Source organism: Artemia sp. Qi Xiang Cuo, chromosome 6 (genome assembly GCF_049724085.1).
Source record: "Artemia sp. Qi Xiang Cuo chromosome 6, ASM4972408v1, whole genome shotgun sequence".
Classification (NCBI taxonomy): domain Eukaryota; kingdom Metazoa; phylum Arthropoda; class Branchiopoda; order Anostraca; family Artemiidae; genus Artemia; species Artemia sp. Qi Xiang Cuo.
In genome coordinates, this window is record NC_142799.1 from 2,420,355 (window position 1) to 2,550,802 (window position 130,448).

The 130,448-nt window shown below is 36.1% G+C and overlaps 1 protein-coding gene across 1 annotated transcript; it reads right to left on the reverse strand.

Annotated features, from left to right (window-relative positions):
* Positions 1 to 3,671: 3,671 nt before the first annotated feature.
* On the reverse strand, positions 3,672 to 116,231 carry LOC148950790 (putative protein disulfide-isomerase A4). Its single transcript, XM_089090460.1, has 8 exons — positions 116,145 to 116,231; positions 69,057 to 69,398; positions 65,019 to 65,176; positions 58,910 to 59,038; positions 34,655 to 34,874; positions 25,424 to 25,714; positions 11,302 to 11,544; positions 3,672 to 4,161 (listed from the first exon to the last, which is right to left on the reverse strand). The coding sequence occupies exons 2-8, from the start codon at positions 69,331 to 69,333 to the stop codon at positions 3,713 to 3,715; spliced, it is 1,767 nt and encodes a 588-aa protein (XP_088946586.1). The 5' UTR covers positions 69,334 to 69,398; positions 116,145 to 116,231; the 3' UTR covers positions 3,672 to 3,712.
* Positions 116,232 to 130,448: the final 14,217 nt, after the last annotated feature.

Here is a 130,448-nt window from a genome sequence, read left to right on the forward strand (position 1 = left end):
CCCACAACTCTCAGGGCAAGGGTTTTAAGTTATGCCCTGGGCGCATATAAGGTTGTTATAGAAGGCGTTGTCACAGAAACTTCAAAAAAGGCTAATTCGATTGAAAATTCAAAGGCTAGTGCCCTTTTTAATAGTCGAAAGTGATTAGTAGGCCTAATATTTTTTTGTTGTTGTAGTTGTTTAGAGCAGGGTACTTCGTATCGAAGGAGTTGTCGTGGGAACTTCGAAAGGGGCTCATTCGATTGAAAATAAAAAGGGTTGACGCCCTTTTTAATAGTCGAAAGTGATTGGAGGGCAACTAATTCCCCTTCCGCTCCCACCCTCCCATTGGCCCATTATGTTTAAAAACTAAATGTTGCCTTAAGATTAAGTCAAAATGCACTGTGATAATGATAATTCCCAATAAGGCATCTCAGCAGTATCCCAAGAACGACTGAGGGTATTATGTTCAAACTTTTGAGGCTACTTCTGCTCTTAAAATTTAACCAAATCAAAATAGTGTAAGTGTATCCAAGCTATCAAAGAAAGTAAACAGATTTTTTTGCGAATGGTATCAAGTTTTCCATTTCAGGTCAACTAGAGGAGGTATGAAACTAAGTTAAACAGTACTATTTGTTTCCAGATCTTTAAGATGGTTTATGTTGTTAAAAATTGCTGAAAATTTTTCTCCAGCATACAAATAGCAGGTCAAACTATAAAGTCTTAAAAAACGAAAAGATTTAAAGTATTATTTTCTTGTTCTCTGAAAAGACTATGTCAATATAAAATGAACAGAAATTAATTAAAAAAACTTTTTCCACAAAATAAGTTTTTCAAGGAAAAGTAAAGAACTCCATCAAACAAAAAATGAGCAAAAATAAAATCAAATATACTACTAAGCTCGAAACTACCACAAATCAGCATCGATAAATAAACGAAACCCAAAACGAACAGAAATTACAATAAATAACCGAGTCAAACTCAAAACGAGCAGAAATTAACATAAGTTGGGCGCAAAACCACGATGCCTTCCCAAGGCCAGAACAAAATTTGCACTTTACTGAAAAAATACAAATGAATGTGCATTGTCAGTTTAATATACATATACTGATATTTACTAATGAAAATGTTAAAATTATTTGATTTATTAAAGTTTTAAAAGTATAAACATTTATATTTTTTCAGTAAAGTGCAAATTTTTTTCTGGCCTTGGGAAGGCATAGGGGTTTTGCGCCCAACTTATGTTAATTTCTGCTCGTTTTGAGTAGAAATTAAGTTTTTCACAAAATAAGTTTTTCAAAGAAAAGTAAAGAAATTCATTAAACAAAAAATTAGCAAAAATAAAATCAAATAATCTACCAAGCGTGAAACTGCCACAAATCAGCATCGATAAATAAATGAAAAACCAAAACGAACAGAAATTAAAATAATTAACCGAGTCAAACTCAAAACGAGCAGAAATTAACATAAGTTGGGCGCAAAACCCCTATGCCTTCCCAAGGCCAGAACAAAATTTGCACTTTACTGAAAAAATACAAATGAATGTGCATTGTCAGTTTAACATATATAAACTGATATTTAGTAATCAAAATGTTTATATTATTTGATTTATTAAAGTTATAAAAGTAAAAACATTTATATTTTTTCAGTAAAGTGCAAATTATGTTCTGTCCTTGAGAAGGCATAGGGGTTTTGCGCCTAACTTATGTTAATTTCTGCTCGTTTTGAGTTTGACTCGGTTAATTATTTTAATTTCTGTTTGCCCTTTGTTCACGTAGAGTATTTATTATTGGGAAGTATACAGACATTTTCCGAGGAATGGGGAGAATTTTCTACGGGGATAATTTTCCATGGGCAGAAAATCCCCGGGGGATAAACTTTCCAAGAGAAATTTTCCACAAGGGGCATTGGCCAAGATTCCTATACAACATTCTTTTTGTTTGTCTTACTATCTCTTTGACGACTCAATTTTACATATGGAGATAATAAGGGGAATTGTCCGGGGAAAAAATTACCGGGTTGGAATTGTTTGGAGTATCATTCCACAGTTGGGGGAGGGGATTTTCCACCGGAGAAATTCTCTATGGGGGAGTTTTCCACAGGATAAGTTCTCTACGGGGAGTTTTCAGCGGGAGCTCCTGTCTACTAGGGGCGGGGTTATTTGTGAGACGAATTTCCCACGGGGGGGGGGGATTTCCGGCATGATTTTAAAAACAATCAGGAATTAAATTATTTTTTCAAATAATAATAGGCTAAGAAAAAATTTTCAGCTGGAATCCTCGGCAAGAAATTTTCCAGGAGTAATTATCAGCTAGACTGGAATTGTCTGGAGAAATTTGCCTGGTGGGGGGGGGGGTATTTTATGTGGGAAGAACTTCACAAGGAGGGATTTCCCATGAGGGGAAGGAATTTTGCATGGAGGGGGAGCCAGGTTTCCTGGCATTGTATGGGGAGAGAGCCCCCTCATACATATAATAAATAATTTTGTTTTACTCGGTAAGATTTTCACATTAAGAGGGTAGTTTCTGGAGATGAACTTTCCAGAGGAATTTTTACACGGGGGGGGGGGGAAACTTTGCCAAAATTAATCTGAAAATTACGTTTTAATTGTTCACGTATGAACCTGTAAGCCAAATTCGAACCTGCATTAGTTAACTAATATTAAGAAATTAAATTTTAAAAAATCAAGCTTTTTTAACTCAGAGTAAGGGACGACATTAAAACTAAAACGAACAAAAATTATTCCGTATATGAAAGGGGCTGCCCCCCCCCTCGACATCCCACTCTTTACACTAAAGTTTTTTATTACTTTAAATAGTAGAGTGTTGACAAAGAGTTAAACTCAAGCGTAAAGAGCGGGGTGCTAAAGAGGGGACAGTCCCTTTCATACACTGAGTACTTTCTGTCCGTTTTAAGTCTTAATGTCGCTCCTTAATTTCAGTTACAAAAACTTGTTTTTTATTTAATCATTTAAGTTTTTCAACTAATGCAGGTTCGAATTTGGTTTACCTTACATGCAATTTTAAAACGAAATTCGCATGTTAATTTTAGCAAAGTTTACCCCCGTGTAAAACTTCCTCTATAAAGTTCACTGAGTCATGGAGGTGATGGAAGCCACTTTGAGTAGTTTAGGTCGAATGCACCGCTGTATCTATTCTGGGATAAATTGGTCCTAGATACTTCATAAATGTACATAAGATTAGTATATTATCACAAATAAAGTTTGGCTAAGAAATGACTATGATTGCATTACGGATTTTAGTCGAAAAAGCTTTACTGGTATTTAAGATATATTCATAGATCTTAGACTAAGTTATGAATTAATTATATGCCAATAATTTTAGTTTTGTTCCCCAGCCTTTTAAAGAAGTTTATGTCTCCAAAACTATATACAAATATCAGCAATTCTGAATTCATTTTTGATTGAAACAGAAAGACAACTGACAATTGGCAAAGGTATCTAGATGCGGGTGTGTACATTGAATCTGAAAAATATAGTTCAACGTTTTTTACTATCCATATTTTTGCATACTTCCAAAATACTTTCAATTTTTTGTGTTTCACTAGAACCTTCAAAAAATGTAGCTTAAACCCTATGGCACTAGAGAGAATTAAATAAGACTTTTAAAATCAAAGCTGAATTAGAAGATTCCTAAGATTATCGTATAAGATTATTTATATACTAATAATCAGCAATATAACTCTTTAATTTCCTTTAAAAATACAATAATATTCACAATTCGTCCTTTGTATTATCTCCAATGGCATTTTCACCAACCCTTTCTTCATCGGTAAGAAATACTGAAGAATTCTCATTGATAAATTCTTTTAAATCTGTATAGTTTTTTGAACCATTATAAATTACAAATTCTTCTTTCTTAAAAGCAGGAAAAAAAACTATTGTCGGGTACCCCTTAATTTGACCAAACAAGGGTGGAATATCATTAGCACTACCATCATATTTCGCAATGACAAGATTTTCGTTGGACATTTTCTTGGCAATTTTTTTGTACACAGGCTCTAAAGCTTTGCAATGGCCACACCACGGTGCGTAAATCTCTAATAAAACATCTTTTTTAGATTCAAGAACTTCACTTTGGAAACTGTTGGCAACTATTACTTTAACTGGTCCCTCTTGCAATTTTGGTACGGGCTGAGAACGGTAGTACGGCTTGTGCTTGCCTGAAAAATAAGTAAGACATTAAATTGGGAAACTCCTCAAAAATAGCGTAATATTCTGGGAAGAGAGGACTTGCTTACTTGACTTAGGTCTCCTGCCAGGCTCTTCTCGGTATGGAGAGTGATGTCTGCCTCCTCCGTCGGCTTTGATCCATGGGAATTGTTTGCGCTTGGCCTGGTCTGATGTTTGCCATCGCCAGGAACTCAGACAGGCTGTCAGATCATTGTTTCTTTAGTAAGCTGCGAGGTTGCTACCAACCGGCTTTGATAGGGTCAAAGTCGAAGATCGTCTTTGCGGGTAAATGCAGGGCATTCTAAGTAGGTATCTAAACTATCTTAAGATACGCTCGGGTGCTTAGGTCAAAAACTGAGACTGCTTGGTGATCTGCAGCAGCTTCTCGTTACTCACGATGTCAAACCACCGCAGACCTTCAATGCTTCTCAGGCTCTTTGACTTTAATACATCACTGGCCTTTAGGGTTGTGGCTGATGCATGCCATGTCTCAGCTCTGTAGACCATCACACAACCGACGAGGCCGTAGAAAATTTGCAATTTAACTGAACGACTGATATTTGGTTTTTGCCGAAAGTGATGATTCAACCTGCCCATGGAAAGACTATGGAGGCCGTAGTCTTCAAAGGAGACCATGTATATGAAATTTGTAGTTTAAAAGGTCCAAAATTGTTCTTTAGAAAAATAAAACAAATTAATTCTAATATGCAATGATTGAATAAAAAAGAGGCTCTTGATACTGAAAATATGACTTATTGCTTATTTTTCTAGCTTGCTTAGTGCAAGTTTTAATTTCTAAATATCTATGACCTGAATGTTACAATTACGTAATTAACCATAATTTAAGCATCGATGACAAATATTACCATATATTACTCTTTTATAATAGTAGTAAATAACCTACTTTCATCTTTCAGCTCCAATAATTCAAAACGTCGAATAGCGTCAATTAACGTCGAATAAATCAAAACGTCATCTACAATGTAAGTTGGTGGTCGACTTTCCCGAACTAAAATGGTTTTTGTAAATCAGTGTCTCCTTAGCCCGGGAATATATGATTACAGCTTCATGCCATTTAGAATATGAGTTTCTGGTCCTTTTTCGGCCCCATTTTTCGGGGGGTTAAGTTTTTCCAATTTCCTCCTACATTGGGGTTCCTTTAGCCTAAAGACTCAATATTCAAGTTTAAGGTCGATCCGAAAAAACTTAATGGCCCTTCTTCTACCCTTATTTAAGGCATGTCAGTGCCCCCCAAACAATTCTTCCTGCACATTTGATTCCACTTGACTCGAGAACTTACGTCTGGAAGTTTCGTACTAATCTGACAAAAAGTATACGTTCCTTTTTCCAACCTCCTGGCACTCTGATCCCCTCAAACAAAATATAGGATCATTTTGGTTCAGATAAATATCTCTAAAGGCTTCAAGGCCATCAGACATAGAGAATAACCACACCCCCTTTTTCCACAGTAAGACCAACCAAAGGCAAAAATAGAACGTTTTCCATAGTAAAAAGCGATAAGGCTTCAATTTATAAGGCATATTTTTCCCCAGAAGCCACTACAAATGGAAGGAGTGGTTGTAGAAACTGTGGAGGGGATTTATTATAATCAAAAATTGAAAGATGGGGTGTCTTTTTTAATTGTAAAAATTGATCGGTTGGTAATCGTTCCCCCTCCCACGCCCTTCTTGGCTGCTCTCTCCCAAAAGATATCTGATCAAAATTTAGAGATGACCATTTCGGTCAAAATAGTCGACTGCTCCGCGGATGACACGACCCCCAGAGCCCCTGGGACACGGGATGCAGATTACGGAAGATACCTCTGTGCATATATTGGGTTTGTTGTTGGGAAGCGAATGCACGTATAATCCGTCCCAGGGTCTCCAAAAAGGCTTAGGGTATCAAGGTGAAACTTTTAGAAAATGTTCAGAAGGGTGTTGAGCAAAACCAAACCCTATTTGCATGCTGGTTGTCAAAATGGTGCATCACAAATATCTAAAGATTTTCTGAGGATCTTTCGATCAAATTTTCAGGGTAAGCTGAAGAAGATATCGAAAAGTTATCAAGGGGCAACATTCCTCTTGCCAGTTTTAGAATCCCTCCCCCCTCAAAACTGAACAAAATTTTTAAAAACCCATTTTGTCCAAAATAGTCAAAAGGTATAAATGTTATGCCTCCGGGAACTACTCATCATTGCGGCTGCAAAGACATGTGACTGTGACAGCTCCCGACTACAACAACTTCTGAATGCGACTATTTGGAGTTGTGATTATTTATGGCTTTGACTACAACTAAATGCGACTGCGACTACTTGCGACTGTGACTATAACTATTTGTAACTGTGACCACGACTTCTTCTACTTACGATTAATTTCAGAATTATGCAATTTGCCCGTTGTTTGCATCTAGGATTTGTCTTTGAGGAAGGGGTAATATTTAATCATGCGTGTGTGTGTCTGAAAAGCCAAGGGCTATTAAGGTAAAACTTCAGGGAGCAATGAGAGGATGTCGGACAAAATCAAAAGACACTTTTCGTATTCAGATTATCGAAAGGGTGTATCTGCAATATCTTCTGGACAGCAAGGATATTAACTTGAAATTCTTATAGCCACTACTATTGCTGCCACTGCAGCTTTGAACACTTACGACTAAGACTACTTGCAACTGTGGCAATTTGCAGCCACTTCTGTTTTCAACTAGTGGCGATTGCAACTACTTCCAACCGCAATTGCTGCTATATATAATAGAAAAAAAAGAAGCAAACATATGAGATTATAAAATGGGTATATACATAAGGGCAAAACGGGGAGTGGCAAGATTAAAAACAACGACAAAGTTGTCGAAGATAAAAATACCTTTAATTGAGATTATCCCTGAACTCTGTAGCTTGGCTTTTTTCGAAATATGTAAAGTGGTACAATGGAAAAAGGCAAAAAGGGAAAATGGTGAATTCTCGTCAAGGCCTCATCCAGGGCGGGGGGGGGACTGAGGAGGAGTAGGCGGTTCCAACCCCCCCTGAAATGTTTGTCCGACTCGTTAAAACGTAACAAAATAAATATAAACAAATTTCTAATGCTTTTTTAAAGTTTTTTTGCCCCCCCCTCCCGAAAAAAAGTTTGAATCCGTTCTTGATTCTCGTGCTTTTAATTGTAGTGGGTGGATTACGCTACATCGCTTTCTTTTGCTTCTTTCTACTTTCAGTTTATTTACATGACAACTAGACACTACAGCCTCCTCTCCTTTACCAGTCTACTAATTATTATATTTAGATGATTTGGAATAGACCACGCCTCTCTCTACTTCCAAAAAACTAGCATCATGAGGATCATGAGCTAAACAAACAGTTCGTGGTAACGAACTGTACGTAAGGAGCGACCCGGCTCAATGGTAACCGAAACTCTAAAAAACGGGACTTTTATACTAATAGATACATAAAAAGAATAAGATTTTAATTCTGATTTCAAATATATAAGTTTCATTAAGTTTAATCTTACCCATCAAAAGTTACGTGCCTGAGAAAATTTGGCTGATTTTCGAAAAAAAGGGGGAAAGACCCCCTAACAGTTATAGAACCTTAATGAAAATCACACCATCATATTCAGTGTATCAGAGAACCCTACTGTAGAGGTTTAAAGCTCCTATCTACAAAAAAGTGGAATTTTGCATTTTTTGCCAGAAGAAAGATCACGGATGCGTGTTTATTTGTTTGTTTGTTTGTTTTTTGTTTTTTTTTTTTTTTCCCCGGGGTGATCGTATTGACCCAGTGGTCCTATAAAATCATGGGAGGACTCATTCAAACGGAAATTAAAAGTTCTAGTGCCCTTTTTAAGTGACCAAAAAAAATGGAGGTCAACTAGGCCCCCTCCGACACTCATTTTTTTACCTAAGTCACCTGATCAAAATTTTGAGATAGCCATTTTGTTCAGCATGGTCGAAAATATGATAAAAATGTCTTTTAGGATGACTTGATCCCCCAAAGTCCCCAGGGGGAGGGCTGAAAGTTATGAACTTTACTCAATGTTAACATATAGTATAGACCCGGCTCAATGGTAACCGAAACTCTAGAAAACGGGTTTTTGATACCAATAGATACATCAATAGAATCAGATTTCAATGCTGATTATAAATATATAACTTTCATCAAGTTTAGTGCTACCCATCAAAGGTTACGCGCCTGAGAAAATTTGGCTGTTTTTCAAAAAAAGGGGGAAAGACCCCCTAAAAGTTATAGAGCCTTAATGAAAATCACACCATCAGATTCAGTGTATCAGAGAACCCTACTGTATAAGTTTCAAGCTCCTATATACAAAAATGTGGATTTTGCATTTTTTGCCAGAAGAAAGATCACGGATGCGTGTTTATTTGTTTTTGTTTTTTTCCCAGGGGTGATCATATTGACCAAGTGGTTCTAGAATATTGTGAGAGGGCTCTTTCGAATGAATATTAAAAGTTATGGTGTCCTTTTTAAGTGACCAAAAAAAATGGAGGGCAACTAGGCCCCCTCCCACGCTTATTTTTTTCCCAAAGTCACCTGATCAAAATTTTGAGATAGCCATTTTGTTCAACATGGTCAAAAATATGATAAATATGTCTTTTAGGATGACTTAATCCCCCGAAGTGTCCTGGGGGAGGGCTAAAAGTAATTAACTTTACCAAATTTTAACATATAGTTTTGGTTATTGGGAAGTATACAGAAGTTTTCAGGAGGGTTTTTTTCTGGTTGTGGGAGGGGGATGGGTCGGGGGTTATGTTGGAGCATCTGTCCATGAAGTCATGGGGGAAGGGAAATTGCCATGAAGGGGGCGCCGGACTTGCCAGCATTATTTATTGGTTATTGGGAAGTATACAGACATTTTCAGGAAGGATTTTTTTCTGGAGGGGGGATAAAGGAGGGGGTTACTCTGGAGAATCTTTCCGTGGAGGATGCTTCTTTGGGGTAAGGGACATTTCTATGAAGGGGACGCCGGATTTCCAAGCATTATTTAAAAAACGATCAGAAATTAAAGATAAAAAAACAAGTTTTTTCAACTGAAAGTAAGAAGCAACATTAGAACTTATAACGAACAGAAATTATAACGTATGTGAGGGGGTTTTCCGCCAAGTCAATACCTCGCTCTTTACGCTACAGTTTTTTTTAGTGCTTTCAAAAGAGCTATCTATTCTAATTAAATGGCCTTTGTGATTCAGGGGTTTTTTAATAAAATTTTTTTTTAACTTTTAACTTAAAGAGCGTGGCATTGACTAAGGTGAGAACCCCCTCATATACGTAATAACACATACTTAATAAAAAAAAAACAATAAAAAAAAAGCGATATGGCTCAATAGTAATCGAAACTTTTAAAAACGGAATTCTGATGTCAATAAATGTATCAAAAGAATGTGTTTATAATGCTGATTCTAAATATATAAATTTTATTAAGTTTAGTATTACTCATCAAAGGCTACGAGCCTGAGAAAACTTACCCGATTTTTTAAAGAGGGGGAAACATCCTCTACAAGTAGAAGAATTTTAATGAAAATCACACCGTCAGATTCAGCATATCAGAAAACCCTATTACATAGGTTTCAAGCTCATATCTGCAAAAATCTGCAACTTTGTATTTTTTGCCAGAAGAAAAATATACGAATATAGAAGTTAGTTACATAAGTTAATTTGTAAATTACGTCATAACCAAATTTAGAGACATCCATTTACCACAAGAAAAGTAAAATTTTTATGAAAATTTTGTTTACTTATTCAATGATGGTGAGCCAAAATAAAAGCTGCATTAACTAAAAAACGATCAGAAATTAAATAAAAAAAAACAAGTTTTTAAACTGAAAGTAAGGAGCGACATTAAAACTTAAAACGAACACAAATTATTCCGTATATGAAAGGGGCTGTCCCCTCCTCAACGCCTCGCTCTTTACACTAAAGTTTGACTCTGTCACAGAGTTTTATTTTCAAAACAATAAAAAACTTTAGCGTAAAGAGTGAGGCGTTGAGGAGGGAACAGCCCCTTTCACATACGGAATAATTTCTGTTCGTTTTAAGTTTTAAGGTCGCTCCTTACTTTCAGTTTAAAAAACTTGTTTTTTTTTATTTAATTTCCTTCTAAAACGTGTGTAAAAACACTCTCCATGCTTGAGTAAATAGGCCAACATCAATAAAACTTCTTGTTTTTTTGTGTGTTTTTTTCTGTTCGGCAGCGGCAAAAGAGCTTCTCAAAAATAGAATCAGTGTGAGTGAAAAGTGAGTTCTAATTTTTTCTTTAACAATAGTGAATACTATTTGCATGGATAGGTACTTAAATCCACATTCATTAACCGAGAGAAACATTGTCATATTTTTCAGTTTTAATAAAAAAATTAGCCCAGAGCTGTGTTTTGACGTAAAATCGGATAAAGGACGGAAAAACTGTTCTAACTTTTTTTTAACCGTTTCAAATTGACATTCGATAACCTTAGCTACTTAACGTGCCTCTGCAAAACAAGGCTAATCAGTCGTAATTATTTATAATTAACGAGTTAAAAAAATAATATTCCAATTCTTATTGTGTGAACAATTTATAAGTCTGAGTAATTCGGGGAACATTTCAGGTTTGGGATTAAAGCACTATTTTAATGCACAAGACCTTAGGCACAATTACCTTACTTAGGCAAACTATTCTTGTGCTCCAAGGGAAATCAATTGTGTGGCTGGTAAGGTACACTTTTAACGGAGGCGGGTCACAACAACTTTCTTAGTCTCCCTCAGTTCATAGATATATCCTTTGTTATTGTCATTTTTGAAAAATGTATATCCCTTTTCTCTAAGAAAAATACCTTGTTATTTTATACCTGTGAACAAAAACATTAAAGCGATTTAAACATTATTACTTTACTTTTTACTTTACTTCCCTTTATTAATAAACACAATTATAACACTTCACAATTTACAATTGCTGCACTAATGAAAAAACCCAAGTTTTTGCTGGCGTGCAGTAAAACGGCTAACCATTTAAAAAACACACGAACAAACAACAACTAAATAAACTAAAAAATGGGGGAAAAAAGTAAACAAAAAACCTTCACATCATCAATTCCAAATTAACTTCTACCTCCTGACCTCCCTACCCCAGGACCTTATACACCTTATAAAATAAGTATACCTTCAATCAACTCGTTCAAAAACTCTAAAAGATCCTCGGCTTCAAAGTCATCAACTGGATTCATTCTAAACTTGTTTTGCCGGTCGTAGACAACAACTTTAACGTCTTCAGTCGCATCTTCCAGTCCCACATATTTTAGTTCTTCGGCAAATTCCTCTTCGTTGCTGATTGCGAACTTGAATGGGTGCTCTGCAGTGAATTCCCTGGCTACTTTTACAATTTTTTTCCGAACAAACTCTGTGTCTGAAAAGGACGTATTAAAAGGTCTGTATGTAAGACTTAAGTTACGCTTTGACATAAAGTGGTAATAATATAAAGTTAAATGACAAAACGATAGTGACACGCAGATCCTGACCAGATTGTCTGATTAAAAGAAAAATCCGTGAGGTCTTCCTTTGAAAAACCATCCATTAAAGCTTTAACAAACTGTGAAGTTCAGCTGCTAACTTGAACAGAAAGTTCTTATTCATTCTATAAGGGACGTTACCAGTAAGAATAACACATTTCTAAACTCATATGAATCAAAAGAGAATTAAAAATTAATAACTGATCAAACAATTCGTGGTAACAAACTGTAAGTAAGGAACACTGTATAAAGATAACATAACAGTAAGTTCACCGCAGATGATTTCTGGCTCTTCATTCTCGGTGCGGACTAACAGCTCCTCCCACTTACTCTTTCATTAGCGGGTTAGTAATGTTAGTATGTGTTTATCAGTCACTGAAAAATGGTTCGGAACTTTATTATTCGTAATTGCGACATTTCGTAGTGGAGAGGGATCCACGAAGTGGCGGGAGTATTTGAAATTTGCCACAAAATTGTTTACCACAAAGGGGCAATCTAACAGTTTTAGCATAGATTATCTATTAGGTTTCATAATAGTCTGTGGTTTTAAATAGTAATATTGTGCCATGGAGCATCAAAGCTTTTTCTAATTATTATTTTTTTTCTATTGGTAAGGAAAAAGTTTCCTTTAATTTCCGTTTATTTTATTTTCCTTTTAATTTCCTTTAATTTTCGTTTAATTTTTCCTCGTTTATGCTATTTTTGGGCCATAGAAATGCCGTTCGAAATTTGGTAGAGGATCTTTGTTTTTCTTCTAATAACTGGCGGAATAGATGTGATGGTTTATCACTTTATTTTTTCACGTCGTAATATTTATTTTCTCAGATTGTAGTTCGTGTGTGACTTGAAAAAGGCTAATTACCTGTTTTGACGGAGAGCCGAGATAAGAGCTAGTTTCGGTGTATACGAAAGTTTTTGTATGAAATTCTTAGACCTTTCCTGAACTTTAAAGAATAAAAACCTCTGTTTGAAAATCTTTGCACTTTGTGAATTTAGATAGCGATAAGGGTTCCTGATTGAGACCAATTTTAGAACTTGGGTTCTAATAATTGGTGGCTCTAGTAAAAGTTGCCACAATAGCCTTAGCCAAGAAAATACCAAACGTCTGTTAAGAAGTGTTTTTCGTAAAATTCTTAGTGAGTTTTCAGAAAATTGAAGGACATCACACATTTTAGTGGCAGATCCAAATTTTACGGGGCCTAGAAAATTACACGTTTACATATTACACGTTCAGTTGGTATTCAGTTCCACGTTTACACGTTCAGTTGGTATTCAGACTTCGTTGTGTTAACATCATAGTTTTTTTGGATATAACCTTACTCAAGCTGTGAAATTTCCCTGTGGACTTTCATTTTGGATTTATTTTTATAAGCGGATTACCGTTTTGCAAGCTATTTCAAATTCCCCTGGACAGTAAATTGTAGTTGAATATCTATGCAATAACTGAATGATGGGTGCTAATAACTAGTTTAGACATGAACTTATTTATTACTTAAATGGATGAATGTGGTATATATTGAATATATTTATGATTATGATAGAGCGTGTCCATTCAGCGCTGCTAAATTTTGTGCAGTCAACTTTTCATGAAGGAGTGGACAATGAAATTATTGCCAAACATGCGGCTGACTTTTTTGGTGAAAAGTCTATTATGATAGCTAAAACTGACCTATGGCCTCGAGTTTTCGTGGGCGAACGTGTGCCTCAACGGCAAGGTGATCTAGCTAATTACCGTCACATAAAGGATATAATTGAGACCTTTCAGAAATGCGAGTCTGATGATTTTATTTTGCATACTTACGTGATTATTTTGCCTACCAAGGTTCCTGTCATTCCAGCCGTTGCATATTCAAGCCTCGCATCAAGGCTTCTAAAACATTGACTCCGAACTCAAGCAAATCCGTGAGAAAATTATGTCTTATGATCTAAATTTTCCTCCTCTTAGTGACCCCATGCCCCAGCCAATCGCTGATAATCATGCCATTATTGTCATTTCAAAAGTTCCATCTCACCTTAACAATCCTGTAAAACGCCGTGAAGTGATTGACCTTATACCTGGTCATGAATGTATTCATAGCATAAAGCCCTCCGGCGATAAATTGGTGGTACGGATTGATCAGATTGCTGCTAAGGACTTTTGCGATTCTGTTCCCTCTGTAATGAGCAACTGTGACGTCAAATTAAATAAAACAAAATATATCGGTATTGTGAAAGGTTTATCAAATGCCCTTGACGTGGGCATGTTAATTGGCTGTGGCAATATTAAGGATGCAAAACGATTTGGCAATTCCTTTACTGCTAAAGTGGTTTTTGAAAATGCAATTGCTCTTGCTAATGCACTGAAGCTTGGCGTGAAAGTTGGTTATGAGATTTTCCGTGTTCATGAGTTCTAGCGTCCACCGAGGTGCTGCTATAATTACCTGAAGGGCTCTTGTAATAACCCTAAACGTTACTCCCGTTGTGCAGAAGAACATGAATCGTCGCGCGATTCTCCGTGCCAGGCTACCCCTAAATGTGCTAATTGTCATGGCAATCATGTTTCATTTTCTCTAAAGTGCCGAATCCTTCGTAATGCTGCAGCTAAACGTTCTAGTCAGCTAAGAAAATGACTATTAAAATCGAATTTTCTATATGCTCATTCAACATTAACGGAACGAAGGATAACGATGAATCTTTGAACCAGAAACTATCTAATTTCGACATTTTGTTTCCACAAGAACATCTTTTGCCTTTGGTGAGTTTGAACTCCCTTTGCAGGAGTAAAGAACATTTGGTTTTCGCTAGAAGTGCCCGAAAAACTTCTGGGAGACCTTCAGGCGGGCTGGCCTGCATATTAAAACATAAACTACTCCCGCTATCCCCTGTGTGTTATCGTGAATGTGATTATTTCATTGCAATCCGTCTTGCTAACCTAGTTCTTATTAATATATACCTCCTTTGCGACCAAAGATCATTTTCCTCTCTAACAAAGTATACTAAAGCATGTGCATCGCTAAAGACCCTTCTTATTAGTGTTGAGAGTAATGGATTGGATTGGATTCTTTTAGGCGATATGAACTGTGATATAAACTCTACCTCAACACGAACCGATCGTTTTGGATAAAGATGCATCCCATTCATACATACATAATAGCGGTTCATTGTCTGATATTGATCACTGTGTTGTTTCTTCTGGTGTTTCCATTAGCGATATTCACATTGACCAGGATAAACGTGATTATGACCATCTGCCCCTTTTAGCCACTGTCACCATCAATACGACTCGGGCTGAACAGACCTTATGTACTAATTACAAAAAGTGGATAACCAAAAGAGACTGGAATAAAGCGGACTGGCCTCTATATCTATCAACCCTTGCTCTTCTTTTGCCTACGATTAAAGTTAAACAAAAAATCGCGAAGAAAGGAAACGAGGACAATTAACAGCCAGTGAAAAAATTGAAAAATTATGCAAATATTTCGGTCAAGACCTCCGCTTGACCGTCCTCAGTGCAGAATAAAACTGATAAAAATTTAAAAACCAAACCTTAAAATAAAAACACCAAACTAAAATTGGACGACCCTTTCCTAGTAACGGTGAAAGGGTAACTGAATAAAAAATACAAGTCTAAATGGCATTTCAGAATTTCATTTTGCGTAAAGCACTTATAAAGGCTGATCACTTTCCAGTTTGATTGTTATCGGAGACTCTCTTCGATTGCACAATATAACTTTGTGGATGTATGTAAAAACGATCAGAATTAATAATTTTGTCATAAATGGGACTTAGAAAAATTTCTCCAGTGTCTCTATTGAGAGCTACCTTTTGGTGAATGTGCTTTTTTATTTCAACTGCCTCCCTGAAAACTTGCGTGAGACCTTTAACGGGGGCAACGATAGAGGCCTCGTCAAACAAAATGAAATTGTGTGGATTCTCGTACACATGTTGCGCCAAGGCGGAATCAAAAACCTCAGGCCTTTGGCGTAACCTAATTGCCTTGTCGATTGAGGACTTGTGCTCAGATAACCTATCCCCCAATTGCTGTTGGGTTCTACCAACATAAAAACAGCCACAAGAACAAGGAATTCTATAAACACCACTACCCAGAATGGGGCTGGTTTTATCTTTACCGTTGTTAAAAAAGTTCTGTGTAATATTTGAATTTTTAAAGGCGACGCTAAGTTTATGTTTTTTAAGGATTCTTTTCAATTTGTCACTCAATTTTGGAATGTAGGGTAGAACAGTGAAAAGTTTCTTATCATCCACCAATGGGACGGTATCTGTTGGGGCTTGTGGACCTGATGCACTCCCCTCTGCCTTTTTTCGTCTTCTGTCTATAATGGTCTCTGTGTGGTCTCAGAATGGCCAGTGTGGTCTCAGAAATTATTTACGATTAAAGTTCCGTTTAATTTACTCTGTACCAGTGTTATATCCCCACATGCTCGAGTTCAGCTGAATATATATTACAGCCAGGTTGTTTCCTGCCTGAAAAAAACTGAAGAAGTGGCTGTCCCGCTTTGTCGTTTTAAGCTTAAGACTAGAGGCTCAATATGGAAATCTGACCCTGATTTAAAAATTGTAAAAAATCGTGCAAAATTGTGGCTTAGAATTTGGGTAGCGTAAGGCCGCCCTTTAAGGGGTCACCTTTTTGACAATAAACAGAAAACGAACTTGGAGTTTAAACGTTATCTTCGTAAAGTAAGGTACAATGGTGTAGAATTTCCGAAGACCTCTAGTCAGTGGAAACAAGTGATTAATGTTGCGAAATTTGATTCACCTCCTAATGCCGATCGGATCCCTAATGCCTCTTGGACTAATCATTACAATAAGATTTTTAATATTATAAATTATGCGGTTCGCTCTCAGTTTGCTAGCCTTTGTTCTTGTGCATTACCTGCGAGAATTTACCCAGGCCATGTGCCTCCGTTTCTGCTGACCGTGTTATTCGTTGTGTTAAGAATTTAAAATCTAAATCGTGTGATATTGTTTTTCACCTTCATATTGATTCGAAAGAATTCATTTATCATTTGCAGTTATTATTTCAAATTTGTCTATGTACGTCTTTGGTGCCTGATTCTTTTTTTTTTGCGGGAGTGTCACTTCGATTCTTAAACGTGGGAAAGATCCGACTAATTGCACATCATATAGAGCTATTACGGTAGCCTGTTCGCTGAGCAAAGTTTTTGAATATGTCCTGCTTCCTGATATTCTTTAAAAAGTTGATTATGTGTCCAATCAATTTGGGTTTAAACCAAATATAGGATGCCAACATGCGCATCGAATTCTTACTTCTTTTGTAATTCAAGCACAAAAAGATGGTTCTGAAGTTCATTTATGGCCGTTAGATATTTCAAAAGCTTTTGACTCGGTTTGTCACAGCCAACTATGGTATTCTCTTACCCAGCTTGGAGTGAATTCATCTGTTATGTGTCCTTCAGCTTATTGTCATTCACTCCAGTGAATTCATCTGTTATGTGTCCTTCGTTTTTAGTATGCAAATTCATATTTTCGACTTCGGTCAGGAGAGATTTTTTTGGCAATATTCCTATTCGGTCAGGACTTAGGCAGGGAGGGGTTCTGTCACCATACCTTTTTAATGCTTGTTTATACCCTGTGCTTTCTCGTATTTTTCCGTCATGTTTTACGGGTCTGTTAAATTTATCTTATATTGCTTATGCAGATGATTTATTACTCATTAGCCGCTCAAAATTCACCCTAGCTAAGTCTACTCAGTTTGTTTCTAAGCTTTTCGAAAAAAATGGCCTCGTGCTTAATTCTGAAAAACGTGAGTATTTAGTTTTCAATGCTAAAAACCCAAGTAGTGATTTGAGTTGTAGTTCTTTTTCAGTTAAGCTGGCTCCTGCGTTGCGTTGGCTCGGGATTAGTATCTGCTCTTCTATTTCAGCTACCCTTGCTAGTGCACTTGCAGATATTAAGAATAAGCTTAAAGCAGGTTATGCTAAAATTGTCCAAAATCGTGGCAGACGTTCTCGTAAGGCATTGGCTAAACTCTATTCAACGTATTTCGACCATTCCATTCTTTTTCTATCAGATTTGCGCCCATTTTTTAATACCAGTGATTTGCAGGATATTAGAGTTTTGTATTTCCGCTATTGTAAATATCTTTTGTATTTGCCTCGTTGGTATAGAAACCGTAAGATTATTCAAATATTTAATGCAACTGATATATTGACGTCATATAATAAGTTGGACTCTTAAGTTAAAAGATGAGGCCTGTAAGCGGTTGGGTCCTTTTCATTCTCTTCTGCGATTGTTCTGATTTGCATTTGTAGTTCTTTATATTGATATTGTTTTGCATGCGTTTTTGTTTTGTATGTCTTTTCTTTTTATTAATAAAAAAAACTTTTTCCACAAAATAAGTTTTTCAAAGAAAAGTAAAGAACTCCATTAAACAAAAATGAGCAAAATAATCAAATAACCTACCAAGGGTGAAACTACCACAAATCAGCATCGATAAATAAATGAAACCCAAAACGAACATGCCTTCCCAAGACCAGAACAAAATTTGCACTTTACTGAAAAAAATTTGATGTTTTTACTTGTATAACTTAAATAAATCAAATAATATTAACATTTAGATGTTAATGGGCAAATATATATCTATATTAAACTGACAATGCACATTCATTTGTATTTTTTCAGTAAAGTGCAAATTTTGTTGTGGCCTTGGGAAGGCATAGGGGTTTTGCACCCAACTCATGTTAATTTTTGCTTGTTTTAAGTTTAACTTGGTTAATTATTGCAATTTCTGTTCGTTTTTGGTTTCATTTATCTACCGATTCTGATTTGTGGTAGTTTCACGCTTTGGAGATTATTTTATTCTATTTTTTCCCATTTTTTGTCTAATGGAGTTCTTTACTTTACTTTGAAAAACTTATTTTGTGTAAAAATTTTTTTAATTAATTTCTGTTCGTTTTATATTGATATAGTCTTTTCAGGGAAAAAAAATAACATTTTAAATCTTTTCGTTTTTTAACACTTTATAGTTTGGCCTGCTATTTGTACGCTGGAGAAGAAAAAATTTCAGCAATTTTTAACAACAGCCACCCTTTAAAAAATCTGGACACAAATAGTACTGTTTAATTTAATTTCATACCTCCTCTAGTTGACCTGAAATGGAAAACTTGATACCATTCGCAAAAAAATATGTTTACTTTCTTTGATAACTTGGATACACTTACGCTATTTTGGTTGGGTTAAATTTTAAGAGTAGAAGTAGCCCCGAAAGTTTGAACATAATACACTCAGTCGTTCTTGGGATACTGCTGAGATGCCTTATTGGGAATTAAAATTAACACAGTGAATTTCTATTTAATCTTACGGAGACTTTTCGTTTTTAAACATAATGGGCAAATGGGAGGGTGGGTGTGGAAGGGGAATTAGTTGCCCTCCAATCACTTTCGACTATTAAAAAGGGCATCAACCCTTTCTAAATAGTTTCTGAGACCACACTGGCTAATCATGATAAAACAAAAAATCGCGAAGAAAGGAAGAAAACGAGGACAATTAAAAGCCAGTGAAAAAATTGAAAAATTATGCATATACTCCAGTCAAGACCTCCGTATGACCGTCCTCAGTGCAGAATAAAACTGATAAAAATATAAAAACCAAACCTTAAAATAAAAACACCAAACTAAAATTGGACGACCCTTTACTAGTAACGGTGAAAGGGTAACTGAATAAAAAACACAAGTCTAAATGGCATTTCAGAATTTAATTTTGTGTAAAGCACTTTTAAAGGCTGATCGCTTTCCAGTTTGATTGTTATCGGAGGCTCTATTCGATTGCACAATATAACTTTGTGGATGTATGTAAAAACGGTCAGAATTAATAATTTTGTCATAAATGGGACTTAGAAAAATTTCTCCAGTGTCCCTATTGAAAGCTACCTTTTGGTGAATGTGCTTTTTTATTTCAAATGCCTCCCTCAAAACCTGCATGAGACCTTTAACTGGGGCAACGATGGAGGCCTCGTCAAACAAAATCAAATGGTGTGGACTCTCGTACACATGTTGCGCCAAGGCGGAATAAAAAACCTCAGGCCTTTGGCGTAACCTCATTGCCTTGTCGATTGAGGACTTATGCTCAGATAACCTCTCCCCCAATTGCTGTTGGGTTCTATCAACATAAAAACAGCCACAAGAACAAGGAATTCTATAAACACCACTACCCAGAATGGGGCTGGTTTTATCTTTGCCGTTGTTAAAAAAGTTCTGTGTAATATTTGAATTTTTAAAGGCAACGCTAAGTTTTTGTTTTTTAAGGATTCTTTTCAATTTGTCACTCAATTTCGGAATGTAGGGTAGAACAGTGAAAAGTTTCTTATCATCCACCAATGGGATGGTATCTGTTGGGGCTTGTGGACCTGATGCACTCCCCTCTGCCTTTTTTCGTCTTCTGTCTATAATGGTCTCAAGTAATTTTATAGGGTAGCCATTGGAAAAAAGACCCAACACATCATTATCACCAAGGCTGATAAAGGAAATAAAATTGTTATCCTTGATAAAACTTCATATAATACAAAAGTTACAGATATTGTATCCGACACCCATACTTACAAGCCCATAGATTCAGACCCCACCGATAAGTTCACACGTTTAGTACGAAAGGAGCTAGGAATTTTGCAAACTGAAAGACTTATTACTCCCCAAATGTATAAATTATTTTACCCTAAAGGTTGTTCAGCTCCTAAATTTTACGGGCTCCCAAAAATCCACAAAGATGGAGTCCCTCTACGCCCAATTGTGGCTTCTTATAGCTCTCCGACTACCAGATTGGGGAACTGGTTGTCAACACTTTTTCGCCCCCTTATGCAAACGCAAACTTCATACATAAGAAATTCAGTTCACCTTGTTGAAAAATTAAAAGACATTTAAATAAAAAAAGATACAATTTTGTCCAGTTTCGATTCCATTTCTATGTATACGTCTTGCGACATTAAAAAATGTGAACTAGCTCTTCAAAGGAAATTAGAAGATAATATTGATCAAATAGACTACAAAACACTGGATATAGAAACTATCACGCGTCTCGTCGGTCTTTGCAATAGTTCCTCCTCATATTTCCGATATAATAATCAATTTTTCACCCAAGTTAGGGGTTTACCCATGGGTACAAGTCTTTCACCATTTTTGGCAACTTTTTATATGGAATTCATTGAAATCCCTGCTCTGGAAAATTTTCCGATGAAACACCGGTTCTGGGGTCGGTTTGTGGATGATGTTATTTCTGTGTGGGAGCATGAAGGTGAGTCACTTAACTCCTTTTTAACTCATCTAAACACTTTGAACTCTAACCTCCAGTTCACTTTAGAACTAGAACATAACCACAAACTTCCTTCTTAGATGTTTTAATTTTCAATAAGTATCCTGGCCTTGAATTTTCTATTTCTAGAAAGCCTACGCATAACGATAGGTATTTTCATTTTTCCTCCAACCACTCTCCCTGCATAAAAAGAGGAGTTGTTATTTCTTTAGTTGACCGTGTAATAAGAATATACTCAGAGCCTCACATAGACTCAGAATTGAACTATATTAAGGACATTTTATTTTGCAATGGATACCCTATAAAATTACTTGAGACCATTATAGATAGAAGACGAAAAAAGGCAGAGGGGAGTGCATCAGGTCCACAAGCCCCAACAGATACCGTCCCATTGGTGAATGATAAGAAACTTTTCACTGTTCTACCCTACATTCCAAAATTGAGCGACAAATTGAAAAGAATCCTTAAAAAACATAAACTTAGCGTCGCCTTTAAAAATTCAAATATAATACAGAACTTTTTTAACAACGGCAAAGATAAAACCATCCCCATTCTGGGTAGTGAAGTGTCCGCAGGAAATTTTTCGAGGGGTATTTTTAGTGACGATGGATTTGTCTGAGGGGAATCTTCTAGAGGGGGAGGGGCATTTAAACGGGGTGGACTTCACATGGATAAAAATCACTATAAGGCATTATCCTGAAGAGTGATGGATTGAGGAGGATAGCTCCTGCATATACGGAATAATTTCTGTTCGTTCATGTGTTAGTATTGCTCCTTACTTTCAGTTGAGAAACTTTTTATTAGTTTAATTCACAGTTTATATAATTATCCAGTAAGCTTATCGCAGATCATTTCTGGTCTTCATTCTCGGTGCGAACAAAAAGCTCCTTCCACTTCTTCGTGCAGTTATGGATCAGTGTTTTTGCTCAATCAATGAAAAATGGTTAGAAAGTGCATTATTCGTAATAGCGGGTTTCCACTTGTTTCCGATTGTTTCGCGTCTGACTTGTCTACCCGTGAAAAGATCTGATGCCGCTTATGTTTCTACGTTCTCTGGAGCACTCGCACCCCGGTCCGGGTTTTTATAATGGGTGAGATAGGGAATGATCACACTGGATAATTATATAAACTGTGGTTTAATTATAATGAGAGCTATCAGGCAGGGATTGTTGCCCCAGCAATCATACATGGCATTTGCGTGGTAGGGAAAAGAAGCTTTTAGTGCATTGTATTTAAGAAAAATCTAATATAATTGGTAATACATATTGATTTTTTTTTCTTAGCAACAAAACAATATATGTGTGTTTCATTGATGTGATTCTTTTTCGGTAACAATAATTCAATAATGATGGCCAATATTTGAAACCTAACTCGAATAATACTGAATGTCCTATGTTTGAACTAAGTACCCCAGTCCCCACCTTCTGTGAAAATTTTCATGAGGTCAATAGATAAGATGTCTATTCTGGAGGTAAGGTTTCCTGAAAGAAACCATTTTTTGGAATTTTCCTTATTTCGATGCATAATCATACACCTATATGTCTGTAAGAAATTTAAATGATTTGAAGCCTCGGGTAGATAAACAAAACAGAATGTTTCAAACTTTGGTGAGGGGGGTGTTGGAGGCATTTTCCTCTAGATTTTTCCCTCCCGCCCAGATTTCGACTAAGGATTTTTTTGTGCTTTCATTGAATACTACACTTTTTTGGTATTTTCATTGAGAAAAATCGAAAAATCTCCTCCCCTTTCTTGAAAAAAAGATAAATTCCTGATGCATTTTATAGTGACTCATAGCAATACTAAACAGGTACAGATAGTCTTAAGACTTTATTATGAAATTCTAGATAAAATTAATAGTTTTTTATTGAATGCTACTTTGGATTTCATTAAGCTTCCTAAAGATCAGTTGTACTTTAACAACTTTTGCATAGGCTACTGGAGGTCATAATTTAGCGAGAACCCTGTATAATCTGTTTTTTATGTTTAGACCAATGAAAACATGATACTAAAGAAAAGAGAATCTATTGTACTTTAATTTGGGCAAAATAAAAGTTACAAAATGAAAGCCCCACTGAAAGTGCAGCATTGCTCAGCAGAGCTGAAAAAAAGTAAAAAAAAAAGCTGAAATTACGTCAACGATTGCTCCCTGAGTGGTTTTCAATGGGAGGGTCAGTAGGCCAATATAGGTTGAATTATGTTAATCCACTTAACAAGGTCGTATCCAGGAGGGGTTAGAGGATTTGAACTCCTCCCCCCCCCCCGAAAAAATGTTAGTCCGACTCGTAAGAACATAACAAAAATGTTAAAAATTCGATGTGTTTTTAATTTTTTTTTATACCCCCCCCCCCCCCCGAAACAAAACTAGATTACGGTCCTGCCTCTTAATATACATTGTCCTTCTGATCCTTTCTTTGGGTAAAGCTTAAAATATAGTTTTGGGAATTATCTCAGAAGTGTAGCAATGGCAGGTAAAACCTTTAAGTCTAACTAGCAGTAATTTTTACCTCATTGTACAGCGCAGATTTTGAATTTCTCGGATTTTTAGGGAATATCCTTGTGTTTGGGAGAAATAAAAACTATTAATGAAATAAAAACTGTTCACATTTTGCCTGCCAGGAAAGCCATTGAACCTTGAAGGGGTAAGCGGGGAAAATCAATTTCAGCGAAGAAAAATAAACAAAAGGTTGAATAAGACTAAAAAAAATAAAAATATATACAATATCTGCTGCTCCCTCTTGGCATAAGGAAAACTTTTAACTTAGTCCCAATGTAGACAAATAAAATAAAAGAAAACAATTAGCTTTATGAAGTTGCTGGGTAACACCAGATGCTACTGTTGTGAAGAAGTGAAAAGAAAGGAGTCTTCAGACTTTTTTTGGGTGCCAACTTTAGTACAACTATCCCTCAAAAAAGACCCAGCAACTGAAACATCAGTTCCATGCCCTATGCACCAGCAATGGCTCTAGAAGATCTCTATCCTTTTTAATTATTCTCAGATTAATTTCCTCTCTCCTCTCCTTGAATTTCTGGATTTTTACTCTTTTTCCTTATAACTTTCCAACTATTTGTGTTGAAATCATCCTAAATATTTTAACATGTACCAAACTTCTTACGACTGGGATTTCAACTGGTTAACTTCATAAATTTCGTTGATTATTAAATGCATCCATAAGTAAATCTTTACAATCTTCAATTAATATTACTTTTCATCTTTTTGCCCATTTTCTATTTTCATCAAAAATTCATATCGTTATAGCCTCTTATTTTCATACTTTTACTTTGTTTATATTTTCTTTGGATTTGGATTCCTTTGTTTATATTTACTTTGGATTTTCACAAAGAGATTTGCAAAGAAGATCTCAAACTTATGAAATTTCTATAAAAATTTTCTGCCATCTATTAGGCTCAAATTGGTTTTTACTTTATAATTACATCAATTAATAGATTATTGGCTGTTTTTCTATTATATTTAGAGGGGCTAAGTCAAGTCAAGGAATTCGTTAGATGAGGACATTAAAAGTAGGTGTGATGTAAGTGAGTTTAAAAACTACAAAAAATGGATTATTCTTTAATTACAATTTTAATGATTTCATAGCATATATAATTGATAGAATAAAATGGTATGAAATCATTAAAATTTGTTGTTTTTTATTTTGATTAATGTTTGCTAAGGAAAGAGTTGAGTGTTAAATAACTGGTAGCAGGGTACATGATGTTGCAGTTATGTTCTATTTCGTTTTTTAAACTCCTTCTTAGGTTAATGTAATTTTTTTGTAGATTTGCTGAATTTTTCCTCCTTCATATTATCCTGTGGCATTTGGACGGGATGTGTCTATACTAAGTTTTCTGTTAATTTGTTAATCAACAAAAAAAATTACAAAAAATAAGCTATTTTATTGCAAAAATTACACTAGACAAAGAGCAAAAAAAGGAAAATATATCATATACTCGTGTATGACGACCAGTACTCTCTTCTGAGGATCAAAAATATACCAGTATGGTAATAAACTTAGTATGCTTCAAGCATACTAAGTAAGTTCAAAGTAGGTAAGTAGCTTCAAGTATACTAATTCAAGCAAACTAAGTGCAACGTACCTATTGGTGTCTCTATGAAGACACTACATATCATGACCCTACAAGACTCGTGCATATCATGTCATGGCTTATAGATTAGTGATTGACTAAGAGTTATGGACATTTACACCTAAAGTAAGAAGAACTTATCTTTCACGTACTGGCCGACACTACAAGAACTTACCTTTAACGTACTGGAAGACACTACAAGACACGTACATATGATGTCATGGCTTTTAGATTAGTGATTGACTAAGAGTTATGGACATTAACACCTAAAGTGAGAAGAACTTACCTTTCACATACTGGCTGACACTACAAGAACTTACCTTTCACGTACTGGAAGACACTACAAGACACGTACATCGTGCCATGGCTTTTAGATTAGTAATTGACTGAGAGTTATGGACATTTACACCTAAAGTGAGAAGAACTTACCTTTCACGTACTGGTAGTCATAATTAACATCATAATAAACCACAACCAAGGGCCTCCCCGTATATTTGAACCCAATATTGTGTTTACTTCGAAGGCCAACTAGAGGTGTTCCCTTTTCTTCAACAAAATTCAAGATATCCTTGTAGGTACCTACTGGCTTATGAAGCCTATAAATTTTGTTTTCATACTGTGTATGGGATATTTCTGGTTGGAACACTGCAACGGTATCAGGATTCATTTCGTAGTAAGACAATGTATTTTCATCAAAAGTATGTAAAACACGATATGTGCCTGAAATGTAAAATACAAATTCTTAGATATCAGCCTTTAAATAAGATTTCTGCTATCTATATTCAGTGGATCCATGCATCCACTTATACAATAGCAAATAAAAAGTACTTGAAAAAAAAAATGTGGAGATATAGCTTTTACTGGTATGCCTTTTACAGTACTATGTATTTGGCTTGATACCTACCAGCCGAATACCAATTTTTAAACCTTTTTTTTTTTGGGGGGGGGGCGCGGGGATGTTGATGGTGGGTGGCTTACCATTGACATACAATTTTTGGGAGCTTAAAACTAGATGGTGATATTGCTTATACAGGAATTGTGAATTCTGGATTCAAGTGCACGTGAGTTACTTTTGGATTCAAGTGCACGTTATGTCTTCTATCGTTATTTTAAGTCAAAACAATGTTTTTAGTTGGTGGTATTTGGTATATTACCCTAGCAGAGAAAGTTTGAGAACTGGAATTCCTGTCAAAAAAGTACTTCATATCAACTGGAAACGATTTACGACTGTTATTATCATTATAGGTAAATATAAGTTGATTATAAGCAATTCAGTCTTCATTTCTAACAATTTTTAACAATAAGTCACCGCAATTAAAATGAACTTCAATATGTAACAATCAAAAAGGCACTAATGTGCTCAATGTTGTAGCACTGAGTAGTATGTTTTAAATGGAGTGAGAATAGCTGGAAATTCTGTTCTTTGCTAAATGATTGGTTACTTAAAAGTAACATTTATGGGCCAAATCGATATAGTCCTAAAAAAGATGTCAATGACTACTTGACACCAAACGATGTCAAGAAATTAATATAAGTACTAAATTAATTGATTTTCAATGTTAAGTTAACTTAAGATTAAGTTAATGCTAATGCTAAGTTAAAATAAAATTAATATTAAAAAAAGAATGTTTTGATATCATTTTGATATCGGTACTCAGCCTCATCTTCCATTATCTCGTTTCAAATTATCTGCGGTTAGAAGACAAACGACAGCGAGAATCAAATACATATAAGCGTGCCGAGTGCCAGGCTGATTCGACGTCGAATATCGGATATCATTTTGTATCTTAATTTATTTTCGATATTAAATTGTTTTAAGATTAAGTTAATGTTAATGGTAAAGCAAAATAAAATGAATGCTAAATTAAAAGAATGTTTTGATATAATTTCTATATCAGTAATTAGCCTCATTTTCCATTATCTTGTTTCACATTAACCATTATCTTGTTTCATTATTCTAACTAATGTTTCATATTAGTTAGAAGACAAGCGACAGCAAGAATCATATACATACAAGCCTGCTGCATGCCAAGTGCCTGGCTGATTCGATATTGGATATCATTTTGTATCTTAAATAATATTTAGTCACAAATTATTGAGGATGGATAATTTTGCTCTGTTTGGAGATATAAGTTGTAAAAATCCAAGAAGCCTATCTTTTTCCTTTTACAACATGCACAGAAGTAAACCTAATATTTACTTTATGAAGATTTCCTACGCTTTATTCACTGATAGCTAATTAGGGGCAGAGTTAGATAGGTTCGGCATGTGTATACCCACTATTTCATAAAAATAATGATCACGTCGTAACTGAAAATAAGATGGGCACAAAACGGTTCTTTCATTGTTAGAAGTCGATCGAAATGGGTTTGACGTCTCTTGAAATTAAATAAAAAAAAAACAGTTTTTTTTAACTAAAAGTAAGGAGCGACATTAAAACTTAAAACGAACAGAAATTATTCCGTATATGAAAGGGGCTGTCCCCTCCTCAACACCTCGCTCTTTACGCTAAAGTTTTTTATTGTTAAAAAAAATAGAGTTGTGAGAAAGTCAAACTTTAGCGTAAAGAGCAAGGCGTTGAGGAGGAGACATCCCCTTCCATATACGGAATAATTTCTGTTCGCTTTAAGTTTTAATGTCGCTCCTTACTTTCAGTTAAAAAAGCTGTTTTTTTTAATTTAATTTTTGAATTTTTTTGAATAAATGCAGGTTTTGATCTTGGCTCACAGTACATGAATAATTAAAACAAAATTTTCATATTAATTTACTTTTATTTGGTTAAATGGCTTTCTCGTAACTTGTTTCATTTTATTTACGAACGTTTTTATTAGTAATAAATATACGTGACTTATGAATTAACTTACGTAACGAACTGCTATATTAATAGATTTTTAATAAGTATATTACGGGGTTCGCCCCCTAGTCAATACGTCGATCTTTATGCGAAAGTTCGAGTTTTGTTCCGATTATTTAAAAATGACCGCTTAATTACAAACGCCCTTCATTAGAATAAATAGCTCTTATGAAAGTAATAAAGAATCTTTGACTTAAACAGTGAAGTATTGAATAGGGGGTGAACCCAATCATATATGTAATATTTTCTGTTCGTTTAAAGTGTTGATGTTGCTGCTGTTGCAGTTGAAAAACTAGTTTTTTTATATGTAATTTCTGATCTTTTTTTATATAATGCTGGGAAGTCCGGCGTCCCCTTCATAGCAATGTCGCTTCCCCCATGAAAACTTCTTTCATGGAAAGATCCTCCTACATAACCCCCGACCCCAGGCACGTACGCAGGAATTTGTTTCGGGGGGGGGGGGCAATTTGTTTCGGCGGGGGGGGGGCCAAATCCTTCAAACCCATTATTCTGTGAGAAAAATCAGAAAATTATGGGAAAATGAAAAAAATCGTGAGATTTCGGGGGGGGGGGGGCAGGGCCCGGAGGCCCCCTACGTACGTCCCTCCCCCCCCACTACCAGGAAAAATCTCCCCTGAAAACGTCTGTACTGTATACTTCCCAATAACCAATACTATATGTTAACATTGGGTAAAGTTCATAACTTTCAGCCCTCCTCCCGGGAACTTCGGGGGATTAAGTCATCCTAAAAGACATACTTATAATATTTTCGAACATGCTGAACAAAATGGCTATTTCAAAATTTTGATCAGGTGACTTTGGGAAAACAATGAGCATGGGAGGGGGCCTAGTTGCCCTCCATTTTTTTGGTCACTTAAAAAGGGCACTAGAACTTTTAATTTCCATTCCTATGAGCCCTCCCACGATATTCTAGGACCACTGTGTCGATGCGATCACCCATGGGAAAAAAAAAATTAAAATAAACACTCACCCGTGATCTTTCTTCTGGCAAAAAATGTAAATTTCCACATTTTTATAGATATGAGCTCGAAACGTCTACAGTACGGTTCTCTGATACGCAGGATATGATCGTGTGATTTTTATTCAGGTTCTATAACTTTAGGGGGCCTTTCCCCCTTTTTTCGAAAATCAGCCAAATTTTCTCAGGCGCGTAACTTATGATGGGTAGGATTAAACTTGATGAAACTTATATATTTGAAATCAGCATTAAAATCCAATTCTTTTGATGTATCTATTTGTATCAAAATACCGTTTTCTAGAGTTTCGGTTACCATTGAGCCTGATCCCAATAACCAATACTATATGTTAACATTGGGTAAAGTTCATAACTTTCAGTGCTCCCCCTGGGGGTTTCGAGGGATTGAGTCATCCTAAAAGACATAGTTATAATATTTTCGACCATGCTGAACAAAACGGTTATCTCAAAATTTTGATCGGATGACTTTGGGAAAAAAATGAGCGTAGGAGGGGGCCTAGTTGCCCTCCATTTTTTTGGTCACTTAAAAAGGGCACTAGAACTTTTAATTTGAGTTCCAATGAGCCCTACCAAGATATTCTAGGATCACTGAGTCGATACGATCACCCCTGGGGGAAAAAAACAACAAAAAAAGAAAAAAACAAATAAACACGCATCCGTGATCTTTCTTCTGGCAAAAAATGCAAAATTCCACATTTTTGTAGATAGGAGCTTGAAACCTCTACAGTGGGGTTTTCTGATATGCTCAATATGATGGTGTGATTTTCATTAAGGTTCTATAGCTTTTAGGGGGTCTTTCCCCCTTTTTTCAAAAATCAGCTAAATTTTCTCAGGCGCGTAACTTTTGATAAGTAAAATTAAACTTGATGAAACTTATATATTTGAAATCAGAATTAAAATCCAATTCTTTTGATGTATCGATTGGTATCAAAATTCTGTTTTTTGGAGTTTCGGTTACCATTGAGCCGGGTCGCTCCTTACTTACAGTTCGTTACCACGAACTGTTTGATGGAAATCTGGCTACTTCCATGTAGCCATTTATAAAATTTCAAAACTACAGACAATTGTCAGGATTGATAACATTTATAGCTCTAGAACCCAAGACGGGGCCTTACATCCAAAGCTCCTCTATCCCAATCCTTTCTATAAGGACATATTAAACTTTTTCAAATCAAGATCAATCTCCACCTATAAGATGTACTAACTCACGCTTGAATATGGTATTTGTATGCTTCATTTATTATCATAGGCAGCGCAAGCGCTGCCTGAGTAAAGAACGATGTTGGCACAATGTATTATTTATTTTCTGGTTTTGGCGAGGGCACTTTGTATTGAAGGAGTTGTCGCAGAAACTTCAAAAACGTCTTATTCGATTGGAAATTGAAATGGCTAGTGCCCTTTTTAATAGTTGAAAGTGATTGGGAAGCAACTAACACCCGTTCCACGCCCACCCTTTCCTAAAACACATCCAATCAAAATTTTGAGATAGCCATTTTGTTCCGCGTAGTGCATTTCCAAATACAAATTATGTTTTTAAGAAGGACACTCCCCCCACAGCCCTCAGGCCGAGGGTTGTAAGTTATGCCCTGGAGGGCATATAAGGTTTTTATAGAAAACTTTATCGTAAAACTTCAAAAAGGGTTCATTCGATTTGAAAATCAAAGGGCTAGTGCCCTTTTTCATAGTCAAAAGTGATTGGAGGGCAACTAACCCCTCTCTCAGGCCCACCTTTTCCCCAAACACACCCAATTAAAATTTTGAGATAGCTATTTTGCTCAACGTAGTTGAAAGTTTTGGAAATTGGGTCTTTGAGGAAGATAACCCCCCTCAGAGCCCTCAGGGCAAGGTTTTTAAGTTATGCCCTTTGGGCATATAAGGTTTTTATAGATAGCAATGTTGTAGAAACTTCAAAAAGGGCCCATTCGATTGGAAATTAATTCAATTCAAAAGTGACCTTCTTAATAGTCGAAACTGATTGGAAGGCAAAAACACCCCTTCCACGTCCACCATTTCCCCAAACACATCCAATCAAAATTTTGATATAGCCATTTTGTTCAACGCAGTTGAAAGTTCTAGAAATTATAACTTTGAGCAGGACACTCTCCCCAAAGTCTTCAGGGCAAGGATTATAAGTTATGCCCTGGGGGCAAATAAGGTTTTTATTGAAAGCTTAGTTGTAAAACTTGAAAAAGGGCTCATTCGATTGGAAATTCAAAGAACTAGTGCCGTTTTTAATATTCGGAAGTGATTGGAGAGCAACTAGCCCCCTCTCACGCCAACTAATTCCCCAAACACATCCAATAAAAATTTTGAGATAGCCATTTTGTTCCACGTAATTGAAAGTCCTTTGTGGGTGACGACCACTACAAACCCCTCAGGGCAAGGTTGTAAGTTACACCCTAGGGGCATATAAGGTTTTTACAGAAAGTGTTTTCGTAGAAACTTCAAAACAGGCTCAATCGATTGGAAATTCTAAGGGCTAGTGGCCTTTTTAATAGTCGAAAATGATTGGAGAAGAACTAAACCCCCTCTCACATCCAGCATTTCCCCAAACACATACAATAAAAGTTTTGAGTTTGACATTTTGTTCAACGTAGTTGAAAGGTCCGGAAATCAGGTCTTTGAGGATGAAAATCCCCCTAGAGCCCTCAGGGCAAAGTTTTTAAGTTATGTCCTGATGGCATATATGGTTTTTATAGATAGTGTTGACGTAAAACTTCAAAAGGACTCACTAGATTGGAAATTGAAAGGGCTAGTGCCCTTTTTAATAGTTGAAAGTAATTGGAGGGCAACTAACCAGCCTTTCAAGCCCTCCATTTCCCCAAACACATAAAATCAAAATTTTGGGATATTCATTTCGTTCAACGTAGCTAAAAGTTCTGGAAATTAGGTCTTTTAGGATGATAACCCCCTCAGAGCCCCCAGGGCATGGGTTTTAAGTTATACCCTGGGAGCATATAAGGTTTTTATAGAAAATTTTGTTTGTTTTGCAATTTTCTTGAACGTAGTTGAAGGGTCTGGAAATTATGTTTTTGAGTATGACAACCCCCCAGAGCCCTCAGGGCTAAGGTTGTAAGTTATTCCCTGGGGGCATATAGTGTCTTATAGAAAGTTTTGTCGCCAAAACTACAAAAAGGGTTGTTTTGATTTGAAATTGAGAGGGCTATTGCCCTTTTTAATAGTCAAAAGTAATCGGAGAAAGAATCCTCCCCTCCAACGCCCATCATTTCCACAAACATTCCTGATCAACATTTTGATATGGTCATTTTGTTCAATGTAGTTGAAAGGTCTGGAAATTATGTCTTTGAGGATGACAACCCCCTCCCCCCCCAAAAAAAACTCAGGACAAGGGTAGTAAGTTATGTCCCTGGGGCATATAACGTTTTTATAGAAAGCTTTGTCGTAGAAACTTCAAAAAGGGATCATTCGACTGGAAATTATAAGGGCTAGTGCTCTTTTAATCGTTAAAAGTAATTGGAGGGCAATTAAGCCCCCTCTCACGCCCACCTTTTCCCAAAACACATCCAATCAAAATTTTCAGATAACCATTTTGTTAAACGTAGTTGAAAGTGTTGGAAACTAAGTCTTTGAGGAGGACAACCCCTCTCACCCAAAGCCCTCAGGGCAAGGGTTGTAAGTTATGCCCTGGGGGCGTATAAGGTTTTTATTGAAAGCGTTGTCGTAGAAACTTCAAAAAGGGCTTATTCGATTCGAGATTGAAATATCTAGTACCCTTTTTAATAGTCGGAAGTGAATGGAAGGAACAAAACACCCCTTCCAGGGCCACCATTTCCCCAAACAAATCCAATCAAAATTTTGAGATAGCCCTTTTGTTCAACGCAGTTGAAAGTTCCGGAAATTATATCGTTGAGCACTGAGTCTTCAGGGCAAGGATTATAAGTTATGCCCTGGGTGCATATACGGTTTTATTGAAAACTTTGTTGTAGAAACTTGAAAAAGGGCTCATTCGATTTGAAATCGAAATGGATAGTACCCTTTTTAATAGTCGTAAGTAGTTGAAGGGCAACTAACCCCCCTCTCACGCCCACCTTGTCCCAAAACACACCGACTCAAGATTATAAGGTGGTTATTTTGTTCTACTCAGTTGAAAGCTTAAAAAGTTAGGTCTTTGAGGATGACAAACTCCCCACACCCATCAGGACAAGGGTTGTTAGTTATGCCCTGGGGACATATAAGGTTTTTATAGAAAGCGATGTTGTAGAAACTTCAAAAAGGGCTCATTCGATTGGAAATTGAAAGGACTAGTGCCCTTTTTAACAGTCGAAAGTGATTGGAGGGAACTAACCCTCCTCTCACAACCAACATTTTCCCAATCACACCCAATCAAAGATTTGAGATAGACATCAAATTAAAATTTTGAGATAGGCATTTTCTTCAAGGTAGTTAAAACTTCTGGAAAATATGTTTTTGAAGATGAGAAACCCCCCAAATTCCACAGGGTGAGGGTTGTAATTTATTCTCTGAGGGCATATAAGATTTTCATATAGAAAGTTTTTTTGTAGAGACTTCAAAACGTGCTCATTTAATTTGAAACTGAAAGGGCTAGTGTCCGTTTTAATAATCGAAAGTAATTGGAGGACAACTAACCCCTTTCTCACGCCCATCATTTCCCCGAACACATCCAATCACAATTTTGAGATAGTCATTTTGTTCAACGTAATTGAAAACTCTAGAAATTAGGTCCTTAAGGATGAAAACCCCCTCCCCTATAGCCTTCATTGCAATGGTTGCAAGGTATGCCCTGGTGGCATATAAGGTTTCTTGTTATAGAAAATGTTGTCGTAGAAACTTCAAAAGAGGAACCCAAAACCTAAAACAAACAGAAATTAAAATAAATCAAACTCAAAACAAGCAGATATTAATATGAGAAGGGTTTTAAACCCTTTGCTTTCTAAAAGCCAGAATATAATTTGTACTTTACTGAAAATTTCTTTTAAATCTTTTCACTTTTATAACTTTAAGAAATCAAAAATTAATTACGATTTTAAGGAATATATATCAGTACATGCATAGTAAACTGACATTGCACATTTTTTTCAGTAAATTCATTTTACTTATTTCAGTAAGGTACAAATTATATTCTGGCTTTTAGAAAGCATAAGGTTTAGAACCCTACTCAGATTAATTTCTGCTCGTTTTAAGTTTGACTTATTTTAATTTCTGTTTTTTTGGGGGGTTTCATTTATTTATTGATACTGATTCGTAGTAGTCGCATGCTTGGTAGATTATTTGATTCTATTTTTGTTCATTTTTGGTTAAATGGAGTTCTTTACTGTTTTTTTTTTTGAAAAACTTATTTTGTGCAAAAAGTTTTTTTTGATTAATTTAGTAGAAAGAAAGGTTTCGTTAAATCGCTGTGTTAATGTGAAATTGAGACCTCTTTGAATTCGAGCCCTAATGAGCGAGATCCAAGGTAGTTTTCGGACAATCTTGAAGAAGTATAACATGTCCTTATTAACCATGTTTTTTAGGAGGGGGCTAGGACTCTAAGGCCATATCTGAACCTGTAAGCTATAAAAATAATCAGTGTTAACAGTCTTTTGCAGGTTTATTCTTCCACAGATACAAGGTTCCGCACGATAATCTTTGAGATCGCCATCACTGGTATTGTTTCTAATGTAGATTTTAATATTCTTAAATGTTTTGAGGCAAAATTCAACCTAACTTTAAAAGCAAATATATTTTTGTTTTAACCAGCTTAGTTCTGTTTTCTTTCGTCAAAAGCATTGCGCTATTGTTGCCCCAAAAACATAAAATATTCTTGGAAGTTATAAAAAAAAGCACAAACCTCTAATTTCATTGGATGCTATTGTAAATTCATTAAAGAAATCACTTTTGTTAGAGAAAAAACCAACAATGGTTGTTTCGAGCCTGTCTAGATTGTTCTTCAGTTCCAATTCACAAAAAACTTCTTTTGAAGGGAATTTCAGCTGCTCCCTCATGTACTCAGCTATTCCTTTGCTATCCCGAGGTCCTTTATATTCGTAAGGTCTGCCATTTCTAAAGATCTGAAAAAAAAACTTTAGAACATTTCAAAAATATTTTCTAAGGGGGCACCAGCCCCAATTGATGCTTATTGGTGGGAAACCACATGAGATTACTTTCCGTTTGACAAATGAAACTTACGAAAATTTTACGACGAGTTAGTAACTAGCCATGTCCCTCATATGTATTAAAGAAGAAAAACAAGCTCTTTTTTAACTGAAAGTAAGGAGCGACATTAAAACTTAAAAAGAACAGATATAATTCCGTATATGAAAGGGGCTGTCCCCTCCTCAACGCTTCGCTCTTTACGCTAAAGTTTTTTTTTGTTTAAAAAAATAAAGTTGTTAGACAGAGTCAAACTTTTGCGTAAAGAGCAAGGCGTTGAGGAGGGGACAGCCCCTTTCATGTACGGAATAATTTCTGTTCTTTTTAAGTTTTAATGTCGCTCCTTAATTTCAGTTAAAAAAAATTGTTTTTTTTTGTTTAATTTATTAACGTTTTTGAATTAATGCAGATTTGTTTTTGTTGGCTAACCGTACATGAATAATTAAAGCGAAGTTTGCATGTTAATTTTACTTTTTTTTTTGGCTAAACGGCTTTCTCGAAATTTTGTTCTGACGTAACTTACGAATTAACTTACGTAGCGAACTTCTATATTCTTATATTTTTATTACGTATATTAGGGGGTTCGCCCCCTAGTCAATGCCTCGTTTTTTACGCTAAAGTTTAAATTTTGTTCCAATTCTTTAAGAATGATTAATCACAAAGGCCGTTAATTAGAATAAATAGCTCTGATGAAAGTACAAAAAAAACTTTAGCGTAAAGAGCGAGGTAATGACTAGGGGGCGAATGCAGTCATATACATAATAATTTCTGTTCGTTTTAAGCTTTGATGTTGCTCCTTACTTTCAGTTGAGAAAATTGTTTTTTTTTATTTAATATCTGATCTTTTTTTAAATAATGCTGAGAAATCCGATGCCCCCTTCATAGCAATGTCTCTTCCCCCATGAACATTTCCTTCATGGAAAGATCCTGCCACGTAACCCCCGATCCACCCCCCCACCCCCTCCAACTACTAGAAAAAATCCCTCCTGAAAACTTTTGCATACTTCCCAATAACCAATACTATATGTAAACATTGGGCAAAGTTCATAACTTACAGACCTTTCCCCGGGGACTGTGGGAGATTAAGTCATCCTCAAAGACATATTTAATGTATTTTCCGATCATGCTGAACAAACTGGCTATCTCAAAATTTTGATCGGGTGACTTTGGGGAAAAAATTAGCGTTGGAGGGGGCCTAGTTGCTTTCCAGTTTTTGGTCACTTAAAAAGGGCATTGATACGATCACCCCTGGAAAAAAATAAACACGCATCGGTAATCTTTCTTCTGGCAAAAAATACAAAATTCCACATTTTTGTAGATAGGAGCTTGAAACTTCTATAGTAGAGTTCTCTGCTACGCTGAATCTGATGGTGTGATTTTCATTAAAGTTCTATGATTTTAGGGGGTGTTTCTCCCTTTTTTCGAGAATAAGGCGAATTTTCTCAGTTTACTATTGAGCCGGGTCACTCCTTACTTACAGTTAGTTACCACGAACTGTTTGATTTATCATTATGTATTATTATTCCCTCATATGTATTTATCATTCTTTCCACAGAAATTTCGTATGGGAGAGGGGGGGGGGTGGGTTAGAATCTGGGCAAGAGCTTCAATCAATTTTATATTAATAAATGTTGGTTTTAAGAGTAAAAATTGATTAACTGATAACCAGCCCTCTCCCAAAAACTTTTAAATTCCTGCCCCCCCCCCCATATTGCCTAGTAGTATTGGATTAGAATTTTAGTATAACCAATTTGTTCAAAATTGTCGGAAGATCTAATTAATATGTCTCTGGAGATGAAATGACCTTTGCAGCCCCTGCGACAACGGCATTGAGTTTTATAAAATATTTACAGATGAGTTTAATGGAAGAAAAGGGGGTGTGTTTATCTTGGGTGCACGAACGGCTCGAGGCTTTCAGGGAATTAAATAAAAAAACAAGTTTTTTCCACTGAAAGTAAGGAGCAACATTAAAACTTAAAACGAACAGAAATTATTACGTATATAAAGGGCGTTGCCCCTCCTAAACACCTCGCTCTTTACGCTAAAGTTTCTTAGCACTTTTAAAAAAGCGTCTTATTGTTCTAATTAAACGGCTCTTGTGTTTCAGGAGTCATTATTAAAGAATTGGGACAAAATTCAAACTTAAGCGTCAAGAGTGAGGCGTTAAGGAGGGGGCAACCCCCTTTATATACGTAATAATTCCTGTTTGTTTTGAGTTTTAACGTTGCTCCTTACTTTCAGTTGAAAAAAACTTGTTTTTTTTATTTAATTTCTGATCATTTTTTAAATAATGATAGAAAATCTGACCCCACCTCCACGGAAAAACCCCCTCCTCACCGAAATATCCTCTAGACAATTCAATCCCGGTGAAAGTTTACCCCGGACAATTACTCTTAATTACTCTGCGCCTAAAATTTAGACGGAAAAGAGAAAGCAAGACATATAAACAGAATTTTGTATAGGAATTCTGGCAAATTCCCAAAGTGTATAATTTTCCCTGACAAGTTCGCTCCCTGTAAACTTCCCTACCCATGGAGAATTTCCCGTGGAAAAACCCCCAGCAGAAAATTTGCCCCCCCCCCACCCGAATATGTATACTTACATCCCAATAACAAATGCTATGCGTAAAAAATGGACAAATTTTATAACTTAAAGGCCTTTCCCCTGGGGTTGTGGGGGGGGGGGTTATGTTATACCCAAAGGCAGAGTTATTGGGCCTTTCAACTATAATGAAAGAAATAACTATCTCAAAATTTTGATCTGATGATTTTGGGAAAAAAGGGGCAGGGGAGGGGCCTAGTTGCCCTCCAATTTTTTGGTCACTTAAAAAGAGCACTAGAACTTTTCATTTCGGTTCAAATGAGCCCTATCCCGATATTCTAGGACAACTGGGTCGATACGATCACCCCTGAAAAAAAAATACGCATCCGTGATCATTCTTCTGGCAAAAAAATACAAAATTTCAGTAGGGTTCATATAGTAGTATTCTATACAGTAGGGTTCTGTGATGCGCTGAATCTGTTGGTGTGATTATCATCGAGATCACTTGACTTTTAATGGCTGTTTCCCCCTTATTTCAAAAAGCAGGAAAAAATTCTCAGGCTCGTAACCTTTGATGGGTAAAACTAAACTCAATGAAGTTCATATATTTGAAATTAACATAAAAAGCCGATTCAATTGATATATCTATTGGTATCAAAATTCTGTTTTTGGAGTATCGGTTACTATTTAGCCGGGTCGCTCCTTACACCATGAACTGTTTGATTATTATGTGGGTCAAGATCAAAACACATTTGTTGGGAAGGGATAGGGGCTAGGGGAAGTCTTTTCTGGGTCAAAGATTTTACTTTCATTGGCCCAATGCTCATGTCTTAGTGTCCAAGGGAGCCCAAATGTGGATGTAAAAATTGATAATAAAACATTAGGTCCCCGAGAAAGTGGCTCGACAGAAGGCTAAAATAACCAAAGCTTTTTTTTACCATTGTTTGCTCAAAAAGTGTTATTTATCCTAAATTTTCTATATGTTTCACTGAAATGGAATCAGAGATTAAGGTTTTGACCAAGAACTTGTTCTTTTAAATCAGTAGAATTAAACTAGAAGAATCAAACGTAGGTCTAATTATTCCAAGTTTTTTTTTCTTTCTGTAACCCTTGTTAGTATCGTAATTTTTTTTTTACATTTTATACTTAGCCAAAAAAAAAAAAATCCATTTAATTATAAATTTCATTTCTATAAAGGCTTAAATGACGCCCAAACGTTGTATATAATTTAAGAAACTTGATTCCATTTGTAAACCTTGATTAGGGTTGTGATTTTGTCTTTGATTTGTCGATGTCTTTGAGTTTTCTTTGAGTTGTCGATGTCGATGTTCAGTCTAATAAAACATCACCTCCTTCAAAAATAAAGTGTTTAAGGTGGTGGTAATCCAACTCTTATTTGGGATAGTTTCTGTCCGTTTCAATTTTGAATATAAAATAAAACTTCAAATGGGGATAAATGCATGTATTTAGACGGTGAAAAAAAAAAAAAAAACAGGTACAAAAGTCTAGATATTTCCGTCACATATACAGCGACCGTCGTCAGTAGAAATAATAAAATAATAAAATTGAAACTAGCATAACAAAATATTGAACTTTTCTGGTCATTCACATAATAATGAACTTCCAGATTATTCACTTGATTTTTTTTCCAGATAGAGTTCAATGACAAAGTTCATTCAAAGTCTTCATATAAATTTCCTTCTTTAATCTTGCCCAAATGTAAAACAAATTTCTAATGAAGGTGGCAAAGCCTTCCGTGTCTTCTAATTAAAAAAAAAGTTTTTTTTAACTGAAAGTAAGGAGCGACATTTAAACTTAAAACGAACAGAAATTATTCCGAATATGAAAGGGGCTGTCCCCTCCTCAACGCCCCACCTATACACTAAAGTTTTTAATTGGTTTAAAAATTAGAGCTGTGAGAAAAAGTCAAACTTTAGCGTAAAGATCGTGGCGTTGAGGAGGGGACAACCCCTTTCATATACGGAATAATTTCTGTTTGTTTTAAGCTTTAATGTCGTTACTTACTTTCAGTTAAACAAACCTTTTTTTATTTAATTTCTGAACGTATTTGAATTAATGCAGGTTTTGAATTTGGATCACCGTACATGAATAATTAAAACTAAATTTGCATATTAGTTTTACTCTTTTTTTAACTAATAATAACCTTATAATAACCAAAGTTTGACTTTTCTTCCATTTATTTAGAAATGACTCCTGACTCACAAAGGCTGTTTAATTAGAATAATAACCTTTTTTAAAAGTTAAAAAAAAACTATAGCGTAACAGCGGGCTATTGAGGAGGGGCAACCCCCCTTATATAGGTAATATTTTCTGTTCGTTTTAATTTTTAATCTTTAAAAGTTTTAATTTATCTTTAATCTTTAAGTTTTAATTTTTTAAATTTTAATCACTATTCCCATGAAAAATTCCTCCATGGAAAGATCCAACAACGTAATCTCTTCCTTTCGAACCCCTCCCCCCACTAGAAGAAATCCCCCTGAAAACGTCTGTATACTTCCCAATAACCAATACTATATGTAAACAATGGGCAAAGTTAATAACTTGCAGCCCTTCCCCCAGGGACTATGGGGTATTAAGTCTTCCTCAAAGACATAGTTATGAAATTTTTTTGAAAATGCTGAACAAAATGGCTATCTCAAAATTTTGTTCTGGTGACTTTGAGAAAAAAACGAGCGTGGGAGGGGGCCTAGTTGCCCTCCTGTTTTCGGTCACTTAAAAGGGGCACTAGAACTTTTAAGTTCCGGTCGAATGAGCACTCTTGCGACATTTTAGGACCACTGGGTCGATATGATCACGCCTGGAAGAAAAAAAAAACAACAAAAAACAAATAAACACGCAATCCAACTATAGAAGTTTCAAGTTCCTATCGGCAAAAATGTGGAATGGATTTTTTGCCAGAAGAAAGATCACGGATACGTGTTTATTTATTTATTTATTTTCCCCTGGGGTTATCGTATCGATCCAGTAGTCCTAGAATATCTTGAGAGGGATCATTCGAACAGAAATTAAAAGTTCTAGTGCCCTTTGTAAGTGACAAAAAAAATTGGAGGGCAACTTGGCCCCCTCCCACGCTCATTTTTTCTCAAAGTCACCCAATCAAAATTTTGAGATAACCATTTTGTTCAGCATAGTCGAAAATCTAATAAATATGTCTTTGAGGATGATTTAATGTCCCACAGATCTAGGGGCAAGGGATGCAAGTTATTAACTCTGCCCAGTGTTTACATATAGTATTGGTTAATGGGAAGTATACAGACGTTTTCATGAGGGATCTTTTCTGGTGGGGGGGGGGGGCGGGGGTTACGTGGGAGGATCTTTCCATAGAAGATTTTTCCTTGGGAGAAGGGACATTTCTATGAAGAGGTTCCGGTGTTCCCAGCATCATTTAAAAAACCATTAAAAATTAAATAAAAAGACAAGTTTTTTCAACTGAAAGTAAGGAGCAATATTAAAACTTAAAATGGAAAGAAACTATTACGTATATGAGGGGGTTAGCCCCCTAGTCAATACATCGCCCTATACGCTAAAGTTTTTTTTTAATACTTTCAAAAGAGCTATCTATTCTAATTAACCGGCCTTTGTGATTCAGGGGTTTGTGATTTGAACAAAATTCGAACTTTAGCGTAAAGAGCGAGGTATAGACTAGGGGACGAACTTCCTAATATACGTAATAAAAACAAACGAATATAGAAGTTCGTTACGTAAATCAGAACAATATTTCGACTGTTCGTATCGGAGGAGTTGTCGTAGAAACTTCGAAAAGGGCTCATTCTATTGGAAATTAAGGTGGCTAGTGCCCTTTTTAATAGTCAAAAGTGATTGGAGGGCAACTGGCCCTCCCCCACGTCCATCATTCCCCCAAACACATCCAATCAAAATTTTGAGATGACCATTTTGTTTAGCGTAGTTGATTTCCAAATGGAAAATATCTTTTTGAGGAGGACACTCCCCCGCAACCCTCAGGGCAAGGGTTTTAAGTTATGCCCTGGGGGCATATAAGGCTTTTATAGTAGGCGTTGTCGTAGAATCTTCAAAACAGGCTCATTCGATTGGAAATTCGAAGGGCTAGTAACCTTTTTAGTAGCCAAAAGGGATTGGAGGGCAACTCGCCCCCCCCCCCGACGCCCCTCATTCCCCCAAACACATCCAATCAAAATTTTGAGATAGTTATTTTGTTCAGCGTAGTTGATTTCCAAATAGAAAATATGTTTTTGAGGAGGACACTCCCCCACAACCCTCAGGGCAAGGGTTTTAAGTTATGCCCTGGGGGCATATGAGGTTTTTATAGTAGGTGTTGTCATAGAAACTTCAAAGAAGGCTCATGCAATTGGAAATTCAAAGGGCTAGTGCCCTTTTCAATAGGCGAAAGCTATTGGAGGGCAACAGCCCCCCCCCCACGCCCATCATTTCCCCAAACACATCCAACCAAAATTTTGGGAGAGCCATTTTGTTCAGCGTAGTTGATTTCCAGATGGAAAATATGTTTTTGAGGAGGACACTCCCTCTCATCCCTCGGGGCAAGGGTTTTAAGCTATGCCCTGGGGGCATATAAGTTTTTTAAAGAAGGTCTTGTCGTAGAAACTTCAAAAAAAGCTCATTCGATTGGAAATTCCAAGGGTAGTGCCCTTTTTAATAGTCGAAAGTGATTGGAGGGCAACTAGCCCCCCCCCCACGCCCATCATTACCCCAAAAAAATCCAATAAAAATTTTGAGATAGTCATTTTGTTCAGCGTAGTTGATTTGCAGATATAAAATATATTTTTGAGGAGGACACTCCCCCACAACCCTGAGGGCAAGGATTATAAGTTATGCCCAAGGACATTTAAGGTTTTATTAAAATCTTTGTCGTAGAAACTTGAAAAAGGACTCATTCGATTTGAAATTCAAAGGAATAGTGCCCTTTTTAATAGTCGAAAGTGATTTGAGGAGAACTAACCCCCCTGTCATGCACACCTTTTCCCCAAACACATCCAATCAAATTTTTTAGATAGCCATTGTTGGAACCCTTGGTCCCAGTTTTTTCAGATAAATGTCCCTCCCAGATTCATTTTATTTGGCCCCTTAATTATTTTCCTTCCTTAAGTAATAAATATTAATTTTACTATTATTTTTGACGCCATTTTGGGTCCTCTTAACTGCGTACGTGCTTAATAGACCACGAGGTAAAGAATTGCGCAGTTAGGGAGGTTGACCAGTAAATTAGTAGTCTTAGGATTGGCTGGAAAGATTCATTTACCACCCTAGTAACCCCCGCCGAAGCACGCGGCTAGCGGGCTGGAAGAAAAAGAGTTTTTAGTTCAGTTCTTTTATACAGCGTGGAGTGATTACAGTAAGTTTTTTTTTACTATGTACTCTTTTAACTTTTCAGCTTAGGTCGAATCTAAAAGAGTTGGTTAAAAATCTTACCGGTAAACTTTGGCTTTAAATGTGGCCATAGACCATCCGATCACGTTAGTATACGGAACCGTTGGAGTAACCGCGGAAATCCCACTAATTTGAGGCCAAAGAGGGATCTTCTCCCTCAAGTAACTCTTTGCGCCATTTTTGCCTTTAAAAGTAGTGACCCCGCACAATAATCCTCCAAAAAGTGGTGGCAGCAAAAACAGGAATTATTAACAGCGTTGATAATAAAAGAATTCCACGTTTTCGAAGAGACGATTAATTTGGCCTAGACAGTAGCCTATTGTGGTGACATATAAAAAGACAAAATTACACATTTAATTAATAAAATTATGAAAGTCTATAATGGGCTTTGGGCCTTGTTAGACAAAAATAAAAAAGAATAACGTGAAATTAATGAGTTGAGTCTACATTGGGGGAATCTCCGTATTTAAAAGTATTACGGGGTTTAAGGACAGATAAGAAAACGTTGAAAGTTGGGTTATTATTTGAGTGAATTGCGGACTTAGAGATAATCTTCAGTGACGAAGGTTATAAGAGTATTGAGGACGACAAATTAGGAGAATTTGTCAGTTTGAGCGCATACTGGACAAGAAAGGTGGGAGGCACCTGTCCTATTGAGTAATCTGCCCAGGAGGAGATTATATTTGGAATACGAGTATCCAGGAGGGATACGTGATTTGTTTTACAGGGTAGTTCACCTGTTTGAGTTTAGTCCAGCTAATTCACTAGTGGAGTATTCGCGCGGCTTATCTGATTATTTTCTTGTCTAACCCCTGTTAATTCGTTTTTCGGAGATATAATTCACTCGCGTAAAACTGCTTGTTGTGAAAGAAGTTGTTATTCCCTAATGAAGTCTAGACATTCCAGTTATTTGAAAAATTGTTGAATCTCATTACACGGAGCTGATAATTGACAATAGTTATTGCGTACCATAATTTTTGTGTAACAGTTTTTGAGCTTACCAAGATTGACTAATTGAATAAGAGATAATATAATCAGAGAGAAGTAGACGCGGTAAAATGAGGGGGTATGAAATAAACAAGGAAGAAATAATATGTGAAAAAACAAGACGAACTCATCCTTCAGAGGCTGTGCCAAATGAAGGGGAGTTGCCAGATAGAGATATGACAGATATATAAAAATTTAATTCATAAAATTAATTTAGAAGAAATACTGACAAACTAAATTTTGAAATTATGTCGGAAAGAGATGAGATTAAAAGGGCGAGGGAAGCCCATAGAAAAAAAAGAGAGAGAGATACAACAGAAAGGGAGAAAGATAAGAGATAACAATTATTAAATTTCATGAATGAAATGAGAATAGCCAGAGAACGAGAAGACGAAAGAGATAGACAAGAAAGGGAACAAAGAGAGAAGGAAGAAAGAATAGCTAGAGAGAAAGAAGAAAGATATCACCAAGAGTTTAAAATAATCATGATAGGCCTAATAGAAGCCCGCTGGGGAATTCCAGAAAGGGATATTTTATCACAACTAACTTCTAGGCTGTCAAATAGCCATAATAATTTGTCTAAGAATCAATCGCTAGAAAATGAAAGTTACCAGACATTAAACACTTTTACGAGAAAATACAATACTTCGCTAACTATGGGGGGAGATGAACCGGCCCATAAAACAAATGGTAAAGCTTTGCCACCCTGTTGAAAAAATGAAATACTTGATACGCGGGTTCAAAATGGCGATGATCCACAAAGAGGTGCGGAAATAAATAGAAAGTATAATATTGAAAATAAGGCGTGCGAAATTATTAGTAGTCCTAGGATTGGCTGGAAAGATTCATTTACCACCCTAGTAACCACCGCCGAAGCACGTGGCTAGCGGGCTGGAAGAAAAAGTGTTTTTAGTTCAGTTCTTTTATACAGCGTGGAGTGATTACAGTAAGCTTTTTTTTACTATGTACTCTTTTAACTTTTCAGCTTAGGTCGAATCTAAAAGAGTTGGTTATAAATCTTATCGTTAAACTTTGGCTTTAAATGTGGCCATAGACCATCCGATCACGTTAGTATACGGAACCGTTGGAGTAACCGCGGAAATCCCACTAATTTGGGGCCAAAGAGGGATCTTCCCCCTCCAGTAAGTGGCATAGCACCTCTTTGCGCCATTTTTGCCTTTAAAAGTGGTGACCCCACACAACAAACCTCCAATAGCCTTTTTATTCAACGTATTTGAAAGTTTTGGAAATTAGATCTTTCAGAATGACAACCCCTCCCCCACTGCCCTCAGTGCAAGGGTTGTAAGTTTTGCCATGGGGTATATATAGGTTTTATTTAAAGCGTTGTTGTAGAAACTTCAAAAGGTCTTATTCAATTGGAAATTGAAAGGCCTAGTGCCTTTTTTAATAGTTGAAAGTGATTGGAGAGCGACTAACACTCCCCTAACGCTCACCATTTTCTCAAACACATCCAATAAAAATTTTGAGATATTCATTTTGTTCAACGTAGTTGAACGTTCTGGAAATTAGGTCTTTTAGGATGATAACATCCTCAGTGCAAGGGTTGTAATTTATGCCCTGGGGGCATATAAGGTTTATATAGAAAGTTGTTGTATAAATCATTGGAAGAACGATCGCGCTGCGTAAGTAAAGAACGGGGACACTCGAGAACGAGACAAGAAACGGGGACTAAGCAAAGAGGAGGACAGTCCCCCACAACCCTCAGGGCAAGGGTTTTAAGTTATGCCCCGGGGGCATATAAGAACAATGTTGGCACAATGTATTATTTATTAGTTTTTTTTTAACTGGACGATGTATTATTTATTAACTTTTTTTACTTTTATAACTTTAATAAATCAAATAATATTAACATTTTGATTACTAAATAACAGTATAGGTATATTAAACTGACAATGCACATTCATCTGTATTTTTTCAATAAAGTGCAAGTTTTGTTCTGGCCTTGGGAAGGCACAGGGGTTTTGCGCCCTACTTATGTTAATTTCCGCTCGTTTTGAGTTTGACTCGGTTATTCATTGTAATTTCTATTCGTTTTGAGTTTCATTTATTTATCGATGCTGATTTGTGGGTGCTTCACGCTTGGTAGATTATTTGCGTTTATTTTTGTTCATTTTTTTTGTTTAATGGAGTTCGTTACTTTTATTTGAAAAACTTATTTTCTGGAAAAATTTTTTTTAATTAATTAAATTAAAAAGAACAATTTTTTTTTAAACTGAAAGTAAGGAGCGACATTAAAACTTAAAATGAACAGAAATTATTACGTATATGAAAGGGACTGTCCCCTTCTCAACGCCCCTCTCTTTACGATAAAGTTTGACTCTGTCTCACAACTTTATTTTTTCAAACAATAAAAAACTTTAGCGCAAAGAGCGAGGTGTTGAGGATTGGACAGCCTGTTTCATAAACGGAATAATTTCTGTTCGTTTTAAGTTTTAATGTCGCTCCTTACTTTCAGTTAAAATAACTTGTTTTTTAAAATTTAATTGCAGATAGGAGCTTGAAATCCCTACAGTAGGGTTATCTGATACACTGAATCTGATGGCGAGATTTTCAATAAGATTCTATAATTTTCTGGGGATGTTTCCTTCTTTTTTCGAAAATATGGCAAATTTTCTCAGGTTCGTAACGTTTGATGCGTAAGAATAAACTTGATAAAACTTATATATTTAAAATCAGCATAAAAATACAATTCTTTGATGTATCTATTGGTATCGAAATTCCGTTTTTTTAGAGTTTTGGTTACTATTGAACCGGCTCCCTCCTTACTTACAGTTCTTTACCTCGAACTGTTTGATTGCAAATGAAACGTTGATTTTATAGTTGTTTACTTGGTGTCTCATTTCCCCATGTATACGACGTATGTTCGACGTAACACCTTAAATTAGGTATCCTGTTTTTAGACCATACTGCCGTTCTATGACGAGCAAATAAAAGTTCAAATGGGGTTTTATCCCCATTTGAACTTTTATTTATTCGTCATAGAATGGCAGTGTGGTCTAAGAAAAGGATACCTAATTTAAGGTGTTACGTCAAAAATTTTGAATATTATTAATCACTTTAGCTATCAATGGTAGTATCAATTGGTTTTTAGTTTAATGTGATAATTGATTTTAGCTTCTGTATTTTTTAAGGTTTCTTTTGTTCATTCATCGCAATTCATCTCATTTTATATTTGACTTATTATATGACTTCATTTCTGGTCGTAAAATTGTATTTTCAAAACATTTTTCAAAATGAGTAGATAATAAGTTCTGCAAGTGTTGCTGCTGCTCAGCCCAATCTTGATAGTAAAACAAAAGGCTTCCGATACTAAATGTATAAGCAACGTATCGGTAAGGAGTTGAACTAAAAAAAAAACATATACCAAGTAAATACAATAAACAACAAAAATAGAACAATTTCATTGAGAAGGTGCCCCTAAGCATCGTTTTGATAGGTATAATACAGACAGCAGTACGTGTACATACAGGCTAAAATTTTCACTCAATATATGTAGCCTACCCCAGAGCATTTAGTCCCAGTTCTCATGTCTAGGACCCCTAGAGATTTGCCATCAGAGTTTCCAGCCCAAAGACTTACATTCATAAAGTTGGCAACCTTTTGTTAACATCTACTAAATTCAAGGGTTCGATTTTCTCCGTTTCATAGAATACTGAATTGTATGATATTAATCAACAGTTTTAAAATCTGAGCTTGTAATACTTTGGAAAAAGATTTTTTTGTTAACTTTTATTTTATTTTTTGGAATAATAGTTTAGCTTTGTTTTATAATATTCCTAGTTTATGCCAATGCAGCCAAAAGAAGTTTTTATATCTCAAGATTGATAACATACCCTAAAAGTGTGTTGAGAAGAATGGTAGAAATTCGAGGAAATGAACTTACAAATTTAAATTTTCATCGAGATATGTCCTGTGACGCAGAAAAAATGATGAATAGTGTAGCAAAAATAGACCAAGGAAACTAATTATACATTTGTGAAAGAAAATTTTCAAAAGTTTCATTGATTGCTAAACTTCGTCAAAATACTTTTCCTGGAATTGGGTTAAGCTGTTTAACCACAAAATTGGATTTTTGGCATATCAGATTAACGACAAGATTAGAATGATTGCCAAATACTATGGGACCTGGCCTATGGAATAGGTCTATTTTTCTGTTAATTATTCTGATAAAAACTTACATCTTTCTAAACAACCCACTTTTAAAGAAAATATTAGGACTCTGATCTTATAGTCTAGATCTAAATAGACACGACGACCACACTGCCTTTCCATCATAAACAATAAGTGGATTAATAGGGAAATTTTTATATAAGACAGTGGAACGCGATTTTAAGTGAATATTTCGATCCTATATCCAAGAGCCGTCCTCAGCAAAACAAATGAAGAAAAAACCAATATAAGAGAAACTCACATTAAAATTCCATCATTACTTCAAGGAAGTTCAACCAGGACTGGCATACCAAGCGAAGTGAAAAAAGACAGTTCATTCAAATGGAATAAGAAACACTTACAGACAAGCTCTTAAAGCTAATCTTGCCTTTTTGGCAGTCAGCCGAGAAGGTCTATCGGTAACAGGTTGAGTGGAATTGTTTACTAGCTTTTCTTATATAATTAGTTAAATCATTTCTAATTAAATTTGTATATAAGGCATTAAGCGAATATTCCCCCAAATCCCTATTTAAAGAAATATTACAATATATTTTGATTTTTAAGTTCGAAAGGCAATTGAAATTAAAATCAAAATAAATAGTATTCCAGATACTTTGATTTTAATAGTATTATCAATAAATTGTCAAATAATTTATCCTAAATAAGCGTATTCTTCCTTGTCAATGTTTTATCAATTGTCCTTGCGTTTTTCTTTAATTGATTCTTCTTCTTTTTTAAATTTCTAGTCTTTCCTCAATTTGACTAAAGGCTAATGCTGAGAACGAAACGAACTTCTTCATATCTGCCCGCCTTTTACCTTTTTTGCGATTTTGTCTTTTAAAATCAGGTGAGAGCTCGAAACCCTGCTATTTAAGTTTTGCAGAGTCAAGTTAAAGACCGCCTTCTAAACCCATTTGTACTCATCACAAGATAGCCACCCCATTTTGTACAGTTAGACCTCTTCTTCATAGCTAATTTTCGTTAATCATACCGTCCGGCCTTAAGGATACATTTCAGTCAATTCAGCTGGGCCTCTGTTACTCTTTTCAATATTCCTTAGATATTTGACCAATGTTAAGGTAGAAAAATTCCTTTTAGAAGTAGTGATGGAAGCCATAAGCATAGCAAAAACCATTAATAGCGCATCAACATTGAGACGAAGCTTTTTGGTCAATTTAGGTTTAATTTAATTAGGTTGATTTAACTTTATTTTATTGACCTAATCAATCCACTACAATGTTACTTCTATTGTCTTAAACCATGATTCTCACATTTGGGTTTTTGCTTAGTCAAAGCCCAAACATTTTTATGCTCACAATTCTTAGTCAAAAGCGATGAATTAAAAAGAAATGCCCAGTGGGATATCAAACTGAGGACTTGTGATAATCTTATAAAAGTCGTTACATGGGTGATCAGAGCAGAATTTCCCTTGATTTTCTGGAAAAGTGCCTGAACAGTAAGATCAGGGTTCTTGAAATTTCTCAAAAAGTCATTTGTCTCAAAATATGACACGTCTTGAGGAGCATGATTAGAGAAAAATAAACATATTCATTGGGCCAGGTTCCACAATATTTGAGCTTCATACACCTGTAATCTGGATGCTGGTTTGCCAAAATTCTGATTTTGCGGTAAAACAGCTCAACCCGATTCCAGGAAAATTACTTTCAAAAATAATAAGCTTTAAAAACATTCCAAATCTTTTGTTGGAAGGGGTTTATCAGCAGGTAAAAGGCTCCCGCGGCTGCACAGCGTATCCATATGTCTTTTAAACCTATGTTGAAGACAGTTTGGTTGGTAATCTGTAAAATTTCAAGTAATAACCAAGAATCATAATAATAACAGATTTGCCATTTTATTTAATATTTATTTTGATTTTTAAGTTCGAAAGGCAATTGAAATTATAATCAAAATAAATAGTATTTTAGATACTTTGATTTTAATAGTATTATCAATAAATTGTCAAATAATTTACCCAAAATAAGCCTATTCTTCTTTGTCAATGTTGTATCAATTGTCCTTACGTTTTTCATTAATTTATTCTTCTTCTTTTTTAAATTTCTAGTCTTTCCTCAATGTGACTAAGGGCTAATGCTCAGAGCAAAACAAAATTCTTCATATCTGTCCGCTTTTTACCTCTTTTGCGATTTTGTCTTTTAAAATCAGGTTCGAGCTTGAAACACTGCTATTCAAATTTTGCAGAGTCAAGTTAAGGACCGCCTTCTCCGTTTGTATTCATCAAAAGATAGCCACCCCATTTTTGTACAGTTAGACCTCTTCTTCACAGCTAATTTTCGTTAATCCTACCGTCCGGCCTTAAGGATACATTTTAGTCAATTCAGCTGGGCCTCTGTCAGTCTTTTCAATATTCCTTAGATATTTGACCAATGTTAAGGTAGAAAAACTCTTTTCAGAAGTAGTGATGGAAGCCATAAGCATAACAAAAACCATTAATAGCACATCAATATTGAGAAGAAGCTTTTTGGTCAATTTAGGTTTAATTTAATTAGGTTGATTTAACTTTATTATACTGACCAAATCAATCCACTACAATGTTACTTCTATTGTCTTAAACCATAATTCTCATATTTTGGTTTTTGCTTAGTCAAAGCCAAAACATTTTTATGCTCACCATTCTTAGTCAAAAGCCATGAAATAAGAAAAAACTGCCCAGTTGGATATCAAACTGAGGATTTGTGATAATCTTATTAAAGTCGTTACATGGGTGATCAGAGAAGAATGTCCCTTGATTTTCTGGAAAAGTGCCTGAACTGTAAGATCAGGGTCCTTGAAATTTCTCAAAAAGTCATTTGTCTCAAAATATGACACGTCTTAAGGAGCATGATTAGAGAAAAACAAACATATTCTTTGGACCAGGTTCCACAATATTTGAGCTTCATACACCTCTAATCTGGATGCTGGTTTGCCAAAATTCAGATTTTGCGGTTAAACAGCTCAACCCGATTCCAGGAAAATTACTTTCAAAAATAATAAGCTTTAAAAACATTTCCAAATCTTTTGAAGGAAGGGGTTTATCAGCAGGCAAAAGGCTCCCGCGGCTGCACAGTGTATCCATATGTCTTTTAAACCTATGTTGAAGACAGTTTGCTTGGTAATATTTAAAATTTCAAGTAAGAACCAAGAATCATAATAATAACATATTTGCCATAAGTTCTGGTAAAAAATGAATGGTACATGTTATAGGTACCAACGATTTAATAATTACAATCACTGGCAGTTCTAGGCCTGGACAAGAGGGGGTAGCTGTCCCCCTCCTCCGTTTTTATGACATATGAAATTAAATTCCTTTTTTTAATGTTTTTATACCGCTACCGTAAATTTGCCCCCCCCCCTTTCAGAGAGGTGTAAAACCGTTAATGGGTAAAAGCTAACAAGACATTTGTAAAAAAAACAAAAATGTAATACTTTACAAACTGTTAAATAAAGCAGTGTTTACATGCTTCTACAAAACCATATTTAAATCTAAGCAACGAAAAATATGAACTTGAATCTGCGATACTAGAAAAAAAACGCAATTTTTGACCACCAAGAAAAGGGATGCGTACGCCATAAATAAGATAAGAATTCATAAATTGAAAAATATTTAGAAACAAACGACATTTTGACGGTAAAGAAATATGCACAAAATCATAGCTCTCATGCGGGGCTCCCGCGGTTTCAATAAAGTTAATACAGCTGTGCACAAAGTTAATAAACTTATTTTGTCACTTGACTTTGATGCTCTCGAAAAAAAAAGCTGGACTTAATCAAGCAGCTTTTTCAAGATAAGCATAGTTTAGCCAATTACAAAAGACTTCTGAGAAATTTCAAATAAACCACGCACAAAACTGTCTAAATACATATCAGTGTATACTTGTTTAAATCTTTAGCTTGGAGGAAAAAAAGTTTCCCCTAATCCTAGCTTATTAAAAAGAATATATATATATATATATATTATTTGAAAAAAAACTACGTTTTCTAAAGAGTTAAAGAGGCTGAGTTACAAGGTCGAACCTTAAAACGTACAGGGATTAGGAGGCACAGTTGGGGGGCTGCCGCCCCCAAACCCCGCTTTCGCAGCCTTTAAATAAATAAAAAAAGTTTTTTAAACTGAAAGTAAGGAGCGACATTAAATCTTAAAACTAACAGAAATTATTCCGTATATGAAAGAGGCTGTGCCCTCTTCAACGCCTCGCTCTTTAATCTAAATTTTGACTTTATCAAAACTATTTTTTTAAAACAAAAAAAAATTATCGTATAGATCTAGGCGTTGAGGAGGGCACAGCCTCTGTCATATAAGGAATAAATTATGTTCGTTTTAAGTTTTAATGTCGCTCCTTACTTTCAGTTTAAAAAACTTTTTTTTTTTATTTAAAGGCTGCAAAAGCGGGGGGTTTGGGGGCGGAAGCCCCTCAACTGTGCCTCCCTGTACGTTTTAAGGTTCGACCTTGTAACTCAGCCTCTTTAACTCTTTAGAAAACGTAATTTTTTTCAAATAATTTCTGCACGTTTTTGTACAGTTTATTACTTATTATTGCTTGACTAACTGTTAGCTGATCGTGTCAGGAGTTAATGTTGGGGGGCCGCCGCCCCAAAAACCCCCCGCTCTTGAAGATTCTTGTGTTAAGGCTTTTAATTCCTGAATACTCAAATCACTTCGTACAGGGTGCCTCCTAATCCCTGTACGTTTTAAGGTTCGAACTTGTGACTCAGCCTCTTTAACAGCCCCCCCAACTGTGCCTCCTAATCCCTGTACGTTTTAAGGGTTGACCTTGTAACTCAGCCTCTTTAACTCTTTAGAAAACGTAGTTTTTTTCAAATAATACACATAAACAGGTTAGACATACTTTGTTATGAAAATTGACGCGCAGATATTTTCATAACAAAGCATGTCTAATCTGTTTATGTGTATTATTTGAAAAAAACTAAGGTTTTTCGTAAATGTAAATTCGGGGGATAATTTTTTCGGTCTGAAAATATCAAAAGGCCCTAACAGGTCGAATTCTGCTTCGAATGAGTCCTCATTCAACCGGATCCGGTGCCAACTGTGGCCTGTAGGCGTGGCTAAGAAAAAAGAAAGAAATGATGATGAATTTTAAGTGGCTATATTTGGTTTTTTGAAAACAGGGAAGGAGTGATCGGATTGAGCTGAAATTTAGAGGATAAGCTCCCGGGCCCTAGGACAGCTCAACCTCTAAATTTCAGCCCAATCGGACAACGTTAAAGGGGGGCTGTGGTGGGAGGGTCCAAACTTCCGGCCCAGTTTATCCCATGAAGATAAAGTCGGAGGAGGATGAAATTTTGCAAGTTTCTTAGTTTGAGCTTCGGCTACAAAATGCGATAACCGCCGTCTCTCTGCGACCTCTAGGACCTGAAATCGCTTAACATTGTGGTGGGTCGCCTCTTTATAGAGGCACAAGTGTGCCTCCTTGATATATATATATATATATATATATATATATATATATATATATATATATATATATATATATATATATATATATATATATATATATATATATATATATATATATATATATATATATATATATATATATATATATATTAGTAAAAAGTTACTGAAAATCAAAAGGTTAAATTCTTGAGGGAGCGGGACAAACCTCATGGTTTGCAATCATAGGCAGCAAAATAGCGCTGCCTAAGTAAATAACGATGTTGGCACAATGTAACTTTTTTTTTCCTTTAGACCAGGGCACTTCGTATCGAAGGAGTTGTCGTAGAAACTTCAAAAAGGGCTCATTCGATTGGAAATTGGAATGGCTAGTGCCCTTTTTAATAGTCGAAAGTGATTGGAAGGCAGCTAGCACCCCTTCCACGCCCACCATTTCCCCAAACACATCCAATCAAAGCTTTGAGATAGTCATTTTGTTCAACGTAGTTGAAAGTTCTGGAAATTATGTATTTGAGGATGACAACCCCCCCCAGAGCCCCTAGGGCAAAGGTTGTAGCACGGGCGGACGTAGCTTCTTCTCTATGGGGGGGGGGGAGTCAGACGATTCTGTGATGAAGGGCGGGGGCCTGAAGTTGTATTGGCAGTTCACAAAACCTTACATTGCCAGCAAGTTCTATCATACCTATGGAATCTTGATTAATAAGTAATCACCAAAATCATAAATCTTCAATAAGCTTAAGCATTAATCAATCTTCTCGGATTAGAGCTAAATCTTTCCAAGACATTATGGATAATTACTTTTTGTTTGACTTTCATTCTGTCATTCCAGCTGTTTATTTCCAGCTTTTTCAACCGTCTACCTTTTATCAACTGCTTTTTTAGCCATCTACCTTTTTTAAACTGTTTTTTCAACCATCTGCTTTTTCAGCCATATCTAGAGTAAATTTGAAGTTCTAGGGGGGCAGCTGCCCTCCTCTGCCCCCTTCCATACGCCCATGGGTTGTAAGTTATGCCTTGGGGGCATATAAGGTTTGTATAAATAGCTTTGTCGTAGAAACTCGGCTCATTCGATTAAAAATTGAGAGGGCTAGGGCCCTTTTTAATAGTCGAAAGTGATTGGAGGGTAACTAACCCTTCTCTTGCGTCCACCATTTCCCAAACACTTCCAATCAAAACTTTGAGATGACCATTTGGTTGAACGTAGTTAAAAGTTCTGGAAATTATGTCTTTGAGGATGACAACCCCCACAGAGCCCTCAGGGCTAAGGTTGTAAGTTATGCCCTGGGGACATATAATGTTTTTATAGAAAGCGTTGTGGTAAAAATTTCAAAAAGGGCTCGTTCGATTGGAAATTGAAAGGGCTATTGCCCTTTTTAATTGTCGAAAGTTTTCGGAGGGAGAATCCCAAACACAAGCGCCCACCATTCCCCCAAACATTTCCAACTAAAATTTTGATACGGCCATTATGTTCAACGTAGTTGAAAGGTCTGGAAATTATTTCTTTGAGGATGACAATCCTCCCCTCATAGCCCTCAGTACAAGGGTCGCAAGTTATGCCCTTGGGGTATATGAGGTTTTATAGAAATTTTTGTCGTAAAAGCTTCAAAAAGGGCTCATTTGATTGGAAATTGAGAAGACTAGCGCCTTTTTTATTAGTAGAAAGTGATCAAAGGACTAATTCCCCCCCCCCATGCCCATAATTTCCCCAGAAATTTATAGTCAAAATTTTGAGATAGCCATTTTGTTCAGCGTATCAGAAAGGTCTGTAAATTATGTCTTTCAGGATAACAAAACCCCCAGCCCTGAGAGTAAGGGTTGTAAGTTATGCCCTCGGGACATATAAGGTTTATATAGAAAGCTTGGTCATATAAACTTCGGAGGGTGCTCATTGAATTGGTAATCAGATGCTCTAGTGTTCTTTTTTAGAGTCAAAGTGATCGGAGGGCATCCAGCCCCCCACACACACACACACAAACGCCGTACTGTCCCGATGTGCATCTAATAGAAATTTTGAGATAGCTATTCTATTCAAAATGATCTAAATATCATATAACAAGGCCTTTGGGGTTGAAGCAATCCCCAGAGATAAGGGGCAATGGTTGTAAGCATTGCCCAGGGGGTATTTAAGGTTTTTACGGAAGGGATGGTTGTTTAACTTTACAGGAGGCTCAGTCTTTCTCCCTGAGAAAGACTATGTCAGAATGAAACGAACAGAAATTGATTAAAAAAAAAATTCAACAAAATAAGTTTTTAAAAAAAAGTAAAGAACTCCATTAAACCAAAATGAAAAAAAAAATAGAATCAAATAATCTACCAAGAATACAACTACCACAAATCAGTATCAATAAATAAGTGAAACCAAAAACAAAAAGAAATTAAATAGATAAGAGTCAAACTCAAAACGAGCAGAAAGTAATATGAGTAGGGTTCTAAACCCCAAGCTTTCAAAAAGCAAGAATATAATTTGTACTTTACTGAAAAAATTCTTTTAAATGTTTTCACTTTTCTACCTTTAATAAATCAAAAGTAAATTAATATTTTAAGGAATAAATATCAGCATATGTATATTAAACTGACAAGTCAGATTTTTTTCAGTAAATTCATTTGAATTTTTTTTCAGTAGAGTACAAATTATATTCTGGCTTTTAGAAATCTTGGGTTTCAGAACACTACTCTATTAATTTCTGCTCGTTTTGAGTTTGTCTCTTATTTATTTTAATTTCTGTTTTTGGGATTTCATTTATTTATTGATACTGAATTGTGGTAGTTTGTGGTAGTTGTGGTGTGGTAATTTTTTTTGTCTTAAAAAACAAGGTCTATATTGAAGGCTTTATGCTAATACTAATAAATGCTAATTAAAAATGTTAGCAAACACTATTAAAATTATATTTCCTGATTACGAAAGGATTTTGTGTTGGATTCCGACGGAATAAAGGTTTCTCTAGTATTTTTGTTCTTTTCACAAAAGTAATAGTTTATGGAAGCCGTTCAAAACACTTAAACGTCGGAATTTTTCTTTTCCCCCTTCCAAGCCCCTTTTTGCTTCTTTTTACATATATTTGTCATTTATTGTGAATATTTTCTTTGTATTATTATTATTTATTTGCTGTAATTGTAATTTTATTTAGAAATAAATTAAGTTTTGTATATTTTGTTTAGAAAATTAAATTTCGTAAGTAATTTAGTTTTATTTAGAAATTAATTGATTATTACAGTGAAGTCATATACCGATACACATAATTACACAGTTGGTGGTAAGAACTTTAGACAAGGAGCGATTCGGCTCAATAGTAACCGAAACTCTAAAAACAAAATTTTGATAACAACAGATACATCAAAAGAATTGAATTTGTGTGCTGATTCCAAATATATAAAGTTCATTAAGTTTAATAAATAGCAAAAGCTAAAAAATAACTAAAGCTGCTGGTATGTGTGGCTTAAGCTCTGAACTACTGAAATATGTTAGTCCTACAATGCTTCTGTTTCTCCAAAATTCGTTCTCCACTATCTGGCAAACTGACATAATTCCTGAAGATTGGTTGAAGGGTTTCATCAGCCCCTTATGGAAAAGGAAATGCTCTATAAGTGATTGTTCAAAACACCGTGGAATAGCTCTGCTGTCAGTCCCAGAAAAACTTTTCTCAATGGTCCTACTAGATCGTTGTCGGAATATTGTTCGTGGGATTTGGTGACCGGGGCAAGCTGTTTTTATGTCGGACCGTTCCATCATCGAGCAGATTTTCGCAATTCGACAGAGAATAGAAAAAACCACGGAATTCCGACAGAAGCCTTTTTTTGCTTTAGTTGACTTCCGTGCTGCATTCGACACAGTGGACTGAAAAGCACTTTGGCAGATTTTAGCATTGACTGACCTTCCCGAGAAATACTGCAGAACTTTCAAAGCTTTACACCATGGCACAGAGAGCAGTGTTCCAGTCAATGGCTGGCGCAGCCTGATCTTTCGAATCACGACAGGGATGCCTCAAGTATGTGTAATGGCCCCAGGGCTCTTCAATGTCATTATAGACCACGTTATGACAAAGACGACTTCACATCTCAACTTTGAACTCAAGCTTGGAGATTGCTTCATCTCTGATGCTGATTTTGCTGACAACCTGGCCATCCTAGCGGACTCTGTGGATCAGTTACTGGAAGCGCTTCAAATCTTACAAGAAGAGGCCGCAAATATGGGACTCCAGATAAACCGGAATAAAACAGAAATTATGGCCATATACCCATCTTCTCCTGCTGTCAATTATCCAGTCAGCCTATACGGAACAACTACCATAGAAGTTGTCCAAAGGTTCACCTACCTGGGATCCATAATTCCTTCAGACGGCTTGCTTCTCCCCGAGAAGCAAGCAAGGCTATCCAAAGCGTCTTCTGCCATGGGCAGGTTGAACCGAAACTTTGGCAAAAATCAAATATCAGTCGTTCAACTAAACTACAAATTTTTAATGCCACCGTCAGTTCTGTGATGCTTTATGGAGCAGAGACTTGGCAAGTGTCAACCCGAACCTTAATGGTCATCAATGGATTCTAGTCAAAGAGCCTGAGAAGGATAGAAGGTCTGTGGTGGTTTGACTTCGTGAGTAATAAGAAGCTGTTGCTTCTCACCAAGCAGTCTCGGTATTCTACCGAAGCAGCCGAGCGTACTTTACGGTGGATTGAACATCTACTTCGAATGCGGCCGCACTTACCCGCAAAGGCAATATTTGATTTTGACATTATCAAAACCGGTTGGAACCGGCCTCGTGGGCGACCGAAAAAACGATGGTCCAACAGCTTATCAGAGTTCCTAGCGATGACAAACATCACACCGAGCGTAGCACCGACCCTTGCAATAAACCGAAGTGGATCGAGGAGGCAGACATCACTCTTTACGCCGGGCAGCTCCCGGCAGGAGACCTAAGCCAAATTCAAGTGATTTTTATTCCAGGGTTGATCGCACGGAACCAGTGCCCTATAAGATCAACATATGACTCATTTCATCGAAATTTAGAAGTCTCCTTAAAAAAGGTGCTTAAGAGCACCCTTTTCAAATGGCCAAAAAGATGAGAGGGCAGCTAGCCCCCATCCACACGTCTTTTCCCCGAAGATATCCAATGAAAATGTTGAGATAGCCGTTTGACTCAGCATAGTTGAAACGTCCAATAGCTATGCCTTTGAGTGTGATATGGTCCTCATAATCCCTGGGGAAAGGGCTTTCCGTGGTAACAATTGCGCTTCAATTTCATGATCTTTGATGATTTTTTGTAAGGCAATAACATTATTCCTTAATTACACGCAAGAGAGGGAAGCCAATAAGCCTGACTTTTCTAAAACCTGACGTGAAATGACCTGTTTGACATTCACAGTCAGTAAAAAGATCGAAAAAGCAAACTCTATCTTATTAGTTTTTTTGTGTAGAATTTAATCTAGTTAAAAATTAAAGTTTTCGAGCCAAAAGTGTGAACTTACCTTTAAAGTTGGCCACCCCTTAATTTGAAACGCATCTGATATCGCCTTTTCCTTGACTCCATCAACCTTGATCAAATGTACTCTGCTTTCTTTCAGTCTTCGAGCAGCAGCTTCATATTCTGGGGCAAGCTAAACAAATGGAATTAAAAAAATTTGATAAATTAAAGAAAGAGTAGGTACAGTTAAAATTTTAACTTTATAAATAAAGCTAAAATAAATACATGAAACGCAAGCAAATCATAATCTTTCTTTTAAGTTTCGAGAAGCAGCTTCTTATTTTGAAGGAAGCTAAGTAAATTGAATAAAAAAATAGAATTGATAAATGTAAAACTAAAGACTACGTATAGTGATAATTTTATCTTTATAAATCAAGCTATAATAAAAAGCGGCTTCTTATTATGATGCAATCTAAATAAATGGAAAAAAATTAAATTAATAAATGAAAGAAAGAGAAAGTATAGTGTTAATTCCGGATTTGTAATAAATCAAAAATGGAATATAAACAAATCACAATCTTTCTTTCCAAGTTTGATAGCAAATTCTTGTTCTGGTGCAAGATAAAAAACAAGTGAAGTAAATGTACAAATAGGAATAAATAAGTTTAAAAAAAATAAATACACCATAAAATAAAAAGAAGCCTAAATAAATACATAAAGCCAAAATAAATAAATAAATAAAATCTAAACAAAACTAAATATACTACTTAGATAATTATACGACTTAGTGCTATATTTTGTTGACATGGTCAGGCTTCATCAGTAACAGTCGGTAAAGCATCAGACATTACTAGTAGTTATTCACTCACTCTCTACTCTCTCACGGCCGTCCAAAACATTTGGCTTTAACAAAGCCCAATGCCGTATTCTTTGCCATTTTTTAAGAAGAAGTTATACCAGGCACAACTTTTGGTGATTAAAATCATTTAGTAACCAGTTGATTGCTTGCCGCCATGGATAAAGTGGGGTAGCAAAGTAGCAAAACTTCTTGGCAGTTTTCAAATTTGTTGGCAGATTTTGTTCTGACAACACCCTTTTTACATACGAAAATACTTTTTGCTCAAAGAAAAGTTTTCAAAACACAAGTTGTGCCGCTAAAGTGTGGGTATGTTTTGGAATTCTGTCGAATTCTGCTACTAACAGCTGAACTAGCTTCTGAACTTTGTCCATACCTGATTGCTTGGTTACTGATCCTGTCAAACTTTCGATCCAAAGTACTGACAAGTTTCTAAGAAGGAGGGATGAAAAATATTCTTAAGTTTGTTTTTGCTTTGTTTTTTCCCAAGGTTGATCGAAACGAACTAAAATTCCTATAAAAAAAGGAGAATGGATTATTTGAACGGAAATGACGGAAGTTCTAGTACCTTTTTTAAGTGAACAAAAAGATTGGAAGAGAGCAAGTCCCCTCACACGCTCTTTTTGTCCGTTTTTCCTTTTCTGCCTTTGCTCACTCACTAGGTATCTCTAGGGTAATGCGTACCCCAAGTTAAGAATAAATGAGATAAAAGATACAGTTTATCTATCAAAGAGCTCGTGGTAACAAACTGTTAATAAGGAACGACGTGGCTAAATAGTGATCGAAAGTCTTAAAAACCGAATCTTGATACCAAGAGATATATTAAAATAATTGTATTATGATACTGATTCCAAATATATAAGATTCATTAAGTTTAGTGCTACCTACCAAAAGCTCCTAGATTGAGAAAATTTGTTTGATTTTCGTAAAAACGGGGGAAACCCCTAAAAGTCAAAGAATCTTCATGAATATCGTAAAAATTTGCCTATTGCCAAGATTTAGCCATACGGAAATCTAGTTGAAACTATAATTTACCCTCGGCAGCCTGCCTAAGTAAAGAACGATGTTGGCACAATGTATTATTTTTTTTTCCATACCCGGGCACTTCGTATCGAAGGAGTTGTCGTAGAAACTTCGAAAATGGCTCATTCGATTGGATATTGGAGTGGCTAGTGCCCTTTTTAACAGTAAAAAGTGATTGGCTAGTGCCCACGCCCATCATTCCCCCAAACTCATCCAATCAAAATTTTGAGATAGCCATTTTGTTCAGCGTAGTTGATTTCCACATAGACAATATGTTTTTGAGGAGGACACTCCCCCATAACCCTCAGGGCAAGTGTTTAAAGTTATGCCCCTGAGGTCATATAAGAACGATGTTGGCACAATGTATTATTTATTATTTTTTTCCTTTAGAGTAGGGCAATTCGTATTGAAGAAGTTATCGTAGAAACTTCGAAAAGGGCTCATTCAATTGGAAATTGGAGTGGCTTGTGCCCTTTTTAATAGTCGAAAGTGATTGGAGGGCAACTAACACCGCTTCCACGCCATCATTTCACGAAACACATCCAATCAAAATTTTGAGATTACCATTTTGTTCAGCGTTTTTGAATTACACATATACATTACGTTTTTGAGGAGGATGCTCCTCAAAAGCCCTCGGACCAAGTGTTGCAAGTTATGCCCCGGGGGCACAGAAAGTGTTATGATAAAAATATCAGAGAAGGCTCATTCGATTGGAAATTCAAAGGGCTATGCCTTTTTAATAGTCGAAAGTGATTGGAGGGCAACTAATCCCCCTCTCACGCCCACCTTTTCCCCAAACAGATCCAATCAAAATTTTGAGATTTTATTCAACGTAGTTTTAAGTTCTGTAAATTAGGTTTTTGAGGATGAAAATCCCCTCACAGCCCTAAGGGCAAGGGTTGTAAGTTATGTCCTGGCAGAAAATAAGGTTTGTATAGAACGCGTTGTCGCAGAAACTTCAAAAACGGCTCATTCGATTGGAAATTGAAACGGCTAGTGCCCTTTTGAATAGTTAAAAGTGATTGGAAGGCAACTAACACCCCATCCAAGCCCACCATTTCCCCAAACAAATCCAATCAACATTTTGAGATAGCCATTTTGTTCCACACAGTTCAAAGTTCAGGAAATTATACTTTTGAGCAGGACACTTCCCTCACAGTCTTCAGGGCAAGGGTTATAAGTTAAGCCCTGGTAGCATATAAGTTTTTATTGAAATCTTGAAAAAGGGCTAATTCGATTGGAAATTTAAAGGTCTAGTGCTCTTTTTAATAGTCTAAAGTGATTTGAGGGCAACTAAGCCCCCTCTCTCGCCCACATTTTTGCCAAACACATCCAATCAAAATTTTTAGATAGCCATTTTGTTCAGCGTTGTTGATTTCCAGATAGAAATTATGTTTTTGAGGAGGACACTCCCCCACAGCCCTCAGGGTAAGGGTTGTAAGTTATGCCCTGGGGGCATATAAGGTTTTTATAGAACGCGTCGTCGTAGAAACTACAAAAAGAACTAATTCGATTGGAAATTGAAATGGCTAGTGCTCATTTTGACGGGCAAAAGTGATTGGAAGGCAGCTAACACCCCTTCCACGCCCACTATTTCCCCAAACACATCCAATCAAAGTTTTTAGAAAATCTTTTTGTTCCACGCAGTTTAAAGTTCAGGAAATTATACCTTTGAGCAAGACACTCCCCCCACAGTCTTCAGGGCAAGGGTTATTAGTTACGCCCTGGGGGCATATAAGCTTTATATATAACGCGTTGTCGTAGAAAATTCAGAAGGGGCTCATTCGATTGGAAATTTAAATTGCTAGTGCCCTGTTTAATAGTCGAAATTGATGGGAAAGCAACCAAAACCCCTTCCGAGCCCACCATTTCCCCAAACACATCCAATCAAAGTTTTGAGATAGTCATTTTGTTCCACGCAGTTTAAAGTTCAGGAAATTTTACCTTTGAGCAAGACACTCCCCCTAAAGTCTTCAGGGCAAGGGTTATAAGTTATGCCCTGGGGGCATATGAGATTTTTATTTAAAGTGTTGTCGTAGAAAATTCAAAAGGGCTCAATTGATTGGAAATTGAAAAGGCTAGTGCCAATTTCAATAGTTGAAAGTGATTGAAGAGTGACTAACGCCCCTCTCACGCAACCCATTTCCCCAAACACATAGAATCCAAATTTTTAGATAGCCATTTTGTTTAACGTAGTTGAAAGTTCTGGAAATTAGGTCCTAGAGGATGACAACCACCCTAACAGCCCTTAGGGGCTGTTAGGGGTTGTAATTTTTGCCCTGGGGGCATATAAGGTGTTTATGTCGTTTCAAAAACGGCTCATTCGATTGGAAATCGAAAGGTTTAGTGCCCTTTTTAATATTCGAAAATGATTGGAAGGCTTGACATTTTTATAGTAAAGATCGATGCGGTTACAATGTATTGTTTTTTGTTGTTGTTGTTGTTGTTGCTAGGGCACTTAGTATTGAGGGAGTTGTCGTGGGAACTTCGAAAAGGGATCATTCGATTGAAAATAGAAAGGGCTGATGCCCTTTTTAATAGTCGAAGGTGATTGGAGGGCAACTAATCCCCTTCCCAAGCCCACTCTCCCATTTGCCCATTATATTTAAAAACTAAATATTGCATTAAGATTAAATCAAAATGCAATGTGTTAATGGTAATTCCCAATAAGGCATCTCAGTAATATCCCAAGAACGACCAGTATCGCAATCAAATAGATTGAGGGTATTATGTTCAAAGTTTCGGGGCTACTTCTGCTCTTAAAATTTAACCGAATGAAAATAGCGTAAGCGTATCCAAGCTGTCAAAGAAAGTAAACAGATTTTTTTGCGAATGGTATCAAGTTTTCCATTTCAGGTTAACTAGAGGAGACATGAAACTAAATTAAACACTACTATTTGTGTCAAGATTTTTAAAAGGGTGAATGTTATTAAAAATTGCTGAAAAGTTTTGTCCAGCACATAAATAGCAGGCCAAATTATAAAGTCTTAAAAAAAGAAAAAATTTAAAGTATTATGTTCTTTTTCCTTGAAAAGACTGCGTCAATATAGAATAAACAGAAATTATTTTAAAAAAACTTTTTTCACAAAATAAGTTTTTCGAAGAAAAGTAAAGAGCTCCATTAAACCAAAAATGAGCAAAAATCATATAAAATAATCTACCAAGCGTGCACTTTACTGAAAAAAATACAAATGAATGTGCATTGTCAGTTTAATATACATATACTGATATTTAGTAATCAAAATGTTAATATAATTTGATTTATTGAAGTTATAAAAGTAAGAACATTTATATTTTTTCATTAAAGTGCAAATTTTGTTCTGGCCTTGGGAAGGCATAGGGGTTTTGATCCCAATTTTTGTTAATTTCTGCTCGTTTTGAGTTTGAATCGGTTATCTATTGTAGTTTCTGTTCGTTTTAGGTTTCATTTATTTATCGATGCTGATTTGTGGTAGTTTCACGCTTGGTAGATTATTTGATTTTATTTTTGCTCATTTTTTGTTTAATGGAGTTCTTTACTTTTCTTTGAAAAACTTATTTTGTGAAAAAAGTTTTTTTTTTAATTAATCATTCATAAAAACCCATATCTGCTTGGCTAGTTTTGACTAGTTCAGATAGTAAATGTTTTGATTCTTATAGTTTTTGTTGAAGAGCCGATAAATCAAACTGAAGCTTCTCTGATTGACACGCCTCAGCGAATTTGAAAAAAAAATCAGATAAATTGAACTTCGTTCAAATGGATTAGATTGGGAATTTATCTTGATCTTACTATAAGTGGGTTTAGCGTTAGAATAGTTAGTCAAATCTCATTCTGATTTTGTGATTTTTAAACATAAGTGAAAGTATTCCCTGTTTTATCACAGTGAGGGGTCGTTCAACGTCACGTGAATTAGTCCTTGCTATGTTTTTACTCTTCAGTGATTTTGTATGATTTTGTATGAATGTACCACACAGTGCATAATAGTTATTTCCGCGTTGATAAGCCGTTACAGACTTTGCTAATATTTTACTTGCCTGAATTTCCAGAGAATACAGAGCAAAAGTCTAACTGTATCGGAAAGAAGCCATTATTATTTTTACTATCATACAAAACCAAAAACGCTTTTAAAAAGGGTATGCGAAAGCACAGGAAGGCTGGCCCCAAGCCCCCCATTGCAATTCCTGGCTGAAGGGCCACGAAATGGAGACCAGCACCTCCAGCTTGGACCATGGGGATCTAGTGACGTCATACTTGTTTACAAAATTCCTTCTCTGAAGCCTTAAGAATATTGAAGATGTATAAAGATATTCTTACCTGTTGACAGTGGCGACAATATGCGGCATAGAACTCAACGAGCACCAAAGCTTGATCCTTAATAAGATTATCAAAGTTCTCACTATTTGCCTCAACTACTAAAGATTTTGGAGGTTTCCAATTTGGATCTGCCTTTCCTCTCATATACTCAATTAACCCTAACAAAAAACAAAAAAAAATAAAAATTATTTTCAAGTTTTCTTGTCAACATCATATTCGGAATGCAATTTTATCTTTTAAAACCAGGAATGTGAGGGTGATACATAAGTTAGTCTTCATGACTAATGCCTTGCCTATAAGGCAAGACAATTAGCTGACATGTAATAATATCTAAGATTCAAAATATTTTAACATTAAATATTTCCAATTTCACGTCTTTAACCAATTTTAACAGCTCGTACACTTATTTATGTAACTTGTTTCTGCTATTGTAACGACCTCTTAGCTGAAACATCTAGTTCGGAATACAATTTTATCTTTTAAAACCAGGAATTCGAGGGTGATAGATAAGTTGGTCTTCATGACTAATGCCTTCCCTATAAAGCAAGATATTTAGTAGACATGTAATAATATCTAAGATTCAAAATAATTAAATATTAAATATTTTCAAGTTTTCATATTTCCCCAATTTTAACAGCTCGTTCACTTATTTATGTAGCTTGTTTCTGCTATTGTAACGACCTCTTAGCTGAAACATTTCATTCGGAATACAATTTTATCTTTTAAAACCAGGAATTCGAGGGTGATAGATAAGTTGGTCTTCATGACTAATGCCTTCCCTATAAAGCAAGATATTTAGTAGACATGTAATAATATCTAAGATTCAAAATAATTAAATATTAAATATTTTCAAGTTTTCGTATTTTTCCCAATTTTAACAGCTCGTTCACTTATTTATGTAGCTTGTTTCTGCTATTGTAACGACCTCTTAGCTGAAACATTTCATTCGGAATACAATTTTATCTTGTAAAACCAGGAATTCGAGGGTGATACATAGGTTGGTCTTCAAGCCTAATGCCTTGCCTATAAAGCCTAACAATTAGTAGACATATAATAATATCTAAGATTCAAAATATTTAAACATTAAATATTTCCAATTTCAATTCTTTCCCCAATTTTTAAAGCTCGTTCACTTATTTATGTAGCTTGTTTCTGCTATTGTAACGACCTCTTAGCTGAAACTTATCGTTCGGAATACTATTTTATCTTTTAAAACCAGGAATTCGAGGATGATACATAAGTTGGTCTTCAAGACTAATGCCTTGCCTATAAAGCATAACAATTAGTAGACATATAATAATATCTAAGATTCAAAATATTTAAACATTAAATATTTCCAATTTCACTTCTTTCCCCAATGTTAACATCTCGTTCACTTATTTATGTAGCTTGTTTCTGCTATTGTAACGACTTCTTAGCTGAAACATTTCATTTGGAATACAATCTTATCTTTTAAAACCAGGAATTCGAGGGTGATAAAAAAGTTGGTCTTCATGACTAATGCCTTGCCTATAAAGCAAGACAATTAGTAGACATATAATAATATCTAAGATTCAAAATATTTAAACATTAACTATTTCCAATTTCACTTCTTTCCCCAATTTTAACAGCTCGTTCACTTATTTATGTAGCTTGTTTCTGCTATTGTAACGACTTCTTAGCTGAAACATTTCATTTGGAATACAATCTTATCTTTTAAAAACAGGAATTCTAGGGTGATACATAAGTTGGTCTTCAAGACTAATGCCTTGCCTATAACGCATAACAATTAGTAGATATATAATAATATCTAAGATTCAAAATATTTAAACATTAAATATTTCCAATTTCCCTTCTTTCCCCAATTTTAACAGCTCGTTCACTTATTTATGTAGCTTGTTTCTGCTATTGTAACGATTTCTTAGCTGAAACATTTCATTTGGAATACAATCTTATCTTTTAAAACCAGGAATTCGAGGGTGATACAAAAGTTGGTCTTCGTGACTAATGCCTTGCCTATAAAGCAACACAATTAGTAAACATATAATAATGTCTAAGATTTAAAATATCTAAACATTAAATATTTCCAATTTCACACCTTCCCCCAATTTGAACACGTTCACTTATTTATGTAGCTTGTTTCTGCTATTGTAACGACTTCCTAGCTGAAACATCTCGTCCGGAATACAAATTTCTCTTTAAAAACCAGGAATTCGAGGGTGATTCATAAGTTGATTTTCATTTTAAAAACAGGAATTCGAGGGTGATACATAAGTTGGTCTTCATGACTAATGTCTTGCCTATAAAGCAAGACAATTAGTAGACATGTAATAATATCTAAGATTCAAAATATTTAAACATTAAATATTACCAATTTCACGTCTTTCCCAAATTTTAACAGCTCATTCACTTATTTATGTAGCTTGTTTCTGCTATTGTAACGACCTCTTAGCTGAAACATTTCATTTGGAATACAATTTTATCTTTTAAAAGCAGGAATTCGAGGGTGATACATAAGTTGGTCTTCATGACTAATGCCTTGCCTATAAAGCAAGACAATCAGAAGACATATAATAATATCTAAGATTCAAAATATTTAAACATTAAATATATTTCCAATTTCACATCTACCCCCAATTTGAACACGTTCACTTATTTATGTAGCTTGTTTCTGCTATTGTAACGACTTCCTAGCTGAAACATCTCGTTCGGAATAAAAATTTCTCTTTAAAAACCAGGAATTCGAGGATGATACACAAGTTGATTTTCATTTTAAAACAGGAATTCGAGGGTGATACAAAAGTTGGTCTTCATGACTAATGTCTTGCCTATAAAGCAAGACAATTAGTAGACATGTAATAATATCTAAGATTCAAAATATTTAAACATTAAATATTACCAATTTCACGTCTTTCCCAAATTTTAACAGCTCATTCACTTATTTATGTAGCTTGTTTCTGCTATTGTAACGACCTCTTAGCTGAAACATTTCATTTGGAATACAATTTTATCTTTTAAAAGCAGGAATTCGAGGGTGATACATAAGTTGGTCTTCATGACTAATGCCTTGCCTATAAAGCAAGACAATCAGAAGACATATAATAATATCTAAGATTCAAAATATTTAAACATTAAATATTTTTAATTTAACGTCTTTCCCCAATTTTAACAGCTCGTTCACTTATTTATGTAGCTTGTTTCTGCTATTGTAACAACCTCTTAGCTGAAACATCTCGTTCGAAATACAATTTTATCTTTTAAAACCAGGAATTCGAGGGTGATGCATAAGTTTGTCTTCATGACTAATGCCTTGTCTATAAAGCAAGACAATTAGTAGACATGTAATAATATCTAAGATTCAAAATATTTAAAACATTAAATATTTCCAATTTCACGTCTTTCCCCAATTTTAACAGCTCGTTCACTTATTTATGTAGCTTGTGTGCTATTGTAACGACCTCTTAGATGAAAGATTTCATTTAGAATACAATTTTATTTTTTAAAACCAGGAATTCGAGGGTGATACATAAGTTGGTCTTCATGACTAATGCCTCGCCTATAAAGCAAGACAATTAGTAGACATATAATATATATCTAAGATTCAAAATATTTAAACATTAAATATTTCTAACTTCACGTCTTTTCCCAATTTTAACAGTTCGTTCACTTACTTATGTAGCTTGTTTCTGTTATTGTAACGACCTTTTAGCTGAAACATCTTATTCGAAATTCAATTTTATCTTTTAAAAAACATGAATTCGAGGGTGATACATCTTCTCTCTGTTCTACTAAAATGTTTCTTAAAAAAAAGAAAAAAACACACTGTGCGGACACAAAATTGAGATGCATATTATTCCATTAGATATCTAAAACTTTTTTACGAAAAATGCAGGAGATTTTCAAAGTTCTCAAGGATTTTTTTTATCACGCTGCACGATCTCATGTCCAAAAAAGTCTAAAAATCACATTTCCGTCCGTTGCCAAGCTACAGTTCGCTGAAAAAAAAATGCTAAAGTAGTTATTTTATTCTACAACACAGCCAGCAAACTATTAAAATACCTTCAGCTGAATACTCTCCATTATACTCCTCTATCTTTTCCCCTCCATTAAATAAAATAAGTGTTGGAAACCCAGTCACCATATGCTCTTTAGCAATTTCTACTTCTTTTGTTGAATCCACTTTTGCCAGAGGAATATTTAACTTTTTCAACTCCTTCGCTGCTTTCGCATATTCTGGCGCTAAAGTCTTGCAGTGTCCACACCAAGGAGCATAAAATTCTACTAGTATAGTTGGACGGGTCATTATCACATGGTTGAAGGTTTCACGTGTTAACATTATAACTTCATCTTCATCAACAGCTATGCGAAAGTTTCCTCCGACACCTTCAACAACTTTAATATCTAAAAAATAAAAAGGGAGTAATTTCAGACGATGTACGTGCTATCTAAAATCCATGCATGCTGCCTATTCAGTATGGGTAAATCAACTAAAGAAAGTTTATTCGAATGGAAGTTAATACCGAGTTTGAAATTTAAAACGAAACAAAATTGCTTCAGAGCTTCTGCAACATGTATCAAAAAAACTAATTAAAAAAAATCCTGATATTTACTTGTATTTTTAAAGATTTAAAAAACTGGTACAGAAAACGTGGAACCCACGCAAATACAGAAAGTTGTTTAATGAGCAGAAAAGTCCTTGAGTAACCTACAGAAAATCAAAACTATTTTATAAGGCTCTCAATAATCTTTCACCAGCCATGATTTTGATAAAGTTTAGCATACAATTAAAATTTTCAATAACCCTTAAGCATTTGGTTTTTGCGACTGAAAAGTCGTTAAGCAACACATAAACATGAAAGATTGATTTCTAAGGTGACTCATATGTCTCACTAACTGAACCGACAAGAGCTAGTAAAATAAATTTTCAGCTGTAGAAATGAGCTTAAATATTATTCGAAATCAAGGTGTGCATGATTTCTACGCTGTATGTATGAGCTACTCCAGTGCTGTAAATTAAATTAGGATTTCTACGCTGTATTAAATTCCTTCCTCTGTTCCTATCCTCGGAGAAGAAATCCTGCGTCCGTGGCTTCATATCCTTCGTGGCTACGTGACCCCGTGGTGTCAGAGTTGGTGAGTTAATCTAGCCAGAACCAAGAGTGCAAACAGCGCTACACATGAACATGAGAATTTTTACTACTACTAACTACTACTAACAACTCATCGCAACACCAAGCCGCCTGAGGCCAACACAGCTACGCACGCTCCTCCTCCCCCCCAATTGATTCAAAGCCTCCCTTTTTACACCCGCCCACGAAGTTCCCATTTCCTTTAAATCTTTCTTTATGACGTCCTCCCACCCGAGACGGGGACGACCTGCTTTCTGTTTAGCCCTAGATGGTTGGCCGAAAAGAACAATCTTCGGCAATCTGTCATCCTTCATCCGCACAACATGCCCTAAACACCTCAACCTTTCTTTCATTATATACCTAGAAATCGGTATTGAACCACATTTTTCGTATAGCCTAATTTTTGAAATACGGTCAGTCAGCCGGGTACCCAGAACAATCCTTAAGCAATTTCTCTGGAAAACATCTAGCAAATCTTCATCCGCTTTTCGGAGCGTCCATGCTTCAGAGCCATATTTGACCACTGCCATCACTGTAGCTTCTAATATTCTAATCTTGGTTTGCAGACTTATCTTCATATTCTTCCATACTTTTTTTAAGTGTGAAAAAACACCCTGAGCCTTGACTATTCTATTTTTAACATCTTCACTGCTCCCACCATCTTTACTAATAATACTACCAAGGTAAGTGAAGCTGTCCACCTGATCAATCTTTTCATTACCCAACGTCACCTTTTCATCTTCACTTATTCCTAGCCTTAGTGACTTAGTCTTCCTAACATTAATTTTCAAACCAATTCTAGCACCCTGAACTCGCAAAACCTCTAAAACTTCATTCATTTTGCTCACACTTTCATCTAGGATGCGTAAATCGTCAGCATAATCTAAGACCAGGAGATTTTTTCCTCCCCATTTGATTCCGTGGTCTCCCATTGCCTTTACTGTGCTCCTTAAGACAAAGTCCATCAAAATGCTCCATCTACATGGGGATAGAACAAAACCCAGCTTAACTCCTGATTTAACACCACACCAGCTGCTTACCTCATGTCCTACCTTACCCGCAGCAGTGTTATTCTCGTACATAACACTAATCACTTTAATGTATTTGTCTGGTATACCATACAAGGATAAAACCTTTACTAAAGCTCCTCTATCAACAGAATCGAACGCTTGCTCATAATCTATAAAACTGAGGACCAAAGGTGTTTGAAAACTTAGGCACTTCTCAAATATTAACCTAAGAGTGAAAATTTGGTCAACACATCCTCTACCTTTTCTAAAACCGCACTGCTTTTCTCTTAAAACCTTGTGTACGTTATCTCTCAGTCTAAAAAGTATCATATTACTAAGCAATTTGCTACCTACAGAGACCAGACTAATGCCTCGATAATTACCACACTCACTTTTATCACCTTTCTTATAAAGTGGCTTAATTAAGGTTTTCCTAAAATCGTTAGGTACTTCCCCTTTTTCAAAAATCATATTCATAATCTTCAATAACTTATTTCTAACCTCAGAGCCACCATATTTAAGAAACTCATTTACTACCCTATCAGCACCTGGAGCCTTATTATTTTTTATTCCTTTTAGTATTGTTGCTATTTTATCCTCACAAAACAAATCTTCCTTCACATCCAAGGTATCACAAACTTTTTCATTTTCCTCTATATTTTTTACTGTAACTCTATCTCGGTTAAGCAAGTTCTCAAAATGTTCGACCCATCTCGCTTTAGCTTTTTCCGTATCGCTAATTGCCACCCATTCCTATCTTTAACTGGGACAAGTCCGGATTGACTACTACCTCTCAATTTGTTAACGTGCCAGTACAATATTTTACTATTATGCCATCTAGCTGCGTCCTTTCATGAAAATTATAGCCTATAAAACACTACAACATTGCACTAGACCCTTAATAACGGATAATTTTTCTGGGTTTGCTTGTTTCGATTTTTTTTTTTTAAATAAAGTCTTTTCCTGCTAATGCTATTTATAATTGGCTGCCAAACCACAATATAATATTTACAGGCATAAATATAACATGAGTAAGAGGTAATAGACTTGAGACTGTTGGTGCAAGACAATGGGTTGCTAGAAGAATGTAATCTCGTCAAGTGTGAAAACCGTGTAGTGGACAAGATGGGCCCAAAATTGCAACTGTAAGTCCAGGAGACTTTTTGCTGTCCGAATCTAAGCCGGCGTAAGCTTTTTGCGTACAGACTTGAAAAAAAGTTATTTTTCTCTGATCTGCAAGGGGTAGAGCCCATTACTTGTTTTTAGACCATCACAACTCCAATGGTTTAAATAATAACCGTTTATGAAGGAGTTTGTTGAATATGCTCTTGGATTATTCAATGAGTTCAGAGTGAGTTGCCTATTTTTTTCAGGATAGGAAAAGAAGTTGAATAAAAATTGAAGACTTTTTGCACGAATTTTCTCACTCATTCCTACCTCAGAGGCCTACGACAAGTTAAGGATGTAGACATGATCAAAGAAGGCAATTATCTTACGCTGAATCCAGTTTACCTGGGTTTAAACACTGAAAATCGCCTATCTGATTTGAAGTCTGATCTTCAGATCACTGAAAACAGCTAAAGAGTGAAAAATATGGCCAGGAAATTCTCCAAAATAGCTTCCACATAAATCCAAAAATGCTTCCTTTTCCAAAGTGGAATTTGCAAATTTGTTGAGCTAGTGATCCAGCTTTTGCGCTTTCAGGGTCAGTCAAAACGCTACAGCCATTTTTTGCAACCTTTGGATGTCCCTAATGCAATAAACCAAACATTGAGAGAGGTTGGCGAAATAGATATTATTGCTCTGGAAATATTTTGCAAAAACTAGTGCACCGACAGACATAGGAAGTTTGAAAATGTTTTGCAAGTAGTCCGGTTTTTGCCTTGCTTATCATTTTATAATGCTAATATTTTTTATAAGTTTTTTAAATTAAGTTTTTTAAAAAGGATCAAAACTGAAAAGTGCAACCAAAGAGCTGGTTTTACGTTGTATGATACTATTCAAACAAAGTGAAGAATTAAGAGAAAGGGGGCAGGCCAACTAGTCCATGATTTACCCAAAAAGCATTTGAAACTGGTCAAATCCAGCATAACTGCTTCAGAATACTGAAGGCAATTTAGCATGTTGGAGCTGTTATATCATCCCCATATTGTGCAGTTCTTTCTTTATTTATTTAAAGCCCCTTATTGGAGATTGAACAGAATCTTTTTTCATACCTTAAGAACCTTAACTTAAACAACTTAATACCCTAAATCGTTCCTGAGATCTTGCTGGTACAGTCTTTTAATAACCTACACACAAATAATGTGTTTTGACTATGCTCAAAATTTTACGACTGCAAACAGTGCTTCTTCGGCGCTTCAATCACTTTTGATCCTTAAAAATAAGGTAAAACTTTCAATTTCCAATTGAATGAAACTTCTCCAAAGTTTGTAGACAAACTCCTTTACAAAGTGACTTGGTAAAAAAGAAAAGTACATTGAGGCCATATTGCTGTTTACATAAGCGTCGCTATAAGTCGGCTATCTAAAAAGAATATTATGATATATCGAGAAATATAAAATCCTAGGCATTTATTAGGCTCCTGATTGATCGTCAACGACATGGTCCTTTGTCAAAGATCTGAGCCAAAAATTATTACAATTCCTTTAATGTTTGATAAAATCTTATACAGTCACGTAGTATTGGATATTAGCAATTACAAAAGAGAGCATGTGGGTTATTGCATTAGTGAGTGAGCCTGACGCCTCAAAAAGTTCATTTGTATGCTATGCATTTCCAAGTCTTTGTGGACATTCAGGTAAATACAGAAGGGCTCGAGTTTGAAATTAGGAAACTCCTGCAAAAGTTCAAAAATTATAGACTCAAAATCATGCCGATACTCTAAAAAACTTTTAATAATTATAGCAAAGCATTCGTTTTTTTTTACAGGAACTTTGACGCTGGGTTGCCAACTGTCGACACAAAAAAAAGTGCAAATCAGAGACAAAAAAAAGTGCAAGTTGTTAAAAAAGAGTTCAAGTAAAAAAATTTGCATGTGCGCGGCTGCCGCCAAGCGTGCAGACCCTTCACTGTCCTGACCATTCTTACGTCATTTACAAATAATCATCAGTTAGCCTTCGATCAATAAATATATTACCTTTAAATTTTTCAAATATGTTTAAGATAAAGTTAGGGGGACTCCCTAATGAAATCAACCTCTAAAGAAAAGGTTAGATAATGATTGCCCTTCCTTTTTTTTAGCTTAAAAGATAATCATCCGTTGGAAATTTGCAGGTGTTTATTTTCATTGCTTAGATCTTTAACTGAGCTATAGTTCACTGCATCAAATGTTTAGTTAAGTTGTGTCTCCATTTTGTCCAAATGTTTTGGAAGGTATACCGTTTTTTATTTCGCTTAATACTTTTTCTATCATCATTTCATAAAAGAGTGTAAAGAGCAAATAATGGGAAAAAAGAGTGCAAATCCGGTCCGTTGTGTGAAAGAGTGCACTGAAAAAACAAGATTACATTTCTCACGAAAAATGTGCAAGTTGGCAACCCTGCAATGAATACGATTTTGCTTTATTTCGTCAAACGAGATATGCTGAGCACAAGTGACGCTCTTGAGCTACACCTTAAGTGAAGTAATGATGACAAAGATCTGAAAGATGTACTGCGTGGACCCAGCACAGAAGGTCATCTTAGCAGTGAAGGAGTTTCAGGGAAAGCAGATGAACAGTTAAAGCTGAGGTGCTTGGGGGCTATGTATAGAACTGATAAAGTATATGAGACAAGGGGTTCATCATAAAGATGAGAAACATCAGCTGCTGGAGTTCTTAGACGCAAAGTTAGGTGAATAGAATTATTGACTCTATAAGCCCTCTGACAACGAGATTTAGAAAACTCTTCAGGTAATGCGAGAGTCACATATAGTGCTCTAGAGACAGAATCGAAACCAGTGGCTAAACCTAATGTATACAGAAGATGATATGATTTAGAAGCCAGGGAGTGAGGAGCTAGTATGTTTTGTCAGACGTTAAGAATTTTGATAGTAATCCAAAATTCTCTGAGCTATGCAACCTCATGCTGAACTTGCGTTTGCTATTCCACTGAAACGTCTGAAAGCAAAAACATCGATTCTCTTATGTATGTCAAGCAAATTAGTGGATAGGTGGCATATCCCAGCAGAATTACTGAACAATTTTTTGAGGTGGTACTTCAAGACTGACGGCAACATTGAGCGTGAGGATATAAACGATAGATCCTATTTTGATCTGTTTCAGTGACTAGACGATAAAATGCCTATACTACCAGTTAACTAAAATACGGTTAAAGAAGTGAACTTTTGCTACTTTTTATTGTGAATGGTAAACCTTGTTGTATATTCTTATTATTCAAAAAATTTAATAATTCTCTTGTCGTAACAAATTTGACCTGTGGTCTAAATGACTTCAGAAAGACATTAATGTTTAGATTAATTAATTAAAAAAGTGTTTTCCACAAAATAAGTTTTTCAAAGAACAGTAAAGAGCTCCATTAAACGAAAAATGAGCAAAAATAAAATCAAATAACCTACCAAGCGTGAAACTACTAAAAATCAGCATCGATAAATAAATGAAACCCAAAACGAAAAGAAATTACAATAAATAGCCGAGTCAAACTCAAAACGAGCAGAAATTAACATGAGTAGGGCTCAAAACCCCTATGCCTCCCCTAGGCTAGAGCATAATTTGCACTTTATTTAAAAAAATATAAAGGTGTTTACTTTTATAATTTTAATAAATCAAATAATATTAACATTTTGATTAACAAATAAAAGTATTTGCATATTAAACTGACAATGCACATTCCATTTGTATTTTTTTCAGTACAGTGCAAATTATGTTCTGGCCTTGGGAAGGCATAGGGGTTTTGATCCCTACCCAACTTATGTTAATTTCTGCTCGTTTTGAGTTTGAATCGGTTATTTATTGTAATTTCTTTTCGTTTTGGGTTTCATTTATTTATCGATGCTGATTTGTGGTAGTTTGACGCTTGGTAGATTATTTTATTTTATTTTTTCTCATTTTCTGTTTAATGGACTTTTCTTTGAAAAACTCATTTTGTGGAAAAAGGTTTTTTAATTAATTTCTGTTCGTTTTATAGTGACATAGTCTTTTCAATGAAAAAGAAAATAATGGTTTAAATCTTTTTTTTTTTTTAAGACTTTATAGTTTGGCCTGCTATTTGTATGCCGGAGAAAATTTTTCAGCAATTTTTAACAACATGCACCCTTTTAAAAATCTAGACACAAATAGTAGTGTTTAATTTAGTTTCATACCTCCCCTAGTTGACCTGAAATAGTAAATTTGATATCATTCGCAAAAAAATATGTTTACTTTCTTTGAAAGCTTGCACACACTTACGCTATTTTGATTTGGTTAAATTTTAAGAGTAGAAGTAGCCCTGAAAGTTTAAATATAATACCCTCAGTCGATCTTGGAATACTGCTGAGATGCCTTAATGAGAATTAGCGTTAACAGATTGCATTTCGATTTAATCTTAACTTAAAACCTTTGCCCTGGGGACTCTGGGGGGTTTGCCATCCTTAAATAAATAATTTTCAGAACTTTCAACTACGTTGAATAAAATGGTTATCTCTAAACTTTGGTTGAATGTGTTTGGGGAAATGCTGGGCGTGAGAGGGGGGGTCAATTACTCTCCGCTAACTTTCGACTATTAAAATTACTGGTGAGCACATCGCTTTGTAACCTTCAAGCTAATATCGATCTCCTAAGTCGAGGTTATACTAATATTGGTCTGGTTATTAACCCTGCTAAAACAGAATTTCTTGTATTTGAACCCCCGCGTGCGCCGTCTGAAGTTGCCCGTCGCGAGGCTACCCGTGTTACCGTTGCAGGGCAAGTAGTACTTCCAAGCCGCAAGTTGAAGTACCTAGGTATCACATATGGAAGCGACCTCAGAAGCTCGCGTGCTCTTTTTGTTGACCAGGTTCTGTCGGGTTTTCGGTCTGGGTATGCTAGACTTGCAGCCCTGAAGTTTAAATTTAATAAGCATATCCTTGCTAGGTTGTATCGTGCCGTCGCTCTTCCCTTTGCTCACTACATCTCACCCGTTTGGCATTGGCTATCGAATTCGGATATGTTGCGAATCCGTTCAGGCTTTTGCAAATATTTAAAGTTTCTGCTTGGTCTGCCACTTTACCTCCGTAACACTGGTCTGCTAGAAAAGTATCATATACCTGATCCTGTTGAGTTCATGCCGAATTTTGAAAAACAAGCTCTCGTGAAACACAGGGCACTATTATTTGATTTCCCAGCGACTTTCTTGCTTGATAGTTGAAGTGTGATTTGTTTGTATTTAGTAGATTATTATGTTCGGTTGATTTGTTTTCGTCTTTATTTTCTCTTTTCTTTTGTTTTGCTCCGCTTCTTCATGCTTTTTTTTTATAGCGGGTTTGTAATAAATTATTATTATTATTATTATTAAAAAGGACTATTTCAATTTCCAAACAAATGAGCCCTTTTTGAAAATTTTACAACAATTTTCTATATAAACCTTATATCCCCCCAGGGCCTAACTTACAACCCATGCACTGAGGGCACTGAGGGGGGTTATCATCAAAAAGACCTAATTTCCAGAACTTTCAACTACTTTGAACAAAATGGATATCTCAAAAGTTTGATTGGATGTGTTCGGAGAAACGGTGGACGTGAGAGGGGGGTTAGTTGCCCTTCAATCACTTTCAACTATTAAGCCCTTTCAATTTTCAATTGAATTTTAAGGGTTTTCATCCTTAAAGACCTAAGTTCCAATACTTTCAACTACGTTGAATAAAATGGCTATCTAAAAATGTTTATTGGATGCATTTGGGGAAAAGGTGGGCGTGACATGGGGAAGGGGGGTTAGTTGCCCTCAAATTACTTTCGACTATTAAAAAGGGCACTAGCCCTTTGAGTTTCCAATGAAATGAGCCCTTTTCAAGTTTCTACGACAAAGATTTCAATAAAAACCTTAAATGCCCCCAGGGCATAACTTATAACCGTTGCCATGAAGACTGTGGGGGGAGTTTCCTGCTCAAAGTTATAATTTCCTGAACTTTAAACTGCGCGAAACAAAATGGCTATCTTAAAATTTTGATTGGATATGTTTGGGGAAATGGTGGGCGTGGAAAATGTGTTAGTTGCCTTCCAATCACTTTTAACTATTAAAAACGGCACTAGCCATTTCAATTTCCAATCGAATGAGCCCTTTTTAATTTTTCTACGTTAACGCGTTCTACAAAAACCTTATATGCCCCAAGGGCAAAACTCACAGCCCTTGCCGTGAGGGCTCTGGGGGAGTTTCACCCTCAAAAACATAATTTCTATCTGAAAATCAACAACGCTGAACAAAATAGCTATCTAAAAATTTTGACTGGATGTGTTTCGGGGAAAGGCGGGCGAGAGAGGGGGGTTAGTTGCCCTCAAATCACTTTCGATTATTAAAAAAGGCACTAGACCTTTGAATTTCCAATCGAATGAGCCCTTTTTCAAGTTTCTACGACAAAGTTTTCAAAAAAAAACTTATATACCCCAAGGGCATAACTTATAACCCTTGCCCTGAAGACTGTGGGGGGAGTGTCCTGTTCAAAGGTATAATTTCCTGAACTTTAAAATTCGAGGAACAAAATGACTATCGCAAAATTTTGATTGGATGTGTTTGGGGAAATGGTGGGCGTGGAAGGGGTGTTAGTTGCCTTCCAATTGCTTTCGACTATTAAAAAGGGCACTAGCCATTTCAATTTCTAATCGATAGAGCTCTTTTTGAAGTTTCTACTACAACGCGTTCTATAAAAACCTTATATGCCCCCAGGGCATAACTTACAACCCTTGCCCTGAGGGCTGTGAGGGGTGTCATCCTCTAAAACCTAATTTACAGAACTTAAAACTACGTTGAATAAAATGGCTATCTAGCAATTTTGATTGGATATGATTGGGGAGAAGGTGGGCGTGGGAGGGGGGTTAGTTGCCCTCCAATCCCTTTTGACTATTAAAAAGGGCACTAGCCCTTTGAATTTCCAATTGAATGAGTTTTTTTTAAGTTTCTACGACCACACCTTCTATAAAAACCTTATTTGCCCCCAGGGCATAACTTACAACCCTTACCCTGAAGGCTGTGGGGGAGTGTCCACCTCAAACACAAAATTTCTATGTGGAAATCAACTATGCTTAACAAAAAGTCTATCCCAAAACGTTAATTTGACACATTTCGGGAAATGGTGGGCCAGGAAGGGGTGTTAATTGCCTTACAATCACTTCCGACTATTAAAATGGACATGATCAAAATCGATTTCCAACTACATAGACCCCGCTTGGAGTTTCTACGACAACTTCTTCGATACGAAGTGCCCTGCTCTAAAGGAAAAAAATAATAAATAATACATTGTGCCAACATCGTTCTTATATGCCCTCAGGGCATAATATATGCCCTCAGTGCATAAATAGCTATCTCAAAATGTTAATTGGATGTGTTTGGGGGAATGATAAGCGTGGAGGGCAAGGGGACTAGTAGCCCTCCAATCGCTTTCGACTGTTAAAAGGGAACTAGCCCTTGGAATTTCCAATCGAATAAGCCTTTTTTGAAGTTTCTACGACAACGCCTTCTATAAAAACCTTATATGGCCCCAGGACATAACTTACAACCCTTGCCCTGAAGGCTGTGGGGGTGTGTACTCCTCAAAAAATAATTTCTATGTGGAAATTAACTACGCTGAACAAAATGGCTATCTCAAAATTTTGATTAGATATATTTCGGGAAATGGTGGGCGTGGAAGGGGTGTTAGTTGCCTTCCAATTACTTTCGACTATTAAAAAGGGCACAAGCCACTCCAATTTCCAATTGAATGAGCACTTTTCGAAGTTTCTACGACAACTTTTTCGATACGAAGTGCCCTGGTCTAAAGGGGAAAAAAAATAAATAATACATTGTGCCACCATCGTTCTTATATGCCCTCAGGTCATAACTTAAAACCCTTGCCCCGAGGGTTGTGGGGGAGTGTCCTCCTCAAAAACATATTTTCTATCTGGAAGTCAACTACGCTGAACAAAATGGCTATCGCAAAATTTTGATTGGATATGTGTGGGGGAATGATGAGCGTGGGGGGGGCCGCCCAGTTGCCCTCCAATCACTTTTGACTATTAAAAAGGGCACTAGCCACTCCAATTTCCAATCGAATGAGCCCTTTTCGAAGTTTCTATGACAACTCATTCGATACGAAATGCCGGGTATGGAGGAAAAAAAAAATACATTGTGCCCACATCGTTCTTTACTTAGGCAGCACTATCGCGCTGCCTATGATAATGGCTGCAAATTCAACATTGTTTGGACACTACTTTCTGGCCAAAATTTCTAAATCCAACCCTTTTATGAGGCAACTAAATAATGCCTGAAACCATGCTGATTCGAAAAACCGTGCGGTTAGCAAATGAACTCAAGTCAGGGAAAAAGTGGAGCAACTTGGAAAACTTTGTAACTTTTTGAACCATAACCTATTTAAAAATACATATTTTAATAACTCTATTGGCAAATGATAAACCATAGATTCTGATTGCGTTTCTCTCGAGCCAATGTAAGATTTTTATACTTTTAAAACTGAAAATGCTCGAATTTTATTGAATCTACAATAAAAACGTGTGATCACCCATGCACAAGCAACTACAATATTTTACACATCTCACAATCGTAAAATGAGAGTGATAAAATTTTAGACAAACAAGTTTTCTTAGAGGGATGCTAAAAGTGTCCCTTTTTGAAAATTTTGGATCGTTAACCCGGAAATTTGGGCAGCTCTGGTTCGTCTGTGTTATTCTTAAACAGGTTCCCAAAAAGATTTGTTAGACATTTTTTGTGTATTAACATTTGAAAAACTTATTCTGGTACATTTAATGATATTTTTGAATAAGTATCTAAGATAAACTGCTGAATTTGATAGGAGAAATCGTTTTCGATCCTCAACAGTGCCAATTTAGTATATAAAGCAAATAGTGCCTGTCAAAACGTATCAGAAATTTAATAAGAATTTCATCGTGAATGCTTTAACACGGGAAGGAAGAAAGGCCGCGTATGGCAAAATTTGAAAAAGTATTTTAGAAGCCCTGTCTAGCCTGACCTTATACTATTTCCAAGATATGTTTTAAAGACAAATATCTTACAATGTATGATAACAGATTGCAAGTAGTAACCTATCAATATATATCAAAGATACATGAAAAAATACATGGGATTGCACAAGAATATGCAATACAGTATCACGTGGACATTTTAAAAAAAATCTGGCAAACCTTTACCTATAAAGTGGTCAAACACGCTTTGAGAGTATGGTTGTGATTGTATAAGACAACCAGACTGATTTTTTGTTATTGATATCAAGTGTACAAGAATATACAGTGTGGTTTCACGTGGACATTGCAAAAAAGCTGGCAAACCTTTACCTATAAATTGGTCAAACACGTTTTGAGAGTATAGTCAAGGTTGTATAACACAACCAGACTGGCTTTTTTTGTTATTGATATCAACTGTACAAGAATGTGCAGTGTAGCTTCACGTGCACATTTAAAAAAAACTGGCAACCTATAAAGTGGACCAACATGTTTTGACAGTATAGTCAAGATTATATAACACAAGCAGAGTGGTTTTTGAGCAAACATCCGTTTTTAAGGGCCAATCAGAGACAGCGGAGGTTGCTCAATATACGATAACTTGATTGGTGATTGGTTACAAATAAAAGGCGTGATTTTTTATTCGGCCTTGAGATTTTGTATAAAATGCTCATACCTTACGATTAAATTTTCATAATGATTTAACATATCATAGGTAATGCATTAAATATTATTGACTTTGAAGTTATGCCTACTTCGAATTATAATGTGAGTACAGCGTAGTAAATTTCTTAATTTATTTCCAAATAGAATAATTTTACCCTCTCTCTAGTAAATTCAAATTTCAGGGGGCATAGCCCTCCCCCCAACAATACAAACCCTACAATATGATGATTATAGTTGCTAGAAAACGTAAAATGAGCACTTTTTTCTATTTTGTAAACCTCATCCCCCCTCCCCTCCTCTGTTTACGAGTTTAATTCATTAGATTTAGTTCTTTTCCTTCAAAAATGTCAGTTTCCTCATTCATTCTATTAAAATGCGCTTTCTTTATCTGCTTAAATAGAACCATCTGTGTTACAAGAAAGGGTCAGTTTTGGAAAACAGACTTCGCACGCTCGTGTTATCACATAGATTAATAACCCATGTGTTTGTCTAATTCAAGACACTTTGAAAATAGAGATAAAGTTGTTATTAAAATCGTTAATTAAAAGAATACTACACTAAACTTAGAATTTATATACATCCAAATCGTATTCAAAATATTTTCTTGGGAAGAAATTTAAGTTTTGTATAAAAAGGACATAGAGCACTACAAATATCACAATTGACTTTAGGGGGTAATTTATATTATGGGAAGATGTTTTTGAAATCCTCCTTTGCCCCAAACTCAAAATTTTCCAAAATTCTACATTAGAAGCTTTTTAAATATTTCTAAAGCGCTAATAGATATAACATTACAAATTTCAGAATCGACTTTAGGGTTGGGGTAATTTATGTTATGGGAAGATGTTTTTGAAATCCCCCTTTGCCCCAAACTCAAAATTTTTCAAAATTTTACTTTAGGACCTTTTTTAAATATTTCTAAAGTGCTAATAGATATAGCGTTACAAACATAAAAATCAACTTTAGAGGGCAATTTATCTGTAAAAGACGGGTTATTATTTCCTCGCTAAATTTTTCTTCTTTTTTTAAGGATGAGGATTCCTGCAATTACTCTCACCCTGAAAAGAGAGCAAGATGGAACGATACCATATCGATGCAAGCTGCAAGGCCTTCCATCATCAGATATGCTAGTTCCATTACAAGTGCTCTGGACCAGCCAAAGACCACATAACTTTTAATGCCAGGACCCTCTCATGCCAGTGTCAGCTCTGCGCAAACGTCTATGCAACCTGATAGAAAATTCAAGAAAGAATGGATGGCTTCACATAATGAATAAGCACCGTCTACTGAAGATCATGAGGCCACCCCCCTTCATGCTTTGCCAGGGACTTCAGGCATGCCAGTGCAGTCTGAATTTGGAAATGTAGGTATTTTACCTCTACCTTCTACCTGGTTATAGAAATATCTACCTATTTCTTTCCATCATTTCTTTTAGTCTTTTCTTTTCAACACTCTAAGAGTGTATGTCAGAGATATTAAAATATTAATCCCTCTCCCCCAACCATTGTTTTAAATTTCTCTGCTCCCCTCAGAGATAGCTGAATATAATGTAATTTTTTTTGATTGTCAAAGAAATCACTCTTTTGCTTCTTTCTGAACTTTCTGGGGGGGGGGGAGGCAAGTATTTACTTAAAGTTCTATTTACATTAAGTTCTGAGGGAGGTGTAAAAATGATACTTATTCAATATCCGGGTAAACATACGAGTAGAAATGCTTCAGGATAAATAGGGTATTGCATCTTTCTGAACTTTCTGGGGAGGGGGTGGGGTGGAGGCAAGTATTTAGTTTAAATAATGCAAGGAGGGGGGAAATTGAGTTTTGAGGGTGGGGTGGAAAATTGAACATGTTTTTTTTTAACTTTATAAAATAGTAAAACAAGTATTTACTTAAATAAGGCTAGGAGGGGGAAATTGAGTTTTGAGGATGGGATGAAAAATGATACTTATTCAATATCCTGGTAAACATACGGCTAAAAAGGCTTCAGCATAAATATGGGTATTGCGTCTTTCTGAAGTTTTTGGGGTGGGGTGGAGGCAAGTATTTAGTTTAAATAATCCTAAGAGGAATTGGGTTTTGTGGGTGGGGTGAAAAATGGTACTTATTCAATATCCTGTAGACATACGACTAAAAATGCTTCAGCATAAATATGGGTAGTGTGTCTTTCTGAACTTTCGGGGGGGGGGGAGGCAAGTATTTAGTTAAAATAATGTTAGGAGGAATTGAGTTTTGTGGGTAGGGTGAAAAATGGTATTTATTCAATGTCCTGGTAAACATACAACTAGAAATGCTTCAGCATAAATAGGGTATTGCGTCTTTCTGAACTTTCTGGGACGGGGGGTGGGGTGGGTATTGTGGAGGCAAGTATTTAGTTTAAATAATACAAGGAGGGGGAAATTGATTTTTGAGGGTGGGGTGGAAAAATGAACATGGTTTTTTTTTAACTTTATAAAATAGTAAAACAAGTATTTACTTAAATAATTCTAGGAGGGGGGAAATTGCGTTTTGAGAATGGGGTGAAAAACGGTACTTATTCAATATCCTGGTAGACATACGACTAGAAATGCTTGAGCATAAATATTGGGTATTGCGTCTTTCTGAACTTTCTGGGGAGGTGTGGGGGCAAGTATTTAGTTAAAATAATGCTAGGAGGAATTGAGTTTTGTGAGTGGGGTAGAAAAAAGAACATTTTATTATAGCTTTATAAAATAATGGTTATTTCACATAGAAAATAAACCCATTTTTCTATAGATTAATGAATTAGCAGCGCCATCTTCATTGGGTCATGAAACATCAACGTTTAGTGGACCTGAAGCAATTCTAGCACCACCAATGGAGTTTAGAGATGAACCTACGCTAGTTCTAGACATTATGGAATGGCATAGGGGTTTTCTAAATGATTGTTTTGGGGACATGGCCAGCCTAGACAATTTAACTTGTGACATTGACATGGTGGAGGACCCGGAATGGATAGATAGATTTATGCGAGAGCATTTAGGCAATGTTAGTAGTGCATCTGAAAAGGGTCCTCATAAAGAAATTCTGTTACAGGACAATACAGGCTGGCTTGATCACCTATCCCCAAACACCCTGGAATACATACTAACAGACTTAGAGGACTTCATTCCGTCTCCATCCATTGCAATTGAACAGACTGGGGGTGGTGCTATTGACAATTCTATGTCACCCCTCCCCCCACCATTCCGCTTAATGTTACATCTAGTACTAGTAGTAGTAGCAGTAGTAGTAGTAGTAACGGTATAACAACAACAACAACACAAGTATCTCGTCTTCCAGATTTTTTTCTTTCCAACTCTGCCTTGCACCACACAAAGGTCTACAGCGCCAAATTCGGTGACCTATTTAACTCTCTAGTGTCAGGGGATATAATAACAGAACCCCAGGCCATTACACATTTATATACTAATAAGATTTGAGCCATTCTTGAACAACATATGGGGGGGTGGGGGTGGGGGTCAGTTTAAAAGCATCAATATATAAATGTGTATATAAATATTTTTTTTTTAAATGAAAATGCGAGCGAGCTGTATTTGAAATAATTGCACACAGAGATGTTGGCAATTCGCCCGCATTTATCAAATTATGAGGAGTTTTTTCTAAATTGAGTTAATAGCATTAAAACTAAGTGGAAAAATTATAGTGAGGGGGGTAGTGGGTCGATGGTTTTATTTATTGAAATTTTAAATTTTAATTTTTGTAGATTTAAAAAGGATTTTATTTGACGCGGTGGGGCTGGGGAGAGGGCTATAGTTTGAAAATATCATTCAGATTTAGGAGGGATGTCGGGGGGTACAACGAATCTGTTTCGATACGAGGCTACAGTGTTTCAAGTATGCATTTTTAATTGCTGCATACAGACTTCTTCATATAGATGTATATAAGAAAAAGTTGGATGAAATGGCAGTTAATGGTAGGGAGGGTTAAAAGTACCCCATAGTAGATTTTAATTGTTTAAATGGTCAATTTCCCGTGACACTAAAAGGAATAGATATTTTCGAGCGGGCTAATGCACATTTAAAGATTGGTGTCACGGTGTTACAGTATGAAACAGAATTTGAGGAGGGTCACCGTTCTAATAAGAAGGGGGTATTATTTCCAGAGAGGATTTCTTCAATTGAATCAGTGGAACATTGGGTGTGGCTTTTATACACTCCACCCACAGACCCTGATTCAATTGGTCATTTTAATCCAATTACCGATATTAGTAGGGTTCTATGTGAGGGTAAAAAGCGGAATGTTGTGTGTTATTACTGCCCAACATGCCTCTTAAGATTTCGCTCTGATTTAAAGTTAAAGCATCACATGAAACACTAAACGTCATGGATACCAGGCTGTGGAGACGGTAAGTGGAGATAGAGCGATCTTATGTTTTACAAATTTCCAAAACACGCTCCTGCAGAGCAATAAGATCTTTTTAGACTGCGAAGCGAAACTCATAGACGTGAAGGATTCGTCAAATCCAAATCGTGTTCAAATACATGAAGCCATAGGGGTCTCTTACACTCACGCGCAACGAGATTCCAATAATACCATGCAAGTGCTGGATGTAGTTGAGATGTTGGGTGACGGTGAAGACTGCGTGTGCTTGGCATTGGTCAGTTTAATCAAAACAGCGAACAGTGTAATTTCGCACCTTCGTTACACAAACTATTCTATACTCCTATCACCAGATGATATAAAGGCTTTTAAAAATCGTAAAATGTGTTGAGTTTACTAGGGAGAAATTGATGATGGTGTTGGGACTGGCGGAGAGAAGGAGGGTGATCGAACATGATCATTTGTGGCAGGAAATTACATCGGGGGGAGTAACTTTAGGGGGGAAGCACATCAGTCGTGCAATTTAAACGTTAGACAAGAATATTTCGTACCTGTTTTTATACACAATTAAAATTACGACTTAAAGTTTATTCTACCGGCATTGGCCCGCATTGCCAAGGGTGGAGTTGTAGATGACGCATGGATAGATGGTTCTTTTTCATATAAAATCATACCCAAATCATCGGAGAAGCTACTGCTGCTAGAATTCATGTGGAAAACAGTTGACAAGGGTAATACGTGCCTGAATAAAATTTTTTTTTGAGACTCTTTCAGCTTCTTCCCCAAATCTTTAAGTCAATTGACTCAGGTACAGAAAATTAACAATTTCTATAGCTTCTCCCTTCTCAAACAGCGCTTCCCCGATGATTAAATGTATGATTTATTAACATGTAAGGGTATATATTCATATGACTATTACAACTCTGCCTCGAGGCTAGATGAGGTGTCATTACCGCCCATTGAGGCTTTTTACAGTTCTCTTACTGAGAGTGAGTGAACCACTAGCGACTACGAATTTGCTAAGAGGGTTTTGGCAAAGGGCGGATGTAAAAGTGGGTGGGATTATTGTAAACTATACTTGGCCAGTGACGTACTCACTCTTCTGGACATTGTGTGCAAAAATATGGATAGAATCTATGGAGAATTTTTGTTGGATTTAGGTTATTTTTTTCCACTCCTCATCCGGTGATGGAATGTTTACTTTAAATCAGCAAAGGTGAATGAGGTCTGATGATCGATCTGGATCATCATCTGTCTGTGGAGAGATCAATGAAGGGTGGGCATGTTTTTACGGGGACCGTATCATGAAAACTGATCCGACCGGACAGCACACCGATGAAAAGTCGGACGCAGTTTATTTGGATATGAATTCTCTTTACCCATCGGCAATGTCTCACTACTCTTTTGCCGTGTGGAAATTATAAATGGCTTGACAATCCATGTGCCTCAAATTTCCCCGACATTGCTAGTGTTGAGGAGAATGGGGAACAGGGATGGTTTTTTTAAATTGACGGTGAAATACCCATGGAAATCCATGACTCGGTAAAAGACTTTGTTTTTCCTTGCATAAATAGACCGGTGGGTAGGGACTCTCTGAGCCCCTACAATTTATCTTTAGTAGATGATGGGAGTATGCACTGGATGCTTTCAAAACAAAAACTAATTGCCGACCTCAACCCGAAACAGAATATCGTTGTTCATCACGTGCTATTGAAATGGATTGTGTCCAATGGTTTCAAGGTTACAAAGATTCATAGAGCCCAAAAGTAAAGACAAAGAAAAGTAAAATAGTAGTTAAAAAATAAAAAGTCCAGCAAAAACAAGCAAAATAAAAAGTCCATGTCCAGAAACAAGATTTTGGGAGTCACAATTTCAGTTTCGGCTGGAATTCCAGTTTTTGGTATAAATTCTCTTCCATCTTGAGCAGCAGCCTTTGAAAAACATAATGTCTTAGCTCAGGGTACCCAACGCGTCTTTTTAGTGTGAAGACTATCATTATTGACCACGAGTTTTTGGTGTTTTGTTTTTTGGTGAAATAATGGGGATTTTTGGTGATTTGCTTGGTGAAAAACTGGTGATTTTTGGTGATTTCTTGGTGAAAAACTTGTTTTTTTATTTGGTTGTGGTGGCAACCCTGTCTATGATTCAAGATTCCCAGGACTTTAATTTGCATCTCTAGTTTATTATACAATTTTTTAAGGGTTGAACCTATTCTTGGCAAACCCTAATATTACCTGACAAGGCTATTTGTCAAGTTTTGGACTGTATGTTCAGTATTTAGGTGTAGAGTGCAACATATTTCCAATAATCATGGTAATTATTTCAGCGCAGGGCTAAATCACTTTTTAAGTTAGCTGAGATGGGCGATACTCTAGGTGAGGTAAGATTCTAGCTGAGAAGCTTTTCACTATCTTGGAAAATAGTTGCATTAAGAGAATGAAAGTTTTAGGAACTAACTCAGACCCTAAATTTTGTGCCGGGAAGGGTTTTTCTAGCTCCAATTTCAACTCCTTTTCTTTTTGACGTAATTCCTTCAATTACGTTTTTTCCCACATTAACCACATTGCCTCTCTATTATGAACATATAAGCGTTCAAATGGGGATAAACCCATTTATTAGACATTAAAAACAGGTAGAATAGTCTGGATTATTCGACCACATATACAGCGTTCGTCAACAACTGAAACAATAAAGTATTAAAATTAAAACAAACATATTTATACAGAACAATATAATAACTTCCATTTGATTCACCAGATTTGTCTTAGCGGGTTTAAAACTGGGTTCATCGTCATATATGGGGAGATGTGACCAATCCAAAATATAACCATAAACTCAAAAACATTCTTATAGCAATTAGAAGAAGATAAAGATTTTACCTCCTTCATTAGAATTCAAATTTAACTTAGGCAACATCAAAGAATAAATTTTACAGTTCAAAATTATGGATGAACCCAGTTATTGAACTACCTCATTAGTAAGTATCTATTGAATTTGCCGGGACATATAGCAATCTCTATGTTATTTGCCGGGACGTATACACCTTTTCAAAGAGATTCAGAACTCCCTCACATGGTATTATACTTCTGGTCCATCTTGTGCTAGTTGGGAATTGCGTAATATGTTATGAAGGACAAGTTTCTGACATAATTTATGTAGACTAGATTTCTACTTCATAATATATATGGTATAGGTGCCTTTTAGGGTAAATCCGTGTCAGAAAACCAGTGTCTCTTGTTTAGGTGTTAATATATTCAGTTTTTTTTTGTATAAATTCAAGTTTCAAATTATAATTTTATACAGTTTGAACACTTCATTCGTTCTATCGATATCTATATTTTACGATCATTTACATTGATAGAGATATGGAATCTTCTAAGCGACTTCTTGTGAGTAAAATTTTCTTATATTATAATAAAAAAGAAATCTATTTTTGTCTCGCCATTAAGTTAAGGAAGAATTTCCTTTACCTCCCTTACTTACGCTTTTTTTCACCGTGTTGTTAGCTCTTTTAAAAAGGTTTCCTATGTTAATTAAACAGTCCATTTGTTTCAATTTTAGTAAATATTCAAAAAAGAGGCAGGTTCACATTGATTTTGGCTCATTGTATATGAAAAATTAAAATAGAATTTGCATATTAGTTTTGGCAGATTTAATCCGGATATGAAGGGTCACCCCCTCCTCAATATCATGCTCTTTACTGCTTAGCTGTTATCATGCTTTTAGCTGTTAGCGCTTTCAAAAAAGCTTCCTATTCTAATTAAAAAGTCCCTGTTTTTTTTCTTCAAATTTCGGTAAATATTCAAAACAGGGCTAGTCAGTTTCGCTATAAAATAATCAAATCGCTTTTCATCCTTCCACTTGAAAAGGATGTTAATATTCAAACAGGGCGGGTAGTTTCACCAATAAAATAATCAAATCGCTTTACGTTCTTCTACCCGAAAAGGGATGTTCTCTCACTATTCGATTAAGAGCATGTTTACAAATTTGTTGGCTAAATGGCTTTTCTCAAAATTGAGTTACGAATTAACTTACGAATTAACTTACATAACGAAACTTCTATATTTATATGTTTTTATCACATGTATTAAGGAGTTTACCCCTAGTCAATACCTCGCTCTTTACGCTAAAGTTCTAATTTTGTTCAAATCATGAACTCTTGAATCACAACGGCCGGCTAATTAGAATAGATACCTCTTTTGAAAGTGCTAAAAAAAAAACTTTAGCGTAAAGGGGTGAGATATTGACTAGAGGGCGACCCCCTTCATATACTTAATAATTTTTTGGTTTAGGTTATGTCTAGGAGTCTTCTTTCTTCCTTTTTTCTGTGATTTTAAGTATTTCACAATTTAGGTATATAAAGTTTTAAAAGCTTTGGATAAAAAAAAAATAAGATCTATAATTGTCAACTTTTTGTGTTTGGTACTATGGAATTGAAAGGCCCAGTGCCCTCTATTAATATTCTGAATAAGTAAAAATTGAAGTAGCTAATTAAATTGTGTCATTTTTTTAACTTTTGGGGGTTTGGTACTGTGGTATTGAAGGGGAAGTACCCTCTCATAAGCTAAATAGTTTGAAAACTGAAAATGATTTTTATTTTAGAATGCTGTTGATCAGTCATCGCAGCAAAAGCGTGCAAAATTGGATGAAACTTAGGATAACACCGAGACAGGATTAATCGAATCATTGAATGCAATCAGGCCAACTGTAATTTGCCTCGCACTGCATTCCAAAGGAGAGAAGGAATCTGGCAACCTAGCTGTGATTTTCGACGTAAGTTTTTAAATAGATATTCTGAAAATATTTTAATAATTTAGCAAATCGACTCCTTATATGCTTGCGGTGAATAATTCTATTTCGCGATTGACGTGTAAAAATTTGCGGCACAATACAACTGAATTAGCATGCATATATTTGGGGTAATGAGATACAGGAGCCTTCTGGGTGTTACAATTTTATAGGCATGTCAGCTTCATCTATGCTTGAGTTTTCTTTGAAAAATTTATTTTGTAGAAAAAGTGTTTTTAATTAATTCTTTATGAACGACGTCTGAAACACAAGGATAGTTCAATTAGAACAATAAGTAACTTTTTTTGAATATCCATCTTCGATATTCAACCGATTTTTAATGTTTAAATTTTTGTGTTAATTTAATGGCTCTTATTTCTAAAGTTCAACGCGGCACCAGTGACAAAACGGAATACTGGGTACTTGTCTGTTAAACAAAAAACATTCAAAGGAATGAAGTTGTATTAATCCTAATGAAATATATCAAAACATGATGATAATAATGTAGAAAAAAAAATATGGAAATCAGGCCACGTAGAACAAATTAAATTAAATACCTAACCCCCTAACCATCTCTATATATCCGATAGACAATTAATATATGCATGCATCGTAGTTTTTCTCGCTCAGAACAAGACAATTATCACTGAACCCCCAAAGGGAAATCAGTTTCTGTCCAGATCGTACACAGTGTAATTCTAGAGTGTGTTTCGTTTATGTGACAAGTTCCGGGTAATGTTTGAAGAACTTCATAATTTTTGAAACAATCAAAAGAAAGATAACAGTGAAGGCTACTTTAATAATAAAAGTTGGTACAAGATTCGTCATCGGGGGGGGATATTTACCTAAGCTTTAATTCTTAAATCGTTTGTAAATTTTTAAAAGCTTTTCCTTGAAAAGAAAAATTGTGTTCGTGGAACTGGTAAAACCACTCTCAATAGGTTTCAATCACGAAGAAACAAAAAAACATTGCTTACTATCAAAAGCAAGCTGATATTCATTAATCAAAATTTTTGTCAGGAATTATGCGTTAACAACCAGAAATTCAATCTCCATGAATTTAGTAAAAAAACAATTGTTATGATTAGTGAAGCACAAATTGCACTAATTATTTTCATTATTATCTTATTCAGTTAATAATCATAGTTGCTGCAAGAGTCGCCATCGGGGTTCTCAGGGCAAATTTTACAGCAGTATTATGTGTAATCCCGAGCAAAATCAAAATTTATTACTTTCTTGTTCGTGCAGGGAAAAATCGAATTGGAGGCGTTACGCAAACACACTTTAATTCCGAGGGGGGGGGGCACTTTAATTGTTGATATGGAAGGAGAAAAACAGTTCTTAGCTTACTATGAATTATTTAGTCCAGGTTTACTGCGTCTAGCACTTCAATCAAATCCGTCACCTAGCAACATAGAAAAAATTGGATTGTCAAGAAAGGGGAGAAAGTTGCACCAGCACCAGTAACCAATGTATTGGATGCATGCCCATTAACCGAGGCTGAAGAGCAATGCTTCATAGAACATACTGCCTCGGTTGAACGATGGTCATGTTTTATTGAGAATTACAATCAAGAGGGACAGTTACTAGAGTGGGATCCCTATTTTACATTTTCATTCCGAAAATTATATTTTTTTCGAATAAAACCATTTGTTTTATATATCATGCTCTTGTTCTAAGTTAACCTTTAGGAATAAGAGTTCATTTTCCTGAATAAGCAATACATATTTTGAACAATTTCACTGTTCATTATGAAAGACATATGCCAATGTAACTTTTTTTCCTTTTAATTGTTCAGGTGGTGGGACAATGACTATGAAAAATTGACGTAGTTTATTAACTTTATAAAAATAATGGTTATTTCACATAAAAAAAATAAGCCCCTTTTTTTATAGATTAATGAAATACCACCGCCATTGGGTGGTGACGAACCATCGGCACGAACCATCAGCATTAGACGAACCATCAGCATTAGTTCTAGACAATATGGAATGGCATAGAGGTTTTCTTAATGATGTTTTTGGGGATATGGCTAGCGTAGTTGATTTAACTTGTGACTTTGATATGATAGAGGATCCAGAATGGGTAGATAGATTCATGCGTGAGCATTTAGGTGATGTTAGTAGTGCAACTGAACCGGATCCTCATATAGAAATTACGTCACAGGACAATACAGTCTGGCTCGATCAATTGTCCCCAAACACACTGGAAGACATGCTAACTAGCCTAGGGGACTTTATGCCATCTCCATCTAATGTAATTGAACAGACGGGGGTTGGTGTTATCGACAATTCTATGTCACCCCCCACCATTCCGCTTGATGATACACCTAGTGCTAATAATAGTAGTAGTAGTAGTAATACAACAATGCAAATTGTTGGATCTAATTTTTCCGGGGACGTTTTTGACGATAGTTTTATAATTAGTGAATTGGGTCTTGTACAAATGGGTGCAGGACATGAAAATAGTGTCATATCCTCGGAATTATGTGAATTTTATTTGTTATAATCTGCTTTAGGTCACTTACAAACATATAGAGTAGATTTTAACCCTCCCGAAGAAAACGCGCTTGTCAGGGGCATTATTTTAACAGACCCAGTGAATGTTCTCCACAGCTACATCGACCGAATTCGAGCACAAACTGAGATTCAGATTCAGGATTGGGGAAGGGGGTCAAGGAGGGGTTAAAGCATCAGTAAATCAAAAAGTTTATTTACAAAAGGGGACATCCGGGGATATTTTTTATTTTCATTTTTCAACTGGCAACCAGACTTTTTACCCTGGTCTAAATGAATTTGAGGACAAATTTTTCAACTGGGTAAATAAATTAATTTCGACTTTGGCACGTTTAATGAGAGAGGAAGTGGGTCCACAATTTTATACATTGAACACATGGATATGAATCTCAGTAGATTTAAAAAAAACTTTACTTTAAGGGGGGGATAGGGTAAAAAAATAAAATGCCATCCAAATTTGATAACGACGGGAGGGGCTCAGGGTTTCGGTTTTGAAACGGGGCTGCAATGTTTTAAGTATGCGTTTTTAGCAGGAGCACATAAAACACTATATAATGAGTCGACAATAAAAAAGTCTCAACAGACTTGCTTGCAACGGTAGACAGAATTTCCCTAAAGTAAATTTTGACTGTTTAGAGGGGAAGTATCCAGTTTCCTTGAAAGAGATAGTCATATTCCAAAAACTAAATGAAAATCTTGGGTTGGTTGTTCTCAAATATGACAAAGAATTTGCAACGGTGTGAAAGAAACCAAATAAAAAAGAGATCTTGTATTCACTTACGACATTGATGGGACATAATGTTAAAAATTGGGTCTGGGTTATTTATGAGCCCCCCAAAGATGTAAAATTCCTATGGTCATTTTTTCCCCGTTACAGCAATAAGTCGACTCCTATCCCAAAGCAAGAACAAAGAAGAATATTTCTATTGCCCCATGTGTCTTTCCCGATTTGGATCTGAGTGAACATTCTGAGATCACAAGAGGTCTTGCAAAATTCATGGGAATCAACGAATTGAAATACCGGCAGAAGGCAAAGATACTTTACAATTTAAAATTTTCCAAAATTCCCACAATCTTTAGATTGTGAATCAAGACTGGTGGAGGTATCAGACCCATCAAGGCCAAATATAGTCAAGGAACACAAACTAGTTGCGTGTTCCTATGCGCATGCCCGTCGCGATTCCAATAATAAAATGCAGTTGGAAGAGTTTTTTGGCTATGGATGAGGAGGGTAGTATGGAAAAGTTATTGATATCTTTAATAAAAACAGCAAACGGCGCAATTTCACGATTGCGTCACACCAACTACCCAATGACATTATCAGATAAGGAGCAACTGGCACTAGAAAAGGGGACAATTTGCTGGGTTTGAAGAGGTGTTCGTGCCCCAAAAGATGCAGTCCAGGATCATAATCACCTTATTGATCCCAATTCAACGGGAAAAAGTAACTTTCGGGGGTGGGCTCACAATTCATGTAACTTAAAAATTAAACAGCAACTCTTTCTTCCGGTTTTTATACATAATTCTAACTACGATCTGAAGTATGTGCTACCAGCAATGGCACATCTTCAAAGAAATGGAACAGTGGATGATTTATGGGTGATAGACAGCTTTTCCTACAAAATCATTCCTAATCATCGGAAAAGTTGCTTGTTTTGGAATTTATGTGGAAATTTGTTGAAGCCGATGTTGAGTACACGAATAAAATTCGCTTTTTAGATTCCTACAGTTTTTTCCCCAAATCATTGAGCGAATTAATTCAAGTACAGAAAAACGATGACGGCTGCAACGCCTTCCCCCTTTTCAAGCAACATTCTCCAAATAATTTATATGATTTGTTGACAGTCAAGTGCGTATTTCCTTACGATTATTATTGTTCCATGTCGAGATTCGTCGAGGAAGCTATTCCTTCGATTGAATCGTTTACGACAGTCTACATGATCGTAGGTGCACCCCGGATGAATACAGTTTTGCTAAAAAAGTGTGGGCAGAAGGAGGATGTAAAAATGGGTTTGACTACTGCAAGCTGTATTTTTCAAGTGATGTGTTAACTTTGTTAGACATTATGTGTAAAAATACGGACAAAATCTATGGGGAATTTAATCTTGATTTTGGATATTAATTTTCATCTCCTCATCTGGTGATGGACCTTATCCTAAAAATTAGTGGGGGAAAATTGGGCTAATCACAGACATTGATCAGCATCTGTTCATCGAAAAATCAATGAGGGGGGGTTATGTTTTTCACGGGGATCGTATCTTGGAAACTGATCCAACTGGAGAGAAGACGGGGACAAAATCGGATGCAGTTTTCCTTGATATGAATTCTCTCTACCCCTCGGCCATGTCCCATTATGCGCGACCTTGCGGTGACTATAAATGGCTCAATGACCCTCAAGCTCCTCATTTCCCCAACATTGACAGTGTTGAGGAGAATGGACCGGTTGGATGGTTTTTTGAAATTGATGGGGATATACCAGTTGAGCTTCACGATTCAGTAAAGGATTTTGTTTTCCCGTGCATCAATAGACCTGTGACTAGGGACTCGTTGAGCCCTCGCAATAGGTGTTTAGTCGAGGTGGATGGATTGCATTGGTCACCTTCAAAACAAAAACTTATTGCTGACATTCTGCCAAAAAAAAGTATTGTTTTTCATTATATGGCTTCAAAATGGATGTGCAACAGTGGTTTCAACGTCACAAAGGTCCACAGAGCACTAAAGTTTAGTCAAAAACCATATATGAAAACGTTTGCTGACACATTTGTCAAGAAACGTTCTGAAGCACAGACGAAAGCCGAAAAAGAAATTTATAAACTCATTTTGAATTTGGCTTTCGGTAAAATGTGTGAGAATCTTCACAATAGGAATCGTTGTGACGTTGTGACCGATCCAAAACAATGCGCTCAAATTATTGCCGATCCAAACTACACTTCCTTCAAAATCATTGGCCCAGACTTGGTACTATTGAATAGGAAAAAAAGACGCGTTGTCCTGGATAAACATATTGCTGGAGTTAGTACGATCTTGGAGATCTCTAAAAAGCTCATGTTGGAATTCTACTACAATGTGGCTAGGGTACAGTGGTCGGAAAAGGGGCAAGTAGAGGTCTGCTAACATTTCTGTTCAAGAAAAACTTTCATCCCTCCTCTCATCAATTCCAGATACAGATTTCATAGTTACCCAATCACAGGTTGCGTCCGTGGTCCGACAGTTGAAAAAGAAGAAGTCGGCTGGCATTGACCGTGTATCCGCCCTTCACCTTAGCCATTGCAGCCCAACTTTCATGGGGCACCTAACTCTTCTCTTTCAGATGATCTTCACTACTGGACTCGTACCATCGGCATTCAGTACTGGGTCGCTTAGGCCAGTCCTGAAGAAAGTAAAAAGTACTTTGGATTGTGCTTCGCTCAGATCGATCACAGTAGCACCAACGCTTTGTAAAATCTTCGAACTTTTGGTCATTGATGAAATCCAGGAAAAATGCTGGACTCCCCCTTCCCAGTTTGGGTTCCAGAGGGGTATTGGTTGCGGCCACGCCATTTCTGCTTTGGCTTCAGTCTTAAGTGACGCTGATGAATCAAAAGAGTCCATTGTTATAGGTATACATGATGTCTGCCGTGCCTACGACTCACTTCTCCATGACCAACTCATTCTGGATATGGGAAAGAGAGGTGTACAGAAGGACATCCTACTACCCATTAAAGATATGTACGACCACCTACAGGCTGAACTCCTACTTCCTGGCCATGGTTGATCCCTCACTAAATATATACCAGACGTGATGCTGTACTACCGTGGTAATTCTATTGTCCCAGTAAAAAAGGGTGCTCGACAAGGATCAGTCACATCTCCTTGTGCCTTTAATAATTGTATTATTGAACCACAGTCTACTATCGAGACAATATGCATAGCTCGTGGCATAGATGTTACAATGATAGCTTATGCCGATGACATTCTGAACCCTAGCCGCACAGTCGCAGGTACTGAGACCACCTTCTCAACACTACAATCAAATTACAGTCACATTGGTCTTGAATTTAACCCACAGAAGTCGGATATTCTTCTGTTCAACTGGCACCAAGAAGAGGTCTCGTCTATGAGGCTGGGAGAACTGTCTGTAGCCCCTGTCTCGAAAATTATTTACCTTGGTTTACCAATTGGAAAAGATCTAAAAACTACCCGCTCCCTTCTTATTGATCATCTCCGTAAACGCCTGGCTTTTGCTTACAGTAGAGTAGTATCATCTAAAATTCGTTTCAACCGTTTAATTCTGGCTCGACTTTATAACGCAGTATCCCTTCCCCATTTCCTGTATATAAGCCCGTTTTGGAGAATTTTTCCCGAGCCAGAGAAAAGAAAGCTCAGATCCACATTTTTTATGGATTCGAAGTTCTTGTTGCGGCTCCCGCCGTGGACAAGAAATTCGTGCCTTGTTAAAAATTTTAAAGTTGCGGACCCAACGGTAGCTATAATTGAACAAATTAAACGGTACAACGAGAAAGTCTCTTCCCACCCTTGGTACCGTTTGCTAAGGCAGTAAATGCCTGTTCATTTAATTTTATTGGCACACCTCTTATCATATTTAGTCTTTTTACCGTCTCGTATCATATTTAGACTAGTTGATTGAGTCCGTTGAATATGAATTGAAATTATCAAGTATTTTGCTGTAGGTTAGGTTAGTTGAATTGAAGTTATCAATCATAATGCTTATGTTTCTTCAGTACTTGGGAGTTTAAAAAGTAAAATTTCTTACATACCTGCAGTGCAGTGTATAATTGAGTTTTTGTTTCTCGTCTTTGTAATTTGTTCGATTATGTGTAATGTATTGTAATTTATTTTTTGTGTGTTTTTTTTCTTTTTTAGTGATACTCCGTCTTTTGTACCTTTTTTTGACGAGTAATAAATCAATAAATAAATAAATAGGAATTGTATTGTTCAAAATACAATTCCACGAGCCAAATTGCTGGCAATTCGTTCTCTCAACTACAGGAACTTTACTTTAAATGTAGAAAAAATTGCCATGAGTACTATCTCCGACAAGGTCTATGTTTGTCAAGATGGTGTGACTACCCTCCCCCTTGGGCACTATTTAACTTCAGACCGGGCAGAATGTGTTATCCATAGGGAAAGTCTCGGTTTGAATAAAGTCCAGTAAATTTTTTCCTAAAACCTTTGGGGGGGGCCTCGCAGCCTTTGGAGGGGGGGGGCCTCGCAGCCTTTGGAGGGGGGGGCCTCTCGGCCCATGGGGGGCGGCCTCCAGCGGGGGGGGGGGCGCACCGCCACTACCAAAGTTATCTTTTTTTTTACTTAGAGCAGATTTTTTTTTTGTAAATATACATGTTTCATTTAAAAAAAAAGTGATATTATTTCAAGTGCTTTATTCTAATGTTGTATTTTTTTCTATAAATAAACAAAAAAAGTGTATTTATTTAAATGTTTTTTCTCTGTGCCTATGTAAATGCTGTATTTTTTTTATTATAAATAAATTAAAAAAGTGTATTTTTTTTCATGTTTAATGTGCTTTTTTTCAATGTTACCTTTTTTATTCAAATAATACAAGACAATATGATTCTTTTATTTGTCTTTATCTTCTTATTATTATTCTTAAACAGAGTAGGGGAAATTATTTAGTCATTACACAGTTATGGTCTACAGTTAGTTGTCCAGGTGAACTATTGAAAGGAACATGTTTCAATTCAAAACACCATACAGGTCGTTTCTGTATGGACCCTCAACGTCAGGCAAAACAACACTCTTAACTAAAATAGTTAAAATTTGCCATAAAATGTTTGTGGAAAAGCCGAAAAAAATCTACTATTGTTACAGTATTTGGCAGGAGTCATACGATAAAATAAAAGCAATTGCTGCCACCACGGGCTCGGTGCAGATACAATTCATACAGGGACTTGATGTTTTCAGCATTATTGAACCAAACTCTTGGCTGATCATTGACGATCTGGCTGAATCTATTGAACAATGGTCCCAGGAAATGCTGCATTTGTTCACTGTTCGCTCTCATCATGAACAAATTTCCGTTACTCTGGTTCTACACAATCTCTTTCATCAGAGCAAATGTATGCGAACACTTGCTTTGAACTGCACCTACTATATCATCTACAGAGTTATTCTCGATTCTAGCTCGCTAATAACCCTCAATAAACAAATCTATCCAGGTACCCCTAAATTTCTGCTCTCAGCATACAATCAGGCAACTAATAAATCCCACGGTTATATCCTATTGGATCTTAATCAAAATACACCCGAGGATCTGCGTGTAGTCACAGATATTTTCGACAATGAAATTACAGTATATCTCCCCGTGAACACTAAAAACACCTATTAGCACTGCTGCCGGTATTGATCACAAAAAAGAATCATCTCCTCAAGAGTCTGCTTTAACAAAATTAAAGAAGGAGGATTTGTATTCAATTTTATTTAAATTTGTAAATCTATGGCCCAACTAATATCTTTAACAAATTAAACGACTCCTAGCCTATCTCTTGGAAAGCGGTCAGGATTATATTCAAGTTGAGAGCAATGGGAAAGCGATTACAATTCAGGGCAAGAGCTATAATCTTCTTGATTTAATCTATGATATGCTTATCAATTGTAAAGGACTTTTATCATTTGAAACTCATCTGTACAACTTTATAAAAACATTAAACTTCACCAAAAGCATTGTTACCAATATAAAAATTCTAAAAAAATTCCATGAGCATGCACTATCATCATGTTCAACAACAACACCATTAAAATATGAACATGAAGAAGAAGAAGATTTTAAATAAATCTTGGAAAATACTAGCGCACCTAGTGGAAAAAAACTTGATAATGGCGGCGAGGAAAAAGCGAAAACGTTTCATTTCACCATCACCATCCAGTATACAAAAGGGTGGCGGACGTTACACAACGTGTTTACGTTCAAAATGGTTGAAATTCTGAAAGGTGTTTATGAAAATATTGGTGAGGCGGGGAGTTTAAGTTCCCCCGCCACTCTTTCCAAAGTCACTGGTGTTCACACTAAAAGTGTACAAGACTATCTACAAAATGAATCAAGTTACACTCTGCATAGAAATCATAGACTTCGTGCCAATCAATATCGAAAAAGTAAAGCCTTTTACCCATTGCATATAATGCAAGCAGATCTCCTGACTCTAGATGACTAGAGTCAGGAGTCGTTGACTCTCCTGACTAGAGATTCAACGACGTCACAATACACCGTACAAGTACATTCTACTTGCAATCAGTGTTTTTAGTCGCTATGCATATGCAATTCCATTGCGATCAAAGAGAGGCGTTGAAGTTGCTCAGGCCATTGAAAGTATTCTCAAACAGGATTCATATAAAAAAATTCAAACGGATCGCGGTAGTGAATTTGTTAATCCCCATGTTGCAAAAGTACTAGTGAAATATAGTACACTGCTCTATCATAGTCACAGTCCTATAAAGGCTACATTGGCCGAACGATTGATAAGAACTATTCGACTTTTAATTTCAAGATATTGTACATTAAAAAATATATCGTCTTTTATTAGTGATCATGACAAAATCATGTTACTCTTTAATCTACAATCTACTCAAAAACTGTACAGCTCAATGCAGACGGAATTTCACCATTTTAATCAGGATACAATCGACAACTTTTTCAGAAAGTATTACAATGAAACGAATGTCATGCAGAAAAATAAATGAAATATTGGTTATTCTGTTCGAATTAATAGAACAACAAATGTTTTTGAAAATGAAAATCACCTGTGGGCCACCGAATTTTTGAAATTGGCGAAAATCACAGACAATAAACCCATAACTTATCGTCTGCGAGACACCAAAGATGAAGAGATTCTCGGCGGTTTTTAAGACTATGAACTACAAAAAGTTAGAAACACTAGTGAAATATATCAAATTGAAAAGATATTAAAGACTCTTACTCGCAGGGGTAAGAAACAGTTACTTGTTCGGTGGCTAGGATACAACTCTGATTTTGATTCTTGGATCGGTGTTGAAGATATTGACAATGCCCAATGATTTCTATGTAAATTTCATGTCCAATGTTTCCGATCCTCTCTACAACGACTTGAATACGACAAGTGATTTTTGGACAAAACTCTCCCCCGCCATCAAATTTGACGGTGCGTATGAAGTGGCTCTTGTCGACTGTATTCTCAAAAATACCTATGACATCCTGAGAAAAGATCGTGTGTATGATATAAAAGTCATACCATTCGATTGGACACTCTTTGTCGACTATGAATGGGTTGAAGCACTTAAATATAACGAATATCCACATGCCAAATTGAAATATATTGAATACGATAATATGGGAGATTTGTGTCGTGCAATCAATAGAAAAATCTCATATCGTAGGAATGGTACATTCCATTTTAATTATTCATTGGAACATGATAAGATTTTGCCGTTCTGGCTAAGTGGACGCGCGCTGGGCTGAGAATCCGTGAATTCGGGTTCGATCCCTGGTGTGGTCAGTTTCTTAGTTTGGGACGCGGGTCAGTGGTGTGACCCTGTAAGCTTAGCCAGAGTCAACCCAGCTCTAAATGGGTACCTGGAGAAATCTGGGGAAGGTAAAACAGGAAGGGTTTGCGAAAGCATAGGTTGGCTGGCTCCCAGCCCCCCATTGCACTTCCTGGCTGAAGGGCCACGAAACGGAGATCAGCACCGCCGGTTTGGACCTTAAGGGTCTAGTGCCGCATCCTTTACCTTTACCTTCACCTGCTGACACTGACATAATTATTCTCAATGATAATCTGAGAGACGTTCTTGGTTTTAAACAGAATATGATCGATGGGAAAAATTCTGGCTGTGTTTACGGGATGGATCAAGTTATTTTTGCTGATTATCCACCTGGTTTCACCTCGGACTCTTGCATATTTCTCTATGCATCCTTTGTGGAAACGTCGAGAGTCGGTAATTCAAATTTCCCCCTCCTACGTGTTCTTGAACGAAAAACAACTCATGAACTTGTTCATCACTATAATATAAAGCATCTTCAGTATGTTCCTGTAAACACTTCATATTTGGAACTCTGTCAGTTAACACTAAGAAAAGAATTGGGTGATCCTCTAGCAATAACAAAAGGCTTAGCAGTAATAACATGTCATTTTCGACCCATTGTCAACGACAGCACAGACCCTGTAAGCTTAGCCAGAGTCAACCCAGCTCTAAATGGGTACCTGGAGAAATCTGGGGAAGGTAAAACAGGAAGGGTTTGCGACAGCATAGGTTGGCTGGCTCCCAGCCCCCCATTGCACTTCCTGGCTGAAGGGCCACGAAACGGAGATCAGCACCGCCGGTTTGGACCTTACGGGTCTAGTGCCGCATCCTTTACCTTTACCTTTACCTGTTGACACTGAAATAATTATTCTCAGTGATAATCTGAGAGACGTTCTTGGCTTTAAACAGAATATGATCAATGGGGAAAATGCTGGCACCGTTTATGGGATGAATCAAGTAATTTTTGCTGATTATCCACCTGGTTTCGCCTCGGACTCTTGCATATTTCTCTATGCATCCTTTGTGGAAACGTCGAGAGTCGGTAATTCAAATTTCCCCCTCCTACGTGTTATTGAACGAAAAACAACTCATGAACTTGTTCATCACTATAATATAAAGCATCTTCAGTATGTTCCTGTAAACACTTCGTATTTGGAACTCTGTCAGTTAACACTAAGAAGAGAATTGGGTGATCCTCTAGCAATAACAAAAGGCTTAGCAGTAATTACATTTCACTTTTGACCCATTGTCAACGACGGCACAATCACCTAAAATTAACAATGGGAGAAGTCCATTTGTCTGTCCCGATATCGAGTGTTATGTTGGTGCTTTGAGTCCACGTCAAATAGGCAATGGATTGGACTACCACAAGGCTCGTACTAAATGTCTGGCTATGTTATTGGTAGCTGATTTGCTAGGCTATTTCGTTCTGCACTACCCCTTGCCAGAAAATATCTTGTACCTGCTGCATCAAATTTTGCTGCCTCCACACTACAGGACTGGGGATTGGACAAGAATTTCAAGGAGAGTGTTAAGGAAAATATTAGATCTTCAGCAAGAGCCATTGGTGAGCAATTAAAATCTCGGCAAAATGGGGAGGGATTGAAAAGGATGCGTTCGCGTCATTCACTCATCAGTCTCCACCCAGGCAGGAAGCAAAGGACATCAACAAGGACTTTGAGAAATAATACAACGAAGGGCAATAAGCGGAAGAAGAAAAAGAAAAAGATTGTTAGATCAAAGAAGGATTTCTTCTCTTAAGATGACTTATCTCCCCCACAAGGAATCATATCCATCAATCCGCTCCTCATTGAATCTATTCAACACTGAAAATGTTGATGTCAGTGTCAAGTATGGCTACTATGAACAATTTCACCCCCAACAACCCCTCTCGGAAAATATACACTTTCAGATATTTTCCAATGAGGACTATTTCATTTATTTATCATCAACATTTATTGATTTAATTGTTGCGGTGAATAAAAAGTTAGATAATACAACTTCACCTGCCGGCGATTGTCTCTCTAATGAAAAGTGTATTCTGCATAATCCGTTTAAACAAATTATTGTATTTATTAATAGAATATTGGTGAACACTAGTAATAATTTATCCAACTATGCAAGCTCAAAACAACTTATGATGATGAAGCCAAAGGTGTACAGAGGTTTGAGAGGACATTCATTGGAATGTAAATGTCGATCCGGTATTGATACTGACAGAGAGCGGAGAATTGCGGTGACGCGGAAATACCATCTGTTTGGAATATTAAATCAAGAGATATTTAATATATCCCAATGGCTACCCCCCAATGTCAAGATTGACATAAAGTTACAGATGGCCCCATCGAATTTCATTTTAAGAAAAACACTTCCTGCAGCACCCGATGCAAATGTCATTATCACATCGGCAATTCACCACGTCCGAAAACAACAAGTTATGAGCTCTGTTGCGTTGGCAGTGGAAAAGCGAAGAGCCAATGGTAACAACATTAAACTTCTTGTCCCCCATACGATCACCAATCAACGTCACATTGCCACCAGTTGACGTAGCTATAGCGATTCATCATTTATCAATGGAGAAATCCCATCAAAATTGGCTTTGACCTTTGTGAAGAGTGGCAATGCCGTTGGATCTTGGACTGAATCCCCCCATGATTTTAATTGTTTAGGTCTATCTAGCCTTGTGTGCAAAGTGAATGGTATTCCACTGTACACTCTATCATTTGACAAAAAATCCTATAGAACTCTGTACGAGTTGACCATGCAATCCCTAGATCATGACTCTCAACTATTTGAAAATAGAATAACCAATTCAATGTTTTCAAAAAATCATGGAGTAATTGTTATGGACTTGTCAGGGACTCAGGATATGAGCATAGTACGAACAGGGAATGTACGTTTAGAGTGTATATTTGCCGATGCTTTGACTGAGAGTTCCACGCTAATATCACTGAGTCAATTTGAAACCTATTGGGAAATCACACCCGACGGCAGTGTTCTACTAGACCTAGCGCCATGAACACAAACCAAATAATCAATGTATTTAGTATGGATCCAGACATGTCCCAGTACAAGTCCTATTGCATACCTTCGGACTTAATTGAAAAAATTCCAGGTGTTAACAATATCCTAATCATTGTTAATAGCAGTCCATCGACTTTGAAGACCGGCCATTGGCTATGCATCTTTCAAACAGCGAGGAATATTGAATATTTTGATCCTTTTGGCCTATCGTTTATATTCTACGCTCCATACATCAGCAACTTTATTGAAAGCAGTGGGAAAACCATTATTCAAAATCAACGAAGAGTACAGGATTTAACGACTAAGACATATGTTTTTCATGCACTACTCTTTTTCATGTTCAGATGTCGTGGTTACACCTACAAGCAGTTTCTCAACATCTACGTTGACTTACCTAGATTGAACGACTTTCTAGTAGAGAATATACTTACAAGTGTATTTAATATTGATTTTAGTGCCCTAAGAATAAAATGTTCTAAAAATGTATGTGAAATTTTTTATTAATAAAAAAAAAATTTATATACATGATAAAACGACTTTTCTACTCTTTAGATTTCATCTTCTACTAGGTATTTGTCGACAACAACTAGTGCAGGTAGATTATCTGAATTCACAGTGTACTGATTCTGTTGTACTGCAATGTCAGGGTCACATTTCCTACAGTAGAGTGTAACTTCACTCTTGTCATATCTCTCTGTATAGTCAATGATACTATTCTCATTCATTCTATAGAACTCATTCATTCTAACATTATTTGATTTATTAAAGTCATAATAGTAAAAAAATTATATTTTTAAAGTAAAGTGCAAATTTTGTTCTAGCCTTGGGAAGGCATAGGGGTTTTGCGCCCAACTTATGTTAATTTCTGCTCGTTTTGAGTTTGACTCGGTTAATTATTGTAATTTCTGTTCGTTTTGGGTTTCATTTATTTATCGATGCTGATTTGTGGTAGTTTCACGCTTGGTAGATTATTTGATTTTATTTTGGGGCTAGTTGAATAAATTATTTTAAGGGGCTAGTTGCCCTCCAATCACTTTAGACTATTAAAAAGCGCATTAGAACTCTCAATTTCAAATTGAATGAGCCCCTTTTGAAGTTTCTACGACTACCACTTCTATATGAATTGCCCAGGTGTAAAGGAAAAAAAATAGTACATTGTGCCAACATAGTTCTTATATGTCCTCAGGGCATAACTTAAAACCCTTGCCCCGAGGGTTGTGGGGGGTCGTCCTCCTCAAAAACATATTTTCTATCTGAAAATCAACTACGCTGAACAAAATGGCTATCTCAATATTTTGATTGGATATGTTTGGGGAAATGATAAGCGTGTGGGGGGGCTAGTTGCCCTCCAATCCCTTTCGACTATTAAAAAGGGCATTAGCATTTTGAATTTCCAATCGAATGAGCATTTTCTGAAGTTTCTACGACAACGCCTTCTATAAAAACCTCATGTGCCCCCCGGGCATAACTTAAAACCCTTGCCCTGAGGGTAGTGGGGGAATGTCATCCTCAAAAACATATTTTCTCTCTGGAAATCAACTACGCTGAACAAAATAACTCTCTCAAAATTTTGATTGGATGTGTTTGGGGATTAATGGGCGTAGGGCGGGGGGCTAGTAGCCCTCCAATCACTTTCGACAATTAAAAAGGGCACTAGCCCTTTCAATTTCCGATCGAATGAGCCTTTTTTGAAGTTTCTACGACAACACCTTATATAAAAACCTTGTATGCCCCCAGGGCATAACTTAAAACCCTTGCCCTGAGGGTTGTGGGGGAGTATCCTTCTCAAAAACATATTTTCTATCTGGAAATCAACTACCATGGACAAAATGACTCTCTCAAAATTTTGATTGGGTGTGCTTGGAGAATGATGGGCGGGGGGGGGGGGCTAGTTGCCCTCCAATCACTTTCGACAATTAAAAAGGGTACTAGCCCTCGAATTTCCACTGGAATGAGCCTGTTTTGAAGTTTCTACGACAACGCCTTCTATAAAAACCTTATATGTCCCCAGGGCATAACTTAAAACCCGTGCCCTGAGGGTTGTGGGGGACTATCCTTCACAAAAATATATTTTCCATGTGGAAATCAACTACGCTGAAGAAAATGGGAATCTCAAAATTTTTATTGGATGTGTTTGGTGGATGATGGGCGGGGGGGGGGTAGGGCTAGTTGCCCTCAAATCACTTTCGACTATTAAAAAGGACCCTAGAACTCTCGATTTCCAATCGAATGAGCCCCTTTTGAAGTCTCTACGACGACCCCTTCCATATGAAGTGCCCTGCTTTAAAGTAAAAAATAATATATGGTACATTGTGCCAACATTGTTCTTATATGCCCTCAGGGCATAACTTAAAACCCTTGTCCCGAGGGTAATGTGTGAGTGTCATTCTCAGGAAGATATTTTCTGTCTGGAAATAAACTACGCTGAACAAAATGGCTATCTATAACGCCTTCTATAAAAACCTTGTATGCCCCCAGGGCATAACTTAAAACCCTTGCCCTTAGGGTTGTGGGGGAGTGTTCTCCTCAAAAACATATTTTCTATATGGAAATCAACAACGCTGAACAAAATGGCTATCTCGAAATTTTGATTGGATGTGTTTGGGGGAATGATGGGCGGGGGGGGGGGGCTAGTTGCCCTCCAATCACTTTCGACTATTAAAAAGGGCACTAGCCACCCCAATTTTCAATCGAATGATCCCTTTTCGAAGTTTCTACGACAACTCCTTCGATACGAAGTACCTGTCAAAGAAAGAAGAAAAAGAAAAAAAAACACATTTTGGCCACATCGTTCTTTACTTAGATTTACAAAATGTTTTTTCAAACTACAATAATCCATAATCTAACTTGAAAATAGACTTCAAATGCATGAATCATATGTACTGGAAATATTACCACCGAAACAACGGGTTAAAAACGAACAAAAATTAATTTTTAACTAGTGTTGGTCGATCATGGATATCGATATATCGAACCAAATATCGATACCAAATATCGAAACGTAAATTTTGTTATAAAAACGATATTATTTCGGCTTTTTCTGGTATCTAACGGTGAACGTCCAAAAAAAAGGTCAAAGATAGAAAATTGCTTCGCAAATGGCAGAGCAGAAGAATAATGGATTCAATATACTGACTCATATATGCTGATACAAAGCATGCAGAGATGTATCCATAAGATGGCATAGTCCTTTCTCAAACTATGTTTAGTGAGGGTGGGCTCTCATATGTTGCTGAGAACCTCCAAAAGGCTTGGACAGATACAACAGATCCTAGGCTTATAGGCCTTGTTCAGATCACACTCGTCAAAATTGCCACATATCTCAATCCGCGTTTCTAGAAACTGTATATTACCCCTGATGACCTTCTCCAAGTTGAGAGTAAAATAACAAGATACATGGATTGGACCTTTCTGAAATCTGTATCAGTAGATGCAAGTGCCGTGGCAATCCCTGTGATTCAGCCACTACAGAATCAAGCCAGTTTGTGGGGATCGCAAGACCTAGTTTCAGTAGTCGGTGTCAGGCAAGCTTCATCAGCAGCTGTATCTGTCACGGCACCCTAGATTTTCAGTAGGGAATCTTTAATTCTAAGAAAAACTGATGCCCTCAAGTCATGGAAGTCTTGTAATGGGAGTCTAAGAAATACCTATACGAGGTTGTCATAAAATTAATATCCATGTCTGCCACCAATACCCTTTCTGAGAGTGAATGCCGAACCTGATTAGTTAATCAAATAGTTTGCGGTAACAAACTGTAAGTAAGGAGCAACTCGGCCAAATAACAACAAAAACTCTAAAAAGCGAAATTTTAATAACAATAGATGGATCAAATAAATTGGCTTTTCATGCTGACTCCAGATGTATAAAATTCATCGTTTCATGTATCCATCAAAAGCTGCAAACCTGAGAAAATTCAATTCATCTTAATAAAAGTCAATTCATCTTGATAAGAATCACACCATCAGGTTCGGCAAATCAGAAAATAATACCGTAAGGTTTTCTAGCTTCCATCTGCAAAAATATGAAATTTTGTAATTTTTGCCAGAAGAAAGGTCACGGATGCGGCTTTATTTGTTCTGTTTTTGTGTGTCTGTGTTTTTTGTTTGTGTTTTTTTCTTTGTCAGGGTGATCGTATGGAACCAATGATATTGTTGAACTTGTGTAAGGAACCAAGTACATATTACAAACGTGAGTACTTTGGGGTGGAAGATTAGAACATTTAGTTGTTGAAGTTTGTTACCTGAAGATCCCCCCCCCATGACTGCCGATCGTAAAATGGAAAAATACAAACTGTTCGATCTTATCCTAGCTTCATTTCAGGGAAACCCCTTATGACCATCTATAGTTATTAAAATCATCAAAGATCAAAAAAGTAAGGCTAGATATTTAGTCTTTTGCTACGGTACCCACTCTGAGCATAATATAGCTGAAGCGCATATCCGCAATTGGAATGAACACTTTAAAGAAGCTTGTACAAGGACAGATAAAGATGTAAATAAGGCTATTGAAGAGCAGCGCCTATTCCCTGATGTTTCCAAGACTAAGAGTAAAACCTACTTATCTCTACCCACTAAAACTAAAGTGAAATCCAGCCTAGCACCGTCAACTCCGACTTCCGCAGCAGCATCAACTTTAAAGGAAATAATAAATGCAACTCAAGAGGAACTAATGAACACTAAGTCCAACCTAAGGAATGACATTTCTCGTGTCGTATCAGACACAATGAAAGATTGCCGAGCTTCTGAAATTATCAGTGAAGATATTGTGAACGAAATTTATAATTCTATTTCCCTTGAATGTAATGCTAAATTTGAAAAAATTGAAACAACTCTTCAAAGACTTTATATTGCTGTGAACATGCTTTAAAACAAAATTTCAAAAATAGAGGACAGGGTTGACCAGCTTGAGCAGGATACCTTACTTGACACCCTAATTTTCTACGGTGTGAAACCAAACCCCAATGTGGAATTGATGGATAATCTTAATGAAGTGATAACATAAATAATGGGCTTGCAAGATCTAAAAAAATGGACCTGTTAAAGGCTAATCAATACCGAATGCATGCTACACAAACTGAGAATGTGAAAATTGCCCCCATCCTGGTAAAATTTTCAAACTTGGATATTGCTCGAAAAGTGATTGCAGCAAAAAGTAAGTTGGTTAATTCAGGTGTATTCGTGTCTGAAAGCCTAACTAAAAAGCGTCGTGACCTATTAAACGCAACTTGCAGCAACTTTGGCCCAAGAAGTAATTGGTCTGATCATGGACAAGTTCTAGCCAAAGTTCTGGGTGAAACTCGTATACGTAAAATAAACTATTTGCATGAATGCATTAGTATGTGACTTGTAAGTATTTTTCTTAATTTGTAAATGCCTTCCACAGGTCATTGATTTTCGTTTTTTTTACTTTTTTTTATTTATTTATTTTTTCATTTTTGTTTCTCTTCCGTGCTAATGGTTCATTCTAATAATACCTGCTGTGCAATTAGTTATTTGTGTGTTTGTAATCGTTTAACAGGTTTTTCTTTTGCAATTGATTTAAGTAAAGATTTCTTTTTGGTTCATCTGGTGACTTAAATGGACTCCAAGTAAAACCTGCTTTTATGAATATTTTAAGCCATGAGAGTCGGCTTTGCGAGCTTGAAAATAATCCTTTCGATGTAATTAGTATCGTAAATAATTATGTGGGTCAGGCTAATCAAAGTATGATTAATATAAACCCTATTGTAAAAGTAAATATGTTTCAGATTTGGGGGAGAGGAGGTTACCAAAGTAAATTATTCTCTGACAGCACTTCAACTTAACATTCAGAGTCTCTCCTCGTCAATAGATAATTTAAGACAAATCGTTTCGGATGGACAGCCTGATGTTGTGGGTTTATGTGAGACGTTTTGGATCCTAATGGCTAAAGGAGGTCTTGCCAAGTATATATCTTGCAATTTGCATTATTGCTTTCGTGATGACTTATCAAGGAATTTTGAAGGTATTTTCGAGTCACAATTTATAGGAATTAGATCTAATGGTATTGATCTAATCACAGGCAATATTTATCGTTCTCCTAGTGTGGTAAAGCCTTCTAATTAAGTCAATTTGGAATTTAGTAAAAATATATTAAGACGCAACATATCCTGCCAAGTTTCTGTTTAACGGGAAATTGAGAAATCACCACTTCCTAGCTATTGCGTCGGAAGGGTCCAGGAAGGTGTGGTTGATAAAAATGTATAAAAAATACATTCTATGGGAAGGGGGAGACTGATACTAATTTTATGCTGGAATGACCTCTGGTCCGTTTATTTAGAAATACCTTGGAATATTGTCGGACTATTGTAACTGTATAAGTATCTTATTATATATTATTATAGTTTTTGAGACTTGTGGTCTACTTGGGACAACCAGTCCCAGTAGAATATATGTGTATTATCAAACCCTGTATCAGTATATGTTATCTGAATAAAAGTATTGTGTTACAGCCAACCTCTCTCCAATCTACATTTAGTCCCTCGAAAATACCTAAATGGTACACCTCATTAGTCTGGTCATAGTATAAGGCACGTTGCCAAAGCATAATTACCTCAGGGCCTTAGTTTATCTCCCTTATAAAGGGAGAATAAAGGTATCTACCACTACATCACCCTAAATACCATAACACCACGTTACCAACTCTGGTGGCCGTTGGAAAAACTGGGTCGAGAGGGCTAGATTAATAATAGATTGAAATAAAATGGCTTTACCAGAGGAAAAAATTACTTCCCTATCAACGGTACTTGAAATTGCAAAAATTATACACGAATACGCGAGAATCTCAGATGTAGATGAATTTATCGAAAAATTGAAAATTTTCGACGAACTAAGTGAATCGTTTGACGATAAGGTCAAGGAGCAATGCGTTGCAGCCAGATTAAAGGGAAGCGCCCTTAAACATTTTGAGGCAATTAAGGAAAAAAAACCAAAAATATCATTACTCTAATTGAATATTTTAAAACAAGGTTCATAGAGACAAGCATCTCCGAGAGACTAAGAACAGAGGTAGTGACATTCAATACCTCAACTAGTATCAGGGAATATGCCGACAAAATTGGTAGATCTGTATGCTTACAGTTAGAGAAAGGCGGAACTGACGAGACAGTACAGAAAGTACAATTACATACTTTCACCCAAGGGTTACCAAAAAAGCTATTAAGACTAAAATTATCACGGAAACCAGAAAATTTAGAGCAGCCTATAATCCTAGTAGAAACAGAGGTAAAAATTGACGAGGCTATGAAAAAGTTTGATCTGATGTCAATAAATAACACAGGAGCCCAAGAAAGTATAAATATGAAAAGGGACAGAAGCGGGTGAACTTTGAGGAGCCGAATCGTTAACCAAAAAGGCGCGACGGAGGCTGAGGGTCACCGTCTAGGGAAATAGCTGACAGATTCTACGACCCTGAGAGATTAGCAGCTAATAACTATAGAAAATATGGGCACCCACCCCCACCAAAGGCAGACAGTTGGGGAACCAACGATAACAGCTCAAAAAATATTTAGAAGTAATCAGGAAACCTACAAACAATTTAAGAGAAAATTTAATTGCTATTATTGTAGCAAACCAAACCACTATGCCGCAGATTGCTGGCATAGAATACGCAAAGAAGCCCAGACGTACAAAACAAGACACCAGTTCAGAACAAAGGGGGGGGGCAGAAATTTAGGAAGGCAGGTAACAAATAATACTTGGCAAACACCTAATACTATTCCTGAATTTAGGCCTAGGAGGCAAACGGTTAACAATACCCAGGGTCAAAAAAGCAACGCTGAAGAAAACTGGGATAACCTCAGAAACTTTTGGCCAAACAGTGGGCACTTAAACGGAGAAACCAGCCTGTAAGGTTCGACAGAGCTGTTTCCTTACAAAGACCCCTATATAGTTTAGAATGTTATGATAAAAACATGGGCGCCCATAAGCTGGATTCCAGGGGGGGCAAACCTGATCTAATTGGCACTTTTAATGCTATATAACTTTTAATGCTATATACTTCAGCACGGCTGACACGGTGGATACTACGTCTTTAAGAATATTCATATACCCCAATATATATAAAAGACCTTACAAACATTTTACCAGACTATTTGTCACGAAATCCTGATACGGAAGGAAACTTGAAAATAACCATCCAGAACGAATTGTAAGGGGTAGAAATACTATCTAAGGAAAATATTTCGAATCATCAGGATAAAGATGATTTTTGTTTAGCGATGAAATCCTTTTTGTAAAAAGGAACGGAACTGCCAGAGCACTTTAAACATTTTTGAAGGACTTTCATAATTATGATCTAGGTGAAAGTAAAAATCTTTTAGTAAGATATTACAGACCGTCGCAAGAATATAGAAAAGTGACTTAAAAATTATTCCAGTAATTCCAAAATCGTTGGAAGGGGAAATTTTAAAAATGACAAACGCAAATAATGGCCGTCACGTGGGAGAAGCGAAAACTATTAGGAGGCTAAAAGTAAATCTTTATTTTAAGAAAATGTGCTCAAAAGTAAAGGCTTTTAAAAAAAGCTGCCAAGAGTGAGCCAAACAAAAGTCGCCACCAAAGACCCCTAGGGCCGTATTAGATCTATACCCTATCCCTTCAGGGGTAGGAGAATTAATGTTAATAGACATTTGGGCAACAGGAGGAAGTTTACCAGTTTCCAGGAAAGGAAACAGGTGTGTACTAACCGTATTTGACCATTTTAACTCATACTTATACGCTTTTCCAATTCAAGACGAAGCGACAAAATCCATTGCGAAAGTTTTAGTCAACCGCCTCTTTTTGGAACAAGGAATTTTCCCTAGAATTTTACTTAGTGACAATAGGCCATGTTTTAGAGCCAAATTATTAGACGAAATTATGGAATATCTGGGGGTAAAACGATGGTTTACCTCGTCTTACATGGCCTCCGCTAATGGAAAAGTTGAACATAAACATAGGGAATTGGCTTACATGCTGGGAATACATACAAGAGAGGAAAATGAAAATTGGGATGTACATTTACCATTCGTAGTCTTTGCAGTAAATACGGCTTTTTCACGTTATTTAAAAGAAACGCCATTTTTTACAACATCTAAGAGATCCCAGAATTTGTTTAGATGAAATAAAAAATGATAGAATATATTACAGCCTAGACCAATATAAGCAAGAAATGGTGACTTGAATGAAAAAAGCTATGGAACAAGTTAAAGACAATTGGGAAGATGTGAAAACAGAACAAAAGGAAAAATATGACAGAACAAGCAAAAATAAGACAAATTATTGTTTAGGAGATTTGGTCTATGTATATAAAACCAACCTAGAAGGGACAAAAAAGTTAAAACCAAAATGGGTTGGGCCCTACAGGATTGTAAACATTCTACTAAATAACTTAACTTATGTTCTAAAACATCAGTATAATGAAAAGGAAGAAGTAGTACACCATAATAGAATGAAAAAAGGATTTTTACAAGACCATGGAAATCAGAGCCTATTCCTTCAGACGAAAAAATAGAGGAAACAATTCCACCAGTTTATATCAGAAGACCATGTGAATTTTATGACATTTTTAACAACCGCAACGGTTGGGAGGAGTGGAAGGAGTATTTAGCCCAGTCTTGGCTACAAACTCTCCATAACAAACAAGAGAAAATGGGAAATATTCGATGCTCATCGGATACTAGCGGTGAAAGCGATAGAGAAGAGCCTAAAACGCAACCTATTGGTTTAAAACGTGATAAACCACAGGTTAAGTCCAAAGAGGAAGAAAAATTGGAAGGAACCAGTGAATGATCTGATTTTCATACATTAGACTCACCTACAGTCTTAACACAAAGATGGCTTCTGGAACAAACACCATCTACCAGACGCGAGCTAACAGAATGTGACACCGATAATTCTTCTACAGAAACAGATATAACTAAACCTGGGCCATCGTTAAGAAAAACCTTCTTAAGAGAGAAATTATGGAAAAAAGTAAAGAAACCAGAAGGACAGCAACAAGTTCCTTCTTCAGCAGCACAAGTAGCTAAATGACTTATGAAAAAGGCCGAACGTCAAGAGAAACAAATACTAAAGATATTTGACGAGGCAACAAAACCGCGCTCCAATTCAGAACCTTGTGAACCACACCATAGAGACCACGGAAAAACTTGCAAATATTATAAAGAAGATAAACAAAAATTTGGAATCCGAAATTCAGACCAGGAAACGGAGAAAGGGAGAACAAGCGTACCTCCCAGCCGATTAATATTTGAATAAAATAATAATAACGGAAAAATATAAAATAAAACGAGTAAAGAATCTCTAAAGAAATATCTATATTTTAATACCGTCAAAATTTCCTTCATAATATATCAAATAAATACGGTCTGATAGTAGAAATAAAATAGAGTGAAGCAAATATTCCCCTTTAACCCAACTAGTATACGAATAAATTGTGTATAGGAAGCCAACAGAAACCTTATCACGGAAACAATTACAAAGGGCGTTAATAGGTGACTCGTAACTTTTAATGGTTTAGTGAAACTAATTGAATTATACATATTTGTAATCAGCATTAAAAGGCGATTCTTTTGATATGCATATTGAAAAAATTATTTTGGAGGGATAATTAAAAAAAAGAAAAAGGAAGTTGGGCTAGTGAAATAGGGTCATTGGAAGCTAGCAAATTTGGAATTGAGCTCAATCACTGCTGGTCTCTCGTTGTTAAGTAAATTCGAAGCATCTACTGACCTTTGACTCTTTGAGGTGGCACTTTCAGTCGAATTTGGAAAAAAAATTGTTTTTGAAGAATTTTAAAATAATTACAATGGGAAAAACAGCAAGAGTTTACATTAAGTCGATTACAGTTACAAGCTAGCTGTAATCTTATTATAATTAGTTATAGTCTAATATAATATTTTTCTATTAGTTACAAATGGTAAAAAGAAAAAAAAATTAAAGAAGCGCTATAAAGATTTAAGCAAAACTTTGAATAAGCATAGAAAGCAAAAAGAAGTGCTAGGTAAAAAAAATGAAAAGCAATGAAAAATAAATTATAACCTAAAAAATTACCAGGAGGTAAAAGCCAACGACAAAATCCATTAAAAATAAGCCAAAAATAAATCTCATCATCACAAGCAAACCACAGTAGTTCAAGGTAATAATTTTAACTCTAGCGATGCATTGGATCTGAGAAAACGAACTGGCACAGGAGATCCCTAGTTTAAACAATTGGTTTTCACCTGTACCAACTCAAACACCCAAATCCCAATCCGTCAAACCCTAAAACAAACTAAACGTATCCACTTTTTCTTTGAAAATAAAATATAACATTACACAACGAAAAAAATTTGCAGTAATGAACAGAAATTCATTCATACAACTTTCCCAGATTTAAGCTTATCAATAAACCACAGATAGTAAAAATCGCATTCAAAGCTATGTAACCTTGCAAAGGGAATTGTTGTCTCTCTGTGGCAAATAAAATAAGATCGTAATTAAAACTAAAATAAAATTTGTACCCAGTATGTCGTAAGCATCGCATTTTTATGAAGAAATGAGAACTAGCAAACGCGGGGCAAAACTTAATTAAAAGTGTTCTAAATATATAGTACTTTTCTATCACAAACCCTTTCGAACGGGGAAATTTAAATAATTTCAAAAAAATACAGGTTGCGACAAACGACACCCGCACCTTTTAAAAATAAGCAGATAATGAATTTGACCATAGAATGGCAATCAGCGTAAAAACTAATACTGATTGCCCTTAACTTAAACTGATTATGAGGAAAAATTATGCTCTCTTACGTGGGAGTCGTTTTCGGAAAAATGACTAGCATGACCTGAAAAATTAAAACAAAGCCCCTTATTAGCCATAACGACCTAAGTTGAAGTTGAAACTTAAGACAAGACCACTAAAGATTGGGAAGTTAAAGTGAAAATAGTCATTATCACTTGTATGTCTAAAAAAAAATTACTGTGTACCATGAAGGCAAGGTATATTTTTCTGCAAAAGGGCCACTTCGTTTGATAACAGAATAGCCCAAGGGAAAACTGTGGCCACAAATAAAAAAAAGTGAGAAAATACTATAAATAATTAATTATTGTGTGTACAGGTTCATAATAGGCCTTTTAGCTGTAGCCGATGACAAGAGGATCTGTAAACGTTATAAGGAGCTACCATAAGGCAGCCCTGGTAAGCAAACCTTCAGAGTACAGGCAAGAGTCAATTGATAATGCCATAACAGGTATAAGGTGAACAGCTAAATTTTTAGCTTATCAGATCTAAGCTATAAATGGAGCCTTGTCCCAAAAGGACATTGAAGCTGAAAAAGAGAAATTACAGGCAAAAACGTTACAAAACTGTCTCAAGTACCTACAATTCGAAAAGAATTTAAAAGCTCTAAAGTTTGAATAAACAAACAGACATATAGTAAGCTAAAAACAGTTAATGACACAAATTAGTTCGAAACAGAACCAAAGTGGTAAAACAAAGATAAGAAAATGTATACAGTCGTATATGGAAAAGTTATATAGTGGTAACAAATGTTGCTGAGAAAATATATACAGTTATAAATATATTTTGAAAACCCTTTATAAATATGGAATTGTTATATTAATTGTAAATATAGAAATGTAAATAGCAAAGTCATGTTATATGAACTATTGTCAAACCATTATATAGAGACTAATCACAGTTCTCAATTATAGTGTATAAATCTATGTTTTGGACTTGATATTTTTTGTAAATATTTTAATCGCAGTTAAGACTTATCAGATAAAAGTCCTGACGGACTTATTTAAATGTTGTACCAAGAACAAATATTGCAGTGATTAAACAAATTATTAGGGTACATAATTATTATTTGTTTTAACAATTAAGTTATGTATCAACATAACTTCTGTTATATATATATATATATATATATATATATATATATATATATATATATATATATATATATATATATATATATATAACCTAAACTATCCATGTAAATATAGTGAATTAGTATGTTGAGTATTTTGTTTTTTTATTTTGCTTTTTATATCACTCAAGAAGTATTCTACATTAATAGTTTATAAGCACATAACAAAACACTAATTGGAATTAATTCAAAAGCTAGTCTATACCGTCTTTTATTTTTTTTAAATACTTTAAGTTTTAACCATTAGTTAAATATCCTATCTAGTTTTGCGACTTAAAAAAACACTTGTGTAAGTTATTACACAATGCTTGTATATATATACTATGTTTTTATTTACTTTAAGTTTTAACTAGTGATTTTAATGTCATATGTAAATGTTTGACTTCGAGTCAACGTATAAATATTTTTATTGTGAAATAATTCCTTAAGTATTAAGTTTGAAAAGAATAATCCAGGAAAAAACATGATGTTTCGATTGAAGCGGGATATTATCTTTGGACTAATTAAAAGAGGGAAAAGTAATTGAAAGTGATTCAACATCAAAAAATTGAGTGTATCTTTTTACTATATATAGGTAACAAATTATGCTTTATGTATATTCTAATGTGAATATTTATTTTAGATACAGCCTTAGTTATTTTTCGGAAATACAATTCGTCGTAGCATACTTTCGGATCCATTTTTTCAATCATTTATTGACTCATTTTTGGAAAGTAACAGCCACTTTTGGAAAGCCACTTCAAATGTATCATGATACTAACATCTCATACTATCAGAAACCAAACCATACATGATCAACTGATATTTTGGAAAGTGTTTGCAGTATTACAGACATTATTACAAGTTCATCAGAAAGTGAGATAAAATCAGAACTTAATTTAGGCCTAGAGAATGTACTACATAGCCTCAAGGCTGTTAGTATTGAAATATGTGAAAATGCTTTGTGCTGGAAAATTATGTGAAAATTTAAAAACCAAAATTGTTATGTATTATTTATCCAAGACATTTCTAAACCTGAAAAATAAACGGTATATCAACCACATAGCACAGACCAATTACATTATTAATGGGAATTCAATTTAAACTCAAATAGTTCATAAAAGTTTCTAATATAACTTGAAATCTAATTTAAGCAGAACCACTAATATAATGCTTAAGCCGCTTGGGGTCAAGCTAAAACAGAAGATGCATATGAAAAGGGTAAAAAGAGTATTTTTCACCTAGAGACAGAGAAAAAGAGAAACAAGGATGAATTTCAAATTTAAATCCTTCGACAAAAAAAAGAACATGGCCTATATTGGACCAGAAACATGACCCTAAGGAAACCCATTGAGTGTATATGCACATAATGACCCAAAGATGGCAGCATAATAGCTGTAAACAAAATTAAGTTGTTTTAAAAGTAAAATATTGAGAGTTGGGACAACTCTTCTTTAAATCGGGAGTATTGTGGTAAAGCCTTCTAATAAAGTCAATTTGGAATTTAGTAAAAATGTAATAAGACGTAAGTACGAAGTTTCGAAATACCACTTTTTTTTATTAAGATAAGGAACATATCCCCCCAAGTTTTTGCTTAACGGGAAATTGAGAAATCACCACTTCCTAGCTATTGTGTCGGTCGGGTCCAGGAAGGTGTGGTTGATAGAAATGTATAAAAGATACATTTTATGGGAAGGGGGAGACTGATACTAACTTTATGCCATGCTGACCTCTATTCCGTTGATATAGGAATACCTTGGAATATTGTCGGATTATTGTAAGTGTCTAAGTATCTTATTATATATTATTATAGTTTTCTGAGACTTATGGTCTACTTGGGACAACCAGTCCCAGTAGGATATACATGTATTATCAAACCTTGTATCAGTATATCTTAACTGAATAAAAGTATTGTGTTATAGCCAACCTCTCTTCAATCTACACTTTGTCCCTTGAAAATACCCAGCTGGTACGCCTCATTAGTCTGGTCATAGCCTAAGGCACGCTACCAAAGTTTAATTACCTTAGGGCCATAGTTTATCTCCCTTACAAAGGGAGAATAAAGGCATCTACCACTACATCACCCTAAAAACCATAATACCACGATAGCACACTAGTGGGGCTGTTACCTTGTTTCTTCGGAATCTTGAGGAAATACTTGAAATAATACTGAAACGTCCGTGTTAATTAATCATAATGGGTGACTTTAATATAAATTTGATGGATTCAAAGTCTTCGGCTTCAGTTGATTTTCTTTCAACCATGCTTGCCGCAGAAACTCTAACATCTACATCCATCCCCACACGAGTAACTAATGTTGCAGCTTCTTTGATTGACAATACATTCTCTGCGCTTAGTTTGAAGGAAAACTCAATTTTAGTTAGTGATGTCTCCGATCATTTTCCAATATATTCTCAATTCAGCTTTAAACAGGGGAAGGCTGACCGGGCTCAGGTATTTGATTCCTATACTATTAGGTTTGGCGAGAAAGAGTTACCTCTTCTTGGATCTAGATTAGCGGAAAATTCGTGGAGTTTGCTTGATAATGACAAGGCTTTTTCTTGTTTATTTGAGTCCTTTTATGGAACCATAAAATAGGCTATTCTTAGAACTTTTAAAGTACCGCCTTCTAATAATAGGTCTAAAAAGATTGTTCCTCTAAACCCATGGATGACATCCGGACTTCTCAAAAGCTGGAGAAGGAAAAATAATCTCTGGAGAGCTTATAAATGTGCTACACTTTCAGCAAGTGCTATTCGTCTTTGTCAATTCAAGATCTACCGGAATATATACAATTCCTTGTATATGCAAGCCAAATCTCTCTATTATCTGAATACTGTTGCTGCGTGTGGCAATGATATTCGCAAAACTTGAAAGGTAATCAATTCTGTACTTAAACCCGGGTCTTAGTGTAGCTCTTTACCTTTGAGTCTGGTCATTGGTGATAAGGCTGTGGAGGGTGAGCCTTATGTCCAAGAAGCATTCAGTTCATTCTTCGCTAATATTGGCAATAATATTACTTCTACAGTTACTTTGTCTCGGCCTAAGCCCGACAGTAGAAATGACCCTATAACTCCCACGAGAACACCATATATGGGCATAGAGTCATTAGGGAGAACACGTGGTTAATGGGGTCAATGACCTAAATTTCCAAGGTCTATGTTGTTGTTGTTGTAAGTGCACGCTCTCAGCGAATGCTATGCCGTCCAGGAATTTGGAACACCTGTGCTGTCGACCTCAATTCACCTATCGTAAATCCATAATTCCCCTTAGGAACAACAAATTAATCCCCCTTTCTTGACAGATCAATCAACCAATGACATCATCTGTAAGACTTTAAAAATTTTCACATAGAAACGATTCTCCAGGAATAGATCCAAGTCATTAATGTCTTTGCCATGGAAACAACTCTTTTGGTCGAACTCCAAAGGATATTAATAAACATTGCCATGGAAACAATTCTCCAAGGAACATCTTAGCGATGAATTGTTTTAGCGCGGGAATCAGGTTTCCAAATAATTTGAAATGCATTAGCGGAGAGATGCCAAAAACAAAAGGAACACGCTGAAATTACGTTTAGGGATTATTTGGGCGAAACTGTTTTAGACAGCTTATGGAATTATTTCGACGAAACAGTTAGAGACATTTTAAAAGAAGATTTTAGGAAAGGTTTTAGAAGAGGATTTGAGGGTGAAACTCTGTGGTCGTTATAATACACAAGGTTCATTTGAACAGTGTCGTGAGGTCCTCTACCCCAACCCCAAAGGGTTCCGATCCCCACCACCCCAACCCCCAAGGAAGCGCACGGTCCGCAAAGGCCTTCCAAGCTCCCAAAGGGCCACCAGCCCCCCCAACGCCCGCCTCAGACCCTCAAAGGCCCTCCCCGGGTCCTCCAGGGCCCCCCCGACCCCCAAAGGTCCCTCGGACCCCCAACGCTCTCCTCAGACCCTCAAAGGCCCTCCCCATGGTCCTCAAGGGTCCCCCGGACCCCCAAAGGGCCCCCGGACCCCAAATGCCCTCCCCCAGACCCCCAAAGGTCCCCCGGACCCCAAACGCTCTCCTCAGACCCTCAAAGGCCCTCCCCTGGTCCTCAAAGGTCCCCCGGACCCCCAAAGGGCCCCCCGACCCAAATGCCCTCCCCCAGTCCTCAAAGGTCCCCCGGGACCGAGAAGCGCCGCGGGCCAGGAAAGCGCCGCATGGGGATGCGCCGCAGGGGATGCGCCGCGAGTCGGGGGAAGCGCCGCAGGGGATGCGCCGCAGGGAGGCGCCACAGGAATGCGCCACAGGGATGCGCCGCAGGGATGCGCCGCAAAAAGTAAACTAAACAGTAAAAATTTCGAAATGTTTTCCCCCCAACGCCCTCCTCAGACCCCCAAAGGCCCCCCACCCCAGGTCCTCAAAGGTCCCCAGGGCTCCCAAAAGGCCAACCGGCCCCCAAGGGTCCCCCCGGCCCCCAAAGGTCCACCCCTGGTCCCCAAAGGGCCACTGGGCTCCCAAAAGACCACCCAATCCTCAGGGGCCCCGGATCGCCAAACGCCCTCCCTGGGCCCCAAAGGCCCTCCCCCGGGCCCCATACATGCACACAAAAACTTACACACCCACAAAAACTTACACACACACACACAAACTAACACACACACACTAAAACTTACACACACACACTAAAACTTACACACACACGCCAAAACTTACACACACACACACAAAAACTTACACACACACACACACACACACACAAAAACTTACACATGCACACGAAAACTTACATGCACACAAAAACTTACATGCACACAAAAACTTACACACACACACACACACACACAAAACTTACAAACAAAAAAACACCAAAACACACACACACACCCCAAAACATACACACACACAAAAACTTACACACACACACACACACACACAAACTTACACATGAACACAAAAAAACTCACACACACACGCACAAAAACTTGCACACACACACACACACACAAAACTTCCACAAACACACACACACACACGAAAACGCACACACACACGCCAAAACTTACAAACACAAAAACTGAAACGCACACACACACAAACACAAAAAATTATACACACACACAAAAAAAACTTACACACACACGCAAAAACTTACACACACGCACACACACACAAACTTACACACACAAACAAAAAAAACTAACAACCACAAACAAAATCTAACAAACAAAAAAACTTACACACACACACACACACAAAAACTAACACACACACAAAAACTAACACACACGCAAGAAAACTAAAACACACACGCCAAACCTTACACACACACGAACGAAAACTCACACACACACGCAAAAACATACACACACAAAAACTTACACACACACACAAAAACTAACACACACATGCAAAAAATAACATTCACACAAAAACTAACATTAACACAAAAACTAACACACACACGAACACTTACACACACGCAAAAAAAAGTACACACACACACAAAAAATTAAACACAAACACACTAAAAATCAAACACAAACGCCAAAAATTACACACACATACACAAACTTACACACACACACAAAAACTTACACATGCATACTAAAACTTACATGCACACAAAAACTTACATGCACACAAAAACTTACACACACACACACAAAACTTACACACACAAACATACGAAAACTCACACACACACGCCAAAACTTAAACACACACAAAAACTTACATACACACACACACACACACACACACACACAAAATCTTACACATGAACACAAAAAAACTCACACACACACGCACAAAAACTTACACACACACACACACACCAAAACTTACACACACACATACGAAAACTTACACACACACGCCAAAACATACACACACAAAAACTTACACATCCACAAGAAAAATTACACACACACACACATGAAAACTTACACACACACGCCAAAACTTACACACACACACAAAAACTAACACATACACACACACACACAAAAACTTACACATTCAGACGAAAAAATACATGCACACAAAAACTTACACGCCCACAAAAACTTACACACACAAAACTTAAACACACACACACACACGAAAACTTACACACACACACACCAAAAATTACACACACAAAAAAATACACACACACACACACACAAACACAAACTTACACACACACACACACAAAAAACTTACACACACAAAAACTTACACACACACACACACAAACACAAACTTACACAAACACACAAAAAACTTATATCCACACGCAAAAGCTTAGACACACAAAAACTTACACACACACACAAAAACTTACACCCACACGCAAAAACTTACATGCACACAAAAACTAAAATTCACACAAAAACTTACAAACAAAAAAAAACTAACACACACTCACAAAAACTTACACACACACACAAAAACTTACACACACACACACGAAAACTTACACACACACTCAAAAACTTACGCACACACAAAAAAACTTAAACACACACACACAAACACAAAAAATAACACAATCACACTAAAACTTACATGCACACAAAAACTTATACACACACACACACTAAAACTAAAACACACACGACAAAAATTACACAGACAATATCTTAGACACACACCAACTTACACACACACACACACAAAAACTGACACACACACTCAAAAAATAACACACACACACAAAAAAACTAAGACACACAAAAACTAACACACACAAACACACAAAAACATACACACACACGCAAAAAATAACACACACACACACACAAAAACTTGCACACACACACGAAAACATACGCACACACAAAAACTGAAACACACACACAAAAACTTACACACACACACAAAAACTTACACACACACGAAAACTTACACACACACACAAAAACTTACACACAAACATACAAAAACTTACAAATGCACACGAAAACTTACATTCACATAAAAACTTACATGCACACAAAAACGTACACACACGCGCAAAAACTTACACACACACAAAAAATTACATACACACACACGAAAACATGCACACACACAATAAAACTTACACACACACACGCCAAAACTTACACACACACACAAAAATTACACAGACACACACAAAAAGTTACACATTAACACAAGAACTTACATGCACACAAAAACTTACATGCACACAAAAACTTACACACACACACACAAAACTTACACACACAAACATACCAAAACTCACACACACACGAAAAAACTAACACACACACGCGCAAAAACTTACACACACACACACACACACACAAAACTTACACACACACACACGACAACTTACACAAACACGCCAAAAATAACAAACACAAAAACTAAAACAAGCACACGAAAAATAACACACACACACACATTAAAACTTACACACACACGCCAAAACTTACACACACACACACACACACACACACAAACTTACACACACACACAAAAACTTACACATGCACACTAAAACTTACATGCACACAAAAACTTACACACACACACAAACACACACACTTACACACACACACACGAAAACTTACACACACACGCCAAAACTCACACACACAAAAACTTAGACACAAACACACACACACACAAACTTACACACACACACACACAAAAAACATACACTCACAAAAACTTACACACACACACACACACACAAACTTACACAAACACACAAAAAACTTATATCCACACGCAATAGCTTACGACACACAAAAACTTACACACACACACAAAAACTTACACCCACACAGCAAAAACTTACATGCACACAAAAACTTACATGCACACAAAAACTTACACACACACAAAAACTTACACACACGCACAAAAACTTACACACACACAAAATAAATAAAACACACACACACTAAAACTTACACACACACACAAAAACTTACACACACACACACACACACAAAAAAACACAAACACACAAAAACAAACAAAAACACAAAAACTAAAACACACACACACGAAAACAAAAACACACACCACAAAACTTACACACACAAAAGCTTAGACACACAAAAACTTACACACACACACAACACAAAAACTTACACCCACACGCAAAAACTTACACACACACACACAAAAACTTAGACACACAAAAACTTACACACACACACACACAAAAACTTACACCCACACTCAAAAACTTACACACACACACACACACAAACTTGCACACACACACGAAAACAAACTCACACACAAAAACTTACACACACGCACACAAAATTACACACACACACAAAAACATACACACACACACACACACACGAAACCTTAGGCACACACACAAAAACTTACACACACACACGCCAAAACTTACACACGCACAAAAACTTACACACACACACACACACAAAACTTACACATGCACACGAAAACTTACATGCACATAAACACTTCACATGCACACAAAAACTTACACACACGACGCAAAAACTTACACGCACACACACAAAAACTTACACACACACACACACGAAAACTTACACACACACACGAAAACTTACACACACACGCAAAAACTTACACACACACAAAAACACTCATACACACACACACACACAATCACAAACACACACACACACACACACACACACACACACACACACACACACTACACACATTCACACACAATTCACACACACAACACACAGAAACTTACACATGCACACAAAAACTTACACACACAATTAGACAAAAAATTACGATGTCACAATGACATAAAGAAATCTAAATTTTTCCATAGAAGATAGGAAAAGTTATCCTATGATTGTGATTATTTTCCATGAAGATAAAAAGTTTCACTTTAATTCTAAATTTTCTTAAATTCAATTCCGACCTTTTTCAAAGAGATGAAAAAATTTAAATTTCTGTTCTAAATATTTTCCCGAAAGAAGAAAAGTTCAACTTCAATTCTGAATTTTCTCAATGAAAATGAAATAAGTTTTGATCATTTCTATTTTCCCAAAATAAATATAAAAATTTTCCACTTCAGTTCAGATTTTTCTCAAAGAGATGAAGAAATACAAAATACTGTTCCAAATTTTTAATAGAAGTTAAAGTTCTCTTCAGAATTTTACCAAAGAACACAATTCAATTCTAATTTCACCAGAGAAAACAAAATCTTCCACTTCAGTTCTTTATTTCACAAAGACAAAGAAATCTAAAGTTCAATTCTAAATTTTTCGGTGAGAGATAGAAAAGTTAATACCATACTTGTGAATATTTTCAAAGAAGATAAATACCATACATGTGAATATTTTCCCGGAAGATAAAAAGTTCTAGTTCAATTTAAAATTTTCATAATGAAGTGAGGAAAAGTTCAAGTTCTCTTCTGAATTTTCTTAAAGAAGTGAAAAAAGTTAGCTCAATTCTGAATTTTACCAATGAAAATGAAAAGCTCCCACTTCAGTTCTTAATTTCTCAAAGACATAAAACAATCAAAGTTCTCTTCTAATTTTCCCAAGGAAATAAAAAGGTTCTATTTCACTTCAGGTTTTTTTCTGAAAGAGATGAAAAATTTAAAGTTCTATTCTATTTTAAATTAAATTTTAGCTCCTTTGTCTTATGGATTTACCCCTTCAAATTTCTAAATTAGAAAATGAGGGACTCGTTCTATCATTAAAGACAATCTTTCAAACTCGTTCATCTAACCTCCAAAACAATAGGTTAGGTTAGGTATAAATAAATATTAATAAATAAATAGAAACATTTTTACATTTTTAAGTTAGTTTAGGTTAACTTGTCATGAGCGCTCATGATAAGTTAACCTAACCTTTCCCGGCGAGTATGGTTAGGTTAGGTTAGGCTAGATTAAGTTAGGTTAGATTAGGTTAGGTTAGGTTAGGTTAGCCCACATACGCGTCACTTAGGTTAGATTTGGTTAGGTGAGAGACAGGCAAAACGTTAGGTATATGATTAGGTTAGGTTAGGTTAGATTAAGTTAGGTTAGGTTAGTTAGGTTAGGCTAGGTTAGCCTACGTACGCGCGCGTACGTAGGCTAACCTAACCTAACTTAACCTAACCTAACTTAATCTAACCTAACCTAACCTAATCATATACCTAACGTTTTGCCTGTCTCTCACCTAACCTAAGCTAACCTAAGTGACGCGTACGTGGGCTAACCTAACCTAACCTAATCTAACCTAACTTAATCTAACCTAACCTAACTCGACTCGTCGGGAAAGGTTAGGTTAACTTAACATGAGCGCGCATGACAATTTAACCTAACCTAACTTAAAAATTTAAAAATTTTTATATTTATTTATTAATATTTATTTATACCTAACCTAACCTATTTTTTTTGAGGTTACATGAACGAGTTTGAACGATTGTCTTTAATGATAGAACGAGTCCCTCATTTTCTAATTTAGAAATTTGAGGGGTAAATCCATAAGAAAAAGGAGCTAAAATTTAATTTAAAATTAGAATAGAACTTTAAATTTTTCATCTCTTTGAGAAAAAAACCTGAAGTGAAATGGAACCTTTTTATTTTCTTGGAAAAATTAGAACAGAACTTTGATTGTTTTATGTCTTTGAGAAATTAAGAACTGAAGTGGGAGCTTTTCATGTTCATTGGTAAAATTCAGAATTGAGCTAAACTTTTTCACCTCTTTAAGAAAATTCAGAAGAGAACTCGAAATTTTCCTCACTTCATTATGAAAATTTAAAATTGAACTACAACTTTATATCTTCCAGGAAAATATTCACATGTATGGTATTTATCTTCTTTGAAAATATTCACACGTATGGTATTAATTTTTCTATCTCTCACCGAAAAATTTAGAATTGAACTTTAGATTTCTTTATGTCTTTGTGAAATAAAGAACTGAAGTGGAAGATTTTGTTTTCTCCCGTGAAATTAAAACTGAATTGTGTTCTTTGGTAAAATTCTGAAGAGAACTTGAACTTTTTTAACTTCTATGAAAAATTTGGAACAGGATTTTGTATTTATTCATCTTTGAGAAAAATCTGAACGGAAGTGGAAAATTTTTATATTTATTTTGTGCAAATAGAAATGATCAAAAACTTATTTCATTCTCATTGAAAAAATTCAGAATTGAGGTTGAACTTTTTTTCTTTCGGAAAAATACTTGTAAGAGAACTTTAAATTTTTTCATCTATTTTAAAAAGGTTGGACTTGAATTTAAGAAAATTTATAATTAAAGTGAAACTTTTCATATTCATGGAAAATAATCAAAATCATAGGATAACTTTTCCTATCTTCTATGGAAAAATTTAGAATTCTTTATGTCATTGTGACATCGTAATTTTTTGTCTAATTGTGTGTGTAAGTTTTTGTGTGTATGTGTAAGTTTCTATGTGTGTGTGTGTGTATGTGTGTGTGTGTGTGTGTGTGTGTGTGTGTGTGTGTGTGTTTATATATGTGTTTGTGTGTGTCTGTGTGTTTCTGTGTTTTTGTGTTTTTTTTTTTGAGTGTGTGTGTTTGTGTGTTTGTTTTTGTGTGTTTTTGAGTGTGTGTGTCTGTTTGTGTGTTTGTGTGTGTGTGTTTTTGTGTGTGCGTGTGTGTGTGTGTGTGTGTATGTGTGTTTGTGTGTAAGTTTTCGTGTGAATGTGTAAGTGTTTGTGTGTGTGTGTGTGTGTGTGTGTGTGTGTGTGTGTTGTGTGTGTGTGTGTGTGTGTGTGTGTGTGTGTAAGTGTTGTGTGTGTGTGTGTGTGTGTGTGTGTGTGTGTGTGTGTGTGTGTGTGTGTGTGTGTGTGTGTGTGTGTGTGTGTGTGTCGTGTGTGTGTGTGTGTGTGTGTGTGTGTGTGTGTGTGTGTGTAAGTGTGTGTGTGTGTGTGTGTGTAAGTGTTTGTGTGTGTAAGTTTGTGTGTGTGTGTGTAAGTTTTTGTGTGTGTGTGTAGTGTGTGTGTGTGTGTGTGTGTGTGTGTGTGTGTGTGTGTGTGTGTGTGTGTGTAAGTTTTCGTGTGTGTGTAAGTTTGTGTGTGTGTGTGTGTAAGTTTTCGTGTGCATGTGTAAGTTTTGTGTGTGTGTGTGTGTGTGTATGTGTGTGTGTGTGTGTGTAAGTTTTTGTGTGTGTGTGTAAGTTTTCGTGTGTGTGTGTGTAAGTTTGTGTGTGTGTGTGTAAGTTTTTGTGTGCGTGTAAGTTTTTGTGTGTGTGTAAGTTTGTGTGTGTGTGTGTAAGTTTTTGTGTGTCGTAAGTTTTTGCGTGTGGATGTAAGTTTTTTGTGTGTGTGTGTAAGTTTGTGTGTGTGTTTGTGTAAGTTTTTGTGTGTGTGTGTTTGTTTTTGTGTGTGTGTGTGTTTGTGTTTGTGTTTGTGTGTGTAAGTTTTTGTGTTTGTTTTTGTTTTCGCGTGTGTGTGTTTTTTTTTGTGTGTGTGTGTGTGTAAGTTTTTGTGTGTGTGAGTTTTTGTGTGTGTGTAAGTTTTCGTGTGCATGTGTAAGTTTTTGTGTGTGTGTGTGTGTGTAAGTTTGTGTGTGTGT

Coding starts and splice junctions, on each gene's coding strand:
- LOC148950790 (XM_089090460.1), bottom strand. CDS start 69,333: ATGTTAACACGTGAAACCTTCAACCATGTGATAATGACCCGTCCAACT. Junction 34,875..58,909: donor AGGGGTGGCCAACTTTAAAG/GTAAGTTCACAC, acceptor TTTTTTTTTCAG/ATCTTTAGAAATGGCAGACC. Junction 25,715..34,654: donor AGCATCCAATGAAATTAGAG/GTTTGTGCTTTT, acceptor TTTACATTTCAG/GCACATATCGTGTTTTACAT.